The following is a 144,179-nucleotide window of genomic DNA, read 5'->3' as shown; positions in this document are numbered from 1 at the left end:
CTCATGAAGCACTTTATGTATTGGGGGGAGTAGTTGCTGCATCTAGACCCCATGTGTAAAAGCCTTCCTAGTTCGGTGCAATTTTGCATTAGAGGACCTGACTAAACATTTTGCACAACTGCGTATGATGAAAACAGATAAGAGAAAAGCCTCTTTGGGAGGGGCAGTTTAGATTAACATATGGTGGCATTTAATTCTTTCCTCACTTGCCGTATCTCTCCAAATTGTGTGTCATTCATCAAGTGTAACATATGCACCTGTGTCTTCCCTGTGACTAGCCGCATCTTCCTGCTGCAGCTTCTTTTATCCCAGACAATTAACAATATGCATTATTTATTCATATATTGCATTTATATCCCATCTTTCTTCCATAGCAATCAAAGTGGCCCACTCAGGTTTTTCAGGCGATCTCCCACCCAGGCAACCACAGATCGGACTGCAGCATGGAGCTCTGTCTCCACTCAGAGCAGGTAGGATTTGTGCCACAGGAATGACTTTTGCACAAGACGTGTCACCTTCAACGAAGCAGCCTTGAGATTACAATGTAAAATGTTGCAGGAAGCCTCATTAAATCATTGCATTTTATTTCCAAGGAAACACATTTAGGTTTTGGGTGAAATTGGTTTCGTGATATTAATTTCCCCCCGTTTTGAAGCAAAACAAATGTTTGCTTTTGGACAGATCTAATCCCGATTAATGCAAACCTATTAGTTAAATCATTAAAAGTTTGAATAAGCTTGCATCAATAGCAGCTTTTCAGTTTTTTGCTATTCATATCCAATTACAAATGTAAGTACACGGAATAATTTGTGACATAGTAATCCAAAGTAAGGATGTATGTGGACTATCATTTCCCCTAGAAGAACTCCAATACTCTGATTAACTAAAGTATTTGGAGAATTAGGGCATATTTACACCACAGGCTTAAACTGCTTTAATATTAATTCCCTCTCCCTAGATAATACTGGGAATTGTCATCATGTGAGAAGTGGGTGGATCTAAGGATCTCTGCCAGAATTCCCTGTATCTTCACCAAACCAGAGTCATCAGGATTCCTTGGTGGAAGCCACGATAGCCATGTTGCTATAAAAATGAGAGAAGTTTGTGGTGAAGATGCAATCTTGAAACTGAAGCTCACATTTCTCTTGCAGTGGGCAATGCTGGTGTTCCTGAGGAATGGGCTGTAATGTTTAGACCAGGGGTGTCAAACATAAGGCCCGCGGGCCAGATCTGGCCCCTTGGGAGCTCTTATCCGGCCCACAAGCCAGCCGAGGCAGCCACCCCCACCCCCAACTCTCGATCTGGGCTGGTGAGGCATGGCCCGGCCTGACCAAGTTATGTTTATGTCATATCCGGCCCTCGTAACAATCGAGTTCGACACCCCTGGTTTAGACAGTGCCAAGTGTGGTCATCAAGTAATGAGTATCCCATCCAATGGCCATGAGAGACATGGGATGAGAAGGCAGCAGTGCTCACTAGTGGTTGCACTCTATTCAGCAAGGTGGTACAGATGGTATGGTGGAGAACTTGCCACGAGGATATACTGCTCTCCTCAGTTTCCCTGTGGCCGGAGTAAAACGCATGTCAGCTTCTAATGTACAAAGCCTATAAACAACCAGCAGTATTTTTGCAGGATTGTGCACAATGATGCAGGTTGTTATCCTGCGTGGCTGTAATATGTCTGCAATGATGGCATCCTCAGTACACTTATATTGCTAGTAAGCACCATTAGAAATTTTTACTGGAAATTGATGAGAGTTAAAAATAATTGAACTGTCCCAGTTGTATAACTCTCCCAGGCACACCATTCTTATGAAAATGAACACAGTTCGTTCATCAGTTTCACTTACCAGCTGCCTGAGAAAGGTTTACTCACCTCATTCAGGCTTTTTAGCACGAGGTACACAATTCTCCTACAAAATGCATAATGCTTCATTCACTTTGTACTGATGGGATAAGTGGCAACAAGCAAGATGTTCTTGCAATGGAGTGTTCTCCATTCAGACATCTTATCAATCTGTTCAGGTGACAGTTAAAATGACAAAACAGCTTGTATAAAAATTCAGTGTAGAAACATTATTCCTAGGGCTTGCCATTAAGATGCTGCTAGCCTGAATGAAGTGGTGGTTTGTGCAAATCCACTCCTCCTGGTCCACGAGCAAAGAATGAACACAGCCTTTTAGAGGTGGGCATTCATTCCCCCTTGCACGTGATGCATTAGAGTCACTCATGCCTTCACTGATGTGTAGGGTTGCCAACCTCCAGGTAGTAGCTGGAGATCTCCTGCTATTACAACTGATCTCCAGCCGATAGAGATCAGTTCAGCTGGAGAAAATGGCTGCTTTGGCAATTGGACTCTATGGCATTGAAGTCCCTCCCCTCCTCTAAGCCCCGCCCTCCTCAGTCTCCACTCCAAAAACCTCCCACCGGTGGCAAAGAGGGACCTGGCAACTCTACTGATGTGGATACATCTGAAATGCTGAGGTGCTGTCTTGTTTTTGTCAAAGCAGCACATTGATTTTAAACCTTGGTATAAAGAACTCAGTAAATTAGCTCAGCGGTTTCCAAGCTTGTTGAGCCTGTGGGCACATTTGGAATTCTGACATGGCATAGTGGGCACAGCAACAAAATGACTACTATGAAATGGCTGCCACAGGAGGCAGAGCCAGCCACGAAGTGGTTGCCACGGCTTAACTGCAGTAACACAGTGTAGATCCTTGTGCTGTGGTTGCAGCTTCAGCCAAAGCAATATTTTAAAAAATCTGCACAGCCAATCAAGACTCCAATAGCCAATCAGAAGCCTTGCTGGGCAAAAGACATATGAACACATGAAGCTGCCTTATACTGAATCAGACCTTTGGTCCATCAAAGTCAGTATTGTCTACTCAGACTGGCAGCGGCTCTCCAGGGTCTCAGGTAAAGGTCTTTCACATCACCTGCTTGCCTAGTCCCTTTAACTGGAGATGCCAGGGATTGAACCTGGGACCTTCTGCATGCGAAGCAGTGGCTGTACCACTGAGACCTACCTGGCCCCACCCACTTCCTAAAAACACTTGGCGGGTGCCAGAAAATGTGTCGCCCATGGGTACCTCACAGGGGACCCCTGAATTAGCTCATTCGCCCTCCAATAAATTCTGCCATCTCCTTGCAGCACAGGGTCTGACCCAGCCAAAACAGGGTTCCTTTGTCACAAACTCTCTTTATTGTCAGACTTTCCATAGGCGTGCTGGACAATGGTATTTTATAGAAGCTCTTCCGTACAAGTACTTCATATAATGTCTTTCAGATGTATCCAGGCATCCGAGGGTAATTTTGTTATAGATTCTCACTGACTTTGTTAAGGTTGCCATTTTTTAAAACACAAAACAAGCAATTGCTCTTGAGTTGCCTTCCCCCACAGCAGCCTGCTAAAACACACATGCCCAACCTGAAGCTGCATACCAGAAATACTGAATCTCCACAAAGCCTCTGCTGTACCAATTCTCTTTTTTTGTCTGACTCACTAAGCCTTTGGCAGCACTCCAAGACTGAAAGGGGGGGTGGAAGGGAAGAGCATCCTGAGCATACCAAATGCCTAATTCCGATCTGTGATCCTGAGCACTCATTTCCACTTCACAGACTCTACTGAGCCGTGCCTGGGAGAGACAAATCCCAGAAGTGGTGGGAGGAAAGATGAAAGCCAAAAGAGAGAGAGAGAGCTGCATTTATTAAGCTGTTTTTCTTTCACTGAAAAGCAGCATTTATCAGTGATTTCATATATCATGTGAGAAGTGGCTCCCTGCCAGTTTTCCAGGGATCCAAACAATCCACTGACATCATCTGCTAACTATAGAGCAGCTTTTGCTGTAGGTGAATAAATAATGCAGCAGCAATGGCACAGGGCTTCTTCGGTGACACCGGCTGTCACGTTCAAGAAGCATTCCCCGAATGCAACAAGAACAGCACAGCCAAAGTACAGAACAGTTATCACAGGAAGCTGCTAAAGGGCACAATCTGCCTGGGAAGGTATCCTGGTGCAAGCCATGCTGCAGCGATCAAGGATGGCAATACTCTTGCACATCTGTTCATTTCTAGGAAGTTTGTGCAGGGGAAAAATACGTTTAGGGTTGCCAACCTCCAGGTACTAGCTGGAGATCTCCTGCCATCACAACTGATCTCCAGCCGATAGTGATCAGTTCACCTGGAGAAAATGGCCGCTTTGGCAATTGGACTCTATGGCATTGAAGTCCCTCCCCTCCCCAAACCCTGCCCTCCTCAGGCTCCACCCCCAAAATCTCCTGGTATTTCTTAACCTGGAGCTGGCAACCCTAAATATGTTGCTTACCTGTCATGGGTGGTCTTCGAGATCATTTGCATAGTATCATGTACAGAGCTTTGCCCTGGCACAGAACTAACTGTAGGGATTAGGGTTGCCAGGTCCAACTTTCAGGCTTTTGGACCTGGCATTTGCACTGTGGTGCTGCTGCGCCACCAAAATAGGTGGCATAACACTATTCAATACTATGGGGGATTTTCGGCTGCTCCCCTTTTGTCTATCTACTCCCCCCTTTGGGTTGCGCTGGCCATATGAATATGAGAAGTGGAATATGAATAAACATGGTATAAGTTCCATCATACCCATAAACTGAAGTTAATGGTACTAAAAACTACCTTATTGGTAAGTATGATGGCTTAAGGGGATTGGAGGCTGTATCATTATAAAACTAATTGCATATGCACTGCTCCTTCCTATAGAATCAATTATATTTTTAATAATAACACTGGGTCTTGCTGAGTAACAGCCAAAGGAATTGACACTCCATTGGAATAATTATTCTGCATAATTTAACTTCCTTTAACATGTGTTTAATGTGATATTTACTGCATGTGATGGAAAGGAAGGAGCACCACGACTGAGGAAATACAGAGCAGCCATAAGAGTTCAATAAGCAATGAAAAATCCACAGTCAACTCACTTCTAGAGTCTGAAAGAATAAAGCCCATAGAACAATACAGTAACTGAATACTCGCCTCTCTCAATTAGGTTTCCATGCAGCATCCATTCACTTGGTTTCACAGGTGGGATTTCCCTATGCTATCTTGCTAGTATTGTACAGGTGGGTGCCCGCTTGCGATACCCCTGTTCATAAACCACGCGACTAGGGTCATATCCAAAGAAATATGCTTTTCATCATAGCAGGATTGCAACATAAACTGTCTCCTTGGATGTGGATGGTTCAAACAGCCTTTGGGGTCATAGTCATGATGGGAGAAAGGAAAATAGCCCTTTCTACCTACATGGTTTGTTGGCTGCTCTGCAAGAGAAAGAACTAGGCCTGCTAAATGAGGATGAGGCCATCTGATTCCTGATCCCTAGGGTTGCCAGCTCTGGGTTGGGAAATACCTGGAGATTTTAGTGGTGGAGCCTGAGGAGGGTGAGGTTTGGGGAGGATTCTTCAATGCTATAGAATCCAATTGCCAAAGTGGCCATTTTCTCCAGGGGAACTGGTCTCTGTCGCCTGGAGATCAGTTATAATAGCATGAGATCTCCAGCTACCACCTGGAGGTTGGCAACCCTACTGATCCCAGACCACTAAAAATGCAGTCCTTTAAACTAAGTTTCTCACACTGAGTACCTTGCCTTTAAGTGCCCCGCTCTGAATCCACAGCTACTACTTAAAGACCTTTTATGCATGGCTGTTTCATCCCCCACCCCCCACATGCTTTGTGGCTTTCCTTTGATTATGCATGCCTTTTCCGTTTCCGCACATTTTGCCCGTGTTTTCTGGATGCTGGTTGAAACAGCATCCAGAAAATGCATGGAAGGCAGCATTTCAAGAAGGCAGCTAGGCTACAATTCACCTAGCTTTTTATATATTTACAATATTTTTGTGAGGGACCATTCAAATAAGCAACCCCCCCCCCCACACACACACACACACAAACACCTGCAATCTGTCCAGGAATAGTTGTCTCACGTGATTTTCTACTGGTATACACCAGAATCGACCAGAATCGACGCAAAACATCTTTCCCCCACAGCAGAGAGCAAATCCTGGATTTCTTCCACTTCATTTGTTCATGAGGTGCTTCAGAAGAACCCAGGAGGACCATCATGCTTGGGTCTGCAGGAAGCACCCATTCAGAAACAGCTGCCTCCATCTTAGGACTATGACTCAGAACTTCCACCTCCTGAGAACCTCCATATGTTTTGTAATTGGCCCCTGCCCCCATGGTAGCCATTTTTTTTAATTGTACCCACTCCCAGTTCCAAATTCTGATGACGTCACCCCATGGGTCAGGAATGACCCGGTGCTTGCACAGGGGAACTTTACCATTTTTATACAATGTATAAATTGCTTTTTTCTTCTTCTGGAAACGAACACATCATATTCTCACACCATTTATATCAGAAACAATTTGTGTATGATTGGGATCGGGAATGGGTTCCCAAGTAAAGCTTGTAAAAGCCTTAGGTCTTCCCAGAGACTCACCTGCTCCCTTTGAAGGCCTCAAGTGAGAAACTCTGTGTGGGAAATTGGTTAGGAAAGAACCTGGTTTCCCTCCTGACTGCCTGTCTGACAGACTGCAGCAGCCTATTCTTTTCCCTGTGAGGAAACCACGATTGTATTCTTGAATACTTGGCTGTTATATTATGCAACTTTTCGAACAAGAGTCAAGGAGTCCATCCTCCTCCCTCTGGGCTTCAGTGACTCAAACTTATCATCACTTGTTCACCTGTTGCTTCTTTTACTGTGACTAATTCTCATCACCAGATCTGCATTTGTCATATGGGAACACTCCCACTGTATCCCGTATGCTTCAGAAGGCCTTCTATTTACTTCTAGTTGGGCATAAATATTCAGGCCTTCCTCCCCTTTCTTAAACATAACACAGAAGTGTCATTCATCAACCATTTTCTACTATGAAAAACTAAATGCATAGCACACTTTTCCTTTAAGCTATAATTAAGATTCTTGATGAGTTTCAGATCTGTGCAATTTTGCCAGCGTTTCCATTTGGATAATAACTGTAATAAAACTGCTTAGATAAACATGGGAATCTTATTCTTCCTCTACTTATTTTATTTAAAATGCTTTGCTTTAACCACAAACTCTTTTCATTGGGAGAAAATGGCCATTTCCCTCTGACAGCCATTTCATATTCATAATGCCTTGCGGCTTTTATGGTATTCCTGTTGCATTAGAGGAAATCATCTACATTTCCCCCCCCTTTCAAAATAAGGGTCTGCAAAACCAGCCGCACACTTGGATTCCTTCCTTTTCCCACGTCTCCCTCAGCAGAGACTATTTGATCGCTATTTACGAGACTTAATTATTATTTCTGAAACTGGGATCAGCTGAAGGGATGTACATGTGCAACGCCCGTTTCAAATCAATGGGAGGTGCGCGGGCACACACACACACATTTTGGTGACTGGGTGCCTGACCTAATAAAACCAGGCTTTCAACCAGCTGGGGAGGATCTGATTGCCAGTAGGCTCCCTCAAACAAGGTCTGTTTGTGCATTCCTTGCACATGCGGGAGTTTTGGGTGTCCAAAGGACAAGAGTCTCGAGCTAATGGTGTTATTTTGTTCTGTTCTTCTCCACGGGATAAGGAAACATGACTCCACTGCTTTCGGCTTTGTTGCAGACTTCTTCCGGCGGTCTCTTCCCCTCCCTTTTGTTCCTTGCACTGGGCGCAAAGGAAATGTGCTTCGCCTTTACTTTCTCACACATGTTTCAGATGTGCAGGGGTGTGATTGTAAACAATGCCGTCAAACGCTCCAGAACTCTACTCCTACTGCGTCTTGTTCCCATCACCCTTGGGGGGGGGGGTTTCCATCAACAGGGCGTAAAGCAAACAAAGCAAAACAGTAATCTGGCATTCCAACTGCAATTTTTTTTTTTTAAAGAAAATGTTAATGATAGGTTATGTGATTACCCTAGGTTTGGCTTCACTTGCTCTTTATTAAGCACATCTGGTATTTTGTAACAATATAAGTAGCAGGAGATTTTGGCGTGCAAAATTACCCGGCGTTGCCATGAAGGATGGAAACTCATCAGGGAAGCCAATGAACTGCACTGCTGCACAACTTTACTTGTACGCTGGGCATCTGGCCAGAATAGCTAAAATATGTGAATTGGCACAGACTTCTTGCCACGCAAACACTTCTGGAAATTTCTGTGTTCAGGCCTGCCAGATCCTTTATGCGTAACATGAGTTTCTCTCTCCCTGAGCAATCGGTTTTAAGCCTTGCTCGCCTGGACAGTTAAAAAGAAATACAATACCGTTGAGTCAAATTTCCATTTCTCTATTGCCAAGGTCACCATTTCAATGAATTAGTAGGAATTTCCTAAAACATTTGTTTGAGTTACATTAAGAGTAACATGTGGAAGACAACTCTATTTCCTGGAAAAAATTTTTTGAAAGGAAAGCTGTCTCATTTCATGGAGACTGCCTAGTGTCTGGGAAGGGGGGTGGGAGGGGGAGGACAAGGTTGTTTTTAAACAGCACCAGAAAGAGATTTGATTTATTTCAAGTTAAAAGTGCCTCTGTCAGTCAGCTCAATATTCTTTGCAACCACAACTATGACAGAGAGAGGGCTAATCATCTTGTAAAGGCATCAGGTACTGCGTCTCACATGTCTATCATCAAAATAAGGCAATGGCTCCAGTCCCTACCTCAGAATATTGTCGGATTTTTAGGCCTGGTGTAAATGTACGTTTTGGGCAAGGCTGTGCTTCTGAGATTGTACCGTACCATGAATATCAACTTCTTAAAAGTTTCTAGTCCCTATGTACTGAAATTATGCGAACAATTCATGCTGAAACTTTGGAAGCCAGTAGCAGAGAGCAGGGCTGCAAAGCCCTCTGTCAGGGCACAGAATCCCCATCTCAAGCCATTCCAAGTGGCGGTAGGAGAAGTTTTTTTTTTTTAAATCACCAGTGTTGTAAGCATGATGATGTCATTTCTGGGAAAAACCCAGAAGTGATAGGAATCTAGGAAACTTTAAGAAGCTCTAGGATTTAATGGAAACTTTACGGTTTTATCATAGAGTTTCTGACAATTCCTAGAGCTACCACTGTTGCTTATGGGTTTTCCCTTGAAGTGATGTCATCACACTCACAACCCTGGCTCAACCATTTTGCCCCCTAACCCTCCCGCCAGTCACCAGGCTCAGCCTGACAATGCTATTAGAGAGGGATCCATTTGTTATAGTGGTCAAGGGCCAGGGCTTCTGCATATTATGGTTGCAGCAACTTCTAGTTTCAATCTGATTTACAACAAGCTCGTGAACCCCCCTTGTCTCACACCAGCAATTCACATAAAGGGTTTTTGCTGAATCTTTAAATTGGCTGTTATCTAGAGCTATCCTATGGCTACTCTGATTCAGACAGCTTCACTAAAATGAAAAACACAAAACAAGAGAGGTTTTGAATGTGACTATGGAAAAGAAGGTTTCAGGTTGCACAGGTCTCTTCAGACAAAGGTGTTCAGATCAAAAAATTAAACATGGCAAATAGTATGACATGTTCAGACTGGTATAACTTAATAAATGCTACAAGCATTTTGAACATTAATTGTTCCAGTAAACATACCATCTCAATTGCTTCGCGTGACTATGTTAGCCAAATCCAGTAAGATGGGCTAGCCTTTCTATTAAGTAGGTTGCTTATTATTGGGGGGGGGGTACAGTCCATGACTGAACATTGCGCGTGATGGGTATGAAGGGGAAAAAAGACATAGGAAAGCATTTCCTACCAAAAGGAGATGCAAACTAGTGCAAGTCTGGGTGGGGTGGGGGCATTAGGATATGCCTGGCAATTATGGGTCAGACACCATGACCACATGGGCCATCCCCAGAGAATATTTGTTTCATTTGTCATCCATCTTTCTTGCTTAGATTCAAGGCAGGCTACAGAGATATAAAAAACAATAAATAAAGTGCATACCATAAACAATGAAACAAAACAGCATTACCCAAATTAAAGAACGATGAAAGAGGAACAGTTTAACATATCACTTACACCGGATTTCACAATTAGAGAACCAAGTTCCAGTAAGATGTATTTCACAATTACAGCACACTGAGCTACGTAAGTACATCCAGTAAGGGCCAAAATATATGTTACAACGTGAGTCTGCCACAGGGACTCACACAACCATATTGCAGATGCGAGTTGCTGGTGAGAACTTAGGGTTGCCAGGTCCCTCTTCGCTATCGGCGGGAGATTTTTGGGGCGGAGCTTGAGGAAGGTGGGGTTTGGGAGGGGAGGGACTTAAATGCCATCGAGTCCAATTGCCAAAGTGGCCATTTTCTCCAGGTGAACTGATCTCTATCGTGTAATAGGCCTGCTCTACCTAGCTCCCAGTAGTAAATGAGGTACAGCATTCTGCACCAGTTGGAGTTTCCAAGTTGTCTTCAAGGGCAGAATCATCATGAACACTTTACAACAGCCTAGCCTTAAGGTTACTATGGCACGGATCCACATGATCAGATTGGCTGAGACAACAGGTAGAAAGTTTGCTGACCCTTGATGCTAGTTCTGGGTCCACATTTTCTCCACAATAGCTCCTCGTGCTTCATGGATCCAAACCTCTTTTTTGGGTAACCATCTGGAAATGCCAAATGTTTTTTTGTTTACACAGGGGGCATAAAAGTGCCCTAAAGCCTGTCTTATGGTACTTGTCCCATGTATTTATTATGTTAATGTAGGATACAATGTGGAAAAGAGAGTTAGGTCTTTTATGCATGGTTGTTTCCCTTGCCGTTATCCCTTCCACGACTTTGGGTCTTTGTTTTGATTATGCATGTCATTTCTGACTGTCAGAGGTCATCTCGCTCTCCCCTTGTGTTTTCCTGCATTTTGCCCTTGTTTTCAGAGACCTGTTTTATCTTGAATTTGAAAATGCGGGCAAAACACAGGCAAACACAGGGGGAGAGTGAGGTGACCTCTGACAAGCAGAAAGGGCATACATAATCGAAACAAAGACCCGGAGTCATCAGAGAGGTGACCGCAAGGGAAACAGCCGTGCATAAAAGGCCTTACTGTGCCTTGAGTCTTACGAAGATTTCACGATCACATTACAGACCAGCTTTATCAATGCTGTGTCACAATTTAACAAATACAACACGGGGGGGGGGGGGAAACAACATCGGTTTTGGTCCTGCAAAATCTTACTTCTTTTTGTGGGGAAATCTCTTCATTTTAAAAATGAATAAATAAAAAGTTAAATGCTGGAATTTCTACTCTAAGCCTTTAAGTACTCCAGAACTGGGCTTGCTTGATGCGTATAAAATATACTTGACAATGAACAAGGGAGACACAGAAAACTGAGCTACTTGGGAGGAATTGATGACTTTCATTGTATTGCAAGGCAAATGGCACACCTCAATTATTTTCTTTCCATGGGGGAAAAAAAACTAACCAATTCTAAACCCCCTTTCTCCAAATCTATATGAAGAAAACACTGTGGTAACAGTCTCAAGAACCTCCCTTGAACACTCTGGGTTTTCAGTTGAGTCTTCCCAGCTGGATTACTTCTGGTATGCTAATTTCTCAACTTCCTTTTCAGTAACTCTTGTATTTCCCATCTTAAATGGGTCTTTCCAGATTTGGGTAATTTGTTGTTGTTTTTACTTGTATATGTGTCCCAGTGCAATTATTATAATTTAAGTTCCTTCTTTTTTTCCCTTCTTCCATCCCTGCCTACATTATTGTTGGCTGCAAGACAAACAGTTTTATATTTGAGAACATTAATGTAAAACAATTACTGGCAACATTAATTACTTCTTTTGTTTATTAATTAGTAAATGATAAAAATCAGATAATGTTGCTCCATTACACCAAAATTCACTGGACCATACCTTTACCAGAATCAACCAGTTTGTTTGACATCAAAATATAGCTGTGTAGCCATGCAGTACCCAGTGAGTCCACTGGCTCCTTCTCTCGCAAATCAACCTTGGGAGGATTTGCAGTTGAGAGGCCCCTTTACACCGAAACTCCCCCTTTGTCAGGTTGTATTTCTCCCCGTGGGTTCCAGACCCAGTAGTAGTAAAATTTATTACGGCGTTTCACCAATAGAAAGTTAAAACAAACAATACAAAGATATTTCAGAAGGTAACTTAAAAACTATATAGGTTATAGCATAGTAGTTTAAGAAGAAACATACATTTAAACTGTTTTGTAGTAAAATAGAATACAATATCCATTTGCGCACTATTTGCAGGTTAAATTTAATAATTTCTTTGGGAGTTCACTTAAAAAGACTTTGATGAACTTTATAAATTGTAGCAATTTATAACTTTATAAATTGGCAACCTCACTAGTTAGGTATGGATTCTCATCTGAAAGAAGCTTTCTGATCCGAAGTTTGTCAGAGTATCCTGAAATTTTATCTGCCGGAGGTCGAATTAGTTTAAAACGGGCTACCTTATAAAATGGGCTCAGAAAAACACATGTTCCAGTGTTTCAACTTCGCCAGAATTACATGGACAAAATCTCTCTAAACTTGGTGTCTTATTAAATCTCCCCTGTAGAACTGCCGAGGGTAAGGCCAAACACCTGGCTAAGGTAAATGCCCTCCTATGGCTATAAACGTCTAAAGAAGAAAGATAGGCAGCTGGGGCAAGAATGTATCTAGTCATAGGGGCAGACATGAATACAGGTGATTTTGACAGATCAGACTGCCATTCAGTATATTTGATTCTTTGAATTATAGTTTTCTTTTCTTGGTCTCTACCCATATTTGAAAGGCAATTTAAATTCTGTCATGAGGAAGAATTTCATGTAACTTGAAAGCTTGTGTTTACTCAACTCTGTTAGTCTTCTGTTAAAGCAGGGGTGGGGAACGTCAGGCCCGGGGGCCATTTAAGGCCCGTGAAATCATTTGGTCTGGCCCTTCGTGGGTCCTGGCAGATCTCTTGCTCAGAAGGATCTAAGTCTGGTGATCCGCCCCCTCCCACGGAGAGGAATAGCCTCTATTCCAGGCGGATGTGAGTTTGTTTTGCCAAGAAAAGGAACCTTTTTCCCCCCTTGCAGAAGAGTCATTAGCTATGGAGCTGCTAGGACCGCCCAAGAAACTGTGTGAACCCTTTCCCACCCGGGCCATGGAGAAACGTATTCCCTCTGTACTACAAGAGGGCTGGGGGCAGAAGTGGCGACAATGGAGGGGTTAAAGGAGGCAGGGCCAGAATGCATGGGGGGGGGGGTTCTTACCCAGTGTGTCCTCATTTCATCCCTGCAGGCGGAGGTAGCAGGAGCCGGCTGTAGAATCCAACCCCGACCATGCGGAGCAGGAGCAACTCCAGTGTGCGACTGGACGGCTACGCCTGGCTGGTGCAAAAGACCATCCTGTACCACCAGTGGGCGAGCGTGCCACTGGTTGGATGCCTGCCTGCTTGCCCGCGCCGGGGGGGGGGGGTGTCATCTAAGGCAGCTGCCTGCTTCGGGCTTGGTCAACTAATGTTTAAGTTGATAATTTTGTACGGCCCATGAATGATGTTATAAATACCCAAATGGCCTTTGGTGGAAAAAAGGTTCCTCGCCCCTGTGTTAAAGGGTACCGGAGCAGGGCCATTAAAAATAGTGCCACTCCCAGCAGTGAATCAGAGGTTAGTTTGTGATTATCAAAATGGCCCTGCAGATCCAACTAGTGCCATTGTGTGAAGCAGGCCATAACTGACTGTAAAATCATCTTCCTCCAGTTTTGTACACTTAGTGAAAAGCCAGAGGGGGTTCTCTTGTTAAAATTCTGCCACCAAACTGAGGGAAAGCTGGAGGTGATTTCTCTGCCTCTAATAGAGTCAAACAACTTGCTTCAGATTCCGCTTAATCATCCCTGCCAGACAAGGCAGATCCCCAGAGCTCATGAAAATACTTTTGAAGAGTCAAATCTTTGCCTTGGGAATTAATCAGATTGTACCGTGAGTGTCAAGTATTTTCAAACCAAATTTCCTCAGGGGCACATAGCAAATTAGGCTGTGAGAGACCATATCTGTTTCCTTTCCTCCTGTTATTCTCCCCCCTTCCTTCTTGGAAATGCCACACAGGATATTGGAGGTCTGCAAAGGCAAAAGGAATTCATCTTCTTAAGCTATCTGACGGAGGAGAAAGTTCTCGGGAGGGGATAATGTTGGGTTGTTGTGTAAAGTTTCATGCAAAACTTGCTCTCAACACATCACGCTCTGGACTGTTCATCAGGAAGTGGTTTTTATTAACACCACCATTTTACTTGGAGGAAATCCAAGGTGAACTCAACCACTGTAGCCTTTTTTCCCTGTGTGTATGGATCCTGACACTTCGCAAAAGCTCATGTGTGGGATGGATCAGTTGCCAACTTGCCAGGACTGAAGGTGTGACTGCTGAACGGTGGGGGAGCTGCTGTTTTCTGTAGAAACGTCTGTTGTGATGATTCTGCTTAAGCTGTAGCAACCCACTGTGATTCTTCTAATTCTCAGAATATCTATTCTAACAGAATCAAGTAAATGCCCAAATGACTAAACATAAGAATGAATGGGGCAGTCCTATGCACACTTACTTGGGAGTAAGCACCATTGAACATACTGGGACAATTCTGAGTTGACGTGCATGGGATTGCCCTGTAGTTGAACCAGACAAGGCTCCCATTCTCTTAGAGGCCATGCCATTTTTCTCTTGCTGAAGGCCAGTGTACCCATTAAATGGGAGATCTCTTGACACTGTCTTTAAACGTTAAAAAGCAGCTGCGGGATGTGGCTCTATAGGGTTGGGGTATAAGTGGCTGCTGACTAACAGAGTTAGTCAGTGGTCTTAGAAGGGTGTAACTCTGTTTAAGATTACTGTCTAAGATGTTTAATTCCATATCCTTAAATTCTGTTATTCTATATGTGAATGCTAAACTGACTTGACCTTCTAACTCGGCCTAAATGTTTCTGTTAGCCCCAAAGTGTATGTTCCTGCCGCCCATCAACAGCATAATGCTGGTTAAATATGATATATCTCTTTGACCATTTTTCTCCTTTAAAACCAAAACATTGAGTTTTCTCTTTTAATAATACTTACTTAGTATTTATATAGCGCTTTCCTGATATGTTCAGTGTGATTAATATATGTTTTCTCTGTTAGGCTTACAACAACACCCATGTAAGGTAAGCCATTATTCTCACCCCCCTGTTACAAATAGGACTGAAACACAGTGGACTGCCTAAGGTCACCCAATGAAGTCATATCTGAGGTGAGACTTGAACCAGGACTTCACAGCTCTTAATCACTATTCTGTACAATTTCTTCTTCTTCTTCTTCTTCTTCTTCTTCTTCTTCTTCTTCTTCTTCTTCTTCTTCTTCTTCTTCTTCTTCTTCTTCTTCTTCTTCTTCTTCTTCTTCTTCTTCTTCCTGGCAAGAAAAGGTATTCAGTCATACATCTAAGTATGAGAACAGTGGCAATGTCGCCCCTTCTGATATTTCCATTGTACACAATCCAGAAACACCATCAGCTCCAGAAACAGGAAGTCAGCGTTACCCACAAAGGACCAGTCGTCGTGGTCCAAGTTGTTTGCAGGACTATGTCACACCTAAACTGAGATATATTTGGGACTTTGACTTTATCTATACAGTTATTTCCATCGGTTCATTTGTGCAGTGTGTTCTCTTTTAAAAAAAGACAACTGTGTGTGTTTGTGTGTTACTAGGTGTTGAGAGTTTTAAGTTGCTGCATTTGTGTTTAAGGGGACAGTTTCATGTCTAGGGGGAAAGGAAGGATGTGGTGTCCTGACAACTCGATTCCTTAAATCCGAGCCAGTTTGTTAAACTGCTTTGGTTAGGGTTGCCAGGTCAGGAACGGGGCCGGCTGGCTCAGGAGCGGGGATTGTGTGCGCATGCAGCCACACCAACGCGATTATATCACTTCCAGTTTACACTTGGAAGTACTGCATTACAACAGGCTGCTTAAAGTAATCACATCAATGCGGCTGCGCGTTCAATCCCTGCCCCAGCTCCACCCCAAATACCTCCCACTGGAGGTGAAGGGAGACCTGGCAACCCTAGCTTTGGTCTACTGCAGGACATGGTGTGGGCTGGAACAGGGAGAAAGGAAGTTGTACTCACTGTAGCTCCAGACAGAGAAAGAAATGGAGTTACTAAACTGTGCTCCAGTTTGAACCCAGGCTGCCTCCTTATTTTTTTTTAATACCTCGCAATAAGAAACCTTACTTGTACCGAATTTTGAACACCCTTTTAGCTGAGATTTGTGGGTGTAGGGCGATCTATCCCAAAAGGAGTGTCTGCTAAATGTGCTCAGTTGCTGGTATTTGGCTTTACCTTTCTGTTAATCACAGGTGTTTCACATGTCCCTCTCAAGCCCATTGACTCAGCTTTTGGTGCAACAGACTAGTTATTTTAATTTTGTATGTGGAATATTACAGGGCCTTTACCTGGCAGGAGAAGTTCTGTCATAGGAGGCCAAACCACACCCAGTCCTGTTTTGCTTCCTCATGGGAAAGATGTTTAACTTGTACTGGAAAGACAACATATACTAGAAAGGGCAAGTGTTTTGTTATAGATTTGAAGGTCACCGATGGTGAAAAGATGCCACTTCTTCATCTCCTGTACTTCTTGCAATCAGATTGCATCCTTATCCAGGCATGAAATGCAAATCAATCTCTGCACAAAAATTTAATACAATTATAGGGTCTAAAATAAAATTACCACCTGAAGAATTGTCCCTCCTTCTAGGATCCATGCAGAGTTTGGGTTCTTTCTTAGGGCTTGCTGTAAGGACCCTCTAGGCAACAGTCTGTGCTCACACCTCCTCGACTATGACCCCCGTTTTATGAAATGGTCTACTGGAGAAGGGAGGGAAAACTCTTTCTTTATTAACTTTTCATAGGACATGTAGAGGGAGGCCTGCGGCTCGGAGTGATAAGCTGCAGTACTGCAGTCAAAACTCTGCTCACAACCTGAGTTCGATTCCAACCAAAGTTGGTTTTGGGTAGCCGGCTCAAAGTTGACTCAGATTTCCATCTTTCCGAGATTAGTAAAATGATCACCCAGCTTGCTGTGGGTAAATGCAGACGTAATGGCAAACCACCCCGTCAACATAGTCTGCCTAGTAAGCACAGGGGACCAGACTACCTTTACCTTCACGGTTTGTAAAACTATCCTGTTTTGCTGGAGTTTTAGTGATGTGAATATTGTGTTTTAATTCAATTTAAGATTGTAATTATTTTAGGTGGTTTTAATTTGTTATGACCGACTGACTGTAAGCCATTCAGAATGTAGGAAGGGTGGGACATAAAATTTGTAAGTAGATACATTTATTGAGGGGAGCAGGGTTCCAGTTCCTCAAACAATAATTTTATGGCTGTCTATTTGGGCATTCAGCAGATGTAATTTCTTGCAGTGTTGTGTATCAGTAGCACTTCTTCCACTGAATTTATGTCTGCCATGTACAGGAGGTACAGAAGCCTTGCTAAAAAAAAATGTGGCAACCCTATTCAGAAGACACATGGTGATTATTCAATCTACTTCCTGCAGCAGTGACTCCAGTGGACCAAGGTCTCCAGCTGGGTCTGTGTCCGCACAGATGTTCTGCTCCATCTTGGCTTCCTTGCAGCAGCGCCGTTTTCAGGAGCGTCCACATACCATTGTCCTCTGTCCCACTTTTGTGTTTTTCCATGCTTTTCTGTGATCTTTCCCAAACCTGGTTTGCAATATCTTTTTGGAAAGATCTCAGTCACAGTGCTTTTGGAAGCTGTGTGGATGGGACAGGGTTGCCAGCTCCGGGTTGGGAAATACCTGGAGATTTTGTGGGTGGAGACTGAGGAGGGCAGGGTTTGGGGAGGGAAGGGACTTCAATGCCATAGAGTCCAATTTCCAAAGCAGCCATTTTCTCCAGGGGATCTGATTTCTATCGGCGAGAGATCAGTTGTAATAGCAGGAGATCTCCAGCCATTGCCTGGAGGTTGGCAACCTTAGGATGGGAAGATTAGCGGTTTTGCAGGGCCCAACCACATCAGCACCCTTTTCCTTACCTCTGCTCCCATTGCAATGCTCCCATTGCTCCCACTCGATTAAAAAAACCCAATAATTGGCAGATCACTATAGTGCAATAACGTTATAACAGTGTAGTAATATACTCACGCCCTGACCTGGATGGCCCAGGCTAGCCTGATCTTGTCAGATCTCAGAAGCTAAGCAGGGTCAGCCCTGGTTAATATTTGGATGGGAGACCACCAAGGAATACAAGGGTTGCTGTGCAGAGGAAAGCACTGGCAAACTACCTCTGTTAGTCTCTTGCTATGAAAACCCCCAAAAAGGGGTCGCCATAAGTCGGCCGGTGACTTGATGGCACTTCACACACACACAATCTGTCCATTACTTTTTTTTTATAAAGCTCTCTGATGGGTGAGGAATATTTAGCCACAGGTGGGAGGGGGCAAGGCAATGCAAGTACTGGGAAAATTGTGTGGCTGCTCTGTTGCCACTGTGACTACCTCTGCATTCACAGCAACGAGAGCTACACAGAGAATTTCTGGATGCAGCCCTGAAGTGGCAAGGATACCTGTCAGACAAGGAACTTTTAATACCGTGCATCCATGTTTTGACTAAATTGCCACTCATTTTAAATTGGCGTCATCATCTTTTTCAAATAGTTTCTTTCTGAGGCATGCTGAAATACCACGATGACACCAACAAGGTGGGGTGTTATGAGTAAGAAACATTGCATGACAATACCTGAGTCATACTAATTGGAGTACTCTGTGTGTGAGAGAGATTATGAAGGCAACACACCCTGCAGGGAACTGAGGCTGATACCCATCTTGTTTTTAATATTTTAGAGCACACCCCTACCTGGATTCAGCTACATGCCTGCTCAGAAACCTAGGCAGACTTGTTTGGAGGCTGTATGTTTTGTTTTGAATGGGGCAATACTAACTCTGCCAGCTTGATCACCACTGACATTCTGCTAAGGGAAGGCAGGGAAGGCATTGGAATTTATGTGCCTGGTAAGACGAAGGTTTGCAGTAGGACAATTCACACTGTCTGGAGCTCGGGATCTACGAATGCAACCATCTATGAGTAGCGTTGCCAGGTCCCTCTTTACCACCGGTAGGTGGTTTTTGGGGCAGAATCTGAGGAGGGTGGGGTTTGGGGAGGGGAGGGACTTCAATGCCGTAGAGTCCAATTGCCAAAGCGGCCATTTTCTCCAGGGGAATTGATCTCTATCGGCTGGAGATCAGTTGAATCAGCAGAAGATCTCCAGCTAGTGCCTGGAGGTTGGCAGCCCTATCTATGAGGCCACCAAAGAGTGGTAGGCAGGAAGGATTCTTTGGGCAAGTTTACCTGGGACTAAGTCTTACATTGAGAAACTGACTGTGGGCAAGGCTAGCCCAACATATAGGCAAAACCAGGCAGTCATCAAGGGCACCAAAAACCCAGCCGGCCTTGGCAGTCATGTTGAAGCCATAGAGTTTCAAAGGTCAAAGTTAAATGGTCTGGTAGATGAATGGCTTGCTGGATGATCTGGAGATTATGAATCTTCTTAACAGTGTGCACAGGTTGGGGGCAGGAGGAGGGGGGATTGAAAGCACAAACAAGACTCATGGCGACAGGGTGCGCTGTACCAGTCATAAAGCCTGGTTCAAGCACATCTGTGGCATCCTCACATGTTTCTGTAAAAACTCATAGTAAAGACATGGTGTCACGTTTTTTCTTTGACCTCCTGTACGGTGGAGTGACTAGAAACATGGGTGTGGCAAAGGTTCAGGCCTACACAACTGTAAAACTTGTGGAGCAGCCCTGGGCAAGTTGCCATATCCCAGTTTAATTTACTCCATAGGGTTGTAATAAGGAAGAAATGGAACTATTCTGAAGTATGTTGACCTAAGTTCCTTGAAGAATATTGGTTTGGCAAATAAATTACCTTTGTGTACCCGCATTTCACACAGCTCAGCTGGATGATTGATCCACCAATCCCGATCATTTTTTGTCACCTCTTTCTCTCTCTCTTCTGAATCAACCATAAGACAAAAATTAGGAGCCCTGCCTGCTATAGAGGTGTTGGCAAACAGAGAAGTAAATGAAGCCGATACTATCCTGTTTGCCCCATTGGGTGGGAGGATCTATTCCTTTCCCTGGGTCAGGTTATCTTTAAAGGGCAAATGGGGTGGAAACCGGGTTTATCACAAGTGCTATAATCCACAGGTCTGCATTAATAGCATAAGGATTGTATAAAATAGCATGTGGTCATTTGGTGACCTATATCAGGGGTCGGCAAACTCATTAGTCAAAAGAGCCAAATATCAACAGTACAACGATTGAGATTTCTTTTGTGAGCCAAATTTCTTAAACTTAAACTATATAGGTAGGTACACTGTTTATTAACTTAATAAACTTTAATTAAAGTTTTAAGTCTTAATTAAACTATAGGTACACTGAATAAAACTTGATATCATACTTAATAGTGATCTTATTTATTGATAAAAATTAAATTGTAAGTCCCTGCCATTTCCCCCTCCCCGTCCGGAGTCCTCGTCTGGAGGCCTGGTCTACCCCCATAAAAGCCTATTGGTAGACCTGGCCTCCGGCTGAGTCCCATTGGGAGGCCAGGTCTACCCATTGGCTTTCTTGGCAGTAGACCTGGCCTCCGGAGGCCCATAGAAGCCAATTGGTAGACCTGGCCTCTGAAGGGGGACTTTTTCCCCTCCTCGGAGTCCAGGTCTACCGCCAAGAAAGCCAGTGGGTAGACATGGCCTCCCAATGGGACTCAGCCGGAGGCCAGGTCTACCAAAGGAAGCCCGCCCCGCCTAAAAGCTGATAGGCGGGCAGGGGGGCCAGGAACTGCCGAGCCGCCTGTCCAGCAATCGTTCGGCTAGAGGGGAGGGCAGGCTTTAGCCTCCCAACCATTGAGGGCAAGGGAAAGGGGGACTGGCCATTCTCCACGGCGGGGGGGGGGGAGAGACAGTGTGCCCGCTCTCTCAGGTGCGCCGGCTCCGCAGCCTGGCTGCAGGCGCGAGCAGGCACAAGAGCAGGGGCTCCGAACCAAGTTCGGAGAGCCGCACTCAACGGGCCAAAGAGCCGCATGCGGCCCTGGAGCCGCAGTTTTGAGACCCTTGACCTATATGACCGATCATGGACTTTGTGATCATGTGCATCATTGCTAATTAAATTATTATCTTGCATTCACTGTAGGGATGCCAGCCTCCAGGTGGGACCTGTAGCTATTGCATAGGCACCTAGTGAGGGAAACTGCTATGTAGCACCAAATATTCTCATTATATCCCTTTTTTCCATTTAAATTTTAACACCTCCCCCACGCACTCCATAGGCAGTCTAGTATGTATGGACTTTTATAAAGCCTGATTAATGTTTCTCAACATGGCATGAAGCTATCGTGCAAAATGTTCATATTTTAATACAAAATCAAAATCCCCTCCCCAATTCATGCTGCATGTTTTCTCCTGTTTCTGTGCTGCCTAACACAAACACTCCTGGTCCATTATCCCATGAAGTGAACCAAATGACTTCGATTCATTTTGGAAAAGCTTGTAGCTTACTGCCAGTAATTTTATCTGTGTGAATTTCTGGAAGGGACCCATGTACACATTACAAAGACACCAAGGGGTTTCACACTGGGCGTTAAACCTTTCCCCCCTTATTTATTGCATTTCACATGATTTCAGTGTTCAGCCATGGCTGCACTTTTCTTTTTTTGCTTTTCTTGTGAAAAAGAACACTACAGAATATTGATTGCAGCAGAGAGAGCTGTTGTGGTTGATAGCTAAGCAGTAACCCAGATAGGGCTTAGCATTACATCAGACATCAGGCGAGAGAATCTGGCAACGTGCCAGGCTGTAAAAATGGAATGCATTTGCGTCACTGTTCCCTTGGTAATGCTTCTTGGAGCCTTGTCAGCTGTCCCCTGAGGTTGTTTCCTTAATATGTCAACAGACATTCCTAAATTTTTAATGCTGAATAGCTCTTTTCCTCCTCCCTAAACAGTTAGGTGTCAGATTTTGCTGTGTTCCACAGAGCCAAGTCCGGTTTAAAAGAATATAAGATGTTAATGGCGTTTTAGACTTTCCGAGGTTCATATTTTAGGCTGTAAGGAAACAAATGCTCAGCTTAAAGACCAGTTGCTATGTTTTCAGAAGGGAAGCAAGAGGTCTTGACAAAACCTGTTCAGCCTTCCTCGGCATTACATTTTCAAGAATGAAATAATGTTTGAAGGATATTTCTTGTGGTTTAAAGTAATTTAGAATTGCATATGAAATATAAAATCTTCAAGAATAAGGCATCTGGTGTCGCAAAATTGTGAGTGCAGTGACCTCTAGCTTCCATACATTTTCTGAAATGTCAAGGATAGTTGGATGTCTCATCTAATGTGGCTTCCTTAACACACACTTCTCTGATCTGATGTTTAATTAGATCTCTATCTCCCTCTCCCCCCTCTCTCTCCACACACACATGTACATGCTAATATATAATTCCTTGCACAGAAAAATACCCTGAAAAAAGAGTCTCAGATTACTTTAGAGAAAACTAATGAATTATAAAAAGAGAACATGAGATAATTTCTATAGCAAAATGCAGTTCTGTAGTAGGGCACATATGTTGCATCTGCATACATAACTAGTTGCATACATATTACAAATCCAGGTACCTTAATCTAATGTTTAAAACAATGAGATTCTGTTTATACTTATTCTGCATTTATTTGAAGCTGCTGTGGGAATTTCTGTCTGTGTGTCTTTCCCATCCCAATTTCTAAAGGCACAACACAATATTTAGAACCAAGTAATCAAAACATTTCACAAAGGAGCGGGGGGGGGGGGGTCACCAGAAGAATCCCTCTGCTCATCTCGACACACCACTAAATTCCCAAATGAAAATATCTCGAGGCTATCATTGTTCCTGCCTCGGTTCTGTGAGGAAAGCATCATTGTACAAATGTAATAGAAGAAGGACGGATCTTGCTGAGCTGTGCACAGCCTCACTGCTGGGAAAAGCCTGCTTGCCCTGTCAACAAAACAAACCAGATCTATGAGCTGGAGGGTTGGGAGTACAGCAAAGTATGTTTTCATGAAATACATTCATGCAGGACAGAGGAGTAGCTTGGCCATATTGTAAAAAAATTTTTTTTAAAGTGGACTAGACCAGCACTCACGCGGTAGAGCAAAAAACAACAACCCCACACTCATCATTCCTGGAAAGAATTGCAAACATTATGAGCCAAAATAAATCTGCTTTTCAAAAAACCCAACCGTGAGCAGGCTGGAGAGGGGGCTAGTGTTTCTTGTTATCGGTGACATCGTTGGCATTAATATGTGTCTGTGACAGTCACACAACTACACTTTACACACAAGAAACAGCCATGGTGGCGAGACAGCTTGAGATTTGGTCTCCAATTATTTCACTCATTTCCTTATGTGTGCGTGTGTACAGTGCCGTCAAGTCGCAGCCGACTTATGGTGACCCCTTATGGGGTTTTCATGGCAAGAGACTAACAGAGGTGGTTTGCCAGTGCCTTCCTCTGCATAGCGACCCTGGTATTCCGTGGTGGTCTCCCATCCAAATACCAGGGCTGACCCTGCTTAGCTTCTGAGATCTGACGAGATTGGCCACTTCGGAAGGTGGACTCTGTATGGCATTGTACTCCACTGAAGTCCCTCCAGGTATTTCCCAAGCCAGAGCTGGCAATCCTAGTTCAAAACCCTCACTAACAGCCATGAGTTACCTTGGGTCACTCAGCCTGACATACCACACAGAATTGTTGCTTTGAGGATAAGATGGATGTGAGCAAATAATTATGCTTCCCTGAGGTCATTGGAAGATGGGTGGGATAAAAAAGGTAATAGAGAGATAAAGAGATAAAAGGATTCTTGATATTAAACATTTTGTTACAAGCAAATGCAGAACATGAAGATCTCAGGCTGTTGGCTTCTGGTGAGAAGGGAGTGGGAAGGAAGACACAGTTGCATTACCCTGTAGTGAGTTCATTTAATTAAGCATTTTGTGTAACACATTTTTTTGATCCTTGAGTGAGTCTGACAAGGCATGATTGACAGTTGCAGCTACCTTGGGCTGCCTGAGAGATTAGCACAGCAGTGGGGAGGAAAGTCGGCAAACTCCTGGATCCTCAAGGGACCTACTGGATGAACTTGAAAGTCTCCCTTTATCTTGCAATCTTTTTCTCTGAAGTAAGCAGCGGGGGAGGGAAGGGTTGGCACATGAATCCCACTACGTTCATTCATAGCAAAATCATTTGCAGGAAGAAAGCTATGAAGTCACAAGAATTGCTACTAACTTACATTGGCAGATATGGCAGATTTTGCACTTTAGCCAAATGCGGGCAGTGGAACAGTTGACCCCACTCTTATCTCCTATCACATCTGCATGGAAAATTTGTGTTGAATCACTAGGAAGCGGTAAAAAAATTACAAATTTCAGATGTGATGGTAGACTTTTCCCTAATGCTTACAATAGAATAGATGTTTAAGGGTTTATTTATTTATTTAACTTTATTTGTACCCTGCCTTTCTCCCCGATGGACGCCCAAAGCAGCATACTGTATTCTCCCCCTCCTTCATCTTATCCTCACAACAATCCTGTGAGGTAGGCTAGGCTAGGCGTGTGTGACTGTCCCAAGGTGACCCAGCAAGCTTTCATGGCAGAGTAGGGGATTGCACCTGGGTCTCCCAGATACTCGTCCAGCCCTCTAACCCTTCACTGCACTGTTTCTCCCCTCCCCTCTAATACATTTACTTGCTTAAACCATTATACAACACAAATTCACAATTTCAATAAGAATATGATTATCACAATACCATGTAAAATAATTCACCAATTTTAAAAAATGCTAAGCAAAGTATGGACTCCCAGAAGGTAAATCCTGGTATATTAAACAGTGCAAACCTTTGCAGTCACTCAGTTGAAATCAATGTAATAGTTTATTGGTACAGTCAATCCGGCCAGTAAAAAACTATACAACAATAGACTTCACATGAACAATATAAAAAAGTGTTAAAAAAAAGAGAAAGGGACATATTTATATAAATTTTAAGAACACTTTGCATAAAAGTGAATAGAATAGAAAAAAGTGGGATAAGTGCCAATAACATCATTCTAGCAGAGGTCTGCGAAGCTTCGTAGAGACAGCACTCAATTTGGCAACCCGAGTTGTAACCTGAGGGTTCTTGCCGCTTAACAGTTTCGTGACCCTATCCGCTGAGTCCCAGCCTGGGAATCTTACCAACAACGGAGAAATCATTTCAGCACGAGCATTTACATGAAGAGGACAGAATAGTAAGATGTGTTCCATAGTTTCGACTTGCCCACTGCCACACAGACAAAATCTTTGAGTCCTGGGGATTTTTTTTATAATGACCCTCTAGGAAGGCTGAGGGCAAAGCTGAGCATCTGGTGAGTGTGAATGCTCTTCTATATCTATTTGCTTCAAGGGAAAGCAAATATGTGGCTGGCGCAAACAGGTATCTAGTTGTGGGTGGAGCAATAAAGGATGATGTTCTAGTCAAGTCCAATTGTCGTCCAATGTCCTTAACTCTCGGTTTAACTAACTAATGTCAGTTTAAATCAGTGGCTTAAACTGGAGTAACTGTATAGGAGCGCACAAAAAGTTAAGTGTTTAAAAGTGTAATATTGACCAATAATGTTATTGTTTCATACAACGTAATGGAACATTACAGCAAATTTGCTGCTGGCTGCTCCTAATATTGCTAGATTCTAAACATAATGAGATTGTTTAAGAGGAAATTCTAAACTATATATATAAAATCACTTTGGTTGTGTATGTGTGTATATTTAACAGCCCATTCCTGAGCTGAACCGTACGGGGACTGTTATGTATGTGTTAGAAGGTAAGCAGGGGGAAATCCTAGGAGCTTGAGTCCTGGGCAAAAGCTCCTACCCTGCTCGCCCCATTGGCCGAAACCGGGCCACGCTATTGGCCCTAAGCCAGTGCGCGCCATTGGGCATGGGAAGGTTGTCCCCCACTATCACGGATCGGGGGGGGGAGCGGCCACAGGCGGCCAGGGGGGCATATAAGCAGGACCATTCCCAATGTATCCCCAGTTCTGTTCTACCCTACAATAAACTGTTGCATTGAACTCCGTCTCCGACCTCTTGAATCCTGCCCACGCAGACTTAACAGGGACGGTCTTCCTAAGCCATTTCCCCAATGCTGTTAAACAAAAAAAAGCTGTTTCGCCCCCCTGTGCTTGCGTGGCCTCTCCATGCCGTTGCCAGCGCCATGGAGAGGCCGCGCCGGCGGAGGGGGGAGGCACAGTTCCGTGGCGATCGGCTGCCGCCGGGACTGGCGTCGCCGCTGGCGTGAATGTGTGCAATCGTGTGATTACATGCATTTATGCTGGCGGCCAGGTCACGCCGCCTCCTATAGACTTTCGGCCTCATTCTCAGGAATGGGCTGAAAGTATAGTAATCTAAGTATGATAATTTATAGGATGTGGATCGCTATGATTGTTTGTTGGTTTTCTCACCTATTTTGTATATTGTATTGTGTATATTCTATATAAGCAATAATACAAATAATGGAATAAGTCCTGAGTGCCGAATATTTAGAGGTCAGAACAAACTCCTGCTGCATAGAATGAGTTCAAGGTTCAGCTAAGATAACAAGCAACTAAAACAATTGCTTGTTATTTTTCAAATTTCAGGATGGACTTTTCCATTATGTCATTACTCAAAATGGGGATGGGCAGTTTATAAAACTATAATTTCATGAAAGAGGATGACCCTGATTCAGGAATCCAATAGTACAGCACCATGCTGCCTCCTGTTGCTTGGTGATCAGGATGAGATTTGTTCTGTCAAAACCTAAACTGAATTCAGCATCCCTCACTACTCCTTACCCCATACCTAGAATGTGATTTATGTTGCTAAAGATTGTATATTATTTACCTCATTTATAGTCCACCTTTCTTGCTGAGACTCCAGGAAGGCTACAGAACATAAAACAACCAGGTTATCCAGAGAATTCCAGCTATGGTGGAAATAGGATTACAGAATTGGACAACAGTGCAAACAAAAGGCATGAAATACCATAATACAGACAGTGGGTAGACAATGGAGTAAAATGGAGAGCCAGTGTGGTGTAGTGGTTAAGAACGGTGGTTTGGAGCGGTAGAGTCTGATCTGGAGAACCAGGTTTGATTCCCCACTCCTCCACATGAGTGGTGGAGGCTAATCAGGTGAACTGGATTTGTTTCCCCACTCCTACACACGAAGCCAGCTGGGTGACCATGGGCAAGTCATTCTCTCTCAGCCTCACCTATCTCACAGGGTGTCTGTTGTGGGGAGGGGAAGGGAAGGTGATTGTAAGCAGGTTTGATTCTCCCTTAAGTGGCAGAGAAAGTCGGCTTATAAAAACCAACTCCTCTTCTTCTAAAAGGAAGGTGATCTATGCAATCAACACTGCAATAGATGACGGTTGCTTACAAAGTGTCCTCCTGGACTGTTCCTCTTGAACATTTCTGTTCTGCAGATTCTTCAGAACGACAGAAGCTTGCGGACCTTCCTGACATCCTCAGGCAGGCTGTTTCACAAGGTGGGAGCCACCACAAAAAATGTGTGTTGCTGATCTTACCCACCCACCCTTCAGATGTTTTTTGCTCACATGCTGTGATAGAGCATAGCGGGAGATGTGGCCCCACAGGTATGTGGGTCCAGGACATTGCATTCTCTCTCCCCACTACCATCTTCTTTTTTTGAGCCACTTTGTGCAGAAATCTCCTTGCCATGTAGACTTGCTTCTGAGCTAGGGTTTCCAGGTCCCTCTTTGCCACTGGCAGGAGATTTTTGGGGCAGAGCCTGAGGAGGGCGGGGTTTGGGGAGGGGAGGGACTTCAATGCCCTAGAGTTCAATTGCCAAAGCGGCCGTTTTTCTCCTGGAGATCAGTTGAATTAGCCAGGAGATCTCCTGCTACTACCTGGCAGTTGGCAACCCTATTCTGAGCACTAGCATTATGGCTTTTGATTGCTTTCTGCATATCAAAAGCCACGACGCTGGTGCATATATGAACATTTCTGTGGTATTCTAAAAACTACAATATATAAATTCAGGAGAGAATAATTCAGATAAATTGCATCATTACATAAAAACAACAGACTGCTGAATGAATTTTTTTCCCATTGCCCTGGAACTGTATCCTAGTTTGCTAAGTGCTGCCTCATGTAACTTGTGTCTTGGTTAACTGATGGCTTGATTTTGTGGGCACAAGTTGCCAAGTAAACAGGGCATTTGGGGACAGATCAACATCCTTAGAACCCTATTTACACAGCAGCCCCATCCATCTTTAACTAGTGCGTAAGTGGGAGCCTGGGGCATATAGGCTAGAAGCCACCAGCACTGAGGCACTATTTCTTGAATGGTCCTTGTCAGCTGTACAGATGAGGGCAGGGCCATTTTGGGATTGAGCACCCAGCCTGTGTGGGGTGTGGGACATCAATGTGCTGAATCATGGCATCTGCTCTCTTAAATTAAAGCCATGTGGAATGCCTTCTGTTCCCACCCCCCTAGGCTTTAAAAACTAGCAATTAGCAGCTCTTGTTTCATATTTCTCACTGGTTACAACCTGCTACAGTATCAGGAAGAGACTGTGACAAACCACAGACCAAGTAGATCATATTCCACTCTAAAGACTATCAGCCTCCATCTGGATAAGGCTCCCTTGGCAGAGTGCTAAGGTTCAGTTCCCTTTATAGTTTGGTAACGGATTCTCCAAGACATTAGAAAAGAATTGTACCGACTGTCTATTAGATCATTTGTCAGCATGATATGAATAAAGCATGTACACTGTCAAAAGCAACCAGAGTACATCAATAAAATCATGATGCTCTAGACTGAGGCTGATGGCCTGCAATGAACAAGCTTCCCAGACATACAGTGCAATCTTGGCAAGTTATGCATGGGAAGTTTTGCCTTGGATTTGCCACTCTCTAGATGCACATTTAGGAGCCCTGTGGCACAGAGTGATAAGCTGCAGTACTGCAGTCCAAGCTCTGCTCACGACCTGAGTTCGATCCCAATGGAAGTCGGGTTCAGGTAGCTGGCTCAAAGTTTGGCTCAGCCTTCCATCCTTCCGATGTCGGTGAAATGAGTACCCAGCTTGCTGGGAGTAAAGTGAAGATGACTGGGGAAGGCACTGGCAAACCACCCCGTAAACAAAAGTCTGCCTAGTAAACATCGGGATGTGATGTCACCCCATGAGTCAGGAATGACCCGGTGCTTGCACAGGGGACCTTTACCTTTTTAGATGCACATTTTCCCCATTCAAATTCTCAAACCTCTGCATGGAGGCTTATTGTTGAGTTCTGGGGATTCGGATGGGGGAAATGTGCATCTAGAGAGCAGCAAATCCAAGGCAAAACCTCCCATGCATAAATGGGCCCTTCTGGAGAGTTACTCCCACCAAAACCCATTGAAATCAATAGACTTAAATGGAGTAACTCTGCAGAACATTGAGGATTGAGTTCATGAGCTCTTAATAGCTATTTGGGTAACGGCTCTGATTTTTTTGACTGCGGCATGGTTGACGTGTTTTGATGACTGCACTGTGTGTTTTTTTATTATAAGCCGCTTTGAGTCAAGACAGAGGTTGGATATAAATGTTTAAAATAAGCAAATAAATAATAACAACGGGGAAGTGTCGTGTAGTTCTTAGTCCTTGGCTAACCCCAAAATCAACACACACTACCGTTGTGAGGACAGTGGCAATGGGCTGAGTGCGGTGTTCCCTGCCAAATATATTTTAGCGCCCTCTCTTGCCACCCCAACTGATCACAGTAACCATCCGCGGGAATAAACTTTTGCTCCAAGGGACAGGGCTGCTGTGCCTTTCGAGTGGTACAGAAGAGGGGAACTTGAGTGGGTGCGGCTCCTTGTCACTCCTGTCGACTTCCTTTGCAACAATGCCACTTTGCATCTCACGCACCTGTAAAATGTCATGGCTCTTTTGGAGCTATTAAAAATATTCTGTGGGACACACTGGTCTGAGAACTTTTAAAATTTATGAGTATTTTTTACATAAACTTGTTAAAATAACAACTTGTCGAGCTAATCCGTACCAAAGTAACAAATACATAGTTGTTAATTATTGGTTGTGAAGGATCTCTCCCCCCCCCCCCCGCCCCAAGAAGCAGTTTTATTTCAGAGTTTTTTCCAGCAGTAATGGGACTTACAGATCCCTGTCCTGTGCCTCTTGCTGCTGCAGGCTCACCCACCCCTCACCTTGCCCCTTTCCTCCATCAGAGGAATAGACATGACAGAGATTGCATTGGGCTGAGGCTGTCAGCTTCCAGGTGGGGCCCAGTTCTTGCAGAATTACAACTGCTCTCCAGACTAGAGAGATCCATTTCCCTGGAGGAAAGGCAGCTTCCAGGGGTGGATTGTGTGGCATCACATCCCCACTGAGCTCCCCCCCTCCATTCTCTAGGCCCTGCCCCTGATATCTCCTTCCCCTGCAACTAGGGTTGCCAACCTCCAGGTGGTAGCTGGGGATTTCCGGCTATTACAACTGATATCCAGGTGATAGAAATCAGTTCCCCTGGAGAAGATGCTGCTTTGGCCATTGGACTCTATGGTGTTGAAGTCCCTCCCCTCTCCAAACCCCACCCTCCTCGGGCTACACCCCCCAAAAATCCAGGTAATTCCCAATCCGGAGCTGGCAACCCTACCTGCAACCAAGCAACTCCCGTCCCTTCGCCTTTCCCTTTCCCCAGCTGGTCCACACTAAAGCTACACTTGGGAAAAAGAAAACCAAGCCCTTTAAAAGGTCAAAGGGAAGGGAGAAAATGTAGAGTTGAGCTCTGCTCCTCCCTGTAGTGGCTGTGGGTGGAGCATCCACACAGATGATCCCCTGGCAGCCACCCCACAGTTCCTCCATTGAGCTGGATCAAAGGTGGTTTCCTTTAGATCTGTCTTAAAGCCAGAAAGCACAGTGCTGTGTGGATGCTCCCATTTAGAGGGCTTCCTGAATTCCAGGCAGGAGATAATCCTCATGTGGAAGCAGTCTGAGTAAAAATCCCATACAACCCTTTTTATAATTACAGATACTTTGGATGACTTCTTTTGAGTTTAGAGTATTTATGAACTGCCCCAGTATACCAACCCGTTTAGTTCTTTCCACAATTATATTTGAATTTCTTTAAAGGTCAAAATTTCCCTTAAAATGAAATAAACTCCACAAGGGAATGTCTTTGCAGCCAGTGGCCAGCTTCTTCATTAGCCACCTTCTTCACTACGGTTTCATTCTACCATCTGCTGGATTTTAGCTGTAAATGCAGGTCTATATTGCTTTTCCTTTCCTTTCTGAAGTATATTTTGCTTGCTCTTCTTTTGAAGTCATTTGGAAGTAGCTGCTAAATAAAATAGGTCTCCTATCTCTTGGGAATATTGCAGTTATCTCATTACGTAATTTGTGCAATGAAAGCTATGGAGACTGAAATTTGCTCTAATGACACGTTTCCCATTCTTGGATACATGAAATTTGCTTGGATGGACCACCCTCATGGCATGGCACAGCAGGCGACATATTCAGATAGGGTTGCCAGGTCCCTCTTTGCCACTGGTGGGAGGTTTTGGGGGCAGAGGCTGATGAGGGCAGGGTTTGGGGAGGGACTTCAATGCCATAGAGTCCAATTGCCAAAGCGGCCATTTTCTCCAGGTGAACTGATCTCTATCAGCTGGAGATCTGTTGTAATAGCAGATCCCCAGCCACTACCTGGAGGTTGAGGTTGTCAACCCTATATTCAGAGCAAAATCTTCACAGACAGTGAGATACAGGACTTGCATTGCAGAGTTTAATATAGCTTTTACAAGAGGTTCTGGTGCCCGACATAGTTGCATCTCTGCTGACCTGGGAATCTTTCCTTTCACTTTCGAATTGTGTAACATTATTTTGAGGTGGTGTATTTGGCACTGCAGAACAGCCGTGTGTGGTAGACTGGGCCAGTTACCCTCTCTCAGCCTAAGATAGCCCAGTGAGCTTCATGGCTGAGAGTGGATGTGAAATCAGGTCTCCGTTGTCCTATTCTGCTCTAGTGCTGATCCAGCACTGTTCTTTAGAGACAACGTTTCTAGTGTGACTTCACTGTGGAGCGTTGTTTAGTGTTAAGTCCAACATGCAAAAATTTTTACTGCCTTGATGATTCCCAAACAACTTTGCAACAAGAGCAAGGGGGGGGGGGAATGGTCACAGATCCCTAAAGTTTTACGTATAGCCCATATTCACAAGCATTTTCAGTAGTGCAAATTGCAGCTACCTCCATACTGAATCTGCATTTATTCACAGTGGGAGCATGATTGAATAGCAAAGCCATTGTTTGGTCCATCCAACTGTTCATTTTTAATCCCAGTCTCAGTGTTGCACAATGAATATATTTATAACTGGTATTCATTAAAATAATTAATTTACACCAACGAGAGACATCATGGTTTCCCCTCTCTGCTCTAATGGAGACAACAATTCCCATTTTCAAACTGACTTGTGGTTTTGGTGTGTGTTGTGAAATCTCTGCCTCTGTTCTTGGTAGCAAAGAATCGAAAAGGGTCCATGTTCCATGCTTGAGCTAGAGGTCACCAAGGCTGTTTACATAAACTTCAGCCACTAAACCCTAGAGAGAATGAGGACTGAGAGGACAAAATGTTCAAGTGAGCTGATATCTTTCTTTTCTTCACTGCTGTTTTTTGTTTTGTTTTGTTTAAGAAGGCTGGGGGTGTGGCAGGGAGGAGACAAGAGCTGTAATCTTTTTGGTTCAGGCCTAGGAGAAAATTATGGGTTCCCTTCAAGTTCATGAGACTAGCTATAGGCAAATCCAGTAAGGGGTCAGGAGTAAAAGGGTTGGGTTACTGGTCTCTGGAAGAGTATGAACTACATACCTGGGATTTCAGGCGGCTCCCTCCCCTTTCCCAGTACATGGAACCAAGCTAAGTAGGCAGGAGAGGCAACTGTAAAACACTTCCTCAGGCTGTATGTGTGAAGGTGAGAGAAGCTGGGCAAAGCGTTTGGTCATCTGGGAAGGCTACTGTGTAAAGGAGTGAGTTCTGCCTTCCTTATTTCAGTGGGGAATTCTCTTTCAAGGTCTGGTTCTGTCTTAAGTATCCACCCACCCCCCATCTACAATGTCTGCTTCCAGTTCAGAGCAGTGATTCTCATCTTTCTTTGCTTCTCTCTTTCAGTTCCAATACCACTGGTGAAGAATGGCAGAGTCACTGTGCCTTTCATAGTTGTGAAGAAGGGAAAAGGTTTATGGTCAGTTTTTCTTTCCCATGCATGATAACCTGTACCTGTCAAGATTCTTCAACACAAATCTGAAAGGCATTGGAGCCCATTCTCCTTTGCATCTGGTAACTCTAGCAGAAGACACTATTACCCCATGGCCGATGCTATCTGGTCCATGAACTCTCTTCCCAAGATTTCTAGAACATGACAAAGAAAGACGAACCTCTGATGCTGAAGCTGTTCTGAACTCAGTGAAGGAGGCCCTAAGTGATACTGGAATGAGTCAGCCTTTTCCAAGTAATTGGCAAGGCTTAGCTGAACCATGCTGTTAGGTATATGATCAGAGAGGATTAGCTACTCTCATTTAAGAGCCAATGCTGCATTAGAGAGCCTGTTTTCTTAGCAGATGTTTTCCACGGGCATCATTCTCAGCCAAACTGATGAGATGCTTACGTGTTTTCTTTTAAGATCCAGGGTAAGAATTTTCAAAGAAGTTCTAGGAACTCTTTGAAGTCTGCAATTTTCAGCACAAGCCAAGCCAACAATGTGTTAATGGCACAAATACTAACCATTGCCTTCCAACCATTACACGAGTTCAATGTGCTTGTTAAATGTTGCCTCATCACAGTAAGATTTCATAAGCATCTAAACATCACATTGCATTTATGCAAATGACTAAGCAAGGAAGGTGATGGGAATTCAGGCCAACTAAACAAGGATGGGGAAGATTTCTCCTTAGGCTTTTTCTAGGTCTCATTGATATGTTCAGTATATTGGAGAGATGCCACAGCCTACCCACCACCTATTTAGATCTTGCATGCCCACATGGAAGGAGCCAGTGTTGTATAGTGGTCAGAGCGCCAGACTAAGTTCAGGGAGGCCCAAATTCAAATCCCCATTCTGCCATGGAAGCTTGCTGGATGACCTTGGGCCAGCTGTATGCTCTCAGCCTAACCTACTTCACAGGGTTGTTGTGAGGATAAAATGGAGGAGTGAAGAATGATGTAAGCTACTTTGGATCCCCACTGGGGAGAAAGGTGGGGTATAAATGAAGTAAGTAAGTAAATAAACCGACGTGGGAAATGTACACGGGAGTTGAAGTCCATTTGGATAAAATTATAATGGAGAAATATTATAGCTTCTTTTACCTAAAACTGAGAATTCATAAGGAATTATTCAGACAGGCCAAACAGACCCGTGCTACTTTCATGTTATAAGCATCTCTCTCAATTGAGAGCTGACAAAATAGTGTAGATGCTATTAATGAGATCTGTCTAGGAAAATGTCCTGCTGGGTTATACCTCATGTTAATTTTGATACAGAATGCCATTTGGCTTCTCTATCTCAGGGATCAAAATTCCTGGGCTGCCCGAGATCTCTTATATGAGTCACAGCCCAGAAAAAACCCAACAACACTGTAACTGAAAGACTTGCCAACACTACCACCTGCTGTTCCACAAGAAGAATAGCAGCCTTCCTCCAATTTACAGTGCAATCCCTAAACAGAGTTACACCCGTTCTAAACTCATGGTGCATTCACACATGCTGAAAATTACACTTTCAATCTACTTTGCAGCTGGATTTTACTGTGCGAAAGGACAAAATCAACTTGCAAACAATCGTTAAAGTGTATTGAAAGTGCATTATTCAGCATATGTGAAAGCACTGTGGACTTCCATGGACTTAGAAGGGAGTAACCCTACTTAGAACTGCACTGTTAGTAAGGACTTTGTAACACATTTCTAAAGAGCCTGTAAAGAGACAAAGGACAATAGCAAACATAATGGGACAGGCACAGAGATGCTATTGGCTGGTATGGGAGTCAGCTGCTTCTCCCTTCAAAAACTGACCTTTTAGCTATTGTTGCAGTGTTCCTATTTCTTTTCCATATGTCAAGGAAAGATCTATGCTCATCTACCAGAGCAACAATTATAAACTAACTTTGATCCCACATACATGTCTTTTAATAAGAGAATGTATTTATGCTGATTCCCAGCTACCAATTCTAATCTTGTTGTTTCTCTATTGTAGTAAATAACAACAGCAAGAATTTATATAGCAGTTTCAGTTTGCAAAGTGCTTTCCATAAATTGCTTTCTTGTCATCCTTATAACAGCCATGTCAGGCAGGCCAGCATTATTATCTCCATATTACTGACACCCACACCCTTAGGTTTATTATTTTTTAAGAACATCTATATCACACCTTCCTGCCCATACTGGCACCCAAAATAGATTACATTATACAAAATTAAACTCAAAATAATGACTGTCCAGTCAGCAAGATGCAGTAATTTTACAGCATTTTTGAACATGAATGAAGCAGAGAGGAAGAATTATAAACACGGTTTAGACTAGGTCTACACCACATAACAGCTTGATTATGGCCCTCCCCATTTGGAACCTCCAGGGAATTACAGAGCCCTGTTATTTACTGCCCTTTCCTGCTTCTTTGTCAGGGGCTAAAATCCATACAAAACTGGGGTTTGGGAATGGAGAATACATTGCTCCTCTTTCCCTGGATTCAGAGATATGTTGGCAGATCTTTCAGCCAGCCACGCTCTATTGCTCAACGGCACCTGAAAGATTTCCTCCAAGTGTGAACTGATAGAATGAAAGCCTTGTGTGAAAACTCAGGAAGAGTAAAGCCAAGCCAAAACAAAATAAATCAGGTGTGGGGGGGAGGAGAAACCTTTGCATCTCCACAGAGCTGCTAGCCTGTGTTTTCCCCATAACTGCTGTGGCTCCTGATGAAGCAGTTCAGGAATGTATCTTCCCCACAGCAGCTCATCTCCATGCTTTCGGTATTACTGGGACAGGATTTTCCCTCTGGATGCAGACTCCAACTCAGGTTTTCGGGAGCTTGGTTCATCATCACTGCTGACCATAACAATTGAAGGCCAGTGTGAAGTGTTTAGTGTCAGGTTTTTGAAACGGGAGTCTCACAACCAAGCTCACTGAGTGATCTTGGGCCAAGACTTTCTCTCATACACTAAGCCATCTCACAAGATTGCTGTGAGGATAGCTGCCCTAAGAGCCTTGGAGGAACAGCAGGGTTTGTGCATAAAGTGCTGTCAAGTGACAGCCAATTTATGGTGACCCCAGGAGGAAGCTATCGAGGCAAGTGAGACGCAGAGGTGGTTTGCCATTGCCTCCCTCTGCAGAGTCTTCCTTGGTGCTCTCCCTTCCAAGTATTAACCCTGCTTAGCTTCCAAGAGCTGACGGGATCAGGCTATACCATGCTGCCTTCCCTCCCCAACTTCAGGGTAAAGGTGAATAAATCAATTAAATAAACATTGGGGGAGGGAGTCGGACAGAATACAGTCAGCACCACAGGATTCATAGAAAGCCAAGGTTAACAGAAAAAAAGGATAAAAAGAACAAACTCTACCGAAGATGTTTTTCTGCAATAATGTTCTGGGTTGCAAAAATGTAAAAGTGCTCCGCAGAGTTGTGCAATCCTATTTTAGGCACTGTGCGAAGGATAACTTAACTTCTTTGGCTTGAGGGGAAAAAATCAAGACTTCAACCTGATCTTATGATTTAAGGAACGGTTCCATTTATTTTAAGTGAAAACACAGTTTTCTTGAGTTTGAGATCTTTTATCTAGTGAACCCCCAGATATACAGACCTACAAGACCACCCGAGTTACCGTATTTGCTATATTTGCTCAGAAGAAGGAAACACATGGCGGTTTGGTGGACAACACCTAACTCTAAATGAAAGATGACAGTCATAGTAGATACCCAGCAGTAGTCAGTACAGCTCCCTGTGAGTATCAAATTCAGAAGTCTTCCCATCAGCCTATTATGCAGTGTAGATCTGGACTAACCTATGGCTGTAATTCTATGCCTGTTTCATCTTTGCAAGCTTCATTCATGTCAAAACAGCTTGTACTCTTACAACATCTTGCTGACTAGGTGCTCTTTGATTAGGTATCATTTGCTCAATAGTTCAGTTAATATTTGTCTCAATGCAAAAATATGCCCATATTCAGAGCGCTCTACAGTGCTACTTTGCATCTTACTTGCGCACACTTGCTGCCAGCATCATTTTCTGTTCACAGACCCACTTTTGGACGTAAACTCATAAGGGTATACAAATTTTAAAAAACTTTTCTGGACCTGGAAGCAGGAATCTACAGGATTCTAGATTCTTTCCCCAAAAAAATGTGCAATAGAGAACTGCAGCAAGCCTATCATTACACGTGTCTTCATGTTTCCGCTTTTAGAATCACTTTAAAAAATGCTGTCTACAGCCCACTGACAAGTCCAAAATCCCCAATGGTTGCAATGTCAATAGAAGCCCATTGACTGGAGCAGTCTCTTTGCAACAGTAGGGATTCTCCCCACTTAACGGCTTAGTCTGTGGCAAGTCGGGGGCGGGAGACAGGCTTCCCCTGCATGTCATATAAATAAATTTATTTGGATCACACAATATAGCCTGTGTTCAAACTGAAAACTCCATCAATGGCCAACCATTCTCCAGCTTTGGGCGCATTCCTGGGTGGGGGAAATCTCCATAGGAGCTGGTGTGACCCCGCGCCAGCATAAGTGCCCATTTAACCCAGGATAATGGGCACTTACGGTGTCCTGGGTGGCACACACGCTGGCCCCGGGATGCCATACCGCTGCACGGGGCTTGGGCGCCAACACAGCCCCCTACCAGCATTCTCCCAGCGTATTTCCCTGTGTTGGCGTCCTGGGAGGCGTTCCCGGGAGGGGGGGTGTGGAGTTGCCTTTAGGCGGCTTCCTAACCCCTTTTGGGCCAGGAATGCCCCCTTTGTCCTTATTGCAAATGATGCCACCTTTTTACATGGCATAGTCCCATGCAATGCTATGGAGCGGTGCAGCTTTCTGGCTTCAACATGTGTGGGGGGGCTGCCGCCTAACTCCCCCCCAGGAATGGGCTGCCCGCCAGATTAAATGATGACCCAGGTGACCAGTGTCTTTGGCACCCTTTGGCAGCCCATTCCATGGCTTTGATGCATGATTTATCCCTGTCATATAAGAAAATAAGGGATCTCTTATGGATGTTATTTATAAGATTGCTGCTGGCTTTAAATAGCTGGATGAGTTAACTTTCCCATGTTTTATTCAATCTGCTACCTTGTTTGGGAAAAAAGAGGGGAATAGAACCCAACCTAGAAAACAGAAGTTGGGTACCCAAGGTTGGGTGGGAAGAAATAGATATAGATAAATAATGGAAATATATAATTTATTAGAAGCTCTATGGTGACAGATATCAACCTTAGTAAACGCCATTGTCACTGGAAAAGACAGTCATGCTAGGAAAAGTGGAGGGCAGCAGGAAAAGAGGAAGACCCAACAAGAGATGGATTGACTCAATAAAGGAAGCCACGACCCTCAATTTGCAAGATCTGAGCAGGGCTGTCAAAGATAGGACATTCTGGAGGACTTTCATTCATAGGGTTGCCATGAGTCGGAAGCGACTTGACAACACTTAACATACACACAAACGCCATTGTGGGGTTTTAACGTTTGTTTTTTTAAATAATTTTAATCTTGACATTAGCGCTTCTGATAAATTATACATAGCCATTAAAATCCGTAAAGATAAAGTGGTGATGTAATGAAAGCTTGTTACCTAGGCGATTGGATGGGCTTTGTATGTGCATTTTATACCTATATTAGTTTTAAATTTTACTGTGGGGCGTTGTATTCCATCCGCTGTATTTGGACAGCGGGTTGGATTTACCAGTGTATTAGGTAATTCACAGTGGGTAGCCGTGTTAGTCTGTCTGCAGTAGTAGAAAAGTAGTAGAAAAGGGCAAGAGTCCAGTAGCACCTTAAAGACTAACAAAAATATTTTCTGGTAGGGTATGAGCTTTCGTGAGCCACACGTGGCCCTTTTCTACTACAGCGTATTAGGATTAGGGACTTTTTGGAATTTTGCTGGTTATATACCGCAAAGAAGGTTGCCTATGCTATGTTTCCATCATTTTTATATATATTTTTATATAGATATTTTGGAATTTTGCTGGTTATATCCCGCAAAGAAGATTGCCTATTCTATATGTTTCCATCATTTTTATATATATATATATATTTATATATCTATTTTGGAATTTTGCTGGTTATATACCACAAAGAAGGTTGCCTATTCTATATGTTTCCATCATATTTATTTATTTAAATATAAATATTTATTTATTTATTTATCTATTTTGGAATTTTGCTGGTTATATACCGCAAAGAAGGTTGCCTATGCTATGTTTCCATCATTTTTATATATATTTTTATATAGATATTTTGGAATTTTGCTGGTTATATACCGCAAAGAAGATTGCCTATTCTATGTTTCGATCATTTATAGAGAGAGAGAGAGAGAGAGAGAGAGAGAGAGAGAGAGAGATTTATATAGATATTTTGGAATGTTGTTGGTTATATACCGCAAAGAAGGTTGCCTAATCTATATGTTTCCATCATATATATATATATATATATTTATATACATATTGGAATGTTGCTGGTTATATACCGGAAAGAAGGTTGCCTATTCTATGTTTCCATCATTTTTATATATATATTTATATTGGAATTTTGCTGGTTATATACCGCAAAGAAGGTTGCCTATCCTATATGTTTCCATCATTTATATACATTTCCCCCCCATCCCACCCAACCTTGGGTACCCAAACCTTCCGAGACGAGCCGCCGCAGAGCTGCAGCCTATCAGCAGCTCCCCCGAGCGCAAAGGCTGCTGGGGGAAAAGGCTGCGACGGTTGGCTCCGCGCGCCTGTGGGGAGGGGGGGGCATGGAGCGGGCGCTGGCGGACGCGCTGCTCTCGCAGTGCCGGGACCCGGCCGCGCTGCTGGGGGCGGTGTGCGGGGGCCCGGCGGCGGGGGCGGCGGCGCTCCCCGCGGAGCGGTTGGAGGCGCTGCGCTTCGTCCTGCAGCGGGCGGCGGAAGGCGGGCGGCGCGGCGACGGCGACGGGGCCCGGCGGCTGGCCTGGGAGGCGGCGCTGGGCCGCTGCTGGCCGGCGCTGCTCGGGGGCGGGGGCGGCGCGGCGGAGGCGAGGGCGGCCTGCGGGGCCCTGCGCGCCTGCGCCTCGCTGGGCGGAGCCGCCCTGGCGGAGCGGCTGGCGCGGGAGGCGCTGGGGGCGCTGGCCGGCGGGCGGCTGCGGGCCGAGGCCGCCGCTGAGGTGCTGGCGGCGGTGGCGCCGTGGCTGGCGGAGCCGGCGTTGCTGGGGCGGGCGGTAGGGGGCGCCCTGGCGCTCCTGCGGCAGGACGACGAGGGCCCGGCGCTGCTGGCGGCGGCGAGGCTGCTGCCCGCCCTGGGGAGGAACAGCGCCGCCTTGCGCCGCGTGTGGGAAGGGCTGCTGCTCTCGCCCGAGCCGCCCGTGAGCCGGACCCTGCTGGCGCTGAGCGCCCTGGCCGACGCCGTGCTCCCCGGGGGCCGCGAGGAGGCGGCCCGGCCGCTGGACGCGCGCCTCTCCCGCGGCTTCTGGGCGGCGGTGCAGAGGGGGCTGGCGGAGAGGGACGCCCCGTGCCGGAAGAGAGCCCGCTACTTGCTGAAGCGAGCGGTGGACGCGTCGGAGAAGCTGGGGTCGGAGTGCGGCTGCAGCCCGGAGGAGGCTGGACGGGGTAGGTGCCTGGCCAACCTAGAAAACAGAAGTTGGGCACCCAAGGTTGGGTGGGATGAAAAAAATATATATATATATAAATAATGGAAATATATAATTTATTAGAAGCGCTACGGTGACAGATATCGAACTTTAGTAAACGCCATTGTCACTGGAAAAGACAGTCATGCTAGGAAAAGTGGAGGGCAGCAGGAAAAGAGGAAGACCCAACAAGAGGTGGAGGGACTCAATAAAGGAAGCCACGACCCTCAATTTGCAAGATCTGAGCAAGGCTGACAAAGATAGGACATTTTGGAGGACTTTCATTCATAGGGTCTTCCTCTTCCAGGTGGGGGTCTCCTGCCTGTAGACTCTGTTGTGACGATGGGCAGGTGAAGTGTATGCCCTGTTAACACTGGGGGTCACCGCATTATGTATTCCCCGGGATATATTAAGAGTTTGGAAACGTTATAAACAACACTGTTCGCACTTTTATTCCCACCGATGTATTAAGAGATTGAAAATGTTGTAAAAAATACTGTTCGCACTTTGCTTGGCCCCTTTAGCTGTGAAGACGTCTTCCAGCCATGTATAAGCCGTGGTATCCAAAAACTTTTAAAGCGATGTTTTTTACAACATTTTCAAACTCTTAATACATCGCTGGGAATACAAAGGCTGTTACCTCGCTTGTATTCCCAGCGATGTATTAAGAGTTTGTGCAAACAGTATTTTTTATAACGTTTTCAAACTCTTAATACATCGCTGGGAATACATAGAATGTGCAAACAGTATTTTTTATAACATTTTCATTCTATGTATTCCCACCGATGTATTAAGAGTTTGAAAACATTATAAAAAATACTGTTCGCACTTTGTTTGGCCCCTTTAGCTGTGAAGACGTCTTCCAGCCATTTATAAGCCGTGGTATCCAAAAACCCTTTTAAAGTGATGTTTTTTATAACATTTTCAAACTCTTAATACATCGCTGGGAATACATAATGCGGTAACCCCCGCTGTCAGTTGTGTAGGTGTTAAGATGCGAGGGGAAAAGTTTGCTGAGGTTGGCTTTCCATTAGGGTTGCCAACCTCCACGTGTGTGTGTGTGTGATGTGTGTGTGTGTGTTAAGTGCCATCAAGTCTCTTCCTCATGCAGCCAGGAGGAGCCTGGACAGGGTAGGTGCCTGGCAGCTCCGGTGGGGTATCCTGCCTGTATACTCTGTTGTGACGATGGGCAGGTGAAGCCTGTGCCCTGTGTCAGGATCAGGCGTCTGTCCCTAGCGTCCCATAAGCAAACTCATCCAGGCACGTAGCTCTGAAGCAGTAATACTTCATTAGGAGCAAAAAGACAGATTAAAGGACTGACTGCCTACAGGCAGGTGAGGCTGGTAATGGCGAAACATAGGTAGGTTACATGTGTAAAAGCACTACAGGCTGTGAAGGTAAACGTGGCTAAGCAACCCCGAGATAAGCGATTCCCAGGCAGGAAGACTAAACATTAGAGCGCAGCTGTGGAAAACAGGACGAGCGATCTGTACACAAGAGTTTACAGGCATGAGAAGCAAGAACTTGACGTGTAGCCAGACACTGGCCTTCTCATGTCAAGAGCCTTTACTCCTGCTAACAGCAAAGGCCTGACACCCTGTTAACACTGTCAGCTGGGTAGGTGTTAAGATGCGAGGGGAAAAGTTGGCTGAGGTCGCTTCCTTGATGGCATAGGGTCATGGTGACCCTATGAATGAAAGTCCTCCACAATGTCTTATCTTTGACAGCCTTGCTCAGGTCTTGCAAATTGAGGGGCGTGGCTTCCTTTATTGAGTCCCTCCATCTCTTGTTGGGTCTTCCTCTTTTCCTGCTGCTTCCCCCTTCTGGGTGCGCACCTTAACATGGTGAGGGGGTTTGTGTGTGTCAGGGAAGCTGAGAGCAATACCGTAAGGGGTCTAGACTCTATCAAGAGACTAAACTCCTAGCAGAGTCACTCAAGATGGAATGGTCACAGCTGAGACACCAGATGAAGATGCATCCACCCCCTTAAAGGATCAATGGCCACATCCACAGAAGAGAACAGGCAGTTCCAAGGTGATGGGGGCAGAGGAATCCCTGAAGGTTAGCTACTGGGCAGCAGCAGTAGTGGAAGGTGACACTGGCGGAGGATCTTTCGTAGACAACGGCAGTGCCACTACGGCTAACCCTGGTTAGTACTGCGCAGAAGAAGGCACTGGTAAACCGCTTCTAACCAACCTTTATCTTGAAAACCCTATGATGAGAACCTCTAGGTACCGGTTGAGAATTATGACACCTCTGTGCAATATGTTAGATACAACAAAACCTGACACAGAATGGCAAAATTAGTTTATAATCTCTACATTGTGTATGTAAAGTGCCATCAAGTCGCAGCCGACTTATGGCGACCCCTTTTGGGGTTTTCATGGCAAGAGACTAACAGAGGTGATTTGCCAGTGCCTTCCTCTGCATAACAACCCTGGTATTCCTTGGTGGTCTCCCATCCAAATACTAACCAGGGCTGACCCTGCTTAGCTTCTGAGATCTGTCGAGATCAGGCTAGCCTGGGCCATCCAGGTCAGGGCAGTCTCTACATTATCACCACATATACATTAAAGAATCATAACAAAACCTATAGTGTTCAGTCCAAATTCTTAATCCAGAAGTCCATATATGAGTCCATGCACTTGTGCGTAAGTTGCCACACTGTTCCTCTGCAGGAGAGCGTGTTAGTGACTCTGGAAGACGACTCTTCTCGAGACCACCTCGTTTCGATCTTCTTCCTCAGTTCTGTTTTTTAAAACCTTATGCTTACACGTATCCCACTGAGGAACAAGGCAATGAGGCGAGTCTGAAATTGAATGACTGATTATGAGGATAAATAATCACAGAGGAGAGTTCTGAAAAACGGAACTGAGGAAGAAGGTCGAAACGAGGTGGTCTCGAGAAGAGTCGTCTTCCAGAGTCACTAACACGCCCTCCTGCAGAGGAACAGAGTGACAACTTAAGCACAGCATGGATGATTAACACAGTTAACACAGTTTTGTAGACTCATATATGGACTTTTTGATTAAGAATTTAAACTGCACACTATAGGTTTTGTTAAGATTCTCTAATGTGTATGTGGTTATATAAGAGGTGATAATATAGAGACTATAAGCTAATTTTGCCATTCTATGTCAGATTTTGTTGTAACCTCCAAGTACTAGCTGGAGATCTCTTGCTATTACAACTGATCTCCAGCCATAGAAATCAGTTCACCTGGAGAAAATGGCCGCTTTGGCCATTGGACTCTATGGCATTGAAGTCCCTCCCCAAAACCCGCCTTCCTCGGGCTCTGCCCTAAAAACCTCTTGCCGGTGGCGAAGAGGTACCCTGCAATCCTACTTTCCAGCCTAGGGCAAGCTAGTCCTGTGGCCTGTTGCCTTGTGTAGGATACCACAAACCACTGTAACTCTGGATGAATAGAGGCGTGCTAAAAGTTGCATCTTCTGTGTGGTAGAGCAGAGATGCTGGACTGGGAGTGGCCGGAAGTCAAGACAATCAGGCTTTTTCTTCATGACCTTTCTTCATCACAATGATAGCACTTATGTCTCACACTGAGATGGGTCTTAGGAGAATGTTGACTGGCCTGGCTGATTGCTGTGATAGGGAAAAACTGAGGATCAGCTATGATAAAACGAAAATTGTGGTCTTTGGTAACAGTGAGACCGAGCACAGGGGGACAATCAATGCCCAGCCAATTGAGCAATGCCCCATTTTTAGATACTTAAGTGTTCTATTTCAGCTGTATTTATCTTAGAAGCACACCTTAATGCGGCATTGACAACTGCCCGACAGACTGTGATAGTCATCTTAAAATTCTTTTTCTCTAACCGTGCAATCCTGGGGCGGGGAAATGGTTCCACGGTGGCCAGAGGCGGCAGAGCTGCGCTGCCTCCAGAATGGCTTGTTGCCAGTGCTGCTAGCTGAAAAAAGTTTTTAAAAGTCCCCCCCCCCCCGCAAAATCCCATGGAACTCCCCATAGGATTTCACAAGGTTGTGCCATGAATTTTGCAGGCGTATCTTGACACCTGCAAGATGGCGCATTTTAAGCCCTAAAGGGGATAGGAAGCTGCCTAAAGGCAGCTCCTCCCCTGTGCATACCCCTGGAATGACCCCTAGGATGCCAGCACGGGGAATACACCAGGGTTTTTCCAGATGGCAGTTTTCCCAGCAACCATAATGCCAACAGAAGAAGTTCAACTGGAAATACTTAAAAGAGAAGGGTTTTTGGTATTACTTTTGGTAGTACCCATGCTGATCTGGCTAGTTTGAACTAGTAGACTTAACCAGAGGAATTACCCCTTCACTGTCATTTGCAAATACACTACCATTGCTGTTGGAAGCAGCCTAAGGGATATCTTCATCCCCGTGTTGCCATGCTTTGACATTGTGTTTCTGTTTGTCCCATATTTGTTTTGGTGTTTCCATTGTTATTCTCTGGCTTTTTTTTTTAATGCTGTATATGCCTACAACCATCAAATTACTTCTGTAGATTTGCTGAAATATGTATAAAAGAGGAGATTTACTTTACGGAATTATGAAGCAGCCAGGGTTGTGATTCTGGTCCTTGATTGTTATTGTTTGTTTCTGTTTGTGAGATGATTGAATATGACTGTGAAGGAGTCTAGGTGGATCAATGAGCAGAAAGATAACTGTTACATAACACTTGCTCATATAAAACCTAGGTATGTCACAGTAAAGTTAGTACCTCTTAAAGCATGACTTCGTTTTTGCATTAGAATAGAGGAAGCCACATCTAAAACATTAGAATGCCAGTCTTCCTCTATCACTTGTGCAGAGTTCATGCTGTGGGATTCTCATGTGCTTCTGTTCAGACCTCTTCCTCTACCCTTGGCCCTCAGCTGGACACGTTCCTGCCGTGCCAGGTGCAATTCAATATACAATATGTCCAGTCATTCCCAATGGTTTTCTGGCACATCACATCTACCACACTAACTTGCTGCTTGTTCCTTGACAGGTTCTCTAGTGTGCAATGTGCTCGTGTTATTTGTGGGAGAAACCTTTAGCAAGGGGCTGAAGAAAAGTGGCCTGTTGAATAACTGTGAGATTCAGGAGGACCTTGCATTATTGGGAATGGCAGGGTGCATTGGCCCAGTAGCAGTGTGTTCATATAAGGGCTTCTGGTGGGAGGAGAGTCCTCAGTAGAAGCTTGTGGGAGTTCCCTCTGCATCTACAAATCCATGTGGAAGGGAAGAATTGTGGGGTTCATAGGTATTAGTACTCCTTGCTTGCTGCTTATGTGGGCTTTTGTTCATCAGGTTTCCTGCTGACATTGATAGGTTTATTTATGGGGAAAAGATCAGACCAGACCTGGTTTTGTTACCTTTTTCATATTGGTGACATTACTGCAGGTGGCCTTATTTTTTTGTTTCCCTTGCTTAGAGAAGAAGGTAATGTCTCTGATTTGCTTATCTTATAGAACCATGTGTATTCTGGTGGTCTGCTGAGAAAAATGATCAACTTACTCAATTTTGGGAAAACTATATTTTAATTATGGAGACTCTGGAAGGAAACCAGGTAAATGTAGTGTGATATCTTTACAAATCACTGTTGAGGGTTGCTATAAGGAGAAGAGCTGCACAACAGTAAACATGTATATATACTGCGGAAGCCAACAGGTGCTGACGATGACTTCTTGTCAAGCAAAACATTTCTGATGCATTTCAAACCTAACACTTCTTCACTTTGGTGAAAATGTTTAAATATAGGAGGAACAATTTGGTATCATTATATCATTTTCTAAGGTAAAAGAAGATACCGAGAGCAGCATTATGTTCATGTTTGATGTTTGCAAAAGGGATGCTGAAACTGGGCTACATAGATTGCATAGATTGTGTGCTATAATTTCTATGACTGCAGATATATCACAGTCTTGTAAATTATAATTTCTCCTATTGTTAATATATTTATAGGCAGAGAAAATCAAATTAATGTAATGTCTCTTTTTCAATTTTAGATACATGTTATAAAGCCTGTGTTACCAAAGTTAAATAGCTTATATGAACATGCAATATCGGAACAGAAAGGTAGGACCATTTTCAGACAATAACTTTGTTGGATAGTGAAGAGAAGGATTATATGTTTCTTTATAGGGCAGCCAAGATTCCTGGCATCTGGTTGCTCAGCAAGTTAAATAATTTTCTAGGCTTGATGGGTAACAAGAATGTAAAAGTGGGGGGCCTGTGCAAATTTGTGGGGGAGGGGAAATCCTCCCCTTGTCCCAGCTTCTTTCCTGTTGGCTCAGTTGCCACTTAACCTTCAATCTAGTTGGCCCCTGTCCTTCTTGTTGTCAGATTTGCTTTTCTTCCCTCTGTGCTGTGCAGTCTATGTTCCCGTCTTCTTCCAGACTTCTTCCCCCTCTTCCCTAATTCATCACCTGCTGCTGTGTTTCTCCCCTCTCTGCCTCCCCTCTGCTCACCTCTCCCTGAATCCTCTCCCCACACCCCCGGTTACAGCTCTTGCATCCTTACCTCTACCAGAATCTGTCTTCCCTCCCCCACTGCCCCCCCATCAGTCAGCAAACTCTCCATGCCTTGCGGGGAGGCACACTGTTGCTTGGGGTTGCCATGGTACCCCAAAAGTAAAGCTGTGATCTCGTGAAGTCTTCTCACTGCATCTTTGTTATTAAAGTATTAGGTTTATTTTTAATTTGTGGTGATTGTGCATGTACAGGCATCACTGTTAATTTTTTAATAATCCTCCCCCTCCCCCTTTTAAAACTTTCGGATTTTCTCTAAGTTTTGTGAATGCCTTAGGTTTGCAAAAATCTCTACCCTAGGAGGTCCTGATTTGCTCCACACTGTGGGGCCACACAGGGCTATTAGATAAAGGCATGTTCAAGAATTGATATCCAGCAGTCTATGATTAGGCACCTGGACTGCATCCCATTTTTTTACATATTGTATGTAACATGTGCCTAGTATGTGTGTATGTTCAATTTTTGCAGTACTTTCCCCTAAAAAATTGGGTGGAGGAAGGATTGCAAGAATCCATTATAGATGTGCACATCTTTGGTTGTTCATTGAATGTGCGGTGAGAAATACTGATGAGCCACACATTTTTGGCCAAAGATGGTATAATCTCACCCTTCGCTGTGGACCTAGAAGAACAAAAGTCAGCAGGCATTGTGAAAGGCAGGCAGCTTTGATTTCTAAAAGTCATGGAGCCAATGAGCATTAGCCAGCCAGGTTCAGCTAGATATTTAATGTGTGTCCAAAATGACAGCTTCATAAATGAGAATTTTGTGTACTTTGATTCTATGGAAACATGCTGGGTGACCTCTAGCCTGTCACACACACTCAGCCTAACTTACCTTACAGGGTTGTTGTGAGGATAAAATGGAGGAGAGGAAGAGCTCATTCCTGAAGTGGGGGCTGAAGTTCCTTAGGAGCCGGCGTGATCCCACGCCGGTATAGGTGCCACATTATCACGGAATAAAGTGGCACCTACACCAACTCGGGGGCAAACACGCTGGCATCTGGGCACCGCTGGCACAGCCACGCCGGCAGGACATTCCCAGAAGGGAAAGCTTGCACTGGCGTGTGTGTGTGGGGTGTTCCCAGGGGTGGAACTATCTTTAGGCAGATTCCACAGCCCGTTCGCCCAAGGAACACCCCCTTGAGCAGCGGCAGGGCTGCACCACCTTTTCAGTGGCACAGCCTCGCTGCTTGCTATGGGGCATTTCCCCCTTTTAATTTTTTTTAACTTTTCTAAAAGGTTTTTTTTTTGCCTCCACGGCGGCTGTGAAACGTCAGAGGATGCTGTGCTGCTCCCGGTCACCGCAGATCCCCCCCCCCTTCAGGAATGGGCTGCCCATCAATGTAAGCTGTTTTGGATTCCCATCGGGGAGAAAGGCAGGATATAAATGAAGTACATAGAAATGTACTTGATAATCTACCACATACCTTATTACATCAACTATCTTTAGATATTCTTTTTGTACACATTGGTGAGAACTGATTTTTATTTTTAAACAACAGATAGTTGGGTCTTTCACCCGTCGTGGCATATGTGCATTTATAAAAGAATGTTTGAGAGTGAAAACAAAACGTTGGCTAAGGAAGGAGTTATTCATTTTCTTGAAATGTGGCAAACACAATCTCTTCCCCCATCACCAGGATTTTCAGAGGTAAGGTCTGTTTTCCTGCTGTTCCTTTGAATTCCATGCTCAGTCCCTTGCCCAGGTGTCTTTGAAATCCAATTTCATTGTGTATTTAAACTCTGCTCTTTACAATCCTTAGGGAGGAAAGTTGAAAAGATACTTGCTTGCTGCTCTTTTTATGGGAACACTTACGTTTTAGAAGAGATTGCAGGGGCAGAAATAGTAAAATAGTAAGGGTGTAATTCTGCAACACGATCTATAGCCTCTTGACAGAAATCTAAGAAAGCACAACATCTTCCCCAAATGAGGGGAGCACTGTCCATCAATGCCCTGAGTACATGCTGCATGGCTTGCTTTTTTACAGGGTTTTGCTGTTAGCCTTCTGGCTAAATCAGAAGCATGCACAAACTGTAAGGAGATATCAGTGAGGCTTATCCCCTTTCTATGCAGGCAATAGGGTAGCACTGCACAACGATTCACAAAGTTTCTTTGATACATTATTAGGAACTGTGGTCTTTACTACTGTGTGTAGTTTGTTGTAAGTAGGTTCTGGCTTTGTAATTCTGCATCATTTAATGTGTCATGTTAATACTTAAGCTTTGCTTTAGTTCTGTTTTGGTTCTAAAATCCTAATCCTATTGCATTGTTTATTGAATGTTCCATCCTGTTGATTATATGGACTCACTCTGTGTAATCCACCGCGAGTCTCAGTGAAAAAGGCTGACTATAAATAACATAAACAAAAAATAAATTACTGCTGGTTCTGTATACGTGACACATTTTCTCATTTAGCTTTGTTTTTTGTAAAATCAAGCCTAATGTTTTTCCTTTAACAGAAATAATTACTTGCGTATCTTGTTGCCAAGTTTCCTTTTTAAGGTAGGTTTTAATAAGATGTAGCACCCCTGTTTATATGGTATAAATAAACATATTTATTTACTGTCATCTCTTTTAATGCAAATATAATTTCTTTTTGCAGTTTGTTATTGGACCATTAATGGATGCTCTTTCAGAAAGTTCTTTTTATTCCAGGTAATAAATTATTCAGTGAGAAACTGGGTAACTAAATCCCTAAAGATTATCAGATGTTTATGCCGACTATATATGCATCTCTTTGGAAGACTGACTTTTCATAAGTGTCTCTCTCAACAGCTGATCCCTGGAATTCTTTTCAATCAGGAAAGGGAAAAATAATAGATATAATCCATGATTAATCCACATTTACAATACTATGTGAAGTTCTCAAAACAATTTATTTCAGATGCTGATATAGCTTTAATAATAAAACTCCAAGATGCTCCATTTTAGAGAGGTTTTGTGAAGAGATGCAAACCTTAATTAGCAGATTTAAGGTACAGTCCTACAGAGTGGGCCCAGTCTAAAAGCAATCCTGAACAGGTCTATTCAGTGGGGCTTACTCCCATGAAAGAGTTCCTAGGATTACATTGTAACTCTGTTAAAATCCATGGGCCTGGGTAACTCTGCCGAGGATTGCACCATCAGTAGATTCCTTTAGATTTTCCTTCATTGTGCAGGCATTGGACTAGATGACCCTGGTGGTCCCTTCCAACTCTATGATTCATCAGTGGGGCTCTGACTTCAGACATGTTTGTATGTTGCTTGAGGCTAAGTTGGGTCTGGTGTGGTTGCTGAACATTTAACACAAGGTTCCTGTAACAGAAAATGGAAGCGTTTGTTAAATTGCATGCTAACATACTTCCTTCAATTATGAAATACTAAACTTCTGGTAGTATACACATTATTTAAACTTAATTGAGCGGATAAGTGGCAGGTCAACAAAACACCATCAGGTGCAAATTGGGAGTCATAGCTCTTGACTCTACAATAAGATCAGTATGTGTTTCTGTTTTTCACTTAACAGGTCATCAGGCCAGGTGATAGGGACGTGTCCTTCATTAGGAATAAAGCTGCAGAAGTTTTTGGCTGCCTTCTTTACAAATGTCCCAGAGGAAGAAAAAAGTATGTCTAGTCATGTTTATTACATTAAAAGCATCGTACCGCTTTCACCATGCTTGGTGAAAAAAGTAGAGATGTGACCGAAGTAGGGAACTGAACGGGGAAGAGGGAAGAGCATACTCCACTCCCCGTTCCCAGTGATGCCTGGGCGTCGGGCAAAGAAGTAGCAAAAGAGATGAGTCAGCTCTGCACAAAATTTTTTTCCTTGTGGTCCCTCTTCTTCTCCCTGCCCCAGTGAATGGGGTTTAGAGCTCTCAGAGGGCAAACTCCACATTACATGCAAAATGAGCAAAAACACCCCAATTGCTCAATGAAAAACAGAAAGATTTCTGAGCAGTAGAACAGTGGGGGCATGCTTCATACTTTCTCTGCTCCCTGGCTTTGCATTTAATAATTCCCCAAGCCACTTTTCTCCTTATGTGATTCCAGATGTGTGTTTACCTACATAGACATGTATTTGGAACACCACAGTTGGAAAAGCAATTGTGGAGTGATTTTCAGCACAGTCCTACGTAGAGGGTTTTTGTTTGTTTTCTTGTAGGTGATTTTTGTTGTTGTCAAATTGCAGTTGACCTCTGGCAAGCCTCTAGGGTTTTCAAGGCAACAGATGGCCAGAGGTGGTTTACCATTGCCTGCCTTTGCAGAGCAACCCTAGACTTCCTTGGTGGTCTCCCATCCAAGTACTAACCAGGGCTGACACCTTTTTAGCTTCTGAAATCAAGATGAGATCGGGCTAGCCTGGGTTATCCAGGTTGGGGCTTATGTGGAGTTACGCCCTTCGAGGTTAATTGAAGTCCCTGGGCTTAGAACGGTGTAGGTGGCAAGGGATTGCAGTAAGCACAACCTCAGCCTCCTCTGCTCAAAGTCACATCCTTCTAAAGTTTTTTTTAATGAAAAGTATGTCAGGGCTTCATTACGTACATTTATGTGTAATGTATGTTTTGCTGTTGATTCTAGAATGGAGAAAGTGGTTATTTTTTGTTGTACTTAAAGTGGTTATACTTAAAGACACCCCTCCCCCTTCCTGCTGGGATCATGGTCATCCGAGCATATCATGGGTGTGTCTGTTGCATGCTGAACTGATTTTTGCAGGCCACAGTTTCCTGTTCCCAGCCTTATCTCTTTCTCCAATTTATGCTTTCCAGTCTGGCTGGACATGGAATTGGGGTGCTGGTAGGGAGAGCAGTAGTAAAAGTACAATGTTCTGTAATCATTTACAGCATTGAACTAGGCAGGCTGAACCGTATTCTGTTTTGATGCCATTTACCATGATGGTGTGACAGCCGTCTTTTTTTCTGCCTTCTGTGCTGCATCTTGTATCATCAGTCAGACGACCGTGTGCGAGTTGCGGCTGCAGTAAATGAAGGGGTTTGTTGGATGCAGGGAATATAACGCAAGTGTTGGTTAAAATATTGGTTTATTGCCATTTATGGTTATTGATTTAACAAAAATGTTTTATTTGTGTTTTCCCCAGGTAGTTTTTTGTTAAAGTTTATACGGAAGATGAGCGATAGGCACTGGTGTTCCATTCCCATTTTGTTTCTATCCATGGCACTAGCACATATTCCAGCATGTAGAGTACTGGATACAGAAGGGCTCCTAGCTCTCAGGTAACAAGCTGAATTTTGCCTATATGATTAGTCTTTGTTCTCACTCCATTGTGTTGACTTCTCAAAGTGTCTTTTATCATCTTTCAGAGATGTGCTGCAGTGTACTATGATCACACACCAGATTTTGCTACGAGGAGCCGCTCAGTGCTACCTTCTAAAAGCAGCAATGCTCTTGACCAATGTAGTAAGTGTTTGTTTTGAAACAGCTTTCAGAGGGAGACACATGTATATTTATGTGGTTACTAGGTTAGAAGGGAACTCTCACTGTTTACTTCACAAGGATGTGTTTCACCATTGCAGCTGAAGTATCTTTGTTTAAAAAGCCAAATTTTGTCTTAGCTTTTTGATATTGTTATTGTGCTTGATGTTTTTGATTAGGCAGACAGACTTTGTAAATAAAATGCTATATGTTCTAATCATTGGGTGCTTTAACTTGGTTAAAAAGAATGTCATTGAATGCTCAGATACGTTTGTTTGAGAAACCTTACATTAAATTGTGATTTGTGTTTGAGTTTCCAACATTGCAGTCTCTTTTAAAATTACACTGATAAACAAGAATTTAAGTTGGGATTTTAGAATCTAATATGGAAACTGCTTATTTTTCTTTATGAAATTGTTATGGAATCTGAAGAAAAAATGCATGTCATTGGAGTGTACATATTTTTGTGTATGGTAGATTATAAAACATGCTTTCTTATAATTTCTATATTTGTAATAGTGAAGTGTGGCCTCCACTTGCAGATATCTAAATCTAAAGAGCAGGGCCACACTGATACTAAACAGATTTTCCTGCAAACTTGGGGGACCTTCTAGAATCTAGAATCTTTAAAGAATTACATTGGGGGTTTAAATTCCCCCCAAAATAAAAGATTGTTCTCTGCACAAGGGGAGATAACACACCTACCTCCTGTGTAGTCATAAGATAAAGTGAGGCGGATGGCATGAGGCAGGGCAATGCAGAGGGAAATTCACTCCACAAGTCCTTGCGAGTTCCCACTTCTTGTTTTATATAATCGCTTTGTAAAATAAAACCATTGTTTTTCTTTCTTGGTTTCTGATTAATTTACTTATTTGGTTTATTTAGGAGAAGGTGTCACTTTTAGATATTTCAAACTTCATAGTATCTCTGAGACCAGAAGAGTCCTTAGGCAGAGGAACCGTTTTGTGGAAAATGGTGAGAGAACTGAAATTAAAGTATTATATTCACTGTTGTGTTAGCCTTGGTGGCAGCGGTTACTTTAGGATGTGCTCAGATGTATGAGCTTGCCGTGGAAGAACAAGCTGAAACTTTCTTCCCCTGATCAAGCTCTGGAAAACTTGTTCTTTTGGTTTCGATCAAAAGCTGGATTTCCATGGCACTGTCTTGCCAGTTTTAGTGTCCATCAGAAGTCCAATTCCTCTATTTTCTTATAGCAGTTTTTTAAAAAATGTACTAAATGTTTAGTAAATGATTGAGCAGATAATTGTGCAAGGTGTCTGGGGGTGGGAGAGGAGCCAGAGGATAGCATGCTTGAAGAACAGGGAGGGAAAATTTGATCTGGAGGTTGTATCCAGATCCACTTGAGGATCAAAACATGGCAGAGCTTACTCTGCAGCAGAAAAGCCTGCCCTTAGTTTGTGCAAGACTGTTATAGACCCGGGGAAATACAGAAAAGTATTAAAAAAGAAATCTGGTTTTATTTAATACTTCAGTTTATACAATGATTTTATTTATTTATGTTATGCATGCTCCATCTTTCTCACTGAGACTCAAGACAAATTACCCAGTGTAAATCAGTGCAGTCAAGAGGATAGGACATCCAGTAAGCAATAGGATTAGGACTGCAGAAACAATATTGGGTTGTGAAAGAAGCAGGTTTTAACAAATTCTGGTCAAGTGTGATGAAAGGACAAGTCACCTTGTTTTAAGACACACTAGCACCTTCAGTCTAAACATTTTTTCTGCCATTAACTACATACCTCCAGAGCTGATATATGTTGTATCTGGTAACACTGTGTGGATAGAGCAGCCAGTAGGCCCCATTCCAAACACTAATTTGCTGTCAATCCAAAAGGCAGAATTTCTTCCAAAACGGAATAAACTATATTATAATGTATGTATTTGGTTTGTGTGCTTTTGATGTAATTAGCAATACTTTGAAGTTGTGGAAATGTAGATAAGTGAATGTATTTGCCTATATATAATTTAATTATGGTTTGGAGAAGAAAAGTATAACGTGAATAATTCATTTTGTTTCACTTAGCTTTGTGACTGGCTGCATGGAAATGACAAGCACTTTCAAAGGCCTTTAAACTATGGTGTGCCTCAAGACAGAACATTGTTAAATGTTTATGTACAGTCTCTTGTACAGGACTATCTAAAAACACCTGCATCCAATGGTAAGTGGTTTTATAAATAAAGAGCAATATGTATAATTACAAGATGGTTAAATATATTGTTTTGATAGTCACATTTTACTAAATGTTTTAATGAATAAAAGCTTATAGTTAATAAAACAGGAAAAAATTAACTGCATTTGTTTTGGAAGGAGAGACTTGTACTCAGAATCAAACATCTGAATGTACTTGGATATAGATTTCCTTCATGCACCAGAGTCCCCATGTATTTCAGAAAAGGAGCCGAATTATGCAAACAAGGAATCTGAATCAGAAAAGATGTTCAGGCAAAGAGCATCCTTTACAAGATCCCTGGATTGATGGGCATTAGACTTCTAGAATTCATAGCTCTGACATTACTACTAACACTGAGTATTTTCTAATCTTGTTAAATTAAAACATTATATGACACACAGGTAACAAATTCAATAGCCTTTGGAAATATAGAAAATCTTTTGACAGTTTTTATAAAGACCAGGATTCAGAGAACAGCGCAACTAGTTTTGAGTGCCTAAAGGGTATTAGAGCTTGTTTTTCTTGAATAGTTTCCAGTTACAAGCATTATAGCAAACTGCTTTTGAATCAAAGAGGAACTTCAAAAGCCCTTGTGATACGGCTCTATAGGTACGTTCTTCAAAGCAAAAATGTAAAAAATCCCACTGGCTGTGACCAGCTCTTGATCATTCATGAATTAGGTCTTTGGATTCCACTTTCACTATTGTTCATTGGTAGAAAGATACACTCTATGCTTCAAGTAAATATAGGTGGATTACTAAAAATGACTGAAATTTCTGAACATTATTCTTTGTCGATCACTTAAATTATGTTTAACGAATGTTATACTTCTAAAAGCCCTTTATCAGAAGGTGATAGGACTGATATTTTTCTATAAAATGCATTGATGTGGTAAGCAAATCACATTTCTCTGGTTGGATCTCTTAGAAGAGATTAGTGAGATTTCTGTGTGTGTATATGTGACTTGGGTTTATAGAAAATCTCTATGAGCAGGTTGAGACAATAACATGAAAGCTTGTTCGCTTTAAATTTTTACTTGTTATAATATGATTAAGAAACATTAGGAGCTTTGATAAGTTTGGCAGTTGTTTTTGCAGTAGCTGTAATGTTCACATGCTTGTATTTTCTAATCTCTTGCCTAATAAAGAGAAATATTTATTTTTTCAAAGAAGATAAGCTCTCTGAAGGTTTTCTGCATGGTTTGTCAGTCTTAGTTCAAAGAACAGAAGCCACAATGATCTCATCCGTACTATCAGATTTAAAGGTTGCCATCTCTGTGGACATATTGTTACAATTTTGTGGGAATCTCACTAGTTACTAACTTTCACCTTCCTTGCTATAGTAATATTATATTACAACTAGATTTTAGATTATCGGCAAACATTTAATCTTTCTAAACTCGTAGCCCTTTGTATTCGTTTTTAACCAAGACCCACGATTAGTTTGGAAGATCGTGTTCAGTGTGCTGGTGGCTTAAAAATTCAAAATAAGTGCATACATCTTGCTCCTCTTGCAATCTGGATAGAAGAACCCTGTGCTCTGGTCAGATTTGCAAAGTCTGCAAGAATTTTTCTTAAATTATCCAAATGTAAACATCTTCCATAATGTAAGAAGTAGTTTTCAGCCTAAATACATAGGGACAGAGGTTGTTGGGACTTGGAAGTGCATAATACTGTGTGGAGGTCATGCATTCATTGCATGTATGCCATGATGCTCACTGAGCCCATTTATCAGTCAGTGGTAGAGATGAATATGGCCAAGGTATCTGCATTGTATAAGGGTGGGATGAGCCTATGCCATGATCTCTTGCTGAATAGATATAAACTGCCCTGTTGCATGTTGATTCAGATGTTGCTGTGTGCTTTAAATTCAGGATTAGTATCAAAATATTTTTATTCTCATATTAAAAATAAGTTTGGAAGTGAGGGACAAACTTCAGTTTTTTTCAATAGTAAATATTTTTATTTTTACATGGATTAATCAAGCAAAATCAATGCAATTGTCAAAAGATCCTTAATTATATCTCTCATTCAGGGATTATTACTAGTAGAAAAATCTGAAATGTAGAAGGTTCTTATTTTACATAAAAGGGCAGTAGATTTGTCCCCCCTATTTGCTGTTTTTATAGGAGAGCTGTTTTAAGTGAAGGGTGAGGTAAAAATCCTTTAACTAACAAAACTTTTTTCTTGTTTTCAAAATTAATAATTTTGTTGTGTTTTTTCCTCTTAACATTTGCAAAACCTGAAAAAAAATGTGTGTTCAGATTAACAGTGCTTGTGATGCTTGTAAGAATATTAACACATTTTAATATAGTACAGCAGTTTGGAAACTATTTTGTCCAATCTCCAACCTAAATATATTAAAGTAGTCATGCATACATACCCATTCGTGCATTAATAAAGCATTTATTCATGCATAGATAAAACATTTATTTTAAAAACTGGAAATTTGGTTTTATTTGTATTAGTAGAAGATTGCCTTATGCCTGATTGGTTTGAAGCTAAACTTGTTGCTACAATGATTCTTCTGGCTGCAGATGTAGAAGAGATGACACGTGAATACAAGTAAGCAGAATCTTCATGTGTTCCCATTGAATTTTTATTAGGATGCAGTCCACTTTGCTCCATTTACCACTTACCTCTAATTTTGGTACACTAAAGGTGAATACAAATAATTATATAAGGGATTGTTCCAGATTAAATCCTTGGATTCTTAAAAGTTTAAAAAGAGTTGTGAGATCAGAGTTATCTGCTACAGATAAGATCAGACTTGGCATTGAAGTCACTCACAAGTTAGCTTTAGCTCAGATATGATTGCTAAAATATATCATTGGTCATTATGTATTGCTTTGAAATTTACGACTATCTTCAATGTCTGTGTAAGGTAAACAGTCTGTAGAGATTAACAGTTTGTCAGTTTATTTTATAGCACAGCAACCTATTCAGCTTGGTCTAATGTGTAAGGAATATACATGTGGACATTAATCAAAACCTGAAACCCAGTTAACTCGTTTTTATTACTAATTTGAAATGAAAAATTAAGATTAGTTGGTAGTCTTGTGGTTTGATTGGGAGTTGACCCTTTGTACATGTACCAGAGGCTCAGAATGGCAACCTTCAGAAAATACTGGCTGATGATAGCCATAGTTTTTAGAAGGGTTCAAAGTGGCTTGGAAGAATGAGCATACATTTTTTTGTTTATTTTACTGTTGCCTCTACTCAGGCTTTGCAAATGATAGTATTGTTTTAAGAGAAGCAGCTGTGGAATAAGCGTAAACAAGCTGCATTCCCTCTTTCAAATTGACTTCAGATTTCTAAAAATGTTTTCATTTTTCTCCTGTCCCTGATACAGATATTCTGTTATAATCATACACAAAAATTGGAATGCTGTTAGTTCTTGCTTGAGAGCTTACAAAGGAGATTGCTGTGTGCCTTCTAGCATGTTGCTGAGTAAAAGATGTGTATGTGACTTAAGTGACAGCAGCCTGCTTTGCATATGTGCAAGATGCACTTTATCCAAAAGTCAGCAAAACAGACAGTAGAATATTCATTTTTTCTCTTTTTAATGTTCATTTTGTGTAGTTGCACTGGCAGTACAGAACTGATTGAGCTGAAGGCTCTCCTAAATCCTCTACTGGATGTCTTGCTGAAACTTGGCACTAATCCCTACATCTCAACACTGAAGACTGATAAAAGCCTCCAGCTATTGTTGAAGTTACTGCAGACATGTTCAGTCAAATGTTCCAATCCACAAATTGGTTAGTGGTCTCTTCAGTATGTTGGTCTTTATCAATCTTGCTCCTTGATCCGGTGTTACAAAGAATCAGGCTACTGACAAGCGCTTCAACCACCGATTATAACACCTCATTTTGAAATTGCAATTCATATTAAAAAGATGGTCACAAAACGCTTTCAAGATACGCTTTCAATATATACCGAGAGGCATTCCCAGGCTGAAAGGGATGAGGTGGCTGCCTAAAGGCAGCTCCGCCCCTGGGTACGCCCCGGGAATGCTCCTCCCCCATGCCGACGTATGCTGTCTCTTCTAGGATTTCGTTCCCAAAGTGGCAGTGCTGGCGGGGGAGGCTGGCGCAGCTGTTCTCCGCCCAGGCACCTGCATAAATGCCCTTCACACTGGCATAAGTGCCCCTTATCAAGGGCTAAGAGGGCACTTGCGCTGGCACAGGGTCATGCAAGCTGCTAAGGAGCTTTGCCACCCCCTCAGAAATGCACCCTAAATGTTGCTTTAAAAAATCTTTCTTATTTTAATGTTAAAGATGACCTCTTAATTATTCAAAATGCCCCCTAGACCTATTCTTTAGAACATGAGATGCTTGGAAATTAGGATAAGACCTTTCACTGTTCATTTAAACAATTTTATTGTTTTATGGGTTTTACTTCCTCCACAATATGTCCAATTGTATGTTTCAACCATAGATATTTTATAGTATTTGAAATCTAATGTATTTTTGTACAGATGGAGTAATAACATTTCTCCAGAATGAATTTATGTCTGCCTCAGAAAGCATTTTGGATTTTCTCCTTAGAAGACTTACAGCAAATGAATTAAATACAGTAAGTATTTAGTGTAGTTACCATGCAAGTGAAGTTCTCCTTGCTCTTACATAGAGGGAGCAATATCTTAAATAGTTCTTATTTCAAGTGCTTTGAGAATTATTTGAAACAGAAATACTGAAATACTATCATGCAGTGTATATATCATTTATCAAAACAAGTTATTTAAAATCTTTCTATCAGTCTTTTGTGTGTGTGTGTGTAAAGTGCCGTCAAGTCACAGCCAACAGGGCAACCCAGTAGGGTTTTCAAGGCAAGAGACTACAGAGGTGGTTTACCATTGCCTTCCTCTGCATAGCGACCTTGGTATTCCTTGGTGGTCTTCTATTCAAATACTAGCCAGGACCGACTTCTATCAACCTTAGCTTTGTAAAAATGCAGGAGAGTTTGGCTCATTTCACTTCTATATTATATATTGATGATCGTTTTACTTAGAAACCCCCCCCCACCTTTTGGGAGGGGGGAATACTTCATAAATAATTATTACACCTAATTTGTCCCAGTCGGCAGGTGATTGTGGAAAAACAGTTAAAAAGGTAAAGGTCCCCTGTGCAAGCACTGGGTCATTCCTGACCCATGGGGTGACGTCACAACGTGATGTTTCCTAGGCAGACTTTGTTTACGGGGTGGTTTGCCAGTGCCTTCCCCAGTCATCTTCCCTTTACCCCCGGCAAGCTGGGTACTCATTTTACTGACCTCGGAAGGCTGAGTCAACCTTGAGCCGGCTACCTGAAACCAACTTCTGTTGGGATCGAGCTCAGGTCATGAGCAGAGCTTGGACTGCAGTACTTCAGCTTACCTCTCTGCACCATGGGGCAGTTAATGGCTGTTTAATTACAGTGTCAGATTTTGATTTATGGAGAGTTTTAGAGTGATGTGTGGCAATTGTCTGTCTCAAGAATAAGTTCTCCATCAGTGGAGGAAGATATCCTTAAGATTGAGCTACACCTCCTCCTTGCTCTGTGGGCAGGGCTTATGCAAATGATTTTTGCCTCCATCAGCTGGAAGTGGATCCCAGCCCATGCCCTGCCTGCTCTGCAGCTGTACAGGCTTCCTCGGAATGTGTTTGTCCTGGTCTCTGTCCCTGTGCACTCAGTTTTTTGAACACGGAGTCATAAAACGTGAGAGAGGTCAGGGACAAACAAATTCGATCACAGCCATGCGTAAATCCCCAGTGTCGCATCTGCAGGATGAAATTCTATAATTTTGTAGACCCTCTCTGTTCCTGCCCCTCCTCTTGTCTAATTTCTCTTTTGATCAGAACAGAATTGATTGGAAACAGACTCCAAATTCCTAAAAAGAGGAAAATACATGGATTGTTGGATTTCAGGGAGAAATTGGGTAAAGAGGAATTAAGAGAATTCCTCTTAACAGCGCTAGTGGCAAACCCATTTCTGAAATGGGGAAAGGGGTTACACAATAAGTAAGTTATGACCTGATAGCTTGCTGTTCAAAGGAAACGAAAATACCACTGGACATGCCTGTTTGGATCTCAGCATTCATGGTTTCTGTCTGTTTCAAGTCTTGAACATTAAGTTAACTGTTGTACAAGCTTCTTTTTTAGGGTGCAATAATTTATCCATTCTTTTTAGATTTCAGATCTGGAGCGCTGTAATTTATATCTTGCAGTGTTGTCAGAGCTATTGAACTTCTGCTCAGTCAATGGCTGGACAAGGGGAGGGTCTGTCTGTGGTTTCATCTCCTCTCTGATCAGTGCCTCCCTCAGCAATTTACAAGAGATGAGCAGTGAAAAGGTAATTTTCAAGTCCTAAAAATGAAATTGAGTCATAATGCCTGTGCATGACCCACACATTTTCACTCACTAATCCTTTAGATCCCTGACCTGGATGGCCCAGGCTAGCCTGATCTCGTCAGATCTCAGAAGCTAAGCAGGGTCAGCCCTAGTTAGTATTTGGATGGGAGACCTGACGTGGGAGCTAGGGGATTAGCAGTTATCCAGAACACACCACCAGAACTCCTTGGCTTTGTAGAAAACAGTGCTCGTTTATTTTTTACAGTACACAGATAAAACCAACCATCACGTACACTTACTCCACTATACTTCCCGACACAGAGTAATTATCATACAGTCTTATATACATGTTCAGCACCAGATACCAATTAGGCCACCTGCAGACCTGCCCACAGTATTGCATCAGCCTACTGCCTTAATCTGGTTTGCTGCAGTTCACTCTGGAACCTCCAAGGCTCTTGCTGCCTCTTGCATCAGTTTAGATCTCCCAGATCTGACAGCTATCTGACAACTGTCTCTGTCAAACTATTATGGTCAACTTGTATCTCTGACAAGACCACCAAGGAATACCAGGGTTGCTGTGCAGAGGAAGGCACTGGCAAACCACCTCTGTTAGTCTCTTGCCATGAAAACCCCAAAAGGGGTCGCCATAAGTCGGCTGCGACTTGAAGGCACTTTACACGCACACACGCACGCACACTCCTTTAGAAGTAGCATATATGAAGCACTGAAACAAGTGTAACTTGGCTGTATAGAAGTGACATAGAACTGCTCTGTTTACAGCAGAAAACCAGATGTTAGGATGTGCCAGTGTAGGTTTATCAAAACAGTGTTTCCAATTTTTCCTGAAATATAATATCAGCTATTAAACAAAATAATTAGAAATTCTAATGCACTGTTAAAATGGTAGTATGTCTATAAATAGAGGTAAAGATCCAAAGACATATGAAACAAATTCCACAAGGATTTATTTTTCCCTGCCAGCAGACTAACAGCCTATTCCTGAGGCACTCTGGCGGTCACACCCAAAGCCTTTAGGAGGCCAACGAAGTCCTCTGCCAGCGCAAGGGCCCACAACGCCGGCGCCCGGAAGGCGCACGCCAGCGTAAGTGGCTCCAGCACCGGCGTGCAGGCCCACGGCAGCATGGGGCCCAGACGCCATTGGAGACTCCCGGCGACATATAGCCGCCGGCACATGCCACAGCGGCTACCCGGGAGGTGTTCCGGGTCATTCCTGACCCATGGGGTGACGTCACATCCCAACGTTTTCTAGGCAGACTTTGTTTGCGGGGTGGTTTGCCAGTGCCTTCCCCAGTCATCTTCCCTTTACCCCCAGCAAGCTGGGTCCTCACTTGACCGACCTCGGAAGGATGGAAGGCTGTGTCAATCTTGAGCCGGCTACCTGAAACCAACTTCCGTTGGGATCGAACTCCGGTCATGAGCAGAGCTTGGACTGCAGTACTGCAGTTTACCACTCTGCGCCTCGGGGCTCAAATGATAAACCAGCTCATTAAAGATGCCTGGTTTGATTTTGTGCTAGGGATGGAGAGAAAAGGGGGCCGACCAGATTTCATTTGCACCCAACTTAGTCTTCAATGTCAATCTTCTAACACAAGAAGCTTGTGGATGCAAGTCTTTCCTGCCCTCCCCCAGTGACCTCAGAAAACCTGATGCTGGAGGTTGCAGGACCCATATGGACAAAAATCACATGGTCTGAAGGGCCACAGTAAGGAGGTTTACCAGGTAAAATTGCCTCCAGCTTCCTTTTCTGCCAGCAATTCTTATCTTGGCACAAGAGTAAGCTGGGGCCACCTCCTCCATACTGCCGCCCTGGGTCATGTGGCTTTTTGACTATGTGGTCCTGTGTCCACCAGTATTCACTTTCTAGAGGTCTCAGGGCTTCCTGAGAGAAAGGGGTAGGGGCGGGAAAGTTCCTTGTTAACCACAAACTTCAGTGGGATACTTTGAATCTTATGTACTCAGTAAGCAGACCTTTTAATCTGTATTTGAACTGGTAGAAATATGTGTGTAAATATTGTCCTTGCTTTTTTATATTTTGTTAGAGAATGTTGTATTAGGTTCTTTACATGAAAACTGTCTTTAATATCTTCTCTTTCAGGAAGTAAAACTCGGAGAACAGATTCAGAAGGTGGTGAGCATGGCATCTCTAAGTGTGGTTTGTGAAATTATAGATCAGAAGCCAGCTCTTCAGCTTCAGTCTCTGCCATCAGTTGAATCTTTGAAAACTGTTATTTCCTGCTCACAGTTTGACCATGTATTAAAGAAGCCTTGCAGTATGGAAAAAAATAGGTATGCGGGTTAATCACTTTCATTAACCATGTTGAAAAATACTCCTCCCCTTCTCTCACAAATCTTACCTTCACTAAAAATCCTCGTGCAATCCTAGCTAGTGACTTTGTTTATCTGGCTGTCCAGTTTCTGGTGTGTTCCTATTATCTCACTTCCTAGTAAGTAAGGACTTTAGGGCTTAATTAAATTTTGTGATCCTAAGCATAGTTAGTTGGAAGTATGTTCCCAGTAAATGTCTCTAGGTTTATGATGTTGATGAAGTATCTTTCAGTTCCTATTAATTTTAATGGGACTTGATTAGGCTTTTGCCTTTAGTGTGCTTTTCCTTTGGAATACTATACAGTAACTTTATCTTCCCCTTTGAAAAAGAAAACCAATCTTTATAATGAACTAAAATTAGTGTATATTTAATTTTTACAGTTCCCTTGAGGAGCCACCATCTCATCAAGGGTGGGGGAAAATTGTAGCACGCTACATACATGATCAGTGGGTTTGTCACCATTTTACTCTGAACAACTATCAAAACCTTTCTAAAGATGAAGATCTGGAACAATTTTTGTTTGATGTTCAGAAACATACAAGGAGTCTACAGTCTGCACTAGAAGCACTATCAATTCTTCCTTCTGACCATGTTTTACCTGTATTTCATTGCATGAAAATACTTGTTCCCAAGGTAAATGATCAAAAGCAGAGCAGGTCTTTTATTAAGTAGATATATTTTTTCCTGAAAAATTAAACATTTGCTCTTTTTTCCCCTTTAGCTTCTGGAATCTTCTGAATCTCTATGCATAGAGGCTTTTGATCTGTCATGGAAAATCATATCTTCTCTTAGCAACACACAGCTAATATTCTGGCCTAACTTAAAAGCGTTTGTACAGTTCGTATTTGATCCTGAAGTTCTTGCTGTTGCTGCAAAGAACAAGAGCAAAGCATACATGAAAATAAAAGAGGTAACTGTTTAAAACAGATGGAGTTGAGTCCAGCAGCAGAATTCTCAGAAGGAGTTGGTGGAGTTGGATTTTTTCCTGTTCTCCCCTTTCCCATGTTCTGAAAATCATCTCAGAGGGTCAAGAGAGCCTCGTCAAGACAATGCACCACCGTATGGGGCTCTGCAGTGATGAGGAGGAGTCAGGTAAAATTGCCTCCAGTTCCTTTACTCACTCCATCGCTCATGGAGAGACACTTTTGCAGTTACCATCAACCAGAAGAGACATATGGCTATTGTATGCCTTGTGCACTGTCCCAAACACACATATAATAAAACACACACATATGATAATGTAAAGTACAACTATTAATATTAAATATGTAACTATAATCTTTTAAAGCACCAAGAGTACCTTTTGCATGTGTCTCTCCCACGGTTCAACCTTAGCCAGAACTTGTGTATCTGGAGTGAGGGGAGGGCTTCCCTCTATGCCTCCTGTCTCCTCAGCATGAAGCACAGCAGGTCAGATGAGACAGTGAGATTGCCAAGGCACCCGAAGGAGAGCCAGCTCGCTGTGGCGAAAGGGAGTAAAACCATCACTCACATCCCCATGTCCCTCTTGCTTTTTTTCTTGTGTGGTTGCCACAGTGGTTGTTTCACTATCTCTTCTATGTGGGCAGTTTGGTCTCCTCGCAGCAGTTACTCAGATGCTAGGATAAGAGTGCAGAGGTTGCAGAGAGGGTGGGGGTGGGGGTTCTCGGAAAGGAAGGGAAATCCCTACTATGGGGCCAACAGGTCAGGGAATCTCAGTTTACCCATCCTCCTGTTCCTCCGGCAGAACCTGCCAACTACAAGCCCCGCCAGGCAATTGCCTTGCTCACTTTTCTGGGACATGAGGCAGATACCACATTGAGGAACTGTGTTCAAAGAGCCACATACAGCTCTTGAGCCACTGAATATCAGATACAAACCGTTAATAGAATAGGGAGAAGGAAATAATTTTACCTGGTTTCCCTTTGTTGCTGCAGTGCCTTGTATTGTGGAGCATTGGGGGGGGGTGCTCTCCTGACCCTCCAAGAGGCTTTTCAGAGCAAACAGCAGCTTGGGGAAGGGAAGAAAAGATCCAACACTCCAACTCCATCTATGAACCTTTCCACTGGTTCCAGCCTATGATTTCTTTGTTAGTTTTATGATTATTGGGTAGGTTTCAAATCACTCTTCTGGTTAACTAAGATTTTATGAGATTTTAAAGCTGTAATAGGTAATATTCCTGTGCAGATTTAATGGAAAGGAATTACCTTGGTCTTTCCCATTCTCTGACATAGAATAGAAGCTCTTTCATACTTCTGGTCCTTTGTGTAGGAATAACTTCTAGGCCTGTGGACTCTCTTTTACTTGATGCTGCCTTTGGTTTGAATGAATGAAGGATGTATGCTATTGGTTTACTTCAGGTCTAGGTAAAGCAAGAGTTGTTATACACATGAGGGCGTAGGCAAAAATGCTGCTCAAAACTTTTCATGTACCTTTCATGTTGTCTTACCAACACAAAGGAAGCAAAATCTACCAATTGAAGTAAGACATGCTTAATTTTAACAAGGTGCTAAAATGGGTGATTAAGTTGAATGGGATTTTTAGTTGTGTGTTTTTTAGGGGTCTATGATGGCTCTCCCCCTTCCTCTTTCAGATTATGTTTCAGATGATTGAAATGTCCTCTACGAAGACTGGAGTTTTTAATACACTGTTAACTTACTGCTGTCAAACGTGGATGTTTCCTACTCGCAATAATACAATTGCTGTAGAAAATGCTTTCTCAAATGCTGGCAATTATAGTGAACTTCTTGTAGAGGCCTGTTTGTTTGGAACTGTTTTCAGGCGTGATCAAAGGTAAAAAGGAATTAAGAAGAACAATTCCATTTTCTGTTATATATGGTCCATTGTTGCTTTGTGTTTGTGATGGCTGGATAGCTTAAAAGATTATTAGGGAACAATGTAAGAGTTTATTTAAAATCTTTAATTTTGAATTGCTTTTCTTCTTTTAAATACAAATTAATACCAAGACTCAATCAAGAGATGTGTGCCTTTGTGGAAAATCTTGGAGATGAATGTGCAGCAAATGTTGTTACAGAAAGGTCAGTATTTAGAAAGTTTTTTTTTAATATTTAATTGGAACTGCTTCTTTTCCTGTATACTATTTACTGTTACATTCTCTCCTTTGCATATATTCAGTTTTCACTATTAGACAAGAACTAAATGTATTTGCAAATATGTGATTTAGCATTGATCTTCCTCAGATCCTTTCATTGAAACCAATATGTTGAAGATGTTCTTCTGAAGCATGATTTTTGAATTGTGCTTTGAAGTATATGTGAATGCTAAGTTGCTAGGAACTCAAAACTGGAGAAAAAGGTAAATATTTGCTGTTGTAAACTTCCAGAGCAGACAGAATAATGGACAGATCCTCAGTTTTTGAGGAAGATCAATGCTAAATCATATTTGCAAAACACTGCTCCTGTATTTTGCATTGGAATATTTTGTTTCAGTCTTGAGGGGAAGAGAGTGAGGTACTTCAGGCAAAGAAGTATGGTGGTAGTGCACTAGTATAGTAATATCAACTTTCCCCAAACGCACCATTAACACCATTATTAAAATTGCTCTTTGTTATATTATGTATCTTATGCAAATATAGATAGAATCCCATTACTCATTTTTATTAATTTGCAAAAGGATAGTAAATCTACACAAGGTCCTACTTAAAATGAATGATCTATTTGAATTTGATCGTTTATTTTCTCCTCTTCTGTCTGAATCTGGATTTTATCTACCAACTGTGCTTGCCAGTGATAATGTCTATCTCCAACAGATTCATTGCACATTTATAAATGTGATCCTCAGAGGGCACATTACTATCTACTTATCAAGTGTGCCCATTCTTCCAACTGTTTCTGAGAGGAGAGGAATATTTATTCAAATAAGAGATGGCTCAAGTTCTCAGGAATAGAAAGATTTGCTGTGAAACAGGAATATTATTTGCAGATATGCTTTTCATAATACAGTTACTAGTATGGAACCAAGCACGTATTATTAATCTTCAATGCTGTACTGAGTATTGCAGAAAACTTAACTAATGGATTCTGATATACAAGTATTATAATGTATTACAGTACAAACAGAGATGACCATTTTGTGAGAGTTTGTGCCATCAAATTCCTTTGCTTGCTAGATGAAACAAATACATTGCACAAGAAGTTTATAGAAGATTTTTTCATGAATCTACTTGATAAAGTAAGACTTATTTGTGGTGCATTGTGAGTACTATACATCTAAGCTTTACTTTGGCCACAGGCTACCCAACTCACCCCTCTTTATTGGATCTCCTCTTTTTCAGTTGTCCCAAACTGACAGTGGGAGCCTGATAGTCCCACTCACTTGGCAGTTGCATGCCTGGCTTTTGGGGGTGGGGTGCCCTTTATTTCTTAGATTATTTTGTAATAACTGGAGTTCGTAATACAAAGAAGCTAGAAAATGGTAAATCTAGAGCAGAGTTCTCCAGCATGGTGCCCCTGGGTGCCATGTTGCTCGCCAGAACTTCCATTGGCACCCATTGAGCTTTTCAGAAAGTGGGTGGGACCATTGTAAGGCAGGGTCTGTTATTGGCTTCCCTTTTTCAAATGAAAAGGTTTTCCACAGTAGAATAAGGAGAACTGGTAAGCACCTGTGCTTTCTTTAGTCAGTATGTGGTTTCATACCCCCCTACAAGATTTGCTTCTTCCCAGGAGGTGTGAGCAGGGAGGTACTCTGTTTGGCTCGACCTCCTAAGGCAGCCATTTAGGATCTGGCTCTGCCTTCTATGGCAGCCATTTTGCGATGGCACTCACCATTCCTAATATTTCAGAGGTGCCTGCATGCTGAAAAAGGTTGGAGGCCCCTGTGCTAGAGCCATTACACTTCCTCATTTTCAGAGATGAACAGTTCAGCTACTGGTTTTATTGTCAAACCAGTCTTCGCTCCAGCTTGCCATAAAGATTAGTTTAAAATAATGTTTACATGACCGTCATCTGCTGAAGGATTGTTTCAAACGCTTGTGTACTGTGTCATCAGTATGTTGGTACAGAAGAGGGTATTGTTCGACCAAAGTTGCAGCAATCCTATGGACTATATCTGTGTTTATATTCTCCACAGGGTGAACTGATGTCCAAATCAAAAACTCGCTATTATGTGAACTCCTTACAACACAGAGCTAAAAATCGACTATGGCAGACGCTGCTTGTCCTTTTACCAAAACTTCATGAGGTATTATTGTACATAGAACGTCTGCTCATTACTTTTGACTTGTGTTACTCCAGCAGAAACGTTATCACAGAGCAGATATTTGAACATGTTCCCTTCATGTAGAAATCAATCAGTAGCTATTCCACCACAGTTTGCTCTGATGTGTTTATATTTTGCTGTAGCATAAAATGAAAACACATTATCTGGAGAGGAAATTTTATATTTACATCTACCTCACATGGGCAGGATGGTAATACTTTGGCTTTGTACTCACTGAATTATTAAGAAAGAAACATCTTGAAAAAGGTGGATGAATTCTAAGTGTGTGTGTATAAAATGATGTATCTGCAAAGTACAATTTTATTTACACTAGCGTGGTGTAGTGGTTAAGAGTGGTGGCTTGGAGCGGTGGACTTTGATCTGGAGAACTGGGTTTGATTCCCCACTCCTCCATATGAGCGGTGGAGGCTAATCTGGTGAACTGGATTTGTTTCCCCACTCCTACACATGAAGTCAGCTGGGTGACCTTGGGCAAGTCACTCTTAGCCCCACCCACCTCACAGGGTGTCTGTTGTGGGGAGGGGAAGGGGAGGTGATTGTAAGCCGGTTTGATTCTTCTTTAAGTGGTAGAAAACGTCGGCATATAAAAACCAACTTTTCTTCTTCTAATTTACACCTGCCGTTTTATTTAGGACATTTTGACAAGGACTGTTGATAGGATTCTTCAGGCTGGCTATAGCAACAATCAAGCATCTATAAAGTATTTAATAGAGTGGAGCATCATCTGGATTCTACACAAGTTTCCTCATTTTCTCCAGAAATTTTGGGATTGCTTTAACTATGTAAGAATTTAGAAGCTCAGTTCAGTGCATATTTTGAATGCAAATGTGATATATTATCCTATAAAATATGTTTTTGTTCACTCATAAATCCCTTCCAAGATCATTGGGTTAATTGAGTTCTCAAATAATTTAGCTGTATTGATTCTGGTTTCTGTACCTCCCATGTGCTCTTGTGCACTCAGAATATTTGTAGTAATATACAGTATCACTAATTTACTTAAGGTTCTGCGCTGGCTTCCTTTCATGCTTAATACCACTACCAATGTTCTAGTGCTAATTTCCTAGTATTTTCCACCTCTTGTTTCATCATCTTCACTTACATTCCTCTCTGTTCCCATTTCTGTGCTTTTTGTCATGCTGCTGTCAAATTGTCCAGAAAAGCCTAAGTCTCCACTTCCCTCTACTTCTTTTTGTCTTCCCAGCTTCTGCCCTTTTCCTCTATCACTGTCTGGTTTGATGTAAACCTTGTGTTCTGTCCAGTGTTTAGCATGCCACTAGAACTTAACAAAAGAAGATAAGTTCCAAAGGATTATTACATTGAATACATAGGAACATAGATTCCACATGATTTCTAATACGTTTTCAGAACGCTAAGAAAAGCACTGACTGACTTAAATGAGTATTCTGCCTTCTTGAAGGCTGAAGTAGATAACATCTTCCCAGCTAGAAAATGAAAAATGACATGGAATAAATGTGATACTGGCCTGACATCCAGCTATCGATTGTCAGTCCAAGCATGGCTCCTGGAAAATGCTCATGTTCTGCTTTTAGGAGGCTTGCAGGTAAGAAGAGTTTGGAGCATATGAGACAGCCACTGAGAAGTGCCTCTCTGTATCCTTGCCATTTGAGCAATGTGGTATTGTAAAAGAGCATTGAGAAATATCTTGAGTTCCCAAGATTATCGTGGCAGGAGATATGCTCTAGTGGGTTTATGCCCTAATGTACACCCAGAACATTCATAAGTTATGTCAGGTCAGGGTCAGCATAATGAACTGTGCTCTAAAGGAAGCCAATGTAGACCCCAGAGCACTATGTGATCTTTTTGGGTCCATCCCCCTCAGGAGATGAGCTGCCACTAGATTTGGCCTCCAACAGTTTTCCAAGATGGCCACACAGTTTTGTAGTAGTAAAGTCTGATGATGTCAAGTCTAGTAGAGAAAAAATTACTTATATAGATATATAATTAATTAACATATAGATTATCATATTATATTTGGAACTTACTTTGAAATTACATTTCAACTATTAGCTTCTTTTCTATATTCTGAGTATATTTTTATATTTTTCATAAAAAATATTACTGAACTGCATGCATTGAGAAATCTTAGTACTGATATATACACTTATTTTTCAGGAGGAAGACTGGCTTAAAACTAGCATTTGTACATTTTTATCAGTGCTGTCACACTTGGATACAATTCTTCAGAGTACCTCTGAGAAGGTAAGTGCTTCTTCTTGAAAACCAGATCAAGTATAGGGGATTTTAGAAAAATCCTGTGGAACTTTTCCATGGAATCTAAGTGTTTTTGAACAGGCTTTTTGTGTTACAACCCTGCAGTATCAAGTCAAAGACTGTTGTAGAGAAATGTTATAATATAAATTGGAAAGTGTGTGAATATAATTTGGAAAAATAAATCTGAACTCTGGATATACAATTCCTTAATGCACTTGAGTTTTACACATCATTCAGTGCCAAGAATAAAATGTCTCTTTATTTAGGAATTGGATGAATAATATTTATATGATTTCATTGCTGTGCAAAGATTCTCAGTTGTGAACTATAAAGAATGCTTTTTTCTCTAGACACCAATTTTGAAGAAAGCCCTAGTTGTTGTTCTGCAGTGGTGTTTCCATCACAATTTCAGCGTTCGACTTTATGCTTTAATTGCGCTTAAGAAAATCTGGGGAATGTGCAAAGAGTTGTGTATGGATGATTTTGAGACTTTAACTCCAGTCATTGAAAGCAGTCTCCATCAAGCAGAAAGAATGCATGGAACAGGGTTAGTACATTTTTTATGTTGTGCTCTTTTTCTTTGCTTTGCTTATTATAATAAATCTAATGAAATGCAAAGACCACTTTTGGGTGAGTTGTATCAACTCAAGAAATATTTAGTTGTTTGTATGGTTGCGAGGTTGTTCTGATTAAGTCAGAACATTCAGAAGAGAGCCAAGTTGAGTATCAAGCGAGAAAGTGAAATTCTTAATGAAAATGTGGCTCTTTTGTAAAAACGATTCTTGGCATGTGCAGTAGAAAGAGAGAGCAGTATGCCAACTACATCTTGAATGTCAGTGAACAGACCTGCATTCCACTTACTTGAAGAGGGCTCTTCCATCTTACTCTGGATGGATATGATGGGAAGGTGGTTGCTTGGGCCATGCAGGAACAGGGAGAAGCTTAAAGGGGAGCAGTGTTTTCCCCCCCGTGTAAGACAGTGAGGTGGTTTGTTTTGAATGACTTCTCTTCTGGGGAAATGTTGAGTGAAGGGCTAGACTTCTGGTAATGGCTTTGATTCTGTTTTGCACAAGCAGTGTTCTTGGAAGTAAACTTTTCTGCCTTGTCTCATCTTGCAAGTAGACAATCTGTTTATAGGCATGTTGGTCAAAAGCAAAATATGAAGACACAATCCATATAATACATTTTGTTAGGACCAACCCAGCAATGAGTACCCAGCTTGCTGGGGGTAAAGGGAAGACAACTGAGGAAGGCACTGGCAAACCACCCCGTAAACAAAGTCTGCCTAGGAAACGTCGGGATGTGACCTCACCCCATGGGTCAGGAATGACCCGGTGCTTGCACAGGGGACTACCTTTACCTTTTTTAACCCAGCGATACATATCAGTGTGCAAGCTTTCAAGTTCTTCAGAACTCTTCGTCAGGCCAAATGTTACAAAATAAGAGGAGGATAGCAGATTTAAATTATATTCTTTAGATGCTGATGTAAAGACTTCCTCATGCCAGTGCATGGTGGATATTCTGGCAGGCAACAAAGATAACAATGTGAATTTCTGTAGGCCAGGGGCTTCCTTGAGTCTCAATGAGAAAGGCGGACTATAATGTAAATAAATAAAAGTAAAAGGCAATAAAACAGTTTGACTCCATAGCAACCAATCTCCAACAAATCACCATCATGGTGTAGTGGTTAAGAGCGGTGGTTTGGAGTGGTGGACTCTGATCTGGAGAACCAGGTTTGATTCCCCACTCCTACACATGAAGCCAGCTGGGTGACCTTGGGCTAGTCACACTCTTTCAGTCCTACCTAGTTCACAGGGTGTCTGTTGTGGGGAGGGGAAGGGAAAGTGATTGTAAGCCGGTTTGATTCTCCCTGAAGTGGTAGAGGAAGTCGGCATATAAAAACCAACTCTTCTTCAAAGTATCTGTTCTCCGCTTTATCCAGTAAGAGTCTTTTCGCAGAGCGATAGAAAGTAATTGTATTTATGAGAAGAATATACAATGTTATGAGTTCTGTATAGTCAAGTAAAGCCAAATTAGGTCGTCATTGCCCCATGTTCCATTTTTATACTCACCCATTCTTGCTAATTCCATTTGCTTCCAGATGTCTCCAACCTCTCATCAGCTGAATTCAGGTATCACACAAGTAGACAAGTTGTTTATAGCCATATTGGTCCAAAAGCAAAGCCAATAATATAAGAGACTGGAGCCTTGCAGTCATATGACATGGTCAGATTCACTGATCTGCATTGCTCAAATGAGCCTTTTTATTCAGTTCATTGGAGAAATCCCAAACTTGTGTTGATAATGTCCCTCTATTGACACTGTATGGGAGCTCTTCCTATAGTAGGGTCCCCTTCACAAGTAAAAAATCTCTTCATTTGCAGTCTCATTGTGTACTTTTTCTATCACTGTTTTGCTCTTACTATTTAGAAACCATGACAAATCACAGTTTAGAAGTCAGGCATCTTATTTCCATTTTCCCCCCATTTGCAGGAATGCTAAAAAGAATTGGCAGCGCATCCAGAAGCACTTCTTTTTTGAAAAATTCCACCCACTTAAGGATTACAGTCTTGAGGTAAATATGCAGATGTGTTTAAAAAAAATGCTCCTTCTAGATTTGCCACCTGTTCCTTGATTTTTCAAAAGAGCCGGTGTGATGGACATGATAGTGAGCAGTACTTGGTGCAGGGAGACTTTGAAATCCCTGCTCAGCAATGAAGTTCTCTTGGACCAATCACTGGCTGCATTCATTCATTTAGCCAAGCTGATGGAGTGTGCACAAAGCCAACTTGTGGCCGGGCTCTGGGTGAATCCCTCATCTTGAAGGAATCCTGGTTTAAAACCAATTCCCATTCATTGTCGTGTGTTCAGTGCAGTCCCACATGGGACTGTGCAGGCGCAGGCTGGCCACAGAGGAAAGATTTCCAAACTTCTAGAAGCTTCAGAGCACTTGGAGCGCTCCCCCTCCCCTCTGTCTCGCACCAAGAGCAGGCATTTTCCCGCCCAAACAGTCATGTAACAGAGGAGGGGCAAGACCTCCTTCCCTCAGTTCTCCTTTCACCGCCATTACCCATAACATATGAATACAGGTGCTTAACTAGCGTTCTCCCCCGCTTGCCAAGCAGTTGAATCCAGGCTTAGATTCCTGGGGGTAGGGGTGGGATGAACTCTGGCTAAGCAGCTCACTAGCATTTGTACATCCTGAGTAGGTGGAGTTAGTTTTAAACCAGGATTCCTTCACGCTCTGTGGGAGAGGGAAGAAGAGAGGTGCATTTTTAATATAGGTGAAATTTTTTAAAATCTTATTTTTTGCAGACAATATTTTACACCCTACCACGTCTTTCAGAAATTGCTGAAGAAGAATGGATACCTCTCAGCAAATTTACTGCATTCACAGACATTCCTTTGAGTGCAACATTTCCGTGCACCTCTTCTCATACTGACCTCCTTGATCTAAAGCCCGACGACTGGTCTCAGCAAGATATAGGTAAACTATAAGCAGACTAATTTTGATCTTAGCTAGTGTTAGCTACCAACTATTAAGGACTTGTCCTAAATATCCCAAATATATTCAAATTATTTGTTGACTTCAAATAGTTATTTTATTTAAAATGTTTCTAGCTCTCTTCTCTCATAACAGGACCAAAATCAGCACACAATATAGAATTTTTAATTTGATTTTTATCCCAGGTTTGAAATCAGCTGAGCCAGATAATCAAAGGCAATGGACAGATGTTCAAAAAAAGATTATTCCTTGGAAGAACAGCACTTCTGATCTGGAGCTTGTATTTCAAGATCGGGCTACTAAACTGGGTAAATCAAACAGTGGACTGGTTGTAGTGGCTTCACTCATTGATAAACCCACCAATCTGGGAGGTAAGCTTAATTGTTTTAAACCAGTAGCATATTTAAAGTTTTATAATTAAAAAACTAACAAGTCTATTTTTTGTATTTATCCTAGAAATGTTTTAAGGATTTCAGATGGAAATAGGTTCTTTTTTAATGATCAAGCTGGAACACAGAAGGGAAGCATATTTCCTTTTCCTTCTCTCCTGTTATGCTAATTACTACAAATTAGTATAGTTGCGTGGAGTAATGAAATAGTTGCAGGACTGTGTTGCAAAATGTGTGTACTTAGTTTAAGATCTTAAAGATTAATAAAGTGGAAATTAGAGCTTGCTGCTTTGGTGCTTGTCTATAACCTAATAGCTTATGTGTGAGCCTGCTTTGAATCTCTTCTTCCCTCCCTTCCACAGTATCAAAGTGCAGTATTCCATTGGTGAAATAGATTTGTAGTTGAAAATGCTTTCTTTATTTGTAGGCTTGTGTCGTACATGTGAAATATTTGGGGTGTCATCTCTAATTGTTGGCAGCCTCCATTACATAAATGACAAACAGTTTCAGTATCTCAGTGTGTCTGCAGAACAGTGGCTTTCCCTTCTTGAGGTGGGTAAAAAATCTTATTTCTGTACCACGTGGGTATAATTGCTATGCAGAACTCAGACTTTGGTCCTCATGAAGTGGCATTACAAACTTCACATTATTATCCAGAATTTATGCATCGGTTTGCTAATGTTGTAGCACCTTGTTGTGAACCAGAGCCACTGCAACCAAAGTTGTTTATTATTGTGTATTTTGTGTGTAAAGTGCTATCAAGTCACAGTTGACTTTCGGCAACCCCATAGGGCTTTTAAGGCAAGAGAACTTCAGAGGTGGTTTGCCATTGCCTGCCTCTGTGTAGCAACCCTCGACTTCCTTGGTGTTCTCCCATCCAAATAGTAACGAGGGCTGATGCTGCTTAGCTTTTGAGATCTGACAAGATCGGGCTAGCCTGGCTATCCAGGTCAGGGCTAAGGTGTATTACAAGTAAGACTGAAAAGTGTTTTTTTTTAATCAATCAGTAAATGGATTATAAAATATGGCAATATTTGAATCTAACAGCAAAGATTCCTAGTAAAATAAAATAATGCAGTTGGGCCGGGATTGTAGAATGGGGAAAAAACAAGAGCACCACATCTGTTTAAGGCAACAAGACAGTGTGGGACTTTATTCCTAATAAATCACCTCCTTAGCTGAACCATTAGACTGTAGCTTTGCTCCTTTGACAAAAATCCCCCCCCCCCCGAACAGTTGTGTTGGGGCCTTCCTAATAGCCTCAGGCAGACCATTCCATAATGGTGGCGCCACCACAGAGAATGTTCATGAACTGCCCAGTTGCTGATTTTACCTGTTTGCAGGGTGGTGCTTTGTTCAGGTAGTTGAACACCATTGCATCTCAGTGATTTCACTGTGTCCCAGTTCTCCCCCTCATTATAAAACTAAAAAATTTGTAACAGTATATCTTAGAAGGTATAACATAGGATACTGTGGGCTTTTACAGGATGAGTATCCCTTTTCCGAAATGCTTGGAACCAGAAGTGTTTCAGATTTGGGATTATTTTGGATTTTGGAATATTTGCATATATATAATGAGATACCTTGGGGATGGGACTCAAGTCTAAACATGAAATTCATTTATGTTTTATATACACTTTCTACACACAGCCTGAAGGTAATTTTACACAATATTTTTTAATAATTTTATGCATGAAACAGAGTTATTGTTCATTGAACCATCAGAAAGCAAAGGTGTCTGTCACTATCACACTAGACTTTTTAGATTTTGGAGCATTTTGGATATGGGATACTCAACCTGTATTTCCAAGTCAAGTTCCGTAAAGATAATGTACTCTGTGTAAATATCCACATATTCATGAGATCTATAATTTACATGTATAAAACTCAGTGTACCCCTGAAATTGCATTTTTTTCAAGTCCTATTGAAATAGCAGCTGGAGTCTCATCCACTGAGCTGTGTTCAACATATAATGATTACTTCTTGCTTAGATGGCTCTGGAGACAGGATTAGACAAACTCATGAAGAATAGGTCTTTGTTATTTTTCTTTATATAACTATTATGACCATCTACCGCATTTTATCTTCCATCCTGCCTCTGAATATCTGGGTGGCAAACAGTGAGAAGATGGCCATTTTCTTCATAGCTTGTTTGTGAGCTTCCCAAAGGCATCTGGCTGGTTACTGCTGGAAATGGGATGTTGAACAGAACATGATTTGTACAAGTGGTATATCTTGATCAGCCTTACCAAGAATAATTTCAGTACACATAACATTAGCTTTTAGATGGTGTGACAGATTCAACTATTTTTATAATATGTTAAAGGATTTTATAATACAGATCTTGCTGGGATTTTTTTTTTAATGTGCAGGTAAAGCCATTTCAGCTCATTGATTATTTGGATCAGAAGAAAACTGAAGGATACACTATTATAGGTGTGGAACAAACAGCTAAAAGTTGTGATCTAACAGAGTATTGCTTTCCAGAGAAATCCCTGCTGTTGCTGGGGTAAGCAAAACCAGATTCTTCCCCCCATCCCCCCACATTCAGATTTGTTTTGCTAATCTTTCTCTGATAGATGTTGGTTCTTTTTGTATAACAGCCCCCAACCCATCTCCTGTGGCCTTATCTGGAGAAAGCGAGTTCCACACTATTTGCCTGCTCCCTTTCACCTGTAAAAAGTGCCTGAAAGATGTCAGTGGCCCCTTATACATGGAGCCTCTTTACCTTTGCAAAATTAATATGCTTACTTTATTGTAAGGAACTTTATTCTGCTGCAGTCGTCTTGTTTGTGGGCTTCCTAGAGGCACCTCGTTGGCCACTGTGTGAACAGACTGCTGGACTTGATGGGCCTTGGTCTGGTCCAGCATGGCTTTTCTTATGTTCTTACAGCTTATTTGATACAATAGCATTCAATGCAGCATTCAGGGGGCTAAGGCAGGAACAGTTTCAGAGATCTCTGTACCGTGTTAGTTGTGGAAGGGGTGGTAGAGATGGTAGACAAAATGTAACTGACATAGTAATTCCCTCCCTGGTTTGTGCTTTGTGCAGTTCCAAACCCATAAATGGAGGACCAAGTGAAGGCCTCCTCCTGCGGCACCAGGGATATTACAAGCTCATATTTTAAAACAAACATTTCTTTCTTTCTGTTAACACATCAGTTTACAGTTTACTCTAATGTAAGATGCCTGTTGGTAAGCTTTTGACCTAGCAGGGTTGTTTACAAACCTCTAAGATCTGACCCTTAACATTTATCTGTTAATTACCACTTCCCATGAGACATTTGCCATGACACAAAACGGCCTTCTTCCTTTCCATTTAGCTCTCTGGGCATTGGGGTACCTTATATTCTTCCATAAAACCAATATAGCAGTAGCACACAGGTAAGCATTGCCATTTTGAATCCATAAGGACATCACTGCATTAAATTAAAATAGTTATACTGTTAAGATCACCTAGTGCTGAAAGCATAAAAGATTTCTTTAAAAACCTCTCTGCCCAGTGGTGTAAGGTTTCAGGGGTTCTAAGCACTCATTTTCCAAAGCTGAACAGGGAAGGTATTCTTTGGATTCTGTTAACCAGAACAAAGAAACAGGACTAGGAATTTGCCCCACTGCAATGCTGTCCTCAAAAGGAAAGTTCTGAAACAAAATCGTCGTTCTAATGCTATGGCTCTGTATTCTCTAAATCTGAATGTTTGTGTTTTACCATCAGAAATGAGCATGAGGGAATTCCTGCAAATCTGATTCAGCAACTGGATGTTTGTGTAGAAATCCCTCAGCAAGGAGTTATTCGGTCACTTAATGTCCACGTAAGTGGAGCTCTGCTGATTTGGGAATATACAAGGCAACAGATCATCAGGCAGAAAGTACAGAGATAAATCAACAAGGTACACTAGAACTGCTGCTTTGATGGTGCTATAAAATCCAAGGAGCAATTACAGATGCCAGACAACGGAAGGATTATATTTTTTGCATGTGTCTTTTTAAAAATATTAAATGCCTTAAACCATCACTGTATTAAAATTGTTTACTGATAATAAATGCTTTTGGGGTACATGAGAATGTCTTGGTGCAGATTCCAGAGGGATATTAATGTAAGCTTATCTTGTTGACTGTAATGCACTCAAAGTAGCTTACATTCTAGCAGAGAATGTTTTCTTCTTTCCTCTTTGCCTAATCTCCCCCCCCTCCCATTTCCAAAACATTAACACCAGAGACAGGGTAATGGCCAGGTGCTGTGGTCTCTAGGTCAGAGGTCCTCAAACTGAGGGTCAGGGCCCCAAAGTGTGTGACCAATCTTTCACAGGTGGGTTGCAAAGCCAACAGGAAAAACAAGGGGAGCTGTAAGAAGAAGCTCAATCTTGGTTTGCTTTGGCATATGTGAAATTGCCATGAAATAGACTGTTGCTCAGTAATTGATGTGAGAGTGTTTTAAGTTCTATAGGGAAGGAGGAAAGTCGCGTGGAATTATTTTTGCAAGTGTATCCTAAAAAAGAGTAGAGGTGAGTAAAGGTAAAGGTCCCCTGTGCAAGCACCGGGTCATTCCTGACCCATGGGGTGACGTCACATCCCGACGTTTCCAAGGCAGACTTTGTTTGCGGGGTGGTTTGCCAGTGCCTTCCCCAGTCATCTTCCCTTTACCCCCAGCAAGCTGGGTACTCATTTCACCGACCTCGGAAGGATGGAAGGCTGAGTCAACCTTGAGCCGGCTACCTGAAACCAACGAGTACATCGTCCTTAAAGTTGGACAGTGTTTCTGTTCTTATTTAATGGGAGTAGAAGCCCTCACAAGTTGTAACGACAGGTGGTCACCCTTCTTCCTACCCTACAAAGAATGAATGAGGGAGACTGACACCAGATCTAGAAATAATTATATCTTTAGTTTTATTTACAAGGCAGTACTCTCCTCACCAGAGCAGGCAACACATCAACATTCTAGCCATCACATGATTGGTTCATCTCTTAATTCAAAAGAGGCTGGTGGCACACCAGTACTTTTTTTTTCTGCAAACATTTTTATGGCTGAAGTAACCAGAAAAGAGACTAAGTAGCTATGACTTCTGAGGATTCTCTGAAGGCAGAAATTCTCCTCCTTCTAGTTTAGCTTTGTATCTTAAATACTCTCTTCTTCTATTGAAGTATTTAACCTGTTTTGAACAAAAATAACTTGGTTAGGATACCAGATTGATACAGTTAAATTACAGTGTTACAAAACTCAGAGCTACTGAATACTTGTTACAGCAATTCAAATTTAAGTGTAACTATTCAATCACATGTATCTACTCTCACCAACAACAGTACTCAGCTCAATGAAGACTGTTTACATTGTTTTAATTGTTAAATATGTGTTTTCATGCTTGTATCTTTAGCTGGCACCAGGACCGCACTCACTCAACACCAGCAAGATGTCTGTAGGGAAAGGTGATCCTTAACTGAGATACCACAACAGAAAAATCTCTGCCTGATTCTGGCAGCACATGAAGCAGGGCTTCAGATGATGACCACACTAATCGGGGAAGTTCATACAGTAGCAGCCAGTACTTTCAACTCCCTAGTGCCAGACTATGTAGAGTTTTAAAGATGCTAGCCACCACTCTGGCTACCAACTTGCTTCTGGGTTCAGTTCAATGCAAATGCGCTAGCACAGGTGAGGCATGTGGTCTAATTTGTGCTACATTAGTAATCTTACTGCATTTGAACTAGCTGAATCAATGTTTATCTGCTGGGCAAATGACTGTAAATAAATTAACTGAACTAGCTGAACTCGGGCCCACACACATTGTTGGATATTGTGCTACTGGTGTGCTATAGCAATAATTCACAACTGGATTGTTTAGTCCACACAAGAAAACCAGGTTGCAAATGACTGCTGTAGTGCAATGACAGCACATATCCAGCTATATGTGGATGCACCCCTGAATGTAACTAGAGCATAGATAACTGGCCAAATCACTTTTTTCAAGGAAGAGTTGGCTAGTTAGCCAACCAAACCTAGCCAGAAGTGTGACATGCCACAGAGGAGATACAAATGCCCAGTGGCAGAGACAGATCTAACAGCACCTCCAGACTGCAAACTTGTTCTTTCAAGGGGAGTGCAACCCCATATATAAAAGGCTGCCTCCCCAATTCTTGATAACGTAGACAACTGACTAACTATACCTGCCTTAAGTGGCTTTAGCTTATTAGCTCTCAACCAGCCTGTTAATGCCCTGGCACCTGTATAGAATATCATTTTCCCAATGTTTTCGAAAAGGAAAAAAAACAGTAAATGTATATAATACTGATGACACCTACTAAATACCAATTTATATGTTATAAGTAACCTTAATGTTATCCAAGAACACATGACTTTAGTGGAACTTTTTAAATGAATTCATTTTTACAGCATTAGCCAGAACAATATAAAGAATAATCTAAAGAACTGTTTGATTTTGTATCGCTTTAGTATCTGGTAAGTAGAACAGCACCATCTACATTTATCTCATTGGTCAGAAAAAAGGTTCAGTAAAGAAAAGGATAAAATTGAAGTCTGGGATACCAAAAGAGTGGGGCAACTACAATGCTATGTAACTTTGGTTATTGCCTCTGGGAGACTAACAGTGACAAGTACAATCAGTGCCTTTGTATCCTGACCAGTTTGTACATGTTTATATTGCCAGTTTCACTTACCCACTGCTGTGGACATAAACTTTCAAAAGAGCACCTAAACTTTTCACACTTGGATGTATCTTCCATATTTTCATCTAAGCACTTCCAGAACGTATCCCGTGCTTCCCAGCATGCTTCCCTTTCCTTCATTAACGGTGCTGACATTAGTTAATAATACTGAAAGATAAAAACAAGTTATCATTTTTGAGCCACTCGAGGAATTCCATAAGGTGATTCATCCCTCCTAAACATGCTACTTGGAAATGTCCAACTAAATTCAGTGAGACTTCCTTGGTAAATACACATGAAGCTTATACTGTGGTCAGTGCCCTTGTATCCTCATACTGAATTAAGACTCTTGGTCCATCAAAGTCAGTATTGCCTACTCAGACCAGCAGCGGCTCTCCAGGGTCTCAGGCAGAGGTCTTTCACATCATCTACTTGCCTAGTCCCTTTAACTGGAGATGCCGGGGAGTGAACCTGGGACCTTCTGCATGCCAAGCAGATGCTCTACCACTGAGTCACAGCCCAAGTAAAACAGCACATGTACTTAGGCTACTCATGTAACTCAATCCTATGCATGTTTACTTACCAGGAAGTCTCACTGAGGTCAATGGAATTCATTATTAGGTTGAAATCCTAATGCACACTTACCACAATATCTCAAGAATAAGATGACAAAATTTAAATTGTAATGTCATTTAAACCAATGTATCTACACAGCCACCCTGACCTGGATGGCCCAGGCTAGCCTGATCTCGTCAGATCTCAGAAGCTAAGCAGGGTCGGCCCTGGTTAGTATTTGGATGGGAGACCACCAAGGAATACCAGGGTTGCTGTGCAGAGGAAGGCACTGGCAAACCACCTCTGTTAGTCTCTTGCCATGAAAACCCCAAAAGGGGTCACCATAGGTCGGCTGAGACTTGACGGCACTTTACACACACATACATCTACACAGCCTAAATTATTTACAGCCAACTCTTAAGAAGGTTTAATAAGCGTTCTGTCAACGAGGCTAGCAGGATTTAATTTTAGATACCAACGATAGGATGACACCCAGATCTCACCCATGCATGTTTGCTGAAAAATCAGTCCTGCAGAATTCAGAGTCCAGCCGTTTCCATAAGTCTACTTATCCCAACTATCACCTGGCTTCTCTTCCATCAGAAGCCATAACACAGATAGAGGGGTAACGAACAAGGCTCCTTTCATCAACCTGACTCACCAACTACTACGCGTGTGTCCATCAGTCTCTAACTACTCTTCAGAAGGAGTAAGATACTGCAAGGCCCCTTCTTTGGGCCTGCTTTCAGTGACATTTTGTTAGTCATCAGGTTCTTTTGAAAAAGGGTGATTGGATATAAATACAGTATTTTTGTTCCCAATGTAGAACATTGCCACTGTAAATCCCCAGCATTTGTTAAATTCTTCAGGTTAATTTTGGACAGTATAGCTTCTTGATTTTCATTTCAAAAAATCCAGTGAACTTCACAGGACAGCATTGAGTACACCAATTTAAGATAACATTCTCACATTTAAGAGCGGTTCTTGATTTGGAGTCTTTAGTGGGGGGTGTCTCATCTGTATAGTTAAAGTTCTATTCCTGTCTATTTTATGACTACACTACAGGTCCGGGTTGAGATTTTATTAAAAGATATTCTTAAAAGGCGCTGTACAAAAGTTAGAAATACCAATTTAGCACAAGTCGTACACTGTGTGTGTACAGTGCCGTCAAGTAGCAGCCGACTTATGGCGACCCCTTTTGGGGGTTTTCATGGCAAGAGACTAACAGAGGTGGTTGCCAGCGCCTTCCTCTGCACAGCAACCCTGGTATTCCTTGGTGGTCTCCCATCCAAATACTAACCAGGGCTGACTCTGCTTAGCTTCTGAGATCTGGCGAGAGCAGGCTAGCCTGGGCCATCCAGGTCAGGGCTAGTCGTACACGAGGTTATATTAAATCAGGGGTGGGCAACCTTTTTTCTGCCAAGTGCCATTTGGATATTTATAACATCATTCATGGGCCATACAAAATTATCAACTTAAAAATTAGCCAACCAATACGTTTCTCAATGGCCCGGGTGGGAAAGGGTTAACACCCTTAAAAGTTTCTTGGGCAGTCCTAGCAGCTCCATCGCTAACGACTCTTCTGCAAGGGGGAAAAAAGGTTCCTTTTCTTGGCAAAACAAACTCACATCTGCCTTGAATGGAGGCTATTCCTGCCCGCGGGAGGGGGCGGATCGCCAGAGCCTTCTGAGCTAGAGATCTGCCAGGACCCACGAAGGGCCAGACTAAATGATTTCGTGGGCCTTAAACGGCCCCCGGGCCTGACGTTCCCCACCCCTGTATTAAATACAAGGTCTACCGCATGCATTAAACATTCAGAAGGAAAACTGCGAAATGATGAGTTTACGGAAGCTTGATAACATTTAGTGCGTAAAAGGAATTTGCTAAATTATTTAAAGCATGATTGGTTTGAAAACCTTTTTTAAAAAATACCCGCCCGGCCCTTGAACCGTTGAATTCAAAGTAAGCGAGCCAAGGGGGAATGCCTCAGCACCTATCCTAATGTAATTTCTGCTTCCGATCGGACTGAGGAGACAGGACTGAGCTGCGCCAAGTCTGTACTTGGAAACACTTAAAATAGCCACCGCACGAAGGAGAAGCCAACATATCAGCGGGATGAAACCTCTTCCGTCGAGGTCTTTTTTCTTTTTTTTTAAGGTTTATTTTTATAATTAAGGGGATACAGAAAGGAAAAAAAGGGAAGGGTAAAAACCGTTTAATATACAAAAACAATATAGCAAAGTCAATGGAAAATAAACTTAAGTCGAATACAATATCACATAACAAGCATGAATATTAATCCAGTAAAATAAAATATATAATTGTAAAAATACAAAAATCAATCAGATTGTCTACCTGTTACATATTAAAAGTGTATTATACCGTTTGAGCTGCGCCAAGTCTGTACTTGGAAACACTTAACAAGAGCCACCGCACGGAGGAGAAACCAAAATACCAGCGGGACGAAACCTCCTCCGTCGAGGTCTCTCTTCCTTACCGAGGCTCGAGACCGGAAGTGGTAACAACGCGTCATAAAACTGCGACAGCGCCGGTCGGACAGGAGAAGGCGCCCCCCCCCTCCTTCCCCTCCTGCGTGCTTTTTGCAGCCAGGCACTTAAACCTACGGCCACGGCTGGCGCACTGGGAACGTCACGGGGAACGAAGAAGAGGACCGGCAGACTACGAGCCCCGGTAGCCGCATCAACCCACCGCTCTTCCGACCGTGCTCAAGAACCCGCCGGATATAGATTCAAGGTGAGGGAAACCGGAAGCTTGGTTCCGTACGGGTCAGACGTACGGCTGAGGGACCCAGCGCGCGTGCGCGGTTCTCCCGGGCTTGCGTTGCGCTGTTGCTAGGCAACGGCCCGGCCCCGCCTCCTCGGCGTGCTTGTGTGCGGGGAGGAGGGGGCCGGGGAAGCGGCTCTAGTCCGCCGCAGGGACATTTGTGTCGGTGCATTTCCTGGATTTTAAAGCTTCCTTTAAAGAAAGGGAAAGTCTCAGCCCTCTTGTGTTAGATATAAGGAAGAGCACGTGTGGAGTCTTTTTAGCCATTTAGGCATGGGAGGTTCTGCCTTGGATTTGCTGCTTTCTAGATGCACATTTCCCCCATCTGAATTCTCAAAACTCTGCATGGGGGGCTGGTTGTTGATTTTTGGCGAAAATGAATTTTACTAAAATAGTTAATGAGTTAGAGATATTGTAATTTTTTTATATATAGTTATATATTTTGTTTTGTTATATATTTATATATATATATTGTTATATTATATACACACACACACACACATAGTATTATTTTAAATATATTTTTATATATTAATAATCAATAATTTTAATACTGTTCAAACACTTCTCCGGGTCAAATACTGGTGGTGGGATACATGTATTAGGGTGGGTGGTGGGTATTAACAGTACTTTAAATTCTTGTAATATTCAAAATAGTTAAAATAATTGTATGTACTCTTGCATTTTGTATTTTTGTTATTTTTATTTTTGTATTTTTGTTATTTTTATTTTTGTATTTTTTTCCATTGTTTCTTTTTTATATATTATAAAAACGAATACAAATTTATAAAAAAAAAAAGAGAGAGAATGTGGATGGGGAAAATGTGCATCTAGAAAGTGGCAAATCCAAGGCAGAACCTCCCAGGCATAAATGGCTTTTGTCTCCATTGCTCTGCCCTCTGAGGAGCATTCCCGCCTTTAAATATTTTCTGTCCAATGAGTGCACTTTGCCTGTATTTCATAAATACAAAATTGTGAAGTCATGTTAATTAAATAACCTCAATTGTGGTTCTGGCTGTTCAGCCAGTATCGGACATTTCATACTGTCCAGTTCCGACTAGCTATTCTGCAAAACAAGCCTGCTCGAACTGAACTTCAAAGGGGAAGATGCTACAGAAACCCTAAAACCTTACTAGGACTCAAGAGCACCAACTAGACCAGGGGCAAGGAACCTTTTTTCTGCCAAGGGCTATTTGGATATTTATAACATCATTCGCAGGCCATACAAAACTATCAACTTAAAAACTAGCCGAGCAAGCCCCAATCATGCAGCTGCCCCAGATGACTCTTCCCCGCATGGGCAAGTGGGCAGGCATCCAACCGGTGGTGCACTTGCCCACCTGGTGGCACAGAATGGTCTGTTGCACCAGCAGGGTGTAGCTGTCCAGCCACACGCTGGAGTCGCTCCTGCTCCACATGGTCGGGGCCAGATTCTACAGCCGGCTCCTGCTACCTCCACCTACAGTGGTGAAACGAGGACACACTAGCTAAGAACCCCCCCCCCACACACACACACATTCTGGCCCTGCCACCTTTAACCCCTCCATTGTCGCCACTTCCACCCCCAGCCCTCTTGTAGTACAGAGGGAATACGTTTCTCCATGGCCCGGGTGGGAAAGGGTTAACACAGTTTCTTGGGCAGTCCTAGCAGCTCCATAGCTAATGACTCTTCTGCAAGGCGGGGGGGGGGGGAAAGGTTCCTTTTCTCAGCAAAACAAGCTCACGTCTGCCTTGAATAGAGGCTATTCTTGTCCACGGGAGGGGGTGGATTACCAGTCTTAGATCCTTCTGAGCTAGAGATCTGCCAGGACCCACAAAGGGCCAGACCAAATGATTTCACGGGCCTTAAACGGCCCCCGGGCCTGATGTTCCCCACCCCTGAACTAGACTGTCTGGGATTTTGGACCTCTGGGGCTTACATTAGAATAACCTATTCATTTCCATTCTACTTTGGACCATCCCTACAAAGTTCATCCTTTTTGGACAAAGGACAATCAGGTTTGGGCCAGGCCACCTCTTTGGCGTGGAAGTTCAGAGCCCTTACCAGATGCTTGATGGGGTGGGTGGGTGGCACAATATTTTATAAGTCTTTGATTGGTAACAGTAGCCTCTGACATCAGAGATGAAGCTTGCCATGGGATTTGCTAAATCGGCTCATCACTCTGTGTTTTGGTCACGCAAAGTACTCTAAGCGCTCGTGGGGTAGGCTGGTCTGACTGTCCTTAGTATACAGCCAAAGTGGTCACTTGCAGCTCCATTTCTTTGACTCTCTGTTCTTCAAAAGCTTCTGCATGGTCCAGTTAGGCCATACGCGGCTTTCCCACAGTTCTGGTGCAGTAGCATTTATATAGTCTCTTGCACAAGTAAAGAATGAAGTCAGGCTTGGCCATATTTCCAAAGCTAAGGGGAGAAGTCTCTCACTTCACATGGGCTGGAACCCTTGCACACAATCCTGGGTTTCAGTGCTGCAAATGGGCTGGAAAACTGTGTAGCCACAAACCCAGTTAGGAATAAGCAGCAGTGCTTTCAGTAAGATCTACTGGTCGATTGTACTTGGGAGTCCTAATTAGAGTTTCTTTAGTGTAGTTAAAGAATCCATGAGCTTGATTAATGGCTTTGGAGAAGCATTTAGCTAAGCAGTGCATGCATTTTTTTCTGATCGGTTTTTACAAACCTAATTTTCCTCAGTACCGTACATGCAACAACAAATTAAATTTTGAATCCTTACTGCATTTGAACAGAAGTCTGTTCTGTTTTTAGGGGCTTATGCTTTGATTTTGGGTGCACAAACTTCATCTGGTTTTATGTACACTTGAATAAGCAAATGATTTCAAAACACCAGCAAATGGAATACCCTATTTCAGGTTTTTTCCTATCACCTAGATTTTGCTGACTAACAGGATGTTATGTAACTAATTTTTCTTATGCTGAGCTGAATGTCCTAGATAACACTGGTGTGTATGTGTGTGTGTGTATTCCATCAATGCACAAATGTTTTACCTAGGTTTTTTTAAAAAATTAAGAAATGCCCAGGACAAACGGGAAACAATCAGATTTGTCAACAAATCTCTTGTTCTTGACAGTTTTGAAGGTTGTACTTATTTGTGTGTTGCATCAATCAATAGTACAATGCCGCTTGGACAGCCTTGGGGTGCTGGTGACACACATGCCAAACTGGAAAATCCTGCACTAAAATTGATGCTGGTGTCTAGAAACAAGATTATTTTCTCAGTCCTGACAAGTGTTGGGCATATTCTTAATTCTAGATTTTGTTGGTAAAGAAGGAATGAAAGTGACCTGATTTACTGGGTCGCTCATTGGGATTCCCTCAGGCCGGCTCCTGGGGGAAAGGAGGTCTCGCGGGAGGGAGGGGGAGCATTGCCACTCTCGCCCTTGCACGCAGGCTTCCGGACATCATTCTGAGGCTTTCTGCAGCCCTGCCCAGCCTAGGGCACAGGGTGGGTGCCGGGGAGTGACATCATGGCAACAGCTCTCGCTCTCCCCGCCCCTCCCGGTGCCTATTTAAGGGTGTGCCGCCTGGTTGCAGGCCTGTTTTCCCAAAAAAATAAGTGTCTCTGTGTTTATTGGTTTACCTTTCCCCGGGGAGCTGTTTGCCCATGTGATCACAATTTAGTCAAGCTGTACTCAAATAACTTATTAAACTGTAGCGGCACCTCTGAAGGAGTTGCCCAACATACACTGATGGAAATATTGTGCTGGAGCTGTCTGGAGGTGGGTCCCTGAAGGTTTTGTTCAAATGACTGTTGCAATATGGAATCTCTGGATTTTTAGCAAGCCTATATGATCTTTTGTTGAGGCAAAATTTCAAGTGTTTTGGCCTTGTTAAGATAATTGGTGTTGAGTTCTCAAAACTGGCAAATGTTGGTGGCACAGTGCCATCATGAGCTGCAATCTCTCTTTCCGGAGTTAGTTATCCAAGAAATGTACCGATCTATACTGAGCCCTATAAATGTGTATGAATCATGCAACCTCTTGTCTTTAATCCTTGATTTTTGACCATGGAACATTTAGGATTTTACTTCAGATTGCTTTCATATCTCCCTGCTGCCTGAATATCACCTGCCAGTGTGAATATGACAGTCGATAGATTTTTAGCACATTCCTGAGGGGGAGGGGTGAAACTCCTTTGGAGGCAGCATGGCCCCTATGCTAGCATCCATGCCACTTGCACCATGCAAACTGGCACAGATGCCAGTGTTGGGGCACTTATGCCAGCCCCCCGGACCACGGCAGCAGCATGACCCTTGGACACCGGTGCAGCCTCCCACCTGCATTTTCCCATGCAAGTAACCATGCCAGTATCCCGAGAGGCGTTCCCAGGGCGTTCTGGGAGGTGGAAGTGCTGTTAGGAAGCTTCCTAACCCCTTTCACATTGGGAAAGCCCCCTAACGCAATGACATTGCTGCAACACCATTTTTCTCCCCATTTTCGGGTTTTTAAAAATAAAACCTTTTTTTTCCCACTGCAGTGGCCGCAAAATCTCATTGGAGGCACTGCGGCAGCTATGTCATCCCTGGTCTCAGGCTGTACGTTTTCAAAACAGCAAAAGTAGATTAAGGTTCACATCTGATGAATAAGCTAATGTTTCACTGTTCCCTCCAAAATCCTAGGGACTATTAAAGTGGTTAATCTGGGCAGGATCATATTCACTCAATATAAATTTGTAAAATCCTTTGTAAATCCAAAAAGGACGTCAAACCTCTAGGACTAAGGACATAAAATAATGATAAAGGCTGTGCAGCCTGTGAACATTTTGTGATATAAAAACACTTTGTGAGGATGGAGGAAGAGTGAAGTTTATAAACTCCAGTAAAATTATCATCCTAATATCCTGCAGCAGTAAAATCTACAACCGAGGAGTGGAGATAGTGAGTACTCATACATAATTTACTGGTTTATTGAAGCTCTGGGTTTATTACAGGGTATTGTCAAACTTTTTAGGACAGCTGAGTTGTGCTAAAATGGAAACATACTTCTGCATCCTTAGACTAAAGTGATGTTCTGATGGTCTTTAGAATCTAGGAAGACACAGCAAGAGGGAATGATTTAGCAAAAGCTGGGCACAACCAGCTTACATTTGGATTAATGGAAACTGAGTACACAGTTAAACAGCTAAGGTTGAACACCTATGCAGATTTACTTTACTCATTGACCTGTGCATAGGATTGGGCAGCAAGTACACTAGATGTGACTGCTTTTTGCAGGACTGGATGGGCCCATCATCTATACTTTGTGAATATATAGAATATGTAACGTCCAGCTGCAGTATATATAAACAACCTTGAGAGAAAGGACTAGAAAGGCTGGGGAAACTGAGGCTTGGGAACTGACCTGAAGCAAATGAACAATGACCCAAAGAAGGAGAAAAATTACTCGAATTTCTACACTAAATAAAGACATACCGGATGTGTGTCAAACAACAGCATTTTTTGAGAGCTTCAGTAGTCAAAATAATATGAAGCAGTGAAGGGGAAAACTGCTTTTTTTTTCATGCTGTTAGGTATTTTACTTTTTCCCCAAAATAATTTTACAGATAGTTGTCACAGTGCTGCTGCCTGAGGACCAAACTAGGCACGATGGCATCCTTGTGTCTGACACAGGGATGCTGTTGCCATTTTACAGCCTAAAATGGGTGATTTAAAAATGCCATGAGGGCCCCATCCTGATCCACATTGCGCTTGCATTGGGTGGGGCAAGGCACTCGTTTCCCCCTGCTGCCCCTTTAAGCACTGAAACAGCCACAAAGGGTGTGCGCGCTGCTGTTTCTGCACTTGAAAAGATGTGGCAGGAGAAACAACAACGCCTTGTCCTGCTGCCCATTTTAAAAACACACATTTTAGGCTTCCAAATGAAGGCCTTCCCATGTTGGACATGAGGATGCAATCAGGTCTAGTTTTGCCATGATGCTTTGCCCTTGTAGTAAGGAATTTTAACTTTTCATGCTCTTGCATTTGTTTCTACTGGCTGTACAATTCCCCAACTAGCACTGAGTGGCTTAAGTTCAGAAAATCATTACTTATTTTCTGCACTGTTTTCTGTCAATTGCATAAGTGACTTTATTCGAGATAGAATACTGAAATCTACTGGCTGTTAAGGATTTTTCAGTTAGGGAGACATATTTGATTGCTAATGCCTTATTTACTGGTATATATTATACTTTTTCAGAGGTGCATTCTTTTGTGTCCTGAATTTTGCTGTTCCTACAAGTACTAAAAAAAATACTCCAAGTATTTCTCCTCTTTATAAGCTTTTCAAGTGTTTGCACCTGAGTAACTATAATGAATTGGATGGAAGGTGTTTCGACAAACTTTCTGGTACCAAAGAATTCTGGTATGGATTTGATTAATCTATGCCAGCACCAAACTCCCTTGAGCATGTTAAGGTCATAACAAAGACAAACCATGCGAGATTTCTTAATCTTGGAATCCAAAATGAAGCAACTTTAGCACTAAGCTGATGCACAGGTAAAGCTTCTGTCAGGGTAATGAAGAAGGTCCTTAAATTCTTTTTTGTCATTTTAGTACAACTAAAATGTTTTTGAAAAACACTACATTGACTTACAGTAAAGGAGGCAGGCAAAGAAGAAGCCACTGACTTACGTTGATTTAACAATCATTTTATTAATTAGTTTTATCAAGCAGATAATTGAATCTGAAACTGATTCAATAAAAAGTTGAGAAGTGAATGCCACCCCCCTTCGACACAAAAATGCCACGGAGGCAGCAAGGTACCATTAGGTTATGGCAACATTTCAAAATAACATTTCAAATTCTGTATGCAGCAATGTAAACTTCAAAAATAGTAAACTATAACCTTTGTCTGTTTCTTTGTACATATCACATGGTCTATCACAGATAGAAATTCAATGGCAAACCTAAATTGTAGAAATAAACAGCTTGGTGCTTCCAAGTTTGTAAAAAGTGTTAGATTTTATGTAAATAACTTATGTCCTCATCAAAAACACAGCAATGGAATAAAAGCAAGTGGTAGTTCACCTCTTGATTCCTCTATATTCTCAGCAATGTTCACATCATAAGTGGCTGTTAGGTCTTCAGTGTTTTTGATTTAAGCAAGGTTCTTATGCGCAGGGCTTGATTCTCCCCTCACTCACGCAAATACAGAGCAGGATGGTCCCCACATCAAGACCCATGCAAGTGAGAAGTGAATCCAACCAGAGGAGAAGACCTTGTAGCCCCCTAGGTGTTCAGCACTCCCATTAATCAGTGGCTTCAAGTAGGCACTCGTTGATTTCTTTGGGAGTTTCCAGAGCATTATGTCTGCAGAGCCACCTCTTCATGTGGTAAGACCAACACAAGTAACTTGCAGCGTGACTGACAAAGGACTAAACAAAGGACTAAAACTCTATAGAAGGCACTGTATTTTCCCTTGCATGAGATTAAGCGTGGATTGCAGTCATGCACAGTTAAAGAAGATTTGGTGCACAATCCATTGAGAATTTTTCCTGCACAAATGCCACTGAAATGAATGGGGAGCAGGCAGGATGACATTCATTTCAGTGTGACCTTCACAGGAGGAATTCATGGCTGACGGTGCCCTGGTACTCTTGACTGCTTTCCCCCTCTTACTTTAGTGCAAAACGTAACATTTTATCCTTCCTGTGGCTCTGGCACAAAGTGCACTTATCTTCACAAAGCAATCTCCCTCCCTCCCACCCCCATGAAAGATTTTCTTTTGGTTTATTTGAAAATGTTTAGAGTATAGCTCTGGTTTAAAAATAAGTTTATGACATAGCATAGCATATATATGCGTCTTTCTCTATATATCTGTAAATCACAGTGTGCGATGTGTCATTCAGTACTTAATGTTCAAAACATATGCCCTGCTTCTCATGATGATTTATCATTAAAATAATGTAGGCAAAGAGAATTTATCTATACATTACATTCATTTAAAAAGTGTTTTGTTTTTGCCTTTTTAAAGTTCTCCCAAGTGAAAGGTCTGATGTGAAACAGTGCAAGCAGTTTGGACATGCTGAAACATGATGCCTCAGAGTCTAGTATATCAAAACTGTACATCTATGTACACTGTATCGAACCCATGTGCTTCTTTGCAAGAAAAGACCTGTGGAATTATAGCATACAATGTTTAAGAGCTTCCATAAAAAATAACAGCACTAATGTGTGAAAGATGACATGGATGGGCGTGTTCTCCTGCTTTTGTTTTGCAATCCAGACACAATGTCTCCGTTTCCTTCTGGGACCTCTTCCTTCTTCCGAACTTTGAGACGAGTGAGGAGCTTTATTAACCACTCATCCCACTCCTCTGGCAAAAGCAACAGGAGGAAGCCCAGGCCAATGATGACGATGGCAATCACACGAACGCTGTTGAAGACGATGTCACTCCGGTAGTGATCGACAACTGCATGGAACATTGAACTGATATCATTAAAGGGTAGGAAGCATCTGAGAAGCATCACACACGTGCTCTAAAGAACAGCACATGGTTAAAAGCCAAAGGTCTGGATCTCAGTTCAGTATAACAAGTCAAGGCCGCATATATGAAACCAAATAATACTCCATTGAGTTAAAGACTATGTCACTGAGCTCTCTATATATGTTTTGATTATTGGTCAGACTACAAAGAGGCATTTTAGGCATGCACAAAGGTTTGCATTCAGTGGGAATTTGGACTTTTCTAGAACAGTAGATGCCATAATTTGAATGGCCTATGCTAGCCTGATCTCATTGATAAGTAGGGTTGGTCCTGGTAAGAAATTGGATGGGAGACCACCAAGGGAGGTCCAAGGTTGCTATACCGAAACAGGCATGGCAAAACACCTCTGCTCATTTTGCCTTGAAAATCCTATGGGTCGCCATAACTCAGCTGCAACTTTATGGCACTTTCCACAACCAAAACAGTAGATACCCATGTCAGCTTCAACATTTGCTTTAATTAATTAATTTAAAATATTTACATGCCTGCCTTTCTTCTGAGCGGCTCAGGACCCAAAGCAGGTAACAACAATATAAAAACTCTGCAGTTTCAAATACAGTTTGTCTTGCATTGAGGAGGGAGAAGGTACCTGATGTTTGAGAAACCAAAGCCATGTGGGGTTATGTGGAATTAGTTTTTCTCCTGCCCCATTCCTGCCCACTCAATAGTACCACTCTCACTGAAGACAGTGGGGCTTAATCCCAAATTAGTACATGGGATTGCAGTTTTAATATACTGCCAACATAGTGTGATTTAAGCATGAATGAGTATTTTCAACAAGATCTGGAAGATAATTTTGTTGGCAGAAAACTTTTTGTTTTAATTGTTCCTTGCTTTCACGGAGGCTAGAGTACCTAGAACTGTGAATAAAAGCACGGCAAGGAACCTGACTTTTCAGGCAGCAAATGCCCTCACACTGTCACTCCAAGGTCTGTTGGACTGCCTTTGGAATTACTTGCTGAATGAGTTTTGCTCGTACTGAAGATCTCCTGACCTAAGGTTGCCAGCTACTAGGTGGGGCCTGGAGATCTCCCAGAATTATAACTGCTCTTCAGACAAAAGAGATGTTCCTCTGGAAAAAATAGCTGCTTTGGAGAGGCTCCCTCCCCTCCCTAAACCCCACCCTCCTCAGGCTCCACCCTCAAATCTCCAGGAATTTGCCAAACCAGAGTTTACAACCCTATTCTAACTGGTCTCCATACTTGGCAGTTCTTGAGGGAATTTTGTTCCAGGTCAAGTTGTCTAGAGATGTGGTTTTGCCTTTTCCTGTTTCTGGTTAGATCCCTTGCTTTCTATGAAATTATTTTTCGTTCTCTCTAGAGGACCAACAGTGAGAAATCTGCAGTTGGAGGAACTGCCGCTTAAGTTGAAAGAAGAGTCTTCTTTCATTGGAAAATGGTAGGACCCACCCCAATGCTTGCAATCAGTTAATTCTGAAACTGTTGTAGAAATAGCCTAAAGGCCAATATTATAAAACTATTGTTTTTGTAGAAATAGCATAAAACTGGAATATTTATATAGTTGGATGAAGATATTTATACAACAAACCTCTGTGGTAGTTTGAATACAAAACATGTTTTCAATTATTTATCCTGTGTGATAGTTTGGATATGTGTCTATATAATGCATGCATGTAATCTGAAATAAAACAGGTCTTACCAGCATTTACAGGTACACTTAGTACAATTCCAAGAGATATCAGGGTAGGATATGTAATAGCAATCCCAAAATTTAATAAAATATTGAATGCTGAAATAAGAAATAAAAATGTTTCATTTTAGAGTTAGTGTCGTATAAAAGCAAAGCCCCTTCAGCCAGCACTTATGACAATCCATTAACCAATTCACTCTAAAAATCCCATTTGAATCAGTGCAAACACTTGCAAGTGTGAGAAGTCAAAATCAGAGCCATGAGGTGTAGCCAGAGAAGATCAGGCATACCTGAACCCCACTCTGAAGTGCTGCTGAAATTCTCTAGATTGTGCCAACAATACAGAGGCTCCGTATGTGCATAGGACTGCCAGTCTGCCCAAAGAACTGATGTCTGTGCAAGAGGTACTCCACTAAAGGAGAAGTTCCATGTGTGCATTCACTATATGCACAGAGCTCTTAGGTGGGGAAACAAGCTCGTGCAATAGCTGTATGAGCACAGTAGAACTCTTGAGATTGGTCACAGAGCAGAGGCCTTTTTTTTGTTACAGTTACTGAAAGCTTTGGCTTATACAGTCCTCATTGTTATCTCCACTACATCTTCACACCCAGTTTACAGATATAAATGGATCTATAATCAGATATAACCACCGAAAGTGCAAGATTTGGTTGGGCACTGCAGATTATAATGTTTCTCTTAATACTTGCCCATATGGAATAACACAATATGGTGTGCACTGTCGATTACCTGTTTCTCTTCTATGGGCTTTCACCTAGATAAGCATTGCTCCAATAGCAAATACAGTTGGTTGGATCCTATAGATTTCCCTGTTTGCAACAGTCCTTGCGCAAGCAGAGATGCTGAAATTACTTCTTGCTGTCTGCTTGTGCCAGGTGGAAGTCACTGTGTCTTCACTACCTTTTCCAGGTGCACAAAACATAGTACAAGATATTTCTTCTGATACAATTTCAAAACTGAAATAATGCAAAACACCCTTTGTACAATCCACTGCTGCATATGCACATTGTTATTTAGTTTAAAATTATATTAATGTGCTATAAGAATGGACTCCCCTCTGGCTTTGTACAGTACATATTTTCAATCATTTTTTGAGATACTGGAGTGGAAACTAGCATGGTGTAGCGGTTAAGGGCGGTGGACTCTAATCTGGAAAACTGGGTTTGATTCCCCACTCCTCCACATGAAGTCAGCTGGGTGACCTTGGGCTAGTTACAGTTCTCTCCAAACTCTCTCAGCCCCACCTACCTCACAAGGTGTCTGTTGTGGGGAGGGAAAGGGAAGGCGATTGTAAGCCACTTAAGTTAGAGAAAAGCGGGGTATAAAAATCTACTCTTCTTCAGCCATGGTTCCAATGGAGAAGATCCTCCATTAGCACGAACACAACAGGCTCCAATGCCCCTGAATGCATGACTCTAAAAACAGTGTCCGTGGATCGAGGGGCTGAACCATACTCGGCACATTTTTAATATAATGCCTTCTGTGTCATAGCAGTGGTCCATGTCAGAAACTGCCTTAAGTAATAATACTAGTACAATTTTCCAAAGCCAAGTCTCTTTCCTTCAAACTCCAAACAGTAGGACAACTGACCACACACAGAACAATGATGAAGAGCTTATGGAAGACAGTGCTCTCTCCATGGTGGCAAACAAAGAATTGAAGGGGTGGGCTCCCTTCTGCCTACATGTCAGTAGACAGGGTAGGAAAAGATGGCATGGGGGAGTACTTTGCACTTTTTTCAGAGCTCTAGAGGTTTTCCCATGGTAGGCCTGCACAGGCACAGTACCCACGTAGGACAGCACAAGAGACCACAAGAATGAACCTTTGATTCTGCATAGGTGCGTCTGCTCACCCTTGCCACTGAAATTCTATTGACACGCTACAGCTTTTGCACGGTTACACCTGATTACCCCATTCTAGAAGCAGTTCTAGTGGTACACTAGCATTTCTTGTGGTACACACAACTGCATTTTTAGTTTAATTAATTGTTGTTACGGTCATAGACCAGCATGACACACAACTGCATCAATTTAATGTTTTGGGCTGCTTGGCAATGCTAGCTCAGTAGCATGATGTTTGACATTTGATGAGTTTAGCAGTGGCTGATCATCTTCAACTGCAGGGCATTACCAAAAGCTGTCATTGGCCAAGCAGGATCTCATTTTGATGTAATTGTTCAGGAAGGCATTCTTATAAAGGGATCAGAACTACAGTATAATGGATCTACTTGGGAAATTGCCTCTATAGGAGATAGTATTGTAGTTCATTTCAATTTTAATTGTATGTATGAACCCCTTTTCACTGTAGTGCAACGTCTTCTACCTTTATAACCCTTTATTCATTATGGTGTCTCAACCCTTAGACAGTTTTGATGTTTTAGACAGTTTTTTCCACTGCATTATTTTCCAATCCTGTAATCCTTGCCACAATGCATTGTTTTTGTTTATTGCAGATCTTTGCTGTTTGTTTGAATTATTTTTCATTTTACCTTGAGTCTCAGTGAGAAAGGTGGGCTATAAATGAAAAGATGATTATATTTTGACACAACAGATGGATGGAGCTTAACTAATCCTTGATGTATTTCCACCCGAGTGGTGTCAGCAGTCCCCAAAGTAGGGCAGATGCCAAGGCTTGGGGGCTTCCCAGAGGCCCACTCATAGGCATAAACTTTGTCAGTTTTACTGCTTAGTGTGATGAATCGCTTGGGAAAGTCTATTACAGCCAGCAAATCATCTGCTAAGCTCTTCTCCGTGGGATTGGCCTGACCAAAATCAAATTGGAGGGTACAATCAGTCTGATCATATGCATATTTACTGAGAAGTAAATAGCACTGGACTTAATGAAGCTTACTCCTGTATCACCATCCATGTAATACACTTATTAGGACCAACCTAGTGACACACAACACTGTGCAAGTTTTTGAGTTCCCCAGAACTGTTCCTCAGGCCAGATGTTACAAAATAAAAAGGGGAAAGAGCAGATCTTAAGCAGATTTTTCGGTCATGGTTCATACCAGCATATGATAGATTTTTCTGACAGGCAAAGAAGATTCAGGTTTCAGGTTGTGGCAAGCCAGGGGCCATAAAAGCAAGAGGTAATACCACAAACTCCATAGCAACAATTTCCCACACAAATTCAACAATCACTCCCCTCTTTACCTCGTGCATCACATTAAATGTATCTCCAAAACTGTTAATACAATGACTAAGTAATTCCTTTGCTCTTGTGCTACAAGGGATCTGTGGAATCCCACTTGGGGTCTCAGAGAGGCAAGGAACATTGCCGGCCTTTATAATTTTCAGTGGAGAGACACTATTTGTTTTTTCTTCCTCGCAGGAACTAGGGTACAACCTGACACTAATGCCACCCACTTTATATCTGCTTGCCTGTCCACACTAAGCACAGGAATGCAGGCAAGAACAACCACATCTCCCCACTACCATCCCTTTTTTATCCTGTAACATTCAGCCTGAAGAAGAGTTCTGGTGAACTCAAAAACTTGAACAATGCTTTGTATCATTTTGGTTGATCTTAATAAAAGTTATTTCAGGGATTGTGCTTTTTTAAAGAATAGTATAAGGGTCTGCTGCTGATCGATAGCTCAGGGTGAAAAAGGTACGACCGGGTACATTACTATAAAGACTAACTTGTTAGAATGGCAGAAGAATTTACAATGAAAAGTAATAGCTAACTTTATCATAAAGAGTGATGGAAATTATTAATCAGTTGTAAATGTCTTATGGCTCTAAGTTATGAATCAGAATTGGAGTGATGAGGAAACAAAGGGATCTTGGATTGTTTCTGCGGAGTTTTAAACATACCGCACTTGACAAAGTGACCCACTTGACTTAGGAAACAACATGAGCTCTTTCCCCATGTTAACTGTGCAGTGTAGCAATATACTAAACCACTTTCCCACTGCATTTACACTATGGCTGTACCCACAGTGTGGTGGTTTTCTGTGTTGCTTTCATACAACCAAGACAGCAACATTTTGTATATTATCCTCTTTACCAGAGTAATCACATTGAAATGGAAAAGAGTAGAGCCAAAGGGGAGGGGCCAAATGGAACAGGGTAGGGTTAGAAGAGAAAGGGGCCCCAGCTATACTCTGTTGCCTAGGGCCCATGAAAACCTAGAACTGGCCATAATTTCCCCTAAAGTAAGACTAGGATGCCCACAGATGTTCAGAACTATTCCATTTACACAGTAAATTGTTCAAATGAAAGGGACAAAGCTCCAAGTAAAATCTTGAATGTATCTCCCGTAAACAAAATTTTTGTTGGTGCTTTGCTTTAGAGGGGATTACAACCTTTATATAGTACTATGTCTATAACAAATGAATTTGATTACAGAAGACAAGCCTCAGAAGCACTATGATATCATACCTTAACAATATTTACAATCCCAGTTACAACTATAGGCGAGGTCTTGCTAGCAGAAGCACATGAATGGCATATATTCTATGGGAATATTCTTTGCAGTGAACAAAGGTGTATTTATGATGGCAGTTAATACTGGTGTACTTATTTCATTAAGATTGCTGCAGAAATTATTGATGTCCTAAAGAAACGGAAACTGTTTCGGGACATGTAAAGCAACCTAAAATTTTTCAAGATAATTTTCAAGTTTAGTATGGAAAAAGAAGTCTGTCCAGCACGATTGTCTACAGTATGTAAACAAATACCTGGTACTACTGGGGAATGTTAGAATGCACAGTTTTTACTTACTCAATAATAAGACTGAAAATCCGCAAATGCTTCCCCAAGGAATGGCATCAAAAGAACTCCAGTATTCAACTTTGGTAAAGTAAAGGATGACAGGAATACAGGTAACAAAAAGGATGTTGAAGACAGCTAACACTGACAAAAATAAGGCGGCTTCTCCGAATTTAGCACTTCCCAGGAGAAGTTTAAATAAAACCTGTAACACAGAAAAAGAAACAGAATGCAAACCAGGCATTTTAATTTATGCATATATTTATTTTGGACTCCCCGCCCCCACATAATTTCAAAGAGGTAATTTCTAACTACCTGTTTACCCAACCAATACCCTAATGCAGAGTATTTGGCTTGTGCTACTATGCTCAGGCAGATTTGTATGTTTGGTATTCTGTGGGGGAAAGGCCAAAACTATGGTCACTGGAGAAATGGTGCCTAAGGCTGCATTCCTATGCACAAGTCCCAGTGAGCATGGTGGATGCATGTGGGGGGTGGGAAGCGACAGCCTAGGAACCAGGAGAAACCACTAGTCCCTCTTGTGTGAGCTCTTTTGCAAACCGAACAAGAACTTGCATGTGTTTTTGCTGATTTTCTCTTCCTGCTACAGCCTCCATGCATTTCCACGAGGTTATTTTAGCTCAGTTACATATTCAAATTTGCAAAACATAGTGCTATATCCTAAGCACACCTACTTTGAAGTAAGTCCCATTTCAAAGCAAGTGGTTAAAGATTGGGGTGTAAAAAAGTATTTGTAGCTTTTAGGTTCTTCCAAGGAAATTGCGAGTTTCCCTCAGTGGCTTTGTAAACATGCCACAAGCAACATAGCTATGAAATAGCACATTGTGTGCCTGTTAGGATGCCCATTCCAGCTAACTGCAGCTAGCTCAGTAATACAAACTGCCTTCTCTTTAGATGGAAATAGAGAAGAGAAAGGCTTGATACACTCTACTGACTAGCTACTGGCAGGTGGTAACAACTTCACTCAAGAAGACGCACACTAAATGCCACCACTAAGCCCCAGATTTCTATTGCCAGTCACCAGTAAGTTTAATATAGAGCACTGCTAAAAGAGGAAGTTAATTTACCCACCAGCATCAAAAAAACCAGCAGAGTTTAAAAATGGGAGACATAGGTCTTTTATGCAAGGGTTGTTCCCGTCACAGTCACCCCCCACTACTTCAGGGCTTTGTTTTAATTATGCATGTATTTCCCGACCTTCAGAAGTTGCCTCGCTCTCCCCTCACGTTTTAAGAATGCTGTTTTACCCTGAGTTTAAAGTGTGTCTTGATCCCAAGTTGAAAGCTGATTCAGTCCATACTTGTCACTTCGGGTTTTTCTCCCCACGCCCATTCTCACTTCTCCCTCCCACGTGCCTGTCCCTGTCATTCAACCCCTCCCCTCAAAGCCATTATTGAGTGAACTAGCAAGAGAATAATGCTGGATTACCATGAGGCAGCATATTTGGTCACTTTCACAGCGAGTGTGGGTCAGTTTCAGTTCTCAGCAGGATGGAACAGAGCCAGGTTGATTTGCCGCCCTCCCCTTATATGCCTCCTCTTATAGGCATGAAAGCCTTTTTTTTTTTTGCAAGTGCAAGACTACCGATGGAATGATGAATGTCATAAATGACCGTGCGAGTGTTTTTATGTTCTTATGATCCCTGCATTGAGATAGCCAGAAATAAATTGGCTGGGAGTGGTGGTGGTTGTCTGGACCCTTCTCTGCTTTGGCTGTAAAATGGCCGCTTGATTCAGATCAAATTAAAGAATCCAGCTGCGGGGCTGGTGACATTTTTTTTTTAATACACCACAAACAATTACAAAGTAGCGTTTTCAGGGGGGAGAGACTCACGTGTGGTTCAGAAGCTTCGCATTTTCGCTGGGAATGCATAATTGATCACAAGGTACTCCTGGAATTCCTTTGGGGCAAAAAGCCCCTGTGCATAGCGTTTTGAGAATTTAACTGCAAATAATGTGCAGTTAGAGAGCAACAGATCCAGCGGAAATAGACCATGCATAAAAGGCCAAAGTCACACTACTAATTAGCAGTATGGCTGGCAAAAGCCCTTGCACACAAGACCATTTTTTAATGTACAGCGAGGATGGGGTGAGGCAGACTTCCCTCAAGAGAGAGTTCCAACCTATGGTGCTGCAACAGAGAAGATCCTCCCTTCATACTTCAAATGGTGAGGGCGCACAGAGAAGGACAGGTGCTCTTGGTTCCTGGACAGGTCTATCTTCTCTTCTCAAGCCCTGTTCTCTGTGCCCCCATCTGCAAAGGAGAAGCAGATGGCAACCAGAGACAAGGCTTTTTAAGTGGTGGTATCTTGCCTTTAGAATGCCCCCCCCCCAGCTTACTTTCCTTTCAACACTTGCCCAAAACACATTTAACCAAACTTTAACTGAGGGGTTTCACAGTTTAAGCTGTTTTTATGGTCTGGTTCTAGCCCAAGCAGTATTTTATAAATATCATTTTAGGTTGTTGTTTTATGCTGTTTTTGTGCTTTGTTTTAAACAGCTTTGTAATGGTTTACTTATAATTGACAATTTTATGCTGTTGTTTTTATAATTTTATTGTATTGTTTCATGTTGTGAGCTGCCTCTAGAGGGTCTCAGGAGAGACAGAATACCAATATTCAAATGTGTGTGTGTGTGTGTGTGTGTGTGAGTGAAAGAGGATTGTCCCTGCATAGCTGCCATCCTATCTAATTCAGCACACAGTGGCAGCAAAAATAGGGCAAACCATCCCAGTGAACATTAGGGGTGCATGTAGCTTCTATTTTGCTTATTTACTGTGGGGATATACTAACAAGACAACAAGTGGCATAGTGAGGACTACCTGCTTGTTCCCATGTGCCTCCCAGATATCTTGTTTCAGGGCATGTAGTGAGGGCCGTAGATAGTTCCTGCCCTGCCCTGCCCTAGCCCGGGCTCATGAGATCTTGGAAACTAAGCAGGGGCATCCCTATTTAGTAAGTGGATGGGAGACAGCCAAGGAAGCCCAGGGTTGCTATGCAGAGGCAGGCAATGGCAAACCACCTCTGTTCATCTCTTGCCTTGAATTCCTACAGGGTCGCTATAAGTTGGCTGTGACTTGACAGCACTTTACATGCAGAGATAGTTCCTGGATAGAATATTGATGCCCAAATAGGATTTTCTCTTGTTAAGCAGCATGATTTGTATGGCTGGTTTTAGTCTCAGACCAGTTGCTCATGAAGCAAGGGTCCCTGTTTTCAGACATAGTTCAAAAGATTGCACAAGCCATTCCTAGTCTTAGCAGAAGCATTTGTATGAAAGCTTGCACTAGCTCTTGTGCAAGAGTTCATGGAACAGTATTAAGTTATGGTGGCTTTTCAGATCCAAGCCAATCTATGTTAGCATTCCAAGATGGCACCCACAGCCTGAGGGAGCTTGAGCATAGTTACCTTGTACAGAGCTGACATTGAGGCAGATCCCACAACAAGTGCTATTCCAATAACTGAATAACTGTGGAATCCATCAGCATAAGTCATCATGACTATCCCTGCAATAGCAAGTATAGCAGCCACAATCTGTTGGAGACAAAGCAAAGGGTTAGAATTTTCTTAAGACAACCACTTATTCTTACACTACTCCCAGTAGGTTCTATTGGGAAACGTTAGAGCCTCCAGCAGCATAAGCACATATGCAGTTGAAAGTGCCATTCAACGGGAACAAAGAAACTACAGGCTATGCTACTGTAAGGACAACCATCAGAACTGTGTAGTTAACTACCACTCACCCATATTAGCAGATTGCTCTCTGAAATCTTGTGTGTAATGTAGGTATTTTCTGGCCAATGTAATAACAATAAAAGTAAAGTAAATGTAGGTAGGACAGGGAAGCATAGGTTGGGGGACGTGTTGCGTTGTACATCAAAGAGGGCATAGAATCAGAATTTAGAAAACATCAGGGAAATGACCTCCGCAACAGAAGTGATATGAGTGGAAATAGGGTAACCCTCAGGGTTACTTAAAACTGGTGGTATACTATCGCCCACCTGATCAAACCCTTGATGCTGATCTTGAAATGGAGAAGGAAATAAGGGAGGTGACTAAAGAAGATAATGTTATAACACTGGGAGACTTCAACTACCCTCATATTAACTGGGTAAACATGTGTTTGAGTCATGCTGTAAAAATGAGATTCCTAGACATCATACATGACTGTGTACTGGAACAGTTGGTCACAGAGCCAACCACAGTAGTCTTGGTTCTGAGTGGGGCTCAAGACCTGGTAAGAAATTTAGACGTTGTTGCACCTATTGGGAACAGTGACCACAATGCTATTAAGTTCACCATTCACATCAATTGAAAGGGACCCCTAAAGTCCAAAAGAGTAACATTTTACAAAAATGAGGGGATATAGGGCCGATCTCTATAGAATGCTGTGGTTGGACCACTTTGCCCTGAAGGCCTGTCTGAGGTTGCCAACTCCTCCCGGATGAGGCGGCGAGTGGATTTATGCTTGCCTGTGGAGACTTATGGATCTTATTGGATTCCAGAATGCTCTGCGAAAGCCTGGTGGTTCTTTAGATGAACTGGCAGAGGACTGGCATAGCCACCTCTTGGAAGCCATTGATAGGTTCGCTTCCCGACATCCTCTTTGCCCCCATTCCTAATTAGCACCATAGTATTCCTTGGGGCTAAGGGAGAAGAAACGAGAGCTTAGTTGACTAGAACAAGCTTGGCGGCATACTCACGAGGCTGCAAGACCATCCTTTAGGATGTTTATGACAGCCTATGAGATGGCAGTGAAGAACACAAAGAGCCTCCATTGCATCTGCAAGGCCATGCCCGGCACAATTATTTAGGGTACTTCCAACACTTAAATCCCTGTCAGAGGGCTCCCAAAATAATAGTAATTTGGAGATTAGCTGTGAGGCATTTGCAAGCTTTTTCACAGATAAAATCTTGTCACTCTGCTGCAATCTTCTTACCAATTTGGATACAGTAAGTGAACTAGAGGCCCCTTGGCCCTCTTTGGGTCCAATATTAGATTATTTCAAGCATCTCTCCCAGGATGATGTAGACAGGATCCTTTTAGCTGTGAAACCAACCACATGTCTCCTTGATCCATGCCCCTCTTGGTTGGTTAAAGCCAGCACAGGAGGAGTACAAGCTTCCCCAGGAGACATGATAAATCTTTCCCTGATTTCAAGGGTCTTCCCAGGAATGCTCAAGGAGGCAGTGATGAAGGTGCTCTTTAATAAACCATCATTGGATCCATTTGATTCAGCCAACTACCGCCCAGTCTTGAATTTGTTGTTTCTCGGCTAGCTGGTTGAGAGAGTGGTGGCAGAGCAACTACAGGAGTTTCTGGAGGAAGCATGAGTTCTGGATCCATTTCAATCTGGCTTCTGGTCTGGTCATGCTCTCCCGAGGAAACTGGATTGAGGTGGGTCAGTGCTGCTGGTTTTTCTTGATCTCACAGCAGCGTTTGACGTGATCAACTATGAATAGTTGGCCAACTGCCTCACCGGCATTGGAATACATGGAACAGCCCTTCAGTGGCTGTCTTCATTTCTCTAGGGCTGGGGACAGAGGCTGGCAATTGGGAAGAAGCTCTCCTCATGCCAAGCCTTGGTGTGTGGAGTCCCGCAAGAGGTGATTCTCTCTCCAATGCTTTTTAACATCTACATGCATCCCCTCTCCCATTTGGTCCAGAGTTTTGGGCTTGGGTGTCATCAATATGTAGATTAAAAAGGTAAAGGTCCCCTGTGCAAGCACCAGGTCATTCTTGACCCATGGGGTGATGTCACATCCCGACATTTTCTAGGCAGACTTTGTTTACGGGGTGGTTTGCTAGTGCCTTCCCCAGTCATCTTTCCTTTACCCCCAGCAAGCTGGGTACTCATTTTACCGACCTCGGAAGGATGGAAGGCTGAGTCAACCTTGAGCCGGCTACCTGAAACCAATATGTAAATTACACCCAACTATATTTGTTGATGTGTGGCCAGCAGCACTATGCTCTGGAAAATCTGGCCAGGTGTCTGGAGGCTGTGGTGAAGTGGTTAAGACAGAGCTGCCTGAAACCGAACCTGTAATCAACATTTTTCCATTCCAAATTGCAGCTTCTCAAGGCTGCTTTTCATGCCTAGTTTGGTCTATAAGTATACATATAAAATGTCTTAGACACGTGTAAAACATGTAGTGCATGAAGTAGCCTTCTGATTGTCTGGGTTTTCTTTGCTGAATTTGTAGATTCTGCAGAAAAGGATATACTCTGCATTTTCAATACCACCATGACCATCATTTCTTAGCATTTCCTACCCCACTGTCTCTCCTGAAAAAGGCTGTTTAAGCATGTAACAATGACCAAGAAGCTCTCAAAGGGTAAGGCGTTTGCTAAAATGAATGCCATCTGTCACTTACAACACTGCAATCCCTATTGACTTAAAGAGTATCTATTTCCAAAAAGTGCAGATTACAGCTAAAATCTCCACAAAGCAGTGGTGCTTTTCCTTCCTAGTCAGGAACTTTGCTGGCTAAGGAAAGGAGAAAGTCCCACTTCCTTTCACTCATCATGTAAGAGAGATGCTTCCTTGGGAGACGGCTTGACCTAATCTGTGGATGGTGCCTGTCATGGTTTCTCAATCTCATTGAATTCTCAATCAAGCACAGTCTGCTCCCTTGAAATGTGACCTTATAGGTCTGGCTGCTCCTTTCCTCAGGAACCACAAGTTGTCAATGACAGACAGACATTGTTCTGCAGGCATTGATTTTTTTAAGGTATGGTGTTGAGTTACTTTTCCTTACAGAGGACTATTTGAGAACTGTGTTTACGACTCTTTTTATGACAACTCAGCTTCTACCCAGTTAAGAAGAAGGAGTTGGTTTTTATATGTCGACTTTTTCTACCATTTAAGGGAGAATCAAACCGGCTTACTATCACCTTACCTTCCTCTCCCCACAAGGTCACTCAGCTGGCCTTATGTGTAGGAGTGGGGAAACCAACCCAGTTCACCAGATTAGCATCCGCCGCTCATGTGGAGGAGTGGAGAATCAAACCCGGTTCTCCAGATTAGAGTCCACCGCTCCAAATCACCGCTCTTAACCACTACACCATGCTGACTTTTTTTAAAAGAAAAAAAGTACAAATTGAAATTCCTGGGTTCACCCTCATCATTACTTCATGGGAAATATAGTCAGAAAGTGATTTTCGTACCACTATTAGGGAATTACTACTGGTGACTGGATTTAGGAAGTAGAATTCCCTGCAGTAATTTGTAAAGATTCCTTTAAACATACAATCCTAAAGCTAATGTTCACCCCTTGCCATTTTAAAAGTCTAGTGATGCATCGCTACACACGCTTACCTAGAAATAGTGTAGAGCGAGCCCCACAGAACACAGTAATCCAAGAGGGCTCAAAACAACCAAAATAAATAAATGAGTGGAAATAATTAGTATTTTAATAGTTAGTGGAAATATCAAGCAAAAATGCAGAATAGAGTAAAATGTGTATATGTGAAAATAATTCCTGCTTTCATATTTTGTTTATGGGTAAAAGCTATGTATAAAATTCAGAGGTTTGCCCAGCATATTATACAGCCAAGACAGTTCCAGATGGGTAGCAGTGTTACACACAGCCCATTGACTTCAATGAATTTAGAAGAGTGTAATTCTGTTTAGGATTGCATTGTTAGCCTGTAGCAGTATATGAAAAAAGGAGTCCAGTGGCACACTGAAGACTAAAAACTTTTATTCCAGGATAATTTTTAATGAGTAATTTGTTCACTTCATCAGATGCATGAACTGCTAGTCACAGTTCTCTCAGAACTCTCTCAGCTCCACCTACCTCACGAGATGCCTGTTGTGGGGGGAGGGGAAGGGAAGGTGATTGTAAGCTGCTTTGAGACTCCTTTCAGTAGAGAAAAGCGGAGTATAAAAACCAACTCTTCTTCTTGTCCTTCTTCCCCAAAGTATTGTGCTAAATTCATGAACTTCAGGGGTTTTCTTGGCTTTTCTCTGATCTTTCTCACACCTGCATTGCTCCAAATTTGTGGGAAAGATCACAGTAAAGCCTTGATGGCTGCTCTGTAGGTGGGAAAATTGGTATTTTCCAGCCCCCATGGCAGCCATTTTCCATGACCCTATCTCCAGAGCAGCTATTTTCTCCCTTGCCGCTGGGGGGTGGTATTTTAAAAAATAGCGCTAGAATATTGTTATATCGTTGTACCATTGTAAGAATAGGTGTAGCAGGTTCTCTGATTTCTCAGCTTTCATTTTTTTTTAAAAGCAAGTCTCTAGATCTTTCTTTTGCTGAGATATAAGGAAAAGGGCATATCTTTACAAAAGAAAAGGTTAGAGATGTACTTTTTTTAAAAATGAAAATGTTCCAAGAACATGCCACAGCTATTTTAATAACCGTTTATTGATATTCTATGTAGAAGCCACCATAGTCCATAGAAATTCAGTCATCTACAGTGAGTAAGAAATGCTAGTTCCTTGCTTAGGCCAGGAGGGGAGATAGTACTGAACATCTTGATGAAGGATAATTCAGCAATTTCCTGCTGGATTCTCCCTTTGAAGTTCTTTTGTAGAGGAAAATTGACTTCTAGTGAGCAACAAGAATGCCCTGGAGGATTAAAATGTTCACATACTAGTTTCTGAACGCTGCAGTTTTTAGTGTTGTATTTGGGTCCATTTAATCTTTTGCATAGGGACTGACCTACTTAACTTATGTGAAGTGCCTACTTGCCTGCCTGGGGAGACAGACTGTTGCCATCCAGGGCAGCGCTTCTACCATGGGCTCTGCTCCTTCTCCTCCCGGTGAGTGGTAGAGTTGTTGTTAATTTAGGTTTAAGTATTTTTTGTTTCTGTTGTGTGTTTATGTGTGTGTGGGGGAAGGTAACACTCTAAGCTGCTTTGAGTCTACAGCTGAGTGGAGAAAAGCTGGTTAAAAGTATCCCAGCTACTAACAAAATAAATAAAATTCATTGGAGGATGAGAAAGCAAATGTGTTTAATATGGTATAGCTGATGTTAGTAAGCCCTGATCATATTGCCTGAGTATATTTGGGAGGCTCTATCAGGCTACAATTTATGAAAAACGTCTATACATTTTAGCAAGCAGACTATTAATAGGAATCCACATAACAACACACACATCACACACTATATCTCCTTTAATCCGTGTATGCTTGGGAAAGTAATACCTTAATTAATTTCAAAAGGAAGAAGCCACAAGAGTGCCAAGGCAAAGCTACAATTATAATATCTAGAAGTAAGTTTGTTTTGCAATGAGTATATCAATTTAAAATCCTAGGAAAACCAGACTGGAAGAGCTGTTTTTAAGTCTAAAAGGCAGCCTGTCATAATAGCCCAGTGGCATCTTTAAGACTAGCATCATATTGTCATTTTCCCAACAGAGAAGCTCCGGAAAACATTAAAACAAAAGATGGTGAGTGGAGCAAAAGAGATCATGAATCACTTACCCTCACTCCCATGAACCTGTCCCTGAGAACAATCCACGAAAGCAAAAACACAAAAGCTTTGTTGCAGCAGAACAAGACGGAAACATCCGTTGTGTCTATTTTTTTTATTGCATGTAAGTACAGGTAGTTTGTTAGTGTCCAAAGTACACCGAAGGGTGCTGCCTTGGTAAAAAATGCCTTCAAAGTCAAGCCATCGTCTCCAAAAAATCGACAGCACTCCCTAAAATAAGAAAAGAAAAAAAATTGGAGACACCCTTCTTAAGGTATTCAGTACAATATATTCGGCTCAAAAGGCACGTCTTCTAATCAATGGTTGTCTATCAACAGAATTTAACATCACTAAAGGCACCAGACAAGGATGTCCACTTTTTCCACTTCTTTTTGATTTGTCTATGGAGGTTCTCGCGAACTATATAAGAAATGATCCAAACGTTAAAGGTCTTACAGCAGGAAATGAAGAACATAAAATTAAAAGCTACGCAGATGATGTTGTGTTAATATGTCAAAACCCAAAACAAACTCTCCCGTTTGTTCATCATCACATTATGGAATTTGCAAAGTATTCCAGTTATAAATTGAACAAAGTAAAGACAAAAATTCTGACTTTTAATACCACAAACAACAAAGATAACCATATTAAAGAAATTACCGGATGTCAAATAATGAAGGAGTCAATTAAATATCTGGGTGTCAACATATCATCACAAAACAGGACACTTTTAAAATTAAATTATTTGAAAATCTGGGGAGAAATAGAAAGAGACTTAAGCTCATGGTCCAAAATGAATATCTCCTGGCTAGGAAGGATATCTGTGATAATGATGAATGTGCTTCCAAGATTAAATTTTTTATTTCAGTTTCTCCCGATTTATTTATCAGATGGAATAATAGAAAATTGGCAAAAACAAATCAATCGTTTCGTGTGGAATGCGAAAAATCCAAGAATCAGATTTAAAGTCTTGCAAGACGAAAAGAAAAGAGGAGGATTAGCACTACCCAATCTTAAACTATATTATCACGCTGCTTGTTTAACTTGGATTACAGAATGGATTAAACATCCTAGAAGTAGACACGTCACTTTAGAATGAGCGGATTTTGGGCAAGGATTCCATAAAGCTTTGTGGGACTCCTCAACAACAACTCAAACAGATAAAGCATCAGAAGACTGTGATATCAAGATGACGATACTAAAAGTTTGGAAAAGGTATAAAAGAAGAGTCCGTCCCTCTCCACCATCCATAATGTCTCCGATCGAAGCCTATCATGATAATGTTAAACTGAAAACCGCTGTTCATTTTACGTACAGTGACATGGTAGAGCCTACAGGAGAAATCAAAAGTTTAACTAAACTTCAAGAAAATTTCCAAAAGTTAAACTGGCTGACTTACCTTCAACTGAGGTCCAATCTACAAAAAGACTGTTTACATCCTCGCCCATTTCGAGAACTGACTGAATTCGAATCGACAATAACCAAGAATGATGTTCACTTATTAGGAAAAATCTACAAACTCCTCTTGAAATATGACACAGAAGAAGAACAAGTGAAAATCAATATGATCAAGTGGATGCAAAACTTTGGTGAAATGCTTACAATGGAATCATGGGAAAAACTCTGTATGTCTGAATTGAAATATACTGTGTGCCAAGAAGTGAAAGAAAATTGGTATAAAACATTCTACAGATGGTACATGACCCCAAATATGATTTCACAAATGACTTCCTCCGGAAAGAAAGGCGCTTGTTGTAAATGTCAAGAAACGGATGGTTCTTACTTTCATGTTTGGTGGACTTGTTCTAAACTACAAACGTTCTGGAAAAAGATCCAACGAGAATTACAGACAATAACAAAAATGAAGATAACACTAGACCCTAAATAATTCCTGCTCAGTATGGTCCCATCAAATTTGCCTTCGAGATTTCATGATGTTTTTAAGTATGCTACAATGGCAGCCAGAGTGGTTCTGCAAGAACCTGGAAGCAAATGCAAATACCCGAAATAGAAGACTGGAAAGAAAGAAAAACGGCTAGACTACGCTAGTATGGCCAAAATGACTTTTATGTTGCATCCCAATCATAACAACAGAACAATTTGACGAAAAGTGGGAATCATTTTACATTTACATGACTTCCAGTTAATCAAATGATTGATATATACCGAATAGTACTAAAAGGAGTAATAGGCAATGTTTTATCCATTATGTTCCAACCATTCATCTTGCAACTCCTGGGTTTTCAAACGGTATAATACACTTTTATTATGTAATACAGGGGTGGGAAACCTCAGGCCCGGGGGCCGTATGCGGCCCCCGAGGACATTTTTTGTGGCCCTCGGGAGCTCCGGGGCCCTGCTGCAGAGGCGGGGCGCAGGGCGGCCCTCCCAGAGGGTGTTCCTGGCGCCACGGCTTACAGTGGTGCTGCGGCGCCCTTTGGACCTCCTCTCGCCGACTGTCGGCAGTTGAGCAGTGAGAGGGAGGGGGAAAGAGGCTGGCGGCTCCCGGCGGCAGAGCATGCATGCAGGAGCCAATTGGGCTTCAGGGGGGGGCCTTTTGTGGACTCTGGGGAGGAAACGGCATGGAGACTGGGGCCCGGTCGCGCGGGGCTCTGTGCGCCGCCGGTTGACCTGCAATGGTATGCGGCCACGGTGTGGAAAAAGCCATCTCCTCCCATGTCAACCTGCTTTTAAAAAATGATTAATTCTGAGGCTTTGGGCAATCTCACCATCACAAATTGCCACAAAAGGTGGCAACTGGCAATGGGCTTCTTTGTCTATGGAATATTCTCCCCAGAAATGTTAGTATGACATCATCTTTATTATCTTTTAAGTCTGAAATTAGAACAGTTTATTTTCCCAAGCTTTTGGTAGATGATGTATTTGTTTTTCTGTGTGCATTTTTAGTTGCTTCCTACTGTTATTATGTTAAGTGGTTTATTAAAAAAATGTTTGGTACTTGCATTGGATTTTACTATATAATTGTGATCATTACTTCTTTTTATACCTTTTTTCATCCCCGTGGCTCCCCAAGACAGTTTACATAACATAAATAAAATACAATTACATTGAAAGGAGTGCCTTCTAACATTTTTCTAAATAGCTGTAACACACATTAGAGACGTGATAGCAGAAAAGGAGGAAACGTGTTTTAAATAAGTACAAATATTCAATACTCTGAAAGCTGATACTAGCTAGAAGCTGAGTTGATACTAGCCAGAAGAGGCAAGGCCTACATACCTGGCCAGAACCAATGAAAATCAGAACAGAGTCAGTTGTCTAGAAATGGAGGACCAAGAGCAGAGAAAAGTACAAGAATGGAGGGGAGGTACAATCACACTCCACTAGCAGAACAGAAACAAACACTCTCACAAAATTAAAATGCAGTTCAAGACTTAAGTAGGTTCGAAGACGCAACCCAAATCTTAATAAACTAAGAAGCATTGTAATTTTCCTCTCTGCCTTGTAGCCTGCTAATTATATTAGACATTTTATGTGAACGCAATTCAATCAGACTTGTGTGCTGAAGACAGAGCAAGCCTTCCTGAAATATAAATGACACTTATCATCAGATTTCATTGCAAACTCAATCCAAATGAATGGCAGGAAAATTAATTTTCTAACTGAACAGAATAGGAAAAGTTACTGCCACAATTCTTGAGTGAACAAAACGACCCACATTTCCAATATTACAGAGCACATGTCAGATACTCTTTGTAATGAGGTTCTTAACTGTGCAGCTAGGTTACCAAAGACATGAGGAGAGCAACATTACTTCTGGTTTTCCAAAAGAAACATAAGATAAGATCTGCTCCAGAGACATTGTGGCTGATCTACATGAGCTCATTTAATTGATTCTGAAGATCTGACTGCAGTGAGTAGGGTTGCCAGCTCTGGGTTAGGAAATACCTGGAGATTTTGGGGGTGAGCCTGAGGAGGGCGGGGTTTGGAGAGGGGAGTGACTTCAATGTCATAGAGTCCAATTGCCAAAGCGGCCATTTTTCTCCAGGTGATTTGATCTCTATCGGCTGGAGATCAACTGAATTAGCAGGAGATCTCCTGCTACTACCTGGCAGTTGGCAACCCTCTCCAGCCACCACCTGGAGGTTGGCAACCCAAGCAGTGAGTCACAGATGGTTAGCTTTCATAAACTCTCTTTGAAGGATACTTATGGTTAATTAATTTTAAAAATATAATTCTAATGCTTTTTGCATGTTGTTGTAACCTGGCGTGAGCCCTCTTGAGGTAAAGATAGGTAATATATAAATAGAAGTTTTATATTCTGATTTCTACTCTCAACACACATTTGGTGCATTCTTTGAAACACATTTTTAATGGCTTTAGAATGATGGATTAGTGCTTAGTAATCTTACAGTAGCACTAAAATCTAGTGGAAAAACTAAAACTGAAAGTTGGGCCCAGCGCTCAATGCAGTACAAATGCTTGGGAAGTTTAACAAATTGAGCCAGTATTACTGCATACCATCTGTAAATCTATATGTTAGACACACATCTTGTATAAATGAGCCAGCTTTCAAACTGAATTCAAAGCCACATAAAAAATAGCCATCAAAGTATAGGAGAGAAACCTCTCCTCTGCTGGTCCTCACACCTATCCTAGCAGTAGCTACTGACTTAGGTTTTAATGAGTGAGTAGAAGGGAATATGCCCCAAGCCTAAACATAGACCACTACACTTGATTTTAAGGACCCTCTGACAAAGTGATGGATCGCCAATGCAAGGCTGGAATGAATATGGAAACAGTTTATAGTCAAGAGTTTATTGAGGAAAATCAAAGTACAACCATGCAATCGGAGTATTACGGTATTCAAATACACTGCAGTACAGATACCTGTACCAGTCTCAACACTCACATAATATTTACCTATACTGTGCAGTGTATATCTCAAGGAATAGAAGACGGAAGAGGGGGAAAGAAAGAAGAGAACAGCAACAAAGTTAGAAGGGAGATGTTACCTATTACTTTCTATGAGGGAGCATCATTAGCAATTCAAGAGTGCTGCATGGCATCGGTACCAGGTGGCAGTCCAGGCAGCAATGTAGCCAATAAATCCAAAGAGGGTTAAAAAAAGTACAGCTCATGGAGAGAAAACTATTCTGTTACCCAATGACTGTTTAGGCAAGGGAAAACTGAACTTTCTGAGATGGCAAGAAAAGTGGGCTGGTCAAGCACCTAAAAGGGGTGAAAACTGGGGCTCAAAATGGAGGCAGAACAGTTGTGGCAACAACAAGCGGGTGCCTTTAATAGTACTTGTATCTTTGCACTGTAAGGACTTAATGCAATGCTTACTGTAGGATGGAACTGATGAAGATCAGTTTAGCACAAGCAATTTGAGGGTGTGACATTTATTATGCCATGGATAAAATTAATTCCTTGTCTCCATAAATGCCAGAGATTGCCTGAAGAGGTCACACAGGATACCAAATAACTCAGAAAGGGAAAAAGTCCTCATTGCTCTAAAGCATAAGGAAATTACTGCAGTGTAGGCAGGATGCCAACATCACAGTAGAGAGATGCAGTAACATTTCCAGTCATTCAAAACACAGTGAGAGCATTTAAATGAGTGCCTAATATTTTCAGAGTGCCATTCCTTTCAGAAAGCTCCGTCAAGATCTTCCCAGAATATCTATCACCTGCTATGATGTAACCTGCATTTCCTCACAGCAGTGTGACTTGCTGTTTTACAAAACTTCTGTTTGATTTTGCTGCAACAGACGAATACAACTACCCCTCTGGAATTATTAGCCTCTTAGAAAGGAATTCTTTGACAGTAATCTTGTAAGAAGGACCAGAATCAATAGGCAGCAGTACTAGTTATGTTACTAGTACTGTTTCTTGTGCTGAGCCCACAACTTGGGACAGACAGGCACACAGTTGCCATGAAGTCTTGAGCGCAGCCAGACAGGGGATCCCTAGATGTTTGGCCGCTGCAGCAGGGGGGGGAAAGGCCCTTTTTAAAAGAAATATAAGAAAAAGAGGGGGAAAGTGTTGGAGTGAGAGCGACTCAGCATGCCTGGACATTGGGGGGGGGCACTATGTTACTCTTAAGTTTGTAGTTGCTGTTTCTTTAATGAGATGTTGCTGTTTGGCTGAACTTGGGGGGGCTGCACTCTAACTCCTTCTCTTTTCTCAGCAGCCACTTTGTCTCTCTGCTCTTTCCACATGGTCTGCAAAGGAGGCAGACGTTTCTACAGGTCTCTCCTGCATAAACCATACAATCATACTCGCACTCGCATGACGCTGGATTAGCTAGCCACTTGTATAGGGACATGTATTTTTTAGATGAGGCTTTCTATCTTTTATCAACTGCAACAAGAATGTTAACAAACTGAACCTGAATAAATGTAAGTTCTACTTTTTTTTGCAATTTACTTCTTGGGAAGACGGAATTTATTGCACTCAATATCTCGCTTCCATGACTGGGCAAACTCTGCTATATTAACCAAATATAAAATCCCAACAGGAACCCCACTGAAAACAGTGATGCTGCACCAACAAAAAGCTGGCACAGCACCGCTGTTTTTAAAGGGGGCATTCCCAGGCTGAAAGGGGTTAGGAAGCTACCTACTGGTAGCCAGATATAACATGCAGGGAGACCATAAAGGCCTAGAAGAAGAGTACTTGGTTTTTATACGCTGCTTTTCTCTATCTTTAAGGAGTCTCAAAGTTGCTGACAATCACCTTCCCTTCCCCACAACAGGCACCTTATGAGGTGGGTGAGGTTGAGAGAGTTCAGAGAGAAGATCTGGGTGACCTAGCTCAAGGTCACCCAGCAGGCTTCATGTGTAGGAGCAGGGAAACAACCCGGTTCACCATATTAAAGTCCGCTACTCATGTGGAGGAGTGGGGAGTCCAACCCGGTTCTACACACACACACACACACACACACACATTATATAATACATTAATTTGAAATAACAGTGAAAATTGCTGTGATTGAGTAACAGAATGATCTTAGTCATTCTATAATGTTTCAAATGGTAGCAAAAAAGGCTGGTCAAACTACCATTCTTATTTGCCCTCCAGTACCTCATCCCTACCAACCAACATTGTGCCACAAACCTGTATACATATTTAGCAGTTTCTCAAAGCCAAAAAATAAAACGTGTGACACTGGAGACTGATGACTAGATCTCCTGAGAATTCTTCACTTCAAGACACCTTAGGGGGCTGCTAATTTGATCAGAGAAACATCATTGAGTGGATGGGTTTATTTAGCCCCTGTCCCATTTTTCATACCAACCTACCCCCCAGCTGCTATTCGTTTCAGTTGGGGTAATTATAGGCACAATATAGGTGCCTGTTTTTTCTCTCTCCTGCAGCTGGGGAGGAGGGCTAATTTATAATCCTGTTTCCCCAAAATGTCGAACCAGAACCAAATTAAATCAAGAGTTTCCACCTAAACATTAGGAAGAACTTTCTAACAGAGCGGTTCCTCAGTGGAACAGGCTTCCTCGGGAGGTAGTGGGCTCTCCTTCCCTGGAGGTTTTTAAGCAGAGGCTAGATGGCTATCTGTCAGCAATGCTGATTCTACGGCCTTAGGCAGATCATGAGAGGGAGGGCAGGAAGGGTTGTGTCAGTGTTTGGCTCTCATGGCCCTTTCCGGCGTGCCCAGGATAGTGCCGATCACCACTTTGTGGTCAGGAAGCAATGTTTCCTCCAGGCCAGATTGGCCAGGGATCCTGGAGGGTTGTTGTTGTTTTTTTGCCATCTTCTGGGCATGGAGTAGGAGTCACTGGGGGTATGGGGGGAGGTAGTTGTGAATTTCCTGCATTGTGCAGGGGGTTGGACTGGATGACCCTGGTGGTCCCTTCCAACTCTATGATTCTATACCCTCCTACATTCACTGAAGACAATGATCTTATGATGAAACACTGCTTAGGATGGCACTGTTAGATTGAGTAAATAGCCATAATAAAAAATTTCTTCTCCAAAGGAGGCCAATATGTTCCAGCGGTAATCCAACTATTTAAAACTAAATTATTATCACAACTTTTCTACAGTATTCCGATTTGGGGTCTGAAACTATCCCCAGCAATTGAGAAAATCCAGGCCACTTTCCTTCATAAGCTTCTGGGAGTACCAAGAGGCATCTCTTATGAGACTCTATGTTTAGAAACTGGTCTGAACCTTTTATCATCCCGTGCCTGGTTAAATATATTTAGATTCTGGCTACGAATGCATTATCGAGCAACTCCAGGCAATCTGATTGAGCTGATGCTTGCCGAAAGCACCAACTCCTCCTGGTACAACAGAATAGTTAAACAACTTCAAACCATTGGGTTGTCTATGGAGCAATTATTTAATATGAATGAAAAACAATCTTATACTGAAATAAAGAGACGCGTCCTCGACACTGACTACCAGAGATTAATAGCTGGAGCACGGAAGACCTGCTCGCCCCTTTTCTACGATATAATACCTGCACCAAACACACTGCCAAAGTACTTCTATGATCAGATTTCCCCGCCCTTATGACGTTCTTTCATGTTGGCCCAGCTGAATACTTTACCGATAGCAGTCACACGTGGTAGGGTGATTGTGGGCTGTCACTGCAAACAGGCAGACGGCTGGCCAGGACTCTGGTCAGCTGAGCACCGTAAGGCAGAACTGAGCGGGGTCATAATAATCGTTGGCAGACACTGGAGGACAAGGAGCCTGCCTTACTTGCCTTTTTCCACACATGCCTGGAGAGGGGGAATGGAATGCCCTAAGCTGTCTAAACAGAAATGTCAATAAGAATCCATTTAAGTACCCATCAATAGGGTTGCCAGTGTCCAGGTACTAGCTGGAGATCTCCCACTATTACAACTGATCTCCAGCCGATAGAGGTCAGCTCACCTGGAGAAAATGGCCACTTTGGCAGTTGGACGCTATGGCATTGAAGCCCTTCCCCTCTCCAAGCCCTGCCCTCCTCAGGCTCCACCCCCAAAATCTCCAGGTATTTCCCAACCCAGAGCTGGCAACCCTACCCAGTGTGTGTGTGTGTGTGTGTGTGTGTGTGTGTGTGTGTGTGGAGTGGGAAGGAAGACAGGATGAAAAGTGCTAGCTGCGGTATATTCTTCTTTAGGTTCCCCTTCTTCTTCAAACTCTGGAGGTCACAGCAGAGGGCAGTGACAGCAGCAGGATCAATTTCTGCCGAAATGAAAGATAAGGTTGGGTGGGGAATTAAGGAGTGCACCTGGTGGGGAACATAGGCACCTGGCTTGCATTTATTATGTTTTCTTTAGCATCAGTTAGAGGACGACAGCGTGTCAGCTTTAGTTGGATTGTTTGGAAGAAAAGGAAGAGAAGGGCTGAGGGTCATCTCTGCAAATGGACAGGGGAGCATCCAGTGCTTAACTCAGCCCTGCAATGCAAAGCAGGGTAGAATCATTGCAATTTCCCATACCAGTCAGTTGCCTGCTTGCCTATCTTAAGAGGACTGTTTTTTGGGATATGCGGTAAAGGAATACGGATCTAGAAAGCTAACGATGACTTACCAAAAGTATATGATGTTTCAGCCACAGCCTTTTCTTCCTGTTCCAGATGATGTTGAAGTATGATGACCAAACAGAACATGATGTTGGGAGATCCACGCTCCCCCTTAAACCCTACAGGATGAGAGAAGGCTTAACCCTCTTTCCCCATGGGAGTTTTCCCTTATCAGTCCTGTACTGCTGTTAGCCATGGAAGGGAAAAAGGTCAAGAAAGGAAGTCTGTTCCCACCACACCAAGGCACAAAACTCCCCTTGCACGTGTAATACAAAGTTCTTGTGTTGTGGGTGGACTCTCTGAGGAGTGAACGATGGCGTAAGTAGCCTGGGCGCCAGCACAGGGGGTCCCAATGCCGGCGCAGCCCCTTCCTGGCCTCCTGATGACTTTTGTCCTCAGAAGTCAGGAATGGGCTAATTTGTAAGCTAATTACAAATTGAGAAGAGCCAAGTGTACTCATCACTCATTTTATCCACATCCTCAAGAACCCTTCCTCTTGAGAAAAGAATACATGAGTGTTAAATGTAAACCATCGTACCAATCAGTTCACAAACCCATAGAACAAACAGCACCCTCCAGTCAGTTCTACAGATGTCAACAACCTGCTGAACAATATACAACACAACTTTACTGTATTCAGCTCCCATCAAAACTGTGCCCCTGTTGTACAAGCCTACAATGCAAGCCCCCTCATTATTTTACCATTTTTATTATTTGGCAAAAGCATATTTTTAGAAGACACCCTCTTCTTTGTACATCTCATCTTAGGCCTAAATTATCTTCATTATTAGAACCATGTACATTATCTCAATAACATTAAGGCATTTTCTTCTTTGAATGCTTTTATCCATTAGATTAAAGAACCTTTAAGTTTCTTATTAGCATTTTTCAGAACTTTACATCAGCATTTTATGCCACTCTGGCATAATTCATTAGCATCAGGTCATACAGTTAACACCATACTTCCTTGGACCACAGATAGCCAGGGGGGGATGGGATATGTGTGTGAGTGAATGCTGCTGAGTCCATATTAGTAAGTGCAATGTTGGGCTTGATGCAATCCTCACAACTGTATGGTTAACCTATTTTTCACAAAATATATAACCATACAGCAATTAAAAACAAATACACAAGGGTGCAATTCTGAATGAGCGGAACAAGGTGCAGAGCAGTCTTTTACTCCCCCACAAACCCATCTCCATGCTCAGTACGCTGCAGCTCAGCAGGTACATCCTCCTAAATAGAGACTCCTCAGAATCTTACCTGAAGGCCTGGTTGCTTTTCCAAGTCCATTGCACATGGCTCTACTTGCAGTAGAAGCAGAGAGAGAACTTGGGGAAAGAGCAGGCTGATGGTTGCCCGGAAGTGATGCACAGAAGTGCATCAGTTTAAAGAACACAAAACACACGAAAGCAGTGTGTTGAGGATGGAGGCTACACTGACTGGAAGATGCAGCTCCACAACTTACTTTTGCAGGCTTGCACTTAGGGTTAGAAGATCCACAATTCAAATGACTTCATAACCCCCAACAGTTTGGCAAAACAAAACAAAAACCAAAGAAGAAGCCTAGCGGACCCTCCTAGGAGGGAAAATGTACAGAGAAAATATCACTGTATCTCTGCTGTTATTGTCTGAAGGACAAGTTAACTGGTTCAAGGACTCACTTGATAATTGCAGTACGTAAGGGTGAGGCACGTGAGGGTTTAACATGAACAAAGCCCTCCTAGGTCAAGGCTGTTTAAGGTTTTAAAACATCAGCGCTAGTACCATGAACTATGCCCAGAAACTAACCAGTAATCTTCGCATAATGCAAGTAAATTATGCTCCCTTTACTAGTAGCTTGGCATCAATGGGGCTGTAGCCAGAAACCGGTTTAGGTATATAAGGATATACTGGATATAGGAGGTATTTCAGAGAAAAGACTGGCAAGAAGGCTAACCTCTTCGTGAGCTGGGGTGGGGAGAAACACTGACGTTTTCCCAAAATGTTACACAGATGAAAATTTGGAAGCAGGATATAAGGAATAAGTGGCAATATTTGGTGGTTGCCAGGATGTGAGAAGAAAAGCACTCATAAAAATCAAAAGGTGTCCAAAGCTGTATACTCTTTGGTGTGTGTGTGTGTGTGTGTTTGTGTATAATAGAGACAGCACATTTGACATGGTTCACATTTAATCACACTACATGCTTTGTTTGCAATTAACTCGTTATACTTTGAAAGGAAGGTAGGACATAGTTTATCTATTTTACGACAAGCTACTTATGAAATCACCTATCTGCTAGAGGTTTTTCTCTCTAGCACTATGTAAAAGATGTTATGACTTGCTGCTGCTATTGAAACACTGATTTGTATTCTGCTGGATGATTACAAAATGGCAAAGCAAACACTGAAGTAACTAGCATAGATAACTGGCATAGACCCCCAAGCCTAGCAAGGAGAGAGCCTTTAAATCAGATTTAAATTAAAGCTTCAACAACACTGTGATAATCAGATTGTGTGAAACACCAGCGGCTGTACTTCAACCTAAAGCTCTAATCATTCTGTTCACTGATTACAGTTTACCAATTATGAAAGACTGTCCTGTAAGGCATAATGGCACAGTCTGCAAGAACACAAGCCTAATTTAATTTTTACACAATGTCCCTTTAAAAAAGTACAATTTTTCAGGCCACAATTTCTGTTTCCCCATGCGTGTGTACACACTAATTGGGTTGCAGAAACCAAGCCAAGCTTGTTTCTATTTATTTTCAGCAACCTGCTCTCCACATTCATGTGCATCTACAGGGAAGGGCAGTACTAAGGATGAACCCTCTCCCGCAACCTTATTGAAGACAGAGACTGGAGAAATCAAACTGCAAAGCTTTAACACCACATATTATAAACCAGAAGACAGGACAAGATGTAAAATCGGCAGAATTTAGATTTGGATTCAAGATAATATTCAGTCTGCAGCAGAAGAGTGGAAAAATCACAGGAACAAAGTTTACAATATCTGTAAGCAACTGCTGCATTGTTAGTAACAAAAGGCTAACCACTTGACTATTAGTTTACTGTAAAGTCAGCTCAAATGAGAATAGCAAGATATACCGCCTTGGCTTAAATTCTGAGCTCGTCAGAAGAAGTGTGCAGTGGAGACCCAGTCATATGCAGAGAAGAAGACTGAACATCTGACAGACCTACGTTAGGGCATTTATAGAAATAACAAGCCACATCATCGATCTCACAAATTAAAATCGTTACGATGCTAGAGGATTTAGGGTATTAGGGAGTTTACTGGTAATTTTGAAAAATAAAATGAGACTTTCCTACTAAAATATACCAATCTGCTAATCATCTTGGCAAACCTGATGAGGAGGTAAAATGCAAGACAATTTATTATCAGTTTTAAATAACCTTCTAGTCTTTAGTAATCCATTATCATTCTCAAAAGGAAGTCACCATGGTTTACAACGCCAAGATATTTCTTGAAAGGAAAACTACAAACACACAACAGGAACTGTTGGACAACACTTGCAGAAACAGCTCAGACTGATCAGAAATAAATATTTTGGGACATATCGATTAGTCTGATTTGCTTTGTTCTCTTCAAGCAAGGCAGAATCACAAGAAGCAATATCAATCTTTACAATGTCAATGGAAGCCAGGCTATAATGCTAGTACTGACTCATCTACTCAGAACATTAAAAATCAATAAGAAACTGTTCCAAAGCGGCTTCCCAGATATGACCTCACAATATATTTGTGATTACCTCACTGACAACAGTAGATGGTTCTGAGATTTCTCAACAAGTTTGCTTCTCATGCAGTTATACTAAGTTATGCCAATACCTAAATATTCCAATTACCGTCAAGGCTTTATAATTGTTGTACAACACACACTGTTTATAGACATGAGAACTGTTGTTACCATTGGGTATTCAGAGGCAGTATTGATTTTTTGACTGTTTCCTCCATTGTTCTTAATGCACACAAAAAGGATCAGAAAACAGAATAGTTGCCTACATTTTCAAAATAACTGAACATTCTTCATCACTCAGACTACACTAGCAGATTTTTCAAATTTTGCTTTTGCTATTTAACTTCTCCTATTATTCTTTTCATTTTCAAGACCCAGTTCTGATATGCCATAAGTGTTGAATACTCTCTTACTATTAGGGTTGCCAACCTCCAGGTGGTGGCAGGTGATCTCCTGCTATTGCAACTGATCTTCAGCCAATAGAGATCAGTTCACCTGGAGAAAATGGCCACTTTGACAATTGGACTCTATGGCATTGAAGTCCCTCCCCTCCCCAAACCCCTCCCTCCTCAGGCTCCACCTCAAAAACCTCCCACCAGTGGAAAAGCGGGGCCTGGCAACCCTACTTAATATCCATGAAGAATAGCTTGTGATAACTTTCAAACAAATAGTTCTGTGTCCCTCTCCAAGCTTTGACTGTTTCTGTTTCTATTTCTCTCATATGAACCTTCCTTTAACATTCTTCTTTCCTGTCATCATATTTAACATGTAACCTCACAGTCCTATTTTGTAACAGTATGGGAAGAATGTTAAAAAAAAACCAACAACAGTAAGGAAAATTTATGGTGGCACAACTTTTAAAAACCCTGTTCGCCCTTACCTGTATCTTTGCTGTGGAGACTGTTTTTCAGCTGACTTAAAAACATGTCCAATGTAATACAAAGGAAAGAATAAAAAGTTCCAGTTTGTTGCAAACCATGTCAAAGTGAAAGGTGCATCAAATTTCTTAAAGGTCAGTTTTGCTAGCTGAGTTGAACCTGACCAGGAGGAACAGACACCGAGTACCACCACCACTCCCCAGAAAAATTTCTTAAGTTGAGTTACAGAGCATGTCCAGCAACATCGGCTTCCTCTTCCACCAGCCTCCATCCCAGCATGCGCCTGGGCTTCTGCTGGGGCTGGGGAATCACGGGAACGCTCATCCCCTGGGGGAAAAATAAGAGAGAGGAGAGACAGAAGATCTTGTTAGAACTGATGGGAGAATATCCCGAACCATTTCATTTTCCAATAAATAAATCCTAAACCACATGGTGGTATACATGCATTTTGTACTCTGGCCCTTCGCCCAAGTACAAAATTAAAATATGAAGCCACCCTAAGTGAATGTGCTTTTTCAGAGCTTAATTATGACATAAATTATATTGATCTATCAGGAAGAACCCAACTGAAATAAATGAAATTTAAAAATGACATCAGTTTGACAGACCATTGAGTGACAAACTAGGGAAGATTATCGGCCTTTCTTGCACAACTATCCCAAAATATGTTTTGATGCAAACAAGAATTGATTTGTTCTCATCTGAACTGTGAAATATAAGCCCTTTTTTAATAGTCTGGAACTGGGTAGATAACTGAGTTAATTATTTAGTCTGTGCTAAATTAACCTTTCTCTAGCTCCTGCATATTCAGATATACAACTCTTCAAGAATTTGGTTTTTAAAAACAAAGAAAAAGTTGAAAAGAACATGAATATGGTCAGGAATAATATGGGTATTATAATACCAGCTGACAGTTGTAATGAATAAAAGGGAGTATGAATGGAGACACACATCCAGTTGATTGAGGAGGATACATACTATGTGCCCAAATGATCCTACCATTGGAATACAAAATAAAAATATTACAGAGAAACAAATATTTATAGGTGCAAATCAGATCATGGTATTATGTCTAAGGAAAAAACACCCAGAATATCTATTCTGTGCGTACAGCCACTGCTAGCAATGGTGGAACGCTCTGCCTAGGGAGGCCCAAGCTTTAAATGATCCAGCTGTTTCGTTGGGCCTGTAAGACAGAGCTGTTCCATTGAGCATATAGCTGAGGGCAGAGACAATATACAGTAAATGCATCAACCAGCCTGAACCTTTGTGGGGCCCTCCCATACGCTATGCGCTATCATGGGCCATTTGATCATCTGGTTTTTTGGCTGACACCGTACCAGTCTGGTTAGCAAGCTGTGTGTTGCTCCCAGTGTCTGAATTTGCAGCAGTATTTAGGCCAGGAGCACTATTGGAGCTTGCACACTACTGCCTTTTTAGCACCATCTATAGTGTACTGTTTTAAATTTAGTTTTTTATGTATTATTCAGTGTATTGTTGTTACCCACCCTGAGCCCTGCTGTGCAGGTGGGGAGGGCTATAAATATAAGTATAAATAAATAAATAAAATTTGTTCCCTTGAGTTTAGCGGGATAACATTCTCATCTTTACAAACCACTTAATGTAGATGTTTGCAAACCCACAGCCCACTTAGGCCATAAGGAAATATCCCTACACTCAAAATCTACCAAATAGCAATAATAAAATAGAAAAGTAAAATTCCCATACACGTATTTGTTATGCATAGCTCTTCCATGTATGCTGTTAAACAAAAGTGTTAAATACACTAACAAAGGTGCTGCACTGGAGAAATAGCACGACACACAATACTTCACGTATCACTTTACTATGAAAATGATCTGGCACATCAGGGGACTGAATTTCCAAAGATGCTGTTATAATCTCACACTGTAAGGAGTAAAGAACACTTTAGCCAAAACAAGTTACACCGCTTTCTGAAGTAGTTGGTGTCTTTATTCCAGAATGCCTTCTTTGTTCACTCTGGCTATGAAAATCACCTTCTCCGCCCTACAGTATAAACAGCAAGAGTTCATTTTCAATGAAATGCTCTGAGACATAAGTATGCTCAAGTGCTTTTGACTTAGTTCCTCATAAACCAGAACCTTCACTCCTAAGCAGTCTGTTGTCTTATCTACAGCTTGCAAGTCCTGAGACATCAGAAAAACAACTGAGCCAAATGAAGCATCTAGTGACATTTAGGGCCTTGATCAATCCAAGCAACTGATTCAAGAGGGGGCACAATTGGCAAACTAGTTGAAACTGCCCAGGCCATAGCCATCACCTGGCCAACCAGGAACAGAAGTGGGACCAGGATAAGGTTGCTAGCTCCAGGTTGGGAAATACCTGGAGATTTTGGGGGTGGAGCCTGAGGAAGGTAAGGTTTGGGGAGGGACTTCAGTGAGATATAATGCCATAGAGTCCACCTTCCAAAGTGGCCATTTTCTCCAGGTGGACTGATCTCTGTTGGCTGAAGATCAGTTGTAATAGCGGGAGATCTCCAGCCACCACCTGGAGGTTGGCAAACATAGACCAGGAGCCCCCTCAAGCAGCAGATCTAGGTGTTCCAGGGAAGCATAACCCTGTCCAAAAAAAGAACACACATACCCAGATCAGACATGTTTCTATCCAACAGCACCTCTGCCTTATCTGGACTAAGGTTAAGTTTGCTCTGTTTGTTCTAAACACTAGTTTAGAAATTTCACTGCTTTCCCAAGGCTACATGGAAATCAGAGGTAAAACTGTGGTCCATCAACATACAGATGAAAATGAAACCTACATCTTGGGATGAACTCCCAGGATTTCATATTGGTGTAAAGAAGCACAGAGAACAAAATGGAACCCTGTCACACCCCACACACAAAAAGCCATGGGGCCGAGCAGTAGTCCCACAATATCATGTTCAGAAGGAAAGGGAGCCACTGCAAAATGTTAGCATCTAGACTTACTTCTGTCAGACAACTCAAAAGGATACTGTGGCTGATGGTATCAAATGCTGCTCAAAGATCCAAGAGAGTCAAAAGGGTGTATTCCCCTGTCTATCTCCAATGTAAATTATTCAACATACAACACTGACATATTGAAATCGTCAGAACCATGTCATGTGCATTCCATGTCATGTCCATCCACAGGAATACTGTGGTAGGGTAGGGGCACTGTGATAAGACGGTTCTCCCCTACTTGCCCAAGTTAGGATGCCGACATTGGTTTGGGAAGCACTGATCAAAATGAGAATGGGATGGCAGAATCAATTTTCCATTTACCTACCAGCTTATGACTATCAATGCCAACAGCGCCAATCATTTCATTAGTGGGGCAGACCTGAATGGAGTACCAAATGCACTCACCCAAGGCTGGATGTGGGTTCCACCCCCTGCCACACTCCCTCTGTAACACCTATTCGAATCTGTAGATTGCAAGAATCCACAACAGACAGTATCATACACAGGCAGTTTATCCCACAATAAATGTCGAGGCACTCCCACACCCCATATACTATGCTTTTTAATCACAGAAGCTAAGAGAATCACTAGATTTGTTGCAGCAGTCTGTGGGATTACTATTGGATAAACGTAGAATAAGCAGCTTGAAAAGGCTCACTACTAGAGTATGAGATCCTGTGCAGAATTACACAAAAATAATTCCCATTTAATAAACCAGATTTGATAGCAATACAATTATTTTGTTGTTTGAGAACTTAAAGAAAATCAAGGATGACAGGACAAGATTATGCAAACAATAAACAGTCAGAAAGAGGGATATATTGGTACACATTTTAAAAAGTATATCTCTTGTATTAAGAGTTTGGTTGCACCAAACATTTGAAGTAATCCTCCTATATTTGCAGCCTAAACATTGTTCTGAAGTAAGGCCCACTCAGTTAAATGGCACTTACTCCCCCATAAAAGTGCTTCTGATCATGATCCGGTATAACCAGATAAACTGAAAGGATAAAATCAGGAACAGAATCAGTATGGAATCTGAGACAGGGAGTAGCGTTGTAGCTCTTGGTAAGGTGGGGAGGAGGGAACAGGAAGGAACTCCTAATAAGAAGACCCTAACAAAGGGAAACGTGGAGTGGCCCAATCTCATCAGATTTCAGTCGCTAAACTGGGTCGGTACTACGATGGGAGACCACCAAGGTAGACTGTGCAGAGGAAGCCAATGGCAAGCCACCTCTGCTTAATCACTTGCTTTGAAAGCCCCTTGGCTGGGGTCACTGTAAGTCAGCTGTGACTTGACAGCACTTTACACTCACAACAAATGCTAAACTCTTCTACCATTCACCCTGCCTCTGGATCTTGACCACTTGCCAGTTGCATATTACATTGCTGGCCAGTGGCCTCCTCCCAAAGGGGCTCTTGTTCCGTTACAACCTAGGATGTAAGCATCCTGTGAAGCAAATGAGTACTCCCATCTCGAGTCTTTAAATTCTGGAATTTATATAACCAAAAAGTGTTACAATGTTGCACTTCCGAACCTTACTGGTCATATTTAAAGTAGTACTATCAACGTGTTATTACCGTAAATGTGAAATGATACATCTGGTTAATGACAAGAATGTAAGGAACAAGGATAAACATATGACTGGAGACAAGTAGTGATTTGGGGTGGATAAATGGTAAGAGAGAAAACTATAAAGTCCCCCTTAATAGGATGAAGCATGAATTTACAGGAACTTAATCATTAAAAGCTAAAAATAACATTATCCCACTGAAGCTTTGGTTTTCGCAAGGGCAGTACTTTTGCTTGTTTACCAGATAGGTGTTAGTTTACCTAAAACAACAAAAGCAAATAAGAATCTTGTGTGTGTGTGTAAAGTCTTACCTCACCTTAAAAACTAACAGATTGACGGCGCAGTCCTATGGAAGTAAGCCCCATTGTATGCAGGTTGGACTTACTTCTGAGTAAAAGTGCACAGGCTTGCTTTTCCATTGCACTATGCACTGTCTTGGGTTGTGGCCCGTATCATTAGATGCAAGGAAAAAATTTTCAGTTTAAAGAAATTATATATAGTATTGGATACAGCCAACTTTTTCACTCAGTCTCACCCAATTCCCCTCCTTCCTACAGCCCCCGTTCCATATGGCTTTTGTACATGTAGGTTCCATGAGCCCTAGCAAAGCTTTTTTATGGCCAAAAGGGACCCTTTCTTCCTTAGTCACCTGCAGAAAAACTGGCTGGATTTAACCCCTACACACCCACGTGTTAGTCTTTAAGGTACTACAAAACTCCTGTTTATTTTAGTTGTACATTCTGTAGTACCTGGTTTTAGATCAGGGATGGGGAAGCTACAGCCCGGGGGCTGTATGCGGCCCCCGAGGACATTTTTTGTGGCCCTTGGGAGCTCCGGGGCCCTGCCGCAGATGCACTGCCCTCCCCAAGGGTGTTCCTGGGGCCACGGCTTGCGGGGGTGCTGTGGTGCCCTTTGGACCTCCTCTCGCTGACTGTCGGCTGTTGGTCGGCAAGAGGAGGGGGAGGGAGAGGGACGCTTCCCCCAAGGCTGCCCCCTACAGCCGTGGCGTGCAGGAATGCCACGGCACACTATAAGCCCCTCTCGCCGCCTGTCGGCTGTTCAGTGGCAGCGGGGTCGGGGAAGAGGCCCACGGCTCCCAGCAGCAGAGTATGCGCGCCAGAGCTGATCGGGCTTTGGGGGGCTTTTTGTGGACTCGGGGGGAAGGGCGTGGACACTGGGGCCGTCGTGCGGGGCTGTGTGCACCGCCGTGGGGGGGGGCGGGGGAGGCGGGGTCCTGGTTGCTCGGGGCCGGCATGCACCGGTGTGTGTGTGCACGCGGGGGGGGGAAGGCTTTTCTCTCTCTTTTCCCTCTTTCTGTCACTCTTTCTCCTTTATCTCCCTCTCTCTCCCCCTCTTTTTCTGTCTCTTTCTTTGTCTGTCTCCCTCTGTCCTTTTCTTTCTTTCCCTCCATCCTTTTCTTTCTTTCTCCCCCTCCCTCCATTTCTTTTCCCCTTTCTCTCTGTTTCTCCTTCCCTTTTCCTCTTTCTCTGTTTTCCTTCCTTCCTCCCATTCCTCTTTTCTTTCCTTGTGGATCGACTGTGGGCTGCGGGCTGCGCCCCCCTGGCGCCTTGTTTGCTCGGGCCTACCACTGGCTGCCCTCCCGCCTGGGGGGGGGGGGAGGACCGAGGGGAGTGGGGGCACCCTCCAGGCCTTCTCTGTGTGGCCTCCCCTGGGGTTGTCAACCTCCAGGTGTTGGCTGGAGACCTGGCAACCCTAGCCTCTCTCTCCCTCCCCCCCCCCCGCCGCCGCTGGGAGATCTACGCCTGGTATGGCCCTTGAATGATGTTATAAATGTGCAAATGGCCCTTGGCAGGAAAAAGGTTCTCCACCCCTGCTCTAATGTATAGATGTGAGTTAAACAGTCTCCCATTGAATTTTCCTTTACAAGTTTAGGCATCTAACAGACATATCTGGTTAACTCCTGAAAGTAACAGAGGAACTATCAAGTTAAATACAGTGTTCACTACCAGAACTTCATTTACATTTGACAAATACCTGTCAAAGACTCTAAACAAGTGATATTCCAAACAAAAGGAAGGTTGATTTAAATCTGCTTTCAATAGGATTTCTTACTGATCACTGCAAGGTTTTTTTTTAACTGTTTGGTTCTAAGCAAGTAGACAAATCTACAATTATATTTTGAATTTCAATGTACTTAAGTCATTTTACAGCTATTGTCTCAGGGTAGGTATTGAGGAGTAACAATACTGAATCAACAACCTTAAGTCTCATCTATCTCTAGTCACAAACATTAGTCGTGGAGGAGAAAAATTACAAAAGTAGAAAACGGTCATTCTTGTTTCTGATTAACTTAGAATTCTGGAACTTGGTGGTAGTAAGGGAGAAGATGCGTTACACACCATGTATTTTACCAGTGACTGCTACAGCAGTGATTTTCAAACTGTGTTCTGTGGGATACTGAAGTTCCTCAAAAGCTTATATCAGATTCCTCAATGAGATTTTTTAATTGGGACAAGCATCTGTGAAAGACACAGGACATAGTCATGGGGGAAGCATTAGGGCACAGACATTTTACTCATTACAATGATGAAACAGGCCCGGCTGGCTGTTGTTCTTTGTGTGTCCATATGCTCCAAAATCATTTGCACTACATGGATCCATAGCAGACATGTACTAGATCCTTGGCAAATAAATTGATGTGGAAAGTAGAAATTTTATATGAAAGCTGCCTTATACTGAGCTAGATTATTGGTCTGTCTTAGCCCAGTACTGTCTGCTGTTGCTGGCAGTGGCTCTACCTGGATCCTTCAACTGGATTTGCCAGGGTCTTATCCTGGATCCTTTAACTGGATATGCTAGGGTCTTAACCTGGGACCTGCTGCATGTCAGACCAATGAATCATGGCTCCTCCTGGAAAGTCTATAAATCAGTGGCCTACAAAGACACAGTAGCATGGACAATGTTGTATGCCCTAGACTAGATAAGGATATTCTCCCTCTTCTCCCATCTATTCTTCATCTCTGCCCTCATGCTGGACCTTTCAAAACACAATCACGTATCCTTGAATAGCAAGTTTGAGTATGCTCATTCAATAACAGCAAAAGGAGAAAGTACATAATATTTAGAAATGTGTTTTATTTTGTTTTCAATACAAAATAAAACAGAAAATAGGAAAGTACACCCCTAAGCTTCAGATGAGCTACTAAAAGTGCACAGTATGCTAGAAATGCAGACACATACAAAAAGACTCCATATGCTGCTTCATAGATTGATGAATACATATTGATGTTATGATCTTACAGGCTCAGTTCATGATGAATACAGATTGATGTGATGATCTTACAGGCTCAGTTCATGCTGATGAATCCATCCCTGTAATAATTTGAAATGGCAGTCACACACCAGAAAGAGCACAAAGTTCTTATCTCCCTTTTGGGATAAAGTAGTTACTGTACAAGGAGTGAGATTAAAAAGCTTGAAGGCTTAAAGTAATGCATATCAATGAAAGACTTCTGGAGGCAGCCTATCTATTAGGTGGCGCATCCGCAGACTTCCACAACTGCAGTTCCTTCATACTGGATTGGCTTTATGTTTGTCCAAGAAACAGTAACCAGAGAAGCAGATATTCTCTTTCTCTTAACCAGCAGCAATTCCCTCCTAACACTGTTTTAAAAACATAGGCTACAGCAGCTCTATACAAAAGGTGGGGGCAGAGGGCAATGAGAGCCACTAGAAAAACAAAAGCCAAAGGCATGTAATAACTGGTACTAACGAAAATAACACAAAACTGTGTGTAGTTTCTCTATAACTCTTTATGAGGCTTGATCTTAAAATAACAGAAGTCTGACAAAGAGTTCTGGAAAATTCAGCAGCTTGCACACTATTGTTTTGGTTGGTCCTAATAAAAGGTATTAATGGATTTTGTTTGGGGTTTTGCTTTGGACCAGTGTGGCTACTTACATCATTTATTTAGAAAAACTTGAATGCATTATATATTTGCATCGGTGAAATAAAGCAGACTACTAAAGTTTACCTGCACACCTTTTTATATTTTAAAGGATATGGCCTCACAAGCAACTTCTTCAGAATAATAATGATCCTTTAAGGATGAACAAACTGTCTAAACAACTTGAATATAGGAAATTGCAGAGAAGCACATACATGGCTGCCAGATGATCAAAAAGCTGATATGCATATGGGTGCCTAAATTCTGTAAGAGACAAAGTTATCTACCACTTTTTCTTTATTTTTCTAATTTGGGACCTGAAAATAATGATATTTTGCCCAGATTACAATAGTAACAAGATAAAGTATATAAGAAGTAATGGTGCATACTATTCACCAGGTCAATTCAGTGCTTGGCAGATAGATATGTTTATTTTTAAAAGATCTGTGCTGCCTTTCCACCCAATTCAGAGTCCCCAAGAAAGCAAACATTAAAACATCACATTAAAACATTTACACTATTTCAGACATTAAAAGCATTTAAAATACAAATATATGTACATATTTTAAACAGTTAAATAAAACAGAAAAAAATGTTGTACCATCAAGTCACTGCTGACTTATGGCAGCCTCGTAGGGCTTTCAAGGAAAGAGATGATCAGAGGTGGGTTGCCATTGCCTGCCTCAGTGTCACAACCCTGATATTCCTTGGAGGTTGCCCATCCAAACACTAACCAGGGCCAACCCTGCTTAGCTTCTGAGATCTGACAAGATCAGGCTAACCTGGGGTGACATTTTTGTCAGAGTAAGCACTACTGCCAATGACAATGCAGAGTTTCAAGGGGAGGGGACTCAGACACCTCCTGATTTCTCCTTGTGATTATGCTGTGCTCAAGAGGTGTCCAGGACTTTTTTTTTTTTTTTTAACTACAAGCAACCATAAGGTTGCATAAGGTTTTCCAATCTCGGGATATAAAAGTGTAAGACAAGAGAGGGATGAACCAGGGACATACTAACCATGCATAAACGGCCAATGTTAGAGGGAGACAGATGAATCTCCCTTGGGGTCCCATTCCAGAGTTCTGGAGACTCAACAGAAAAGGCCCTTTCTTGGGTTGCCACCTGTCTAGCCTCAGGTGGCAGGGGCACCTGAAGCAAGGTCTCCAAACATGACTGTAGTGGTGCAGTAGGTTCATATGGAATCAGGCAGTCTTTCAGGTATGCTGGCCCCAAGCTACATAGGACTTTAAAGGTGAATACTAGCACTGTGAATTAAAACCCAGACACAAATTGGTAGCCAGCATAGGTGGCACAAGACTATAACGATATGATCCTATGACCCGCTCCAGTCAGCATTCTCATTGCACCATTCTGTACCAACTGTACCTTCTGGACAGTCGTCAAGTGAAGCCCCACATAGAGCACATGGCAGTAACCTAATCTAGATGTAGGTATTTGAAAGCCGCTAACCAATACTGTAATGTACATGTGCACACAAAACCCAGTATACAGTTTAATGTACAGAACACACAGAAAACCACTCCACTCTGATATTTAAAAAAGGGAATAATATGACATTTCCCATTATTCTTATAATCTATTAACCCCAACATTGTTCTTAAAATTAAACGAGACCAAAAGATGATGACATAGGCTTTGTTCTGTGAAAGTTAAAATGTGAATGTTCAGGCACATGAATGAAAAACCCAAAGCTTGGGTTTTTAACAGATATTTTTTATTCATTCATTTTTTTATTTATACATTTACACTTATAGCCTGCTCTCAGTCCCAGCAAGCATTACTGGAATATACAAACCAATCTACTTTTTCTTATTAAGAACTCAAAGTGGTATTTGCCTTTTTTTTCTATACTGATATAATACAAGTATATACTTCCCAAAGCTGCCTCCAGCCTTGCTACCATAAGCGCTTCCTTTTTTCTGTTGCTTTTCTCCTTTGCTTAATGTTTTAAATCCATCTTTACCACCTCACAAATTCCTTTTACCACCATTTCATCTTCTCTATCTTTTCTGTCTATTCTTTCCCTTGTCTTCACATGCACTTTAGTTGTCTTCCAATCCCACAATTTATTTTCCTTCCTCTTCCATTCATTACCTTTCTGCAGTCTTTCTAATCACATTATTTGTGTTACACATTAAGTAAAAAAACCACACCTTTACTATTGAAGCAATTGACAGATTAAGTCACTTGTTAGGGGAGGTTTCAAATCTTCTCCTTCGAATATTTCCAAGAAAAATAATAGGACAGAGACCTATTGTTGATGCCCTAGTTTTAAGCCACTGTAAGCGACATCTTAAATCAATGGACTTAAAAGGGTGGAACTCTGTTTAAGATTGAACTGTGTTTCTTTTAAGACGCAGGTTCAATTTTGATTGGTACCTTGCATCTATGATCCTTGCTCTTCTGAATCTAGTTTTATCCTCTTTTTAATAGGTACTCTCTTCTCAGTTTCTGCCCATTCTTTCTTTTTTTCTGACTTTTCCAATTTCCATCTCTTAATTATGCTCCCCTAATTATTCAAACTCCTAATTATGTTTCAATCACAGCATTTACATTCTCTCTTTGTACTTCTCTGTCTTTATTAAAGCTTTATTAGAGCCAGCGTGGTGTAGGTTAAGAGCGGTGGACCTGGTGATCTGAGTTGGTTTCCCCACTCCTACACATGAAGCCTGCTGGGTGACCTTGGGCCAGTCACAGATCTCTCAGAACTCTCTCAGCCCCACCTACCTCACAAGGTGCCTGTTGTGGGAAGAGGAAGGGAAGGAGATTTTAAGACTTGATTCTTCTTAAAAGGTAGAGAAAGTCAGCTTAGAAAAACCAACGTTTCTCCTCATCCTCAAGGGCCTCTTTTCCTCTCAGTCATCTCTAGATTCTCTACACAGGCACTTTATCCAGCCTTCCCGTTCCCCTCCTTCACAGTCATACCACCCTTCACTTTCCTTATGCCCCCAAAACTTCCAAGCAGCCTGTTTTTCTGAGCACAGCAAACCTCCCTGCCCCAGTCATTTTATAGGCTCTTTCTAAGCACCGCATCCTCTCCCTACATAGGCAGCCAACTGTATCAGTGGCACAGTCGTTTTTCCTGTCTAAGGCGGGCTTGGAAAGCAACTTCAATTAACAACCTTATTGCCTCGGATCGTGAAAGGGGGAGCATCTCGCTCCGCGGCTGCAGCCCAACTTGAAATGAGGGCAAAGGCGACGAACTAGTGGTTGAGAAGGCGGTTAAGGGGAGACATGATAGAGGTCTGCAAAATTATGCACAGTTTGGAGAGAGTGGGCAGGGAGAAGCTTTTCTCCCTCTCTCATAACACTAGAACGCTGGGTCATCTGCTGAAGCTGGAGGGTGACAGATTCAAAACTGAGAAAAGGAAGTATTTCTTCACACAAGGCATAGTTAAATTGTGGAACTCCCTGCCCCGGGATGTGGCTGCCAACTTGGAAGGCTTTAAGAGGGGAGTGGATATGTTCATGGAGGAAAGGGGTATTCATGGCTACTAGTTAGAATGGATACTAGTTATGATGCGTACCTATTCTCTCCAGGATCAGAGGAGCATGCCTATTATTTTGGGTGCGGTGGAGCATGGGCAGGGTGGTGCTGCTGCAGTTGTCTTGTTTGTGGCTTCCTAGAGGCACCTGGTTGGCCACTGTGTGAGCAGACTGCTGGACTTGATGGGCCTTGGCCTGATACAGCAGGGCTTTGCTTATGTTCTCGTGTAACAACAATCTATCCGCCAATGCCGACAGCCGGGCTCAAACCGTAATAAATCAACTCGGATTTCCCCCCCACCAGCCCCCCGGCTTTGGTGTAGCAATAAGTTCCTAGCCTCGAAAGGGGCTTGGCGAGCCGGAAGGAAATGCCCTTTCCAAACTGCGGCAAGGGGTTGTTGTCGTTTTGTGTCGCTATCAGCAGAAACCCCCCCCCCAAAAAAAGAAGTGTTCCCAGAAGTCTCTCCGTCCCCACCTCCCAACAGCCAGGACACCGTCACCCACGCCAAGCAGCATGTGTTCCCTCCCCACCCACCGCGCAATGCCGGCTTTTCCTTCCCCCCTCGACGTGGAGACCCGCCGAGCGACCTCATGCCCAAGCCTCTGTGACAGTGCCCCAGAGATCTCCCGGTAATAATTGGCTTCCAGACTGCCAGGGAAGGAATTTCTGCCTAGCTACAAGCCTGCTCTGTGCACTGGGGAACTGGGCTAAGAGTGTCAGAGTGAACGATAAACAATGACAGGAGAAACTGGATGAAACGGCAACTGTCCTGAGCAGCCTTTCTGTCTGCAATACAATCAGATCTGCATAACTTGTTGCTGTATCGTCATAACTTGAATTTGGATAAACATCTCTTCCCCAGTATAATCGGGACTCAGAGATTTCCTGCCCATTAGGGCCTCTGATTCAGCAGCTGCAAATAAACTGTTTTCTTTTTTTATACATAACAATTTTTTATTATTTTCCTCATTTCATTAACATATATAAAAACATCAATTATTTAAAGTTTGATAAGATAATAAAAAGGAAATATAGTATTGGAGGTTCTAGCAGGGGAGCGCAGCTATCGTATACCCTTGACAGAAGCACGGTACACTCCGTCTATCTGGGATGGTCGTCCTCTTCCACCGAGCGCACAGCTTCGGGAGGGACGCACATGGAGCGGTGAGGGAGGTAGGGGACACCCGCCCAGCCAGCCAGATCAGCCGAATCAACCCTGGCGATCAATGGGGTGACAGATGTCGCAGCCAGATCGCCCTTGCATCCAGGAAATATAGTAATTAAAACATAAAATGACTTCCCCCTCATTCTCTTCCATCTTAATTTAAATTGTATACACTTTTGCTAACAAAACTAATCCCCATCTTATTTGATTAGTACATACTTATCTTGTCTAATATTGTTAATTCAATACCTTAACACAGCCGTAATACAAAAATAGGTACAGGGGATTCGGCCAAAGGCCATCCTTTAAATGACCCCATGTAACAATTGCATTTCACAGCAAATAAACTGTTTCCTTGATAACGGCCTTGGGGCTCCCTCTCCCCCCCCCGAAAACCCCGGTTTTGACTGCAAAACCCGCGCGCCGGGCAGAGGAGGTGGGTCGAGGCGGCTTTCGGAAGGGGGATGCCCGCATTGCCTGCTGGAGAGGGGGCGGGGGAGACTGCAGCAGGCGAGCCCTCCGCCCGCGCGCCCTCTCCCTCCCTCCCTCCCGCGCGCCCGGGCAGGTGCCAGGCTCGCGCGCCCCTCGCCCGGCAGCCGGCGGACCCCCCGGGCGCGGCACGCGCGCGCGCGGCGTTACCTTCCACTTTGGTGAGGGTCAGGACCGGGCTGTTGCACGCGCTGAGAGGGGCGACCCTGGCCGAGTGCTTCTTCATGGCGCGAGCCCTCCCGCCGCCCAGAGCCCTCCCGCCCGGCGCCTACATCCTGAAGCCGGGGGGCGGCAGAGCGCAAGGGACCCCTCTCCCCTCGCCGGCACAGCCTCGCTGTGTCCCTGCGCCTCGCCTCCGCCTCCCTTCCTCCTCCCTTCCTCCTCCTCCTCCGCTGCAGCAGCAGCAGCAGCAGCCGCAGCCCTCTCCATCTCGCGCGCGCCCCTCTCCCGGCTGCGAAGGAAACGTCACCAGACGGACCCCTCCCTTCGCCCTCGGCTTGACCTCACGGTCAAGGGGTGTGGGACCCCGGTGTGTGTGGGGGGGTTGCATTGAATTCCAAGCTCGAAAGAAGGAGGGGGGGGGAGATATGATGGCACCCGGAAGGGCGAAAAGGGTGGGGGGGTCGATGCTCCTGTTGACTGTGGGCTTGGCAGACTGTGGGTTTGGCAGACCTCTGCAAGGTGCTGTGGGTTTGGCAGACCTCTGCAAGGTGCGTCCTTGTGACCAGGCTTAAGCTCGAAAGAAGGAGGGGGGGAGATATGATGGCACCCGGAAGGGCGAAAGGGGGGGGGTCGATGCTCCTGTTGACTCAGAGGGCTGTGGGTTTGGCAGACCTCTGCAAGGTGCGTCCTTGTGACCAGGCTTAACCAGGAGGGGGGGGAAACCAACAAACCAGACTCATGGAATCATAGGGTTGGGAGGGACCCCCGGGGCCATCTGGTACAACCCCCTGCAGAATGCAGGGCATTCGCAACCACCTCCCTCCCTCACACACACACATGCCACCAACGACCCCTACTCCATGCCCAGAAGATGCCCAAGAAGCCCACCCTCTTATGATCTGCCTAAGGTCACAGAATCAGCACCGCTGACGGATGGTCGGGTCATCTAGCCTCTGTTTAAAAACCTCCAGTGAAGAAGAGCCCACCACCTCCCGATGAAGCCTCCTGTTAGGGCATCTGGCATGCTGTTCCGAAAGGATCACATATTAATAGGACATCACAGACTCTTCGGCATACCGCACCTAATCCCATCACGCCTGCTATTCGCATTTACATACTGTTAACATTGACATACTAATGCTTGTCTGAATTCACTCTACTTAAAGAGAGATGGATTCACATTCTAGCTGTATCTGAAGAAGGGAGCTGTGGCTCACGAAAGCTCATACCCTGCCAGAAAATATTTTTGTTAGTCTTTAAGGTGCTACTGGACTCTTGCCCTTTTCTACTACATATTAATAGGTGATCATAACACACACACCTAATTGCTTTGAAAGCTATGCTGAGTTCCTTCTGTTTGGAGTGTCTGATAAATTCTGTTCATGTCTTTGTGCATGACACCTTTTAATAGATAGGTATAAGAGTGAACTTTCAGTTATTTCAAATTCAGTGGATCATACTACCTTTAGACTAACCTTTCATGCCACGGCATAAGAATAATAAACATTGAGCAAGATGATAGCTGGGTGGTGAACTTCACTACTCTCTCAATACCTGACTTGCAGGTACCGTATATTGTCTATGGAATCTGTCCTGCTTGGCTGCCTCTTCTCCAAATGGAAAAAAAAAGTTAGAACATTACTTTTATAGGATTTGTCAAAGTACCTTAAAACCTAACCCATTTAAGGACACAGGTTGGGCAAACAAAACCAAAGTGCTGAAAGTGAAAGCTACATCCCAAGGTATCGCTGCCACCAGCCGCCTTTACTACCCCAACAGCCAGAGACCAAGAGACCAAGCCTCTAGCCCTCCCAGGTCTAAGAACAAAAGAAAGTCAACCCTGCAAGTTTGCACAGTTACAAAGTGAGTTTCAAAAACAAGTTACTTCAGTAGCTGTAGCCAATGTAGGCCAAAGTACTAGATTCAGATTGAAGCCCCCAGAATTCAAGAACGCCACAGAATAAAATTTAAATAATCAATTAAAAGATAATGCAGGAATATACAATAAAAGTGAACAATGAGGATAAAATACAACAGCTAATTAACTAACCTAAGCACTTTTACAAGCATTGGTTCCAAACTAGATGTTACCTTGACAAGACTGAGTCCAAGATAGTTCCAAAATCCAAATCAAATAGGTGCCTGGGTGTTCTAGGTAAAGGTCCCCCTGTGCAAGCACCGGGTCATTCCTGACCCAAGGGGTGACGTCACATCCAGACGTTTACTAGGCAGACCTTTGTTTTATGGGGTGGTTTGCCAGTGCCTTCCCCAGTCATCTTCCCTTTACCCCCAGCAAGCTGGGTACTCATTTGACTGACCTCGGAAGATGGAAGGCTGAGTCAACCTCCAGCCGGCTACTTGAAACCAACTTCAGTTGGGATCGAACTCAGGTCGAGAGCAGAGCTTGAACTGAAGTACTGCAGCTTACCACTCTGCGCCACGGGGCTCCTATACCTGGCTGTTCTAGTCCACCCAAAATCAAGAACATCACAATGTTGGTTGTGTTCCAGTCAATGAACAACACTAGAATTAAAAGTTTTTCCTTTTATGCCTTGCAACCTGCTCTGGCATGATTCTGGCTGACCAACCAAATGAGGGTCCAATGAAGTAACCTAACTAACCACTGGTGTTACTGACCAGGTGATTCAACCAATCAGGAAGGATTGCAAATTAAGTCTGACACTTGGCAGCTGTATCAGATCCAGTTAAGCAGACACTCCCAAATCTTTGCTGTTATGACAGAACGTGTAGGCCCACTTTGGTGGCCTTGAAACGTCTAGGAAAGATGATGTACCCAGCACTTGTGGATACCTCTCATCCTCCTTATCTCTCCCTCTGAGCCGCAGTCAGCTCAACCTTGATCTCCCATGGAGCAGAAAACTTCCCATTTTCTCTCTAGGCCTGAACCACTTGTTTGAATTTTGAACAGACTATGAAAAAGGTCTAGTCTCTTTACAGCATTCAGTATGCCTTCACTGTTCCCCAGAAGCATCCATTCTCCTCTCTTGCAGGTTAGTTCCATATGGATTGGGGGAGATTCAAGATTTGAGCTCCAAAAAACATGGAAGAATCCAAGAAACATTCAGTTTGTATTTTATTTCCCACTTGAAGAGAAATCTGATGAAACCAAGAACTTGATGCTTTGAATTTCTGTGACATGTTGACAGTAAGTTACTTTTGTATGTAAGTGTACTCTGGCTGAAGGGCATCTGGACTATCAAAAAGACTGCTCCCCCCTTATATTTCCAGGCCAAATAACAATGAACATTTCAGAACCCTCAAGGAATTAACAAACCTCTTATGCATAGTTGGTATCCTTCCAAATTAGATATGCTCGTTTTTAACAGGCAAAAGCCTCATTACTGAGATATATATTTTTAATTTCTTAAGTGTCTGGCTTATCTGTTAATAAAAGTGTTTTATTTGCACAACCAGTTTCTAAGTAGGCTGCTCCTTTGCCAAAATGAACAAGCAGGGAGTTAGGGAACTTTTTTTTTTTTAATGCAGTTTATTTATGAGCAGGCTTTTGAAAATCAGCTCCTGTAATAAAATTTCTAGTTGAGCTAACACTTTTATCATTCTTTGATACAATTCTAAACAGAGAATACTTGAGGGAATATTTGGGTTTCAGATAGTAACTGCCACTCTCCCACACGTACAGTTTCAGGCAGGGCTGATGACTACAAGCCCACTGATGCACACCTGTTGCTTTGTGGAACCTGCTTCTTTGTGATAAGATCAGAATGTGGCTGCAATGTTTGTGTGAGTAGTATGAGAGCCAAAACATATGAGCAAGGCCAACTGCCTGTAGTCTTTCCCCCCTGAGTCCCCCCCCCAGTAAGTGTGGTAAACACAGATTGTTTTTTTAAAACTGAAAGCTAAAATCTAAGTCACTCTCCTAAACTGATCAGTGGGAGTTTCAGACAGAGAAGTTCTTTTGCAATCCTGTCATATTTTTTAGTGTCTGTGAACAAACAAAACCACTTAAGGTAGAACTAGGCTAAGTTTTGTGCAGCTGCCTGTAGAATCCGTCAGACGCTGCTAAGAACATCGGTAGGTCAATAATTTTAAAGGGTAGTATATACTTAATTGGAAGAAATTGGAAGAAATTGTCATTAAACTCAGTGACATTGCATACAGTTATGGAAATGAGAATGTGAGAAATATAAACCATTTAAAATATATTATAGAACTACAGTTTTGTAAGCAACTTTTCTCTTTTTTAAAACATTATCTCCATTATGGAGAATAAGTGGATTCTGAAGATAACTGAAGCCCAGTGGAGAAAAGGTACAGGGCATTACTGGTTGCATCTCCATGTGCCTCCATTCAGGCTTCAGCACTTAGATGTCCCCCTGGTGGCTGAAAAGTCTAGAAGCTGAACAGTTAGAAGTTAACAAACATGAAGAAAATGGAGCAGAAATGAAATCAGTAGTGTCAGAGAGGTAGAAGCTCATCAGAAAAGTAACTGCGCCATTCCTGGTCGCACCTCACTACCCCCTCCTTTGGCTTGCACTGTAAATTTGATATTTTGTGGATTAGAAATATCAGCAGATATGTGTCTGGACCCAAGTTCAAAAAGCATCTGAGAATGGCAAGATACAGAATTTATTACAGAATTTAAGATCTAGTTCAAAGATGTGTGTATTGGTTGAGGGCCAGCAGATATGCATGAGAAACTTGTAATCCCTATTTTGATATTCTTTGTTGTGATGAAAAGTAGTGAGAATGAACTAACACAACTTTTATACATTTTTTTAAAAATGCATTAATATAGATAACCTTTTATGGTGTTTGAAGTTATAATTAGTTACCCTGTCAGATTTAGGACAGCTAGCTATTGTTGGGAGATGATTTTGAAAACCGCTGATTATGGAAAATAGAATTGATCTGGAGCATCTGGAGTCTGTAACCTGCTTACTTTTGTTAAGAAATGATTAATGGACTCAAATAATACCTCTCCGTTTATTAGCTATGTAACATCATAAGTGAGTTTGTGTTAAAAGTGTAAATTAATCATGTTTTAGTACAAAGAGGCAAGATTCTCTAGTAATATTTTTACTTGTATACTATACTCCAAACAAACCAATAACATTGTTGAGGTGTGCCTCTTGCCAGGAGATTAATGATCTTATGTGTAAGTATTTGTTTATTTGTTTAGCCGTAGGGCATTACAAAACTTCTGTACATAAATACAGAACACTTAAAATGATATAAAATAAAATTACAACAGTATGCATTTCCCTGGTAAAATCAATTACATACGCAATCTCTGTTAAAACATTATATTAATGATCTTATATAGGACAGCTAACTACACACCCAGGGCTTCTTAAGTGCATGCCTTTATCTGAATCAGGCCTGACCAGCATAATGTGGAACCTGATTAAAGCTCTCAGTTTTTTAAGGCCTCAATGCAGCTTCAGCTCCCCCCCCCCCATTGGATCAGGACCATGCTGCTGCTCAAGGGACAATTTTAACACTCTGCACTGTTTCTTCAATCAAAATGCCCCCATCTGTTATTAGCCACGGCAAGAAAAAGGGCAGATTCTCTTAGTGCATCATTCTTTATCATAGAACACAGTTAGTAGCAGCTGTGGCGGGGAGGGTCAGTTGGGGAAATGAGGTGGGGAGAGGTGTTAACTCTAATGTTCTGGTCCCAATCTAATTTGTCTCTACAGATGCTCTGACTGCTTTAACAAATGAGGAGGTATGGTCACAGATCTCTGGTGTAATGTGTAGTTTGGCCATAGATGTGCTTCAGCTGTTAGAAGTTTGGTAAACACTGGTCTAAGTTCCAACAAGAACAGACAAGCTGCTGTATTCTTAGGTTGCAAATAAACCAGAATTTGCTTATGATAAGCAAGAACTTGATTTATTGTCAGGCTCACAGAGCCGTTCCCTCTTCCTCCCCTTGTTTGCAAAGTTATGATTGAAGGCTTCCTCGATCTTTGATCTAACTCCAGTTTGCTGTGATATCTGAATCTTTAATCCTGGCCGAGAATTCTAGTTATTGGAAATGTTACATAAAGCACCCTCTGAACTATGGAACTGCTAATATCTTTGTAGGTAGGTAGGTCAACAGTGAAAATACCATACTAGTTAGGCACCACAATTGTCTCAGAATCCCAAACGTTGCTAATGTGTGTGTACCAAACGAGTCTGAAACGCAACAGGACAGTTAATCTAATCAACCCCCCCACCAAGTTTTGTAATCAATACAACAGTCTGCAGTGCATCTCAGATCAATAGGGAAGAAAAAGGTCTTCCAAAACGGGGAGGAAAAAAGAGTTCAGTGCCAAACCAACCACCAGGTTTCAACAGCTGGTTCCACTTTTCTGGTTGCCTCCAAGCCTGAACAGCATCCAACCTTCTGTCCCTGCCCTCTATTGCAAATGCTACTGTCCATACTAACATCCACTTTCCACTTGTTCTCCAAGCCACATCTTCCATGCTACCATCTTCCAGCCCTCAACTCAATCAGCTTCTTCATAATGTTACACCTCCCATCCATATATCTGTATAGAAGGCATTTGATCAATATAAAAATCTTGTTATTTACCAAATGAAAGCCAGTCCTGTCTACTGGAATGATGGCATAAAACTGTATAAAAATATAAATCATCCAGCAGGTGCGATAGTTGCTTTGTCTGTGCATGACTCAGGAAGAAAACTTAGAAGAGCATTGCAACTGTATTAGCTCTGCTTGAATGCTTGCTGAATACTTTAGACAACATGGTGTTTTAAAATACCAGCTTAAAAATTTATGTGACCTTTCAAAAAATTTGCATCAGCAAAATAGCCAACACAATAAATTTGTCCAAGGGACAGATAGTGGAACCAATTGTCTGCAATGCATTTATATGATCATGCTGGGATAATGCACAAATTTAGACATCAAACCACCTAGTCTGAATTTGTTTCTTTAAATATAAAATAGACTCTACAATCAACTGAAAATTCAGCTCAGCTTTTCCCCAGCAGGGAAGCTGGCCCTACGTGTTAAACATAAGGTAAATGACACTGTT

The 144,179-nt window shown here is 42.5% G+C and overlaps 3 protein-coding genes across 5 annotated transcripts; 1 reads left to right on the top strand and 2 right to left on the bottom strand.

Annotated features, from left to right (window-relative positions):
• Positions 1 to 46,292: 46,292 nt before the first annotated feature.
• Positions 46,293 to 78,975, top strand: TARBP1 (TAR (HIV-1) RNA binding protein 1). Of its 3 annotated transcripts, none has more exons than XM_056853187.1 (29): positions 46,293 to 46,386; positions 46,826 to 46,895; positions 48,849 to 48,997; positions 49,950 to 50,002; positions 50,853 to 50,950; positions 52,422 to 52,557; positions 52,645 to 52,741; positions 53,642 to 53,731; positions 54,801 to 54,936; positions 57,422 to 57,512; positions 58,530 to 58,705; positions 59,425 to 59,522; positions 61,115 to 61,276; positions 63,395 to 63,585; positions 64,006 to 64,258; positions 64,347 to 64,535; positions 66,198 to 66,397; positions 66,571 to 66,642; positions 67,675 to 67,795; positions 68,693 to 68,803; positions 69,475 to 69,624; positions 70,979 to 71,065; positions 71,428 to 71,624; positions 73,571 to 73,652; positions 74,393 to 74,564; positions 74,768 to 74,953; positions 75,399 to 75,523; positions 77,345 to 77,481; positions 78,688 to 78,975. In XM_056853187.1, the coding sequence occupies exons 1-29, from the start codon at positions 46,363 to 46,365 to the stop codon at positions 78,851 to 78,853; spliced, it is 3,819 nt and encodes a 1,272-aa protein (XP_056709165.1). In that variant the 5' UTR covers positions 46,293 to 46,362; the 3' UTR covers positions 78,854 to 78,975. The 3 variants fall into 3 exon arrangements, with proteins under 3 accessions (XP_056709165.1, XP_056709163.1, XP_056709162.1); XM_056853185.1 differs by having other exon boundaries at positions 57,419 to 57,512; XM_056853184.1 differs by having other exon boundaries at positions 57,416 to 57,512.
• Positions 78,976 to 79,984: 1,009 nt separating this feature from the next.
• On the bottom strand, positions 79,985 to 81,795 carry LOC130481002 (cytochrome c oxidase assembly factor 6 homolog). Its single transcript, XM_056853640.1, has 2 exons — positions 81,645 to 81,795; positions 79,985 to 80,122 (listed from the first exon to the last, which is right to left on the bottom strand). The coding sequence occupies exons 1-2, from the start codon at positions 81,786 to 81,788 to the stop codon at positions 80,027 to 80,029; spliced, it is 240 nt and encodes a 79-aa protein (XP_056709618.1). The 5' UTR covers positions 81,789 to 81,795; the 3' UTR covers positions 79,985 to 80,026.
• An 11,324-nt stretch (positions 81,796 to 93,119) lies between these two features.
• On the bottom strand, positions 93,120 to 137,235 carry SLC35F3 (solute carrier family 35 member F3). Its single transcript, XM_056852867.1, has 7 exons — positions 137,140 to 137,235; positions 123,390 to 123,714; positions 109,290 to 109,509; positions 103,260 to 103,385; positions 99,845 to 100,037; positions 95,106 to 95,195; positions 93,120 to 93,371 (listed from the first exon to the last, which is right to left on the bottom strand). Exons 1-7 carry the CDS (start codon positions 137,213 to 137,215, stop codon positions 93,127 to 93,129), a joined length of 1,275 nt encoding a protein of 424 aa, XP_056708845.1. The 5' UTR covers positions 137,216 to 137,235; the 3' UTR covers positions 93,120 to 93,126.
• Between the last annotated feature and the right edge of the window lie 6,944 nt (positions 137,236 to 144,179).

The sequence above is a fragment of the Euleptes europaea genome, chromosome 7 (genome assembly GCF_029931775.1).
Source record: "Euleptes europaea isolate rEulEur1 chromosome 7, rEulEur1.hap1, whole genome shotgun sequence".
In the NCBI taxonomy this organism is placed as follows: domain Eukaryota; kingdom Metazoa; phylum Chordata; class Lepidosauria; order Squamata; family Sphaerodactylidae; genus Euleptes; species Euleptes europaea.
This window is presented reverse-complemented; position numbering and strand designations above follow the sequence as displayed.

Coding starts and splice junctions, on each gene's coding strand:
- LOC130481002 (XM_056853640.1), bottom strand. CDS start 81,788: ATGTCAGCACCGTTAATGAAGGAAAGGGAAGCATGCTGGGAAGCACGG. Junction 80,123..81,644: donor GTTTATGTCCACAGCAGTGG/GTAAGTGAAACT, acceptor TGTTCAAAACAG/GTTAAATACTTCAATAGAAG.
- SLC35F3 (XM_056852867.1), bottom strand. CDS start 137,215: ATGAAGAAGCACTCGGCCAGGGTCGCCCCTCTCAGCGCGTGCAACAGC. Junction 109,510..123,389: donor TCTCCACAGCAAAGATACAG/GTAAGGGCGAAC, acceptor TTCTTATTTTAG/GGAGTGCTGTCGATTTTTTG. Junction 93,372..95,105: donor AAGTGTACCTGTAAATGCTG/GTAAGACCTGTT, acceptor TGTTCCATGCAG/TTGTCGATCACTACCGGAGT.
- TARBP1 (XM_056853184.1), top strand. CDS start 46,363: ATGGAGACTCTGGAAGGAAACCAG. Junction 61,277..63,394: donor AAGAGATGAGCAGTGAAAAG/GTAATTTTCAAG, acceptor CTTCTCTTTCAG/GAAGTAAAACTCGGAGAACA. Junction 63,586..64,005: donor TGCAGTATGGAAAAAAATAG/GTATGCGGGTTA, acceptor TAATTTTTACAG/TTCCCTTGAGGAGCCACCAT.